Consider the following 144,179-nt stretch of genomic DNA (forward strand, 5'->3'; position numbering starts at 1 on the left):
AAACTAGCTCTACTAGGAAGGAACAAATTAGGGCTAGTTAATGGTACATGCAGAAAAGAGATGTATGGTGAGGAACTATGGATTCAATGGAAAAGGGTAAATTCTATCATTTTATCATGACTGATGAACTCAGTGTCAAAAAGTCTACTCAGTGGGATTGCATTTGCTTCAAGTGCAATGGATGTGCGGACTAACCTATAAGAGAGATTTGATAGAGTGGATAGTTCAAGGACCTATAGTTTGCACAAAGAAATTGCAACTCTACAGCAGGGGATAACTTCAGTTTCTGCATATTACACAAAGCTAAAAGCTCTGTAGGATGAATTTGAGGTGTTAGTACCTACACCTTGTTGTAACTGTGAGAAATACAGAGGCTTTGTTGCTCACATGAATAGATAAAAGTTATACCAATTCTTAATGGGGCTAAATGATTCATATCATCAGGATAGGAGCCAGATACTCATGATAGATCCACTACCAACTGTTAATCAGGCCCATGCCATAGTAGTAGGAGATGAAAGTTAAAAGTCTGTTATTACAACCATCAATACTTTGGGACTAAATGCTTCCATCTTAGAGTCAGCAGCAATGTACTTTAAAGGTGTGATCATCTCAGGTGCAAATCATAAGTTCAAGAAAAATACACTGCTAGTATGTGACTTTTACAAGTGTAGAGGCCACACTAAGAAATACTGTTACAAAGTTGTTGGATATTCACCAGACTTTAAGTCAAAGAGGAAGATACAAAGTGCAAACACTTCATATATTGACTCAAATTCCAGTCAGCATCCTGCTTATGCTCATTTCTCTTAAGGATTGAACACCAATGTACATGACAAATCAGTTAAAGCCAACACACCTGCTACCACTACTAGTCAAGCTGAAAAGGATGTCAAACAATTACTTCAAGGCTGCACATTCACAAAAGAACAGTATGATCAGATCCTGAAAATGCTGAATCAACAATCATAAGTAAGAGTTACTGCATTTGATGACAATAAGGCAAATGCTGCAGGTAAAGCATTATTTGTCACTGAAAATAATGATGTCTGGATTATAGATACAGGTGCAACAAACCACATGGTATCAAATTTGGATATGCTGAAAAAGGAGTCTATGTTAAAACTAGATATTCCTAAGGAGGTATTCTAACCAAATAGAAGTACCACACAAGTAACACACATTGGTTCATGTAGTCTATCAACTAGAAGTCTTATTACTAATGTGTTCCACATACTAGAGTTCAAATATAATCTGATGTTTGTCAGCAAATTAACAAAGGAATTAGGATGCTCAGTGTCCTTCTTTCCTGACTTTTGTGTTTTTCAGGAGCTTTACACTGGGAAGGTGAAGGAAGTTGGTAAAGAATAAGAGGGTTTGTATCTGCTGTAGAGGCAATTATCTCAAAGCAACAGTAAAGAGTCTGCTCTTGTTGTTGATTCCACTCATTCCAAAGACAAGGATTCAACTACAGAAGTGGAGTTATGGCATCAAAGGCTTGGACATGTCTCTTCAACAATGCTTGCTAAAATGTTTACTATGACTAAATATACTATGTGTCAAGTTTCTCAATGTCTAGTCTATCCAATGGCTAAGCAAATCAGGTCTATTTTTCCTTCTAGTACTATCAAAAGTAGTGACTGCTTTGAATTGTTACATGTTGACCTTTGGAGACCTTACAATATAGCTATCTTTGATGACAACAAATATTTTCTTACAATAGTTGATGACTTTTCAAGAATGACCTGGTTATTCTTGCTTAAATAAAAATCAGATATTTGTGTATCACTTCCAATATTTCTGAAGTATGTTCAGAATCAGTTTGGAAAGGCTATCAAAGCTATAAGAATTGATAATGGTACAAAATTTGTTAACTTAGTTTGTGATCATCTGTTTAAAGAACTAGGTGTCATACATCAAAAATCTTGCCCTTACACTCCTTAACAAAATGGTGTTACTGAAAGGAAACATAGACATTTACTTGAAGTAACAAGAGCACTAAGATTTCAAGGTAAAATTCCTATTAAGTTCTGGGGTCACTGTGTACTAGCTGCAACCTATCTTATTAACAGACTTCCTAGCAGTGTCATTGGGTTTATATCTCCTTATAAAAGACTATATGGTGTAAAACCAGGATTGTCTCACTTGAGGATAATTGGCTGTTTAGTTTTTACAAAAAATCTTACTGAACATGATAAACTCATGCCCAGATCAAGGTCTGATATCTACATAGGCTACTCTGAAGTGCATAAAGGATACATATTATTTGATTTGTCTAACAGGTCATTTTTTGTGAGTAGGGATGTTCTTTTTAGGGAAGATATTTTCCCATTTGCCACAAATGACAGGTCTACTCATCAGCAGCTATTTATAGATACCCTACAAGAATCAGTGGTCCATACACTGGATCATGTGATCTCACCAAGTCCTGACTAGGCTGCAATATCACCAGATGATGATCAGACTTTTATACCTGCAGATATTGAGCAAACTAAGGTAACTCAGACCTTCCCTGAAGTGCAGCTGTAAGATGATCTAATTGTTCCTGAGGTTCCTCCTGTTGTAGTGGTTCCACAGCTTACTAGAAAGTCTACAAGATCTAAACAACCCTCTGTCTAGCTGAAGGACTTTGTCTCATTCAAAACACTTAAAGATATCCCTTATCCTCTCTCTAACTATGTCACTTATTCTCATCTATCCCCCTCTTATCAATGCTACATTGCAGCTATATCCACTGTGACAGAACCTACCACTTATGCTGAAGCAATCAAAAATCCTAGATGGATTGAGGCCATGCAAGCAGAGATTCAGGCCCTGGAGAGCAATCATACCTGGGAGATTACACCATTACCTGCAGGCAAGAAGGCTATTGGGTGCAGGTGGATTTATAAAGTCAAATATAAATCCACGGGAGAGATAGACAGATTCAAAGCCAGGCTAGTTGCAAAGGGGTATAGCCAGCAGGAAGGAATTGATTACACAGAAATATTTTCTCCAGTGGTTAAAATGGTCACAGTGAGAACTGTTTTGTCTATTGCTGTAGCCAAACAATGGCACATCCATTAGATGGATGTCTTTAATGTTTTCTTGCATGGAGATTTAACAGATGAAATATATATGCAACTTCCTCAAGGTTTTGTCAGTCAAAGAGAGAATGTGTGCAGACTGACAAAGTCTTTGTATGGCCTCAAGTAAGCCCCAAGACAGTGGAATCAAAAACTCACTGAAGTCCTCCTAAGAATGAAGTTTACACAGAGCCAATATGACTACTCCTTGTTTATCAACAAGTCATCAGAAGGAGTTGCAATAGTACTTGTGTATGTAGATGACATGCTGATCACTGACAGCAGCTTGAAGTTAATAGAAGAAACCAAGAAAGCACTACAAAAGGCCTTCAAGATGAAAGACTTAGGGGAGCTCAAATACTTCTTTGGAATTGAATTTACAAGATCTACAGAAGGAATACTTATGCATCAGAGGAAGTATACACTTGAACTCATAGCAGGAGTGGGAATGACATCAGCCAAACCAGCAAGTGCTCCAATGGATGTAAATGTCAAGTTGACATCCAAATAGTATGATGAACATGTGAACAAGAATCAAGAGAAATCAGATGATCCCCTGACAGATCAATCAGCATATCAAAGGCTTATAGGTAAGCTACTATATCTCAACATGACAATGGCAGCATATCCTTCAGCACTCAGACATTGAGTCAATTCCTAAATCAACCAAAAAAATCTTACATGGATGCTGCACTAAGAGTAGTCAGGTATCTAAAGAGACAATCTGGACAGGGCATACTACTCTCAAGCCACTTAGACAACCAGGTTAGTGTTTATTGTGATGCAGACTGGGCTGCTTGCCCTCTAACTAGGAAATCAGTCACTGGATACATGATAAAGATTGGAGAGTCACTGATATCATAGAAGGCCAAAAAGCAGTCCACAGTGTCAAGAAGCTCAGCTGAATCTGAATACAGAAACATGGCCTCAATTGTGTCAAAGTTAGTCTGGCTGCTGGAATTGTTGAAAGAAGTGGAAGCTGAAGTAGAGATGCCAGTGCAGGTGTATAGTGATAGCAAAGCTGCAATCCAGATTGCTGCTAATCCAGTGTATCATGAAAGAACAAAGCATATAGAAATAGATTATCACTTCATTAGAGAAAGGCTGCAACAAGGCTTAATTCAAGTACACTATCTTCCAACTCAAGAACAACCAGCAGACATACTAACTAAAGGGTTGTCTAAAGCTCAGCATGAACATCTTCTATCCATGCTAGGGGTGTTGAACATTTTTACCCCACCTAGCTTGAAGGGGAGTGTTAGAAGTTAAAAAGTAAGCTAGGGACTTTTTAGTCTTTTTGCTAAAGATCTGTTAAGGAACTAATTAGTTGAGGTGGTTGTAACTGATTGGTTGACTAGTTGTTAAATGCTGAATAAGTGTATAAGTATGTGTAATATACACGTATGATTATGATGAGTGGAATATAGAAAATATGTGAAGATATTTTTTCTTCTCTTCTTCTCTCTTCTCTCTTCTCACTTCTTCTTCTTTTCTTAAGTATTTTCTCTGTATTTTTTCTCTGTTTCTTATTCTCACAAGGAGGTTCTAAGCTCATTGAAGCTCAGTATCAATTTGTTCAAAAATCTTTATCACCATGCTTTTGATTATGCTCCAACATTTTATTTTGATGTAATATCGTCAAAATTCGCATCTCTAGTGAAATAAACGTATTTTCTTATAGAACAAATGATATGGTAATATCCTGACATGCAATTAGATACTTATTTGAGATCATACTTGATATAGATAAAATTATGTGCTCTATTTAATAACTAATAAAAGCTTGATAATATTTGTGAAGATAAACACACTAGTAAAACAACATTGAAAATGACCTATGGAAGTCGATTTTCATTAAAACTTGACATAAAACCAACCTCAAATGGTAGGTTGGAAAACCTTCACAGTGGAAAGTCTCATGTATGCCCAAGTTTGTACACGTCCATGTAACATTCTGTATTGTTCTAGCCTAGATTAATTTCGAGAATCCAGGAAAAAGTTGAGGAATAGCTAGAGGGGGTAGACTGTCCAGGGGTCAAGAGTGGGAACCTACAACCCGTAGGAGATCCTATGAGCCGTAGGTGGGACTCATAGGGTCCCCAAGACTTAGCCAAAATTTTAGAACTTGAGACCCTTCCTACGAGCTTTTTCAACGATCTGTAGAAGGGTATACGAACTGTAGGAAATGGACTGTAGAACCCACCCTTAGAGAATCCCTCAGAACCCTACCTATGAGTTAGCAACGCAGTCCGTCGATGAAATTATGACCCGTAGGAAGGGTTCGTAATTCCCAACTTCATAAACTCAGGCAAAGTTCCTAGATCCCTACGACCCGTCCCAAGGTCTACGACCCTTAGAAGGGTGGTCATAGACCCACTTGTGCAAATTCTAGTAGGATCCCCAAGTTATATGAAGGGACCCTACGATCCGTAGGAACTTTGACAGTCCGTAGGAAGGCACCCGCAAACGGTCTATTTCATTTTAATGAGGCATATTTTGATCTTTTTTCTACCTTTTTCAAACTTAACCCAAGCCATTTTGGGACTAAATTTAGTCCCTTATCAATACCCAATGAATTTTTTCTCTCATTAACACTTAAAAACTTTATTTGAGAGAAAGAATTGAAGAGAAAAAGAAGAGATAGGGTTTAAGAGTTTCAATCTAAGTCTTCAAATTTTGACTAGATAATCCTTGTTTCATGTTTGTAAGAATGTCAGAACGTTGGACTAAGTTTTTCCTCGTGCTTACATGTTCATATAGTCAAGTTGAGTTTGAGTAAAGTGAATTCTTGACTTGTTTATATAAAATTCCTTACTAAGTTATAGTATATGTTTGATTATACTTTATTGATTTGAGTTTCGAGATTATGGATTCATGTTTTCATTCACATGATCCCTAGTTGAGTCTTGCATTTAATTATTTTGTGCATTACTTTGAGTTAAAGAATGATTATTTTCATCATTTACTTTTTTTTTACGGGAACAGATCCTACACGAGGCTCCCACCTCTCGTGCACAGCCAGGGGTTGAGCCGCACACCCCCAAGCCTTATTATACATAAAACAGAAAAATAGGATCGTACCGTTTATTCGGGTGACTCCTCATTGTCCCAAAAGAGGACTTTTATTTGATCTAGAGATTAGTTTGTGTCCCTTATCCTAACAAGGTATTGGACGGCTGTGACAACGATAACAGTTCATTATATAATCACGTAGATCATAAAGTATAGTCGACGGTTAGAGAAACTCCCTAAGAAGTAAAGTATTATATTTTCATATGTACTGAGTTACATCTACTATTTCATATCTTTTATTATTAAAGCATTATTTTATTAAACTGTATGTTTTATTTGAGTCGAGCTATATTTCAGATTTGAGTTCCTTGAGTTGAGTATCTTGAGTAAGTTTCCTTTCATCCATTTTACATACCGTATATTCCATGTACTTACGTCATTTGACTTGCATCATTTTATAATGTTGATATAGGTGTTAGAGATCATCAACATGCGCACCAGATCTATCTTCTCTAGCTTTTAGTGAGACCTCTTTGCATTCGGAAGAGCTCCTTCTTTATCAATTTTCCTGTTTATATCTTTTGAGGTAGCCAGTGGACTTGTCTCGAAACCTTCTTAATTAGTAGTCGGTAGAGGCTTTACAGATTGAGTGGAGTAGAGTTAGTATGAGTCATTTAGAATCTGTTTTAAACTGTTATTTCATTATTTGAGTTATGACGTTGAGTTATGTTTTAATATGAGTACTTTAAAATGCTATTTAAAGATTAATGAGACCGTTTTATGAATGCCCATTTTGAGTTACTCTTTTCATGAGTTAAAGTATTCTGTTTGTGAGTCAGTCACGCCAAGGGTTTGATTGAGAACTAGCAATGGTTTTCGAGTGCCGATCATGCCTATGGTGTAGACTCGAGGCGTGACAGTCTACATATAGAGTACATAGTGGGAATGTTAGGCCGATATTTAAGTAATCCGGAAATGAATCATTGGAAAAAAGCGAAACGAGCTATGAGGTATCTTCAGAGAACTAAAGATTACATGTTCACTTATAGGAGGTCAGATTACTTAGAGATCGTAGGATATTTCAATTTAGATTTCGTTGGAGTCTTGATAGTAGGAGATTCATATTAGGTGTTGGCTGGGAGGTCTTTTTTAGAAAAGTGTGAAACAAACATTAATAGCTTCGTCTACCATGAAAGCTAAATTTGTAGTATGTTACGAAGCATCAAATCAGGAAAGGAATTTTATCACTGGAATATAGATAGTAAGTGACATAGAGAAACCATTGAAAATTTATTGTGATAATAAATCTGCTGAATTATATTCGAAGAATAATCCAAGTTCGTCAAATTAAAGTCAAAGCACATTAGCATTAAATTTTTTTATTGTGAAAGAAAGAGCTCAGAGTCGTCTTATGTCAATAGATCATATTAGTACAAACTCAATGGTTGCGGATCCACTTATGAAAGGTTTGTCTCCTAAAGTGTTTCATGGGCATGTGGCTCATATGGGTGTTGTCAGATTCGATGATGGATCACTTTAGTGGGAGTTTTTCATTTTAAATTTGATTTTGACATGTTAAAGTTTGTTTTCTGTACATATTGAAATTTTATGAAATATATGAATTTCATGTGTTTATTAATAATTCTAAAAAATAAAGATATTAACTTTCTTTTGTGATTTTGCATAAGGTATAAGAAGGTGATTTTAGACTTTAAAGTCATAAAGTAGGAGCAGTTGGAACTAGACATGACATACATCATTTTACATGTAATTTCCGCATGTGATTTATGTCATTGATATTGCTGATATTTGTGATCATTGATGGGTTTAGTTACGAATATATGTTACGAAAATCACTTTGATCCTATATTGGTATTATCGATGGACCAGATTGTTTTGAGATATTTCAATTAAGATAGCAAAAGTTTGTGAACAATAAAATTTCATCTACGTATGATACTTCATAAATATATGTGGTCCAAGTGGAAGATTGTTAATAATTTCTATTTTGTGGACTCACATATTAATATATTATACGTAGATATGCTATCATTAAAGTAGCTTATTATATGATCTAATAAAGTATTAAAGTTTTGGACCTTAAAAGAGAATATCTAAATATGGTTTATTTTAGATAACTTAAAAACCTATGGACCTTTTCTTAAGCCTGATGAAGACTTATTGAAAATGTAACTTTTCAACGTGAAAAGACACCTCAGAATCTTTAAATAGACATGGTTCCTAAACCAGAAGAACAACACTTCCTTCTCTTCTCTCTCCATCTCAGAAAAGAACAATTAAAGAAAGTAATCTTCAAGGTTTAGAAGATCTTGTCTTCTTCAATCAAGTCATTGCAATAAAATAAGGTTAGTTTCCTTTTCAATCTTATGTATTCAAACTTCTGTCTAATGATTTACTTGTGATCTTGGGTGAATTCTTTAAAGTTTTACAACATGTGAGTCCCCTAACTCTGTATAGATTATGAGAAAAGCACTGAGATATTTGACACAAATTTCAGAAAAAATCTTTAAAATGGAACTTGCAATAACTTTCGCCAACTTTTATTTCGCAACTCGTTTAACTTCAAAACTTGAGATACAACCCTTGAACACTTAAAATATGACATACCACATAATTCTTAATTTATTAATCACTCTCTTTATCTTGCCACGAAGGTACAAGTTAATTTAGACATTTTAAAAAATCGGAGTATTAGACAATGTTTGATACTCACTTTTCTAACACTAAAAATCAAAAATCGAATTGAAATTTGATAAAATCGATTCGAAGAACCGAATGCCCAAAATTATCATCTAAACCTTATCATCTTCAACTTATAATATCAATTTATAAAAGTTGCACGTGAGATTTGTAATCTTATTCAGTATTTCTCTTAGAAAATAATATTTGGAAATATAAATGAGATGAACATAGACTGACTGTTAAAAAGTGTTTTCTGGGAAAATATTTTTGGAGAGTATAACAGTTCTAGGAGCAAAACTATTCTTTTTTAATTTCCTTAAAAATAACGTGGTGTTACTCAGGAACACTTCTTAAAAAAACGAGGCCAAATCTCAATTTTTTAATATAATCACTTTTTAAAAGAAAGAAAACATTTTTGACTTCAGAGATACTTTAAGCATCTGTTTAGAAAGCCACCTAGTGTTGTGAAATTATAAGATTACAAAAATATAATTGAAAAATAAAATGAAGAAAATAAAATCTATTTAGGCTGAGGCGTGAAAATCTTGCTTTCTTTAAGAAAATTCAAGCCACTGCAACAAATCTTTTCATCGATCCAGCAAAAGTTTAGCTTTATCACAAAGTTTAACTCAACAAACTCCAAACAAGAGTTGATTTTAAAGCTCCACAAAAAAAACACATCCCTTCAACTAATAAGAACACTCTTTTTGATTAATTTTTATGCACTTTATATTTTCTTGTGTGTAAAAAATAAAAAGAGAAAAGACATAAAATAACACTTAAAGTTGTCCAAAATTTTCAAAAAGACACTTTAACTATGAGGGTGTCCTATTACCCCCTAAATAATTTTGAACTGATATTATTACATTATTTTTCGACAGATTTTAAAAAACAAGTGTAATCACACACCAATTATTATGTGACAGATGTTAATTTAAATTAAAATATATTTCTTTTCATTTTGAGTTTTTCTTTATTTTTTTCTCTCACTTTTTGACTTTTTTTTTCCACTTGAATTTTGAATTCACTTAAATTTTACTTCACCTACCACCCCCTACCCAACCCCACATTCCAGCCTCTCTTCCAATTTTCTTTCTTTCTTCTTCTTCACAAAAATATTATACTATTTTTCTAGACTTTGTTAAGTTATTGATAACAACTAATTATTTTTCTAAGCAAATTGAGAATTTTGATGGTATCATTAGTTAATTTATCTCATTTTCATAACTTCAAAGTTAGAAATGATAATTTTGAAAGAATTCATGAATTTCCCAAAAATTGAAAGAAGCTTGCTTAAAAGTTGAAAAAAAAATTAAATGATATCTCCTAATCATCTTGAAATCTAATGGGTATATCAAATTGTTCGAAATGTAAAATAATATTTTAATAAAGTTTTAAAATTGAAGATAGTGAAACTAATAGTAGTAAAAGAAGGAGGGTGAAGTTGTGGTAAATATGATGACATTGACAGTGAGGTATTTCGATGGAGATGACAATGAATTTTTGAAGATGAAAGAAATAGAAAAAATATTAAGGAAAAAAAGTTAAAATAATCAGAAAAACAAGAAAGTATATTTTATAACAAAATACTTATAAAAATAAATTGGTCACGCTCTTTAAGAGAGTACATACACTCTCTATACTAGATGGACACAAAATGATGTAATAGTATTATTTCAAAATTATTTAGGGGTAATAGGACGTCCGCATAGTTAAAATGTCTTTTTGAAAATTCGAGACAATTTCAGGTATCACTTTATATCTTTTCTCAAAAATAAAGTAAGACCATCTCTATTTATAAATGAAGAAGTCTTTCATTCAATGAATGAGATAATAATGATAAAATAAATAAAGAAGATAAATGACATAAATATTACGTTAAGCTATCAGGTAAAGTAAAAGAATAAAGAGTGAAATAATATCGATAACTAATACCTCCCACATGCAAAGGAAGAAGCTGCCCAAGATCACTAACTCCAACGTTCTCTGGAACATTAATCACAAATGAAGAATAGCATTAACTCCAAATGAGAATAAAGATATGGCATCAAATGCCACAACGGACAAAAGAAGTAATCAGTAATCACCATAATGCCTAACGTTCTATTAGGAATAGACCAAAAGAATTGAAAAAAGCACTTTAACATAGTTTTAATAATATTAAAATGCTCACAAAATCAACACTTAGCAGTTGAAATTGGTGAAATTATTAGGATAGTAATTATCAGCCTAATAATTATATTGTTTAGTAATTATAATGACTTATTTATTTGACACAATGTAATTACATCGTAATTACAATTAAACTATTTGATTGCATAAGTGCAATCATAAGATTATATTAAATTTTAAAAATAAAGGTTAATCATCTAAAATTTAAAATTTATATTAGACAAATAAGAACCTTTATAAATGATATTAAATTAAATATTTATGATATATATTGTCTTTTGAAAATATATTAATTAATAAACATATGTTTTTAACTAATATTATAAAGGAAAAATGATAAAAATAACCTTGTGTGCTATGTGAAATGATAAAAAATGCTATTCATTTATATTTTGGTCCATTTAAGCCCTTATTAGTTAGTGAAATGGGCCAAAATCTTTGCACGTACAGAAGCTAGAAGCTGCAAAGGTTTTGCAAACTATTCTACAAGGAGACGCCCAGCACCTAGCTGTTGGGTCCATCAAGTCGCTAGTCAAACCCTCAATGTAAGTTCACACACTGAATAATACTCATTAAAGCGTATGCATATGTGTTTATTTTTGAAAATCTTGTTTTCTTATAGTATTTGAAGGCCAACTTAAAAATCAAATAAATGAAAAGTTAATTAAGAATAGTTAAATTGTTTGAGTATTTTCTGTTACTTCTGTTACACTTAAGGGCATTTTTAGCTCACTGCACTAACAATAAGAGCATAAATGAACCAAAGTATAAATGAAGGGCATTTTTTTTTCTTATCATTTCACATAGTACAAGGACATTTTTTATCCTTTTTTCTATTATAAATAATAATTGATTTATATTTTTTAAATTAGTATATTTTAATCTTAGTCCAAAAACTAAAAGTATAAGATTTTTATGAACATCATGAAATGCATGTTTGACAAAAATGTTAGTATTATAAATATAATATCATAAAATTATTAAAATATTTGACAAAAAGATAATATATCAAGTTTAACTAAAAAATAAATAATTTGCAATGCTAAATATTAAGTTAATACTACTAAAATAAATGACATTGAAAATATGACATACGTTCTAAATTCAAAAAAAGAAATTAACATAATATTCTTATGTCAAATTATAACATAACACACATAAATATGATTTAAAAGAAAAGAAAAACGTAAGTCTATGACATTATTCAATAATGAATTCAATTTAATTTAAAAATTAGAATACTAATAAAATTATGTAAATAAAAAAATAGAATAATAAATAAATAAATAATAACAAAATTGCATGGAATCACATTAAAAAAAGTAAAGATTGAGAATGAGATGGAAATGAAATATAAAAACTATATTTTTTAAAAATATTAGAATAATAAAAATAATAAAATAAATGAAAATAAAAATATAGAAATAGAAATAAAACAAAGAAAGAAAAGGATTTTAAAAAGTTTAATATAATTATATGGTGTAATTAAACTAATTCCTTACCCTTTCTTGAGAATTGAATAGTATAATTACTTTTTTTCAATTACACTCATTTCCTCTCTTATCAAATATAATTACTTGGTCTACCAAATATATCAAATAGAGTAATTATACACAATTTCACCAAATTTCAATTGTATTATGTCTTTCCAAATAAGCCCTAAGCCAAACAACCCGAAGAAATAGTGAAACGAGAATTTAAAAGAAAGACTTCCATGCCGTAACCTCTCATTTTGCTTGTTTAAATAGAAACAATCTTTTTTTTTCCAAAAAAATAAATATATAAATGAGGCGGGTTATTTTTATTCCTTTCTAGAAACTTTCACATTTTTGCTTTCTTGATAACTCAAACACACTATCTTTAAATTGAAATCTAAGATGTTTACTATTCAAGCTACTCTCCCTTTGTCATAAATGACACGATAATTGCTTAGTAAAGAACAAAAATGATAACAGTATCACATGGCCAAAAGTGCAAATATAGTAAAAGTGAAGGACTAGCTTAGCATTAGTTATTAATCTCCCAAAACATAGTGGAATAGAACGAGACGAACTTTCATGTCAAAGGAATCAAGAACGATTATAAAAAGAAGGCAACATCCATCGGAAGACGACAAGTATGTCAAATTTATGTTTAAGAGAACTTAGAAATCAAGAATCTTTCTCTCATTTCTTCTAGCTCCCAAGAAGACAACTTTTATCTCAAGGCTATCATGGAGCCGGATCCAGCTCCGGACCTCCAAAAAATTCGTTCAAAAGATAGAGTCGTAGATTTCGACGAGACGAATTCAACGCAAAAAGAATCGTCTCAATCGGACTCTCAAAACTCCGGGAATTTGGAAAACACAGTAGCGACCACTGTTCATCTTCCCCAACCTCACAAAGCTGCCAAACGAGAAATCTTTTCTCAATCAAATTCTGTGATGATTTGTGATGAACAAAAAATTCGGGGTGATAGTTTAACATCTCAAATACTACATATCGAAAAATCAAACGATTTCACCGTCCCATCTGAGAGAAATGACCCTGCGAAGATTCAACACTACTCCGGCGAAACGTCGGCGTCTCGGAAAGAAAATCGACCCACTTCCGGCGGGATTGGAGGTGGCGCTCCGCCTGGGTTTTATTGCCCACAACACGGCACACTTCCCCTTAAAAGCCCAGATCCATTGGCTGATGGTGGCGCCGGCGAGGAACTGTTGAATGCCAACGAAGGAGCTCCGACGGTATTCGACCAACGAGACCAATGCCATCTTGTAGAGAATTTTATTACGAATACAACCATGCAAAAATCGCCAACATATACAAAGCCTAGCTCGTCGAATATCAATCTAAAGATTTCTGGCGGCGGGGCTATTTCTGGCACTGGCGGCGCCACCGCGTGTGGTGGCGAAAAGTCAAATTTTTCAATGGGTTTTGTGAGCGACTCATCAATAAGTACACCCATCCTTAAAGCCCCATCAGAATCATCTCCGAGCTCCTCTAATTTGACAATTAGGGTTACATCTCCGCCTGCCGGAGGTGGTGCAGTGGCGGAGCCCCAAATTCAAAATTGGCAATGCCAAGTTGATCAGCAAGATGAGAGAAGCCCAACCATGCAAAAAGCCCCGTTAGGTATGGCCCCTAACAATTTTTTTTTTTTTTGAGGGAACAAACCCTACACGAGGCTCCCACCTCTCGTGCACAGTCAGGGGTTGAGCATCACCCCCAAGCCTTAACATAAAATAAAACAGAAAAATACAAGGAGGGGGACATAAACTTACCTCCGATCCTATGTTGGTTCATAAGCCGGCTAACCTATTAAGGTCGGCTAACTCATCCCCGTAGCAAAAGGAGCTATCTATAACTAGAAAGCAGTAAACCTATGAGAGGACTCCTCCCGATACAAGTCGACTAAGAAAGCATAAATGAGGGAGGCTCTCCCCTTCCATGAAAAGACAAGAAAGTAACCTACACTAGTCCTATTCAACTATGCTACGTACCATACATAGCTAAATTGAAGAAGAACAAGTATATGAACCTTCTATCTTGCATGGGGTGAAGAAGCTCTTTTCATCTTTGCCCTTTTTCATCTTGTCGTACCAAGTAAGTCCAAGGGAAGTATGCAACAGCATCGCAATCATGATTATCAGCTAAGGAGGATGAAACGAGAATTTTGTAGCTTCTGATGTTCCAGCAGCCTTGGATATTGGAGGGTTCTTGTGTGCCTGCACAGAATCCAGGAGGGCTGTTGCAGGTATTGTATCATGGTATCTGTTGGCTGCATCTACAAGTGTACACTTTGTAATCCCTGCATCTGCAAAGAAAAACAACCCTTTTGCCACTGCTGTTGCTGCAGCTGTAGCCCATCTGTTGCAGGTCTGTCTTGATGTTGCTTTATGTTCTAGTGAGTGGTTGTATGCTGAAGTACTTGTTCTTTGGGATTGTAGTTGTGTATTGTACCTACATAAGTAAAAGAACAAGAAGAAAAATACCTCCAATACTTCTGCACAACAAACACTGTGCTGTGGTTCTGCAGGTCCATTATGGACTTGTAGTTTGTCCTTGTATGCTGCATGTTGTTGGAGTTTTTGTGTGTTGTGGCTTGTAAACATGTCCCCAACTGTAACATGCTTTAATGTATCTCCAGATACCTGCAAATGCATAGAGACAAGCCAACAAGACCAAAAACAAATAGACACCAACCTCCTCATTATGCTTACGTCCGTTAACTTGTTCAAGGTCGCTCGACTAACGTTTCCAATTATCCATTTGAGGTGGAACTTCTTGAGCCTTGTAGTTACTGTATTTTCTGTGTTCTTGCAACATTTGGAAGCCTTTTGGACAAGCTGGAATCTCCAAGTAGTGAATTGCTCCATTTGAAGACTTAAGTCGGCTAACTTTTTCAAGGTCGCTCGACTAACGTCTCCAATTATCCATTTGGGATGAAACTTCTTGGGATTTGTAATTACAGTATTTTGTATGTTCTGGCAACATTTGGAGGCCTTTTGGACAAGCTGGAAGCTCCAAGTAGTGAAGTGCTTCATTTGGAGAGTTAAGTCGGCTAACTTTTTCAAAGTCGCTCGACTAACGTCTCCAATTATCCGTTTGAGGTAAAACTTCTTGGGCTTTGCAAATACTATATTTTCTGTGTTCTTGCAACATTTGGAGGCCTTTTGGACAAGTTGGAAGCTCCAAGTAGTGAAGTGTTCCATTTGGAGACTTAATTCGGCTAACCTTTTCAAGGTCGCTCGACTAACGTCTCCAAATTTCCGTTTGAGCTGAAACTTCTTGGGCTTTGCAACTACTGTATTTTCTGTATTCCTGCCTAGTTTGGAGTCAATTTGATGTTACATGATGCTTTTGTTGGGGGCTGCAGCTGTGGCCTGTGCTGGTTTGATGGCTGTTGCTGCAGCTGTAGTCCATCTGTTGCAGGTATGTCTTGATGTTGCTTTATGTTCTAATGATTTGTTGTATGCTGAAGAACTTGTTCTTAGAGGTTGCAGTTGTGTATTGTACCTGCACAAGTAAAGGAACAAGAAAAATTCTGCACAGCAAAAACTGTGCTGTAGTTTCTCCTTGTATGCTGCAATTTGTTGGAATTCCAAGCTCAGTTGTTGACACTCCAGCACCAGCCCCTTGATGTAAGTTCTGGTTGTATAGAGGAATTCCACAAGCTGCAAGCTCCAAATGGTGAAGTGCTCCATCCTGCCACTGCTGTAATATGCAACACACATAGCTGGCCCTCCAACTGTGGATTGATATGTTGCATGTGTACAAGTTCCTGCACAGTCAAAAAGTAGAAGGAAAGGAAAGAAAAAGAAAAAGGCTACTCTAATCCTAGGTAGGTAAGATGCAGGGGAGACTCTCCCCTTTACAATGGTCCTAACTGTAGAACCTTCAAAGTGGTTATCACTAGTCATATTGATATCCAATTTGAAGAGTAAGTTGGAACATTGAAGATAAAAATAGTTCAAGGAGGTTGTTTAATCCTTTTTAATCTTTTTCTCCTGAAGCTTGCCATCCCTATCTTGTCCAGCTTGATGTAGCCCTTGGTTTCTTGTGGAAGTTGTTGCATATTATAGAATTGTTGAGTATTTTCAAGCTTATGGCTGTGCTTAGAAAGAGTATCTGCAACAAAATTGGCTTCTCTGAATACATGTTTGCAATGAAAGTAGTCTAGTAACTGGACTAAATTCTGAAGTTCTTCCATGTATTTGTGTATGCTCCATGGAGGCTTGATATCTTGCTTCAACCACATAGTCAAAAGTTCTGAGTCCACCTCCAGTACCACTCTACTATAACCATGTTGAAGACACCAAAGGATGCCCATAGTAGCTGCCTGTACCTCAGCTTGATTGTTGGTTCCATGTCCTAATGGAGTTGCAAATGCATATATCAAGTTACCCTTGTGGTCTCTCAATATTCCCCCTGCTCCAATCTTCCCAGGGTTGTCCAATGCACTCCCATCAGTATTCAACTTTACTATTGAAGGTGGAGGTCTGATCCACACAATTTTGATCACTTTAGTGTCATGTTGGCAATTTTCTACCATCAGAACCAGATCATTCCAACTCTTAGGCCACTTAATGTAAGGATAGATAGTGCTTATCAGCATGTACAGGTCCTTAGTAATGGAGAACTTAACTCTAGTAGAACTAGATTTCTTTCCTCCATATTTGCTTGCACATCTATTCTTCCATATATGCCAGCAAACAAAAATAGGAGTTGCCTGCAACATGAGCTTATGGACTGCATTATTGGGCTTAGAAGTCCACCACTTCATCAGGATGTTTCTCAGAGGCCAGTTGTCTTGCAGGATTCCCCAAGATCTGGAAAATTGCTGCCAAATATGTTTTTCTAAATTTCCAGAGGCAAATATATGGTCAGCAGTATCCAATCCAGGCCTGTAGCAACAAGAGCATTCTGCTGGTTCAGCTCCAAATTGAACTAGTTTTTCATTGGTTGGAAGTTTCAATCTGAGTGCTCTCCATAGTAAAAAGGACACCTTGAAAGGGATGTTAGTGTGCCAAGTGCAACTATCAGTCAAGCTCTTACATTTGTGCTTTCTAACTTGTTCCCAAGCAGATTTGGAAGTGAAATTACCATGAGATGTTAGTTTCCAGCATGCTTTATCAGCTATGTTGGGATGATAATATACCTTAGTGTTAAGGATCTGAAACACAAGCTGAGGAGGGGCATATTTTCTGCACATTCCATTCCCCATTCATAAGGTATTCAGAGACTGTAGTATTATTGAGCCTAGGTAGATGGTTATTGTGATAAGCAAGGGGTCCAATACCCATCCAATCATCCCACCAAAAGCTGCATGTACCTGAATTGATATGCCAATGTATATGAGGCTCAATATTAATTTTATTTGCCATCATATGCTTCCACATAAGAGATTGACCTGTGTTCCATTTTTTATCACCGGATGTGCTCTTTGGCAATACTTAGCCTTTAAGAATTCTCCCCATAAAGTCTTCTTGGATCTAAAAGTCCACCACTGTTTGTATTGTAAGGCCAGACACACATCTTGTATGTTTTTCATACCAATATCCCCTTCCTCCACAGGGTAGCTGAGTGTCTCCCAAGAAGCCCAGTGGTACTTCCTCTTTTCTTTGTCCCATCCCCAGAAAAAATCTGCCATAAGGGCTTTAATTTGTTTGAGGGTAGTGACTGTAGGGATGATTGATGAAAGCAGGTGAATTGGAAGTGATTGCAACACTGATTTGACAAGAGTAGCTCTTCCCCCATAGCTCAATATTTTGGCCTGCCATCCTCTAATCTTGGAGATCACTTTGGATACCATACTAGTAAAGTAAATGATCCTTTGACGCCCAATATATAAGGGATATCCTAAATATGTAATAGGGACATGAGTTGATTTGAAACCAGTGATAGAAGTGACCCTCTCATTAGTAGCTGGATCAGTATTCAAAGGGATCATACATTGACTCTTGTCTTTGTTAACAAGCTGTCCTGATGTATGTTCATACAACTGCAGAGTCTTCATGATCAACTTGAGAGAATACTTAGAGGTTGAGGTGAAAATAATTACATCATCAGCAAAGCTCAAGTGATTAATTAGAAGACCCTTCTTTTCCATGTGAAAACCTTTGTACAAATAGTGTTGATGAAGGTTGTTGAGAAGTCTTGACAGCACCTCAGCACCTAAAATAAATAGGGCTGGAGACAAAGGATCTCCCTGTTTGAGGCCTCTTGTAGAATGAAAGAAACCATGCCTACCTCCATTCACAATAACTGAGTACCAGTTGTTAGCCATTAACCTCCAAACCATGTCAATGAATACTTCTCCAAAACCCATTCTTCTCATCACTAGACATATAAATGACCAAGACACCCTGTCATAGGCTTTGGCCATGTCTAACTTGATAACAACATTGTCTCCAATCTTTGGTTGTTTTATTCCATGAATGATCTCTTGTGCTAACATAATATTCTCAGAGATGCTTCTTCCCTTTACAAAACTAGATTGATTTTCAGAGATTACTTGAGGGAGAATTGGGGCTATTCTGAGGCAAAGGACCTTAGAAATGACTTTATTGGTGAAGTTGCTGAGTGATATAGGCCTGAAATCAGATAGTTTATTAGGATGTTCTACTTTTGGGAGTAGAACCAAACAGGCATGTGTGATGAACTTGGGAATAGACTGTCCACAACAAAAGTACTTCACTAAGTTTAACAAGTCTTCACTAATAATATCCCAGCAGGTATGGAAGAATTTGCCATTAAATCCATCAGGACCTGCTGCAGACACATCACTAAGAGAAAATACAGCAGCTTTCAACTCCTCCTTGGTAGGCATAGCATTAAGAATCTGATTTTGCTGATCTGTGATGGAACAGGGAATGCATTTTAGGATATCTTCATTGATCAAATCCTCTTTTCCAGTAAAGATCTTCTCAAAGTAATCACAGGCAGCAGTTGCTATGTTCTGATCACTTTGAATAGTGTTTCCTTGGTCATCAGTGATTTTATGAATGAGTAACCTCCTCCTCCTTCCTCTGATGATAGTATGAAAGTATTTGGAGTTGGCATCTCCATCCTTAAACCACTGAATCTGAGTTTTTTGTTTAAGGATAGAATGCTCAATCTTCAAATATCTAATGTACTCTGCATTCACTTGATGAAGCTTGTTTCTATTTTCCTCAGAATTATCAAGGATTATATCTTCTTCTGCCTGCTGTACTTTCTCTTCAAACTCTTTAACTATGGTATATATGTCTCCATATTGTTGTCTTGACCACTTGCTAAGAGTGTTAGCTACCCTCTTAAGCTTCTGGTGGAAAATTCTCATAGGATTTCCTTCCATATGCCTATCCCAACAGGTTTTAACAGTATCCAGGAAAGTATCATTCTCTGTCCAACAGTGAAGAAACTTGAAGTATTTGATGGGATTACTATGATTATCTTGACATTCAACTAAAAGAGGACAGTGATCTGAACCTGTAGAGGCTAGATGAGTCACAGTAGTCATAGGCATTATCTCTAACCACCTATCATTCACCATGGCCCTGTCCAACCTCTTCCATATTCTAGCATCATTGTCCCTGTTGTTGCACCAGGTGAAGCTTTGGCCATGAAAACCCAAGTCTGTGAGGCCACATGCTTCAATGACACTTATGAATTCAAGGCTTTTGTTCATATTGTAAGGCAGCCCTCCAAGCTTTTCCTCCACTTCTGTGATTACATTAAAGTCTCCAACAATACACCAAGGCTTATCTATATCAGCCACCTGCAACATTTTTTCCCAAAGACTTCTTCTCAAGTAATCTTTACACTTGGCATAGACAAATGTAATAGTGTGAGAATTGGGGCTAGACACATGTTTAATATCACAAGTGACATGTTGTTCATCCTGGTCTCTAATGTGACAGTCCACATCTTGATTCCAGAATAGCCAAATCTTGTTATTAGGATTATGACAGGCATTATTCATTCTACGCTGATTTTTGTATTGGTTGATCTGTGATTGATGAGCAAATGGTTCAAGAATTGCTAACATAGAGAGACTATGATAATCCTTGAGTTTTTGGAGTCTATCCAAAGCACCTTGAGTATCAATACTCCTTGCATTCCAGCATATTGTATTCATCATCAAGGTTTCATGGATTTAGACCTTGTTTTGATGCCACTCTTACAAGTAGCATTATCTGAACTGGTAGAGATGTCTTGTTTCTTTTTCTTCTTGTTCTGATCTTGCTGACCCCTGGGTGATAGACCCTTCTCCTCAGTGACCTGCAGCACCTCCTCCTGTATTGTAGTATCTGTGATATCCTCCAATGCTCTAAAGGGAGAGGCACTAGTTTCCTCATCTTGAGATTGTTCCCTTTGGTCCAGATCCTCTTCATCTTCAGATTGAGTAGGTCTGTATTCATCCTCATTGTCATATGATATGGCTTTCTTATCAAGAACACACACTTCAGTAGAACTGGATTGAATTTGAAGAGGTGTCACATGAATCCCTGCTTGTTCATCAACCAACACATAGTTCACTCTGTGTTGTGTTTTTCCAGATAGAGATTTTTTTTGTTTCTGAGCTAACTTTTTCTTCATTGCATCCCTCTTCTTCTTACTCAGAGATAGAGTATATTTATTATTCAGGAGCTTAGTAACTGCACCCATATTTCCTTCACATCTATTTGGAGATTCTGCACCTTCTTTATCCATTTCAGTGAGCTGTAACCTGTCTTCTGGAACTTGTTGAATATCATCTTGTTGCCAATGCATAAAGTACCTTATTTCTGCTGGAAGAGTGTTGACAGGGGTTCTAGGATCTTTTCTATGTTCAGCCAAATTTTCCTTCCCCTTGGTTTCCCCTTCCTGCAGATTAGTGGTTTTCTCCTGTATTCCCCCATCCTAACCTCCACAGACTTCATCAGCCACAACAGTAATACCATTTAAGACATTAAAGTAATTAGGGGAGCCATGGGGGTGTGGGAGCATTGAGTCAATACCTGGGATTTTTCCATAGGCATTGTTGCATTCCACATTGTTCACAGCAGTACTTGGTGTACAAATAGCTGTAATATTTTGCTCTTTTTGTTTGTCTGCAGGTCTGCTACTTCCAGTACCATGTAGAACCTGCTGTATAGGCTTATGGGGGATGGGATCTAATGTTGTATGGGGAGTAGGGAGTAAGCTCTGGACTCCAGAGTCTACATTACAAGTTTGGTTAGTACAAGTATTAAATTTAGAGCTATTAACCATACCTGCCTGCTGTGGATTTTTCCCTTCTCTGTTGCTGCTGATATTATGCTGGTGGGGTGCTGAAGTTTCCCCTTTTGTCATGTATACTTGTGTTTTATGTTGTTGTGGTTGTTGTTGGTGGTGTTGTTCTTCTTTTTTACCTTTCCTCCTTTGAATTTGCCAACCTGCATGTTCTTGGTCTCTTTTTTCAGCTGCAGCCCTGCTAGTATTTTGTTGTTCCTTACTTTGTTTGTCTTCTTGGTGCTTTAGCTCATTTTTCTGTTGTTCCTTATTCTTGTCAGTGCTGTCCTTATCTTTGTGTCTTGCTTCTTCTTCTTGAACTTGGTTTTTCTGCTTATCCTCATCCTTTTTTTTAACAGTACAAACATAAATGGTGTGACCTTGATGTTTGCAGTGTTGACAGTAATCTGGCACCCCTTCATATTGAATAGACTGCCACCTTCCTGCTCCATTTTCATCTTCACCATAGCCCATCCATACATGCTGTGGTCTTTCTTTTGTAAGGTCAATTTGTACTTTGACTTTGGCAACACTACCCCTTGTTTTCTTGTAGGTTGCCAAATCCAAGAACAACACCTTTCCAATTGGGGACAGTAAAGGGGTTACCACTTCAAGACGATAACAGTGCCAAGGTTATTCTGGTAATATAGCCCATATAGGAACTAGAGAGGTTTCTTTTTCAGGCTTGAAGGTGGGGGTCCATAGCTGGAGTCTCATAAGCTGTCCATTTATGTACATTTTTCCTTTGGACCATATAGTAGAGTGATCATATTCATTGTCCAAGTCTATGTACAGATGCCTAGAGTTAAAATGAGTAATTTTCACTCCTCCTCTGAGCTCTGTTTGCAAGATGAATTCCTTTCTAATGGTTTCTATCTTAGGCATAGTATTAGTGAATTTTTCTATCAGAGTATACTTACAATCACTAGCCAATTTCACCAAGAAATCTTCTTCTGTAAATACTATAGCTGGATAGCCTTGTTTTGTAGTAATTTTGGGGGGTGTAATATCAATAATGGCTGTTTTAATGGCTTCTTGGGCTCTCAACTTAGTATCCAAGGTCTGATGGATGACAGGATTTGGAGGGGTTGGAATATTAGTATTGGGATGCTTGTTTTGTTTGACATGTAACTGATTAGTAGGGGACACCACATGATTAGTAGAAATAGAAGTATTAAAAGTTGGAGCTCTAAGTTGGTTTGGATATTTGGGACCTAAATTGCTTCCAGTATTCATAGTAGCAGATTTATTATTGGATTTGAAAGCATCAAAGTTATTAGACACTTTCATTGGGTTACTATTAGGAACATAAGGTTTTTGGACATGTTGAAATTTCACATTGAGACCCCTGTTCAACTGGGCAGTTTGTTTGGTTTTACATTAATATCAAAGTCAATATCGTGGTCAGGAGAGAGGCTAGGCAGATCGGGTGGAAACACATCTGCAAACTCTCGGACTGTAGGTACTAAATCAACTGTAGGGCCCTCCCTACTCACATATCTAACACAAGCTAAGTATGACAAACACCCGCTAGCCACTAACCTCTAGGCCCTAACAAAGGAGATCACCCCAACTGGCGTGTGACTACAAGATCCATGCTACACACCAGTAGGATACCAGGCATGGCTAAGGTAACGGTCTTGGCATAGCAATCCAAGACCACATGGTGAGGGGATAACCAGTCCATGCCCAGAATCAAATCAAAATCCACTATGTCAAGTAAAATTAGATCAACTCTAGTTTCACGCCCCTGAATAGTGACCACACAGGATCTAAACACCCAATCTACTACTAAAGAATCACCTACCGGGGTCGAAACATGCAACGGCTCAACTAATGGCTTCGAGCTTATACTTAGGTGAGGGGCACAATAAATATATATATATATATATATATATATATATATATATATATATATATATATATATATATATATATAAGAATAGGTAGAGCCTGGATCAAATAAAGCGAATGCGGGCTGATTGCATAATAAAACCGTACCTGTGATCACATCGTCCAAAGGTTCAGCCTCTACTTTAGCTGGAGCTGCATAGAAATGAGCCTAGGCTCCTCTACCCTTCGCATCGACTCTACCTCCTGACCTACCTCTCCAGGGACCTACCCGTGTAACCTAATGACCACCCTTGCGGTCCTGGCTCTGGCTTTCGCATCTAACTAGAGGTGTTATTGCTGGCGTGGGTCTATGTTACACCCCGCACTCTTGAGCTCAGAACGTCTTCTTAAGTTCCTTAGACACTATCATGTGAGTTGGATAAGCTACGACACTATCAAACAACTCTAAGGAAAGAAGATTGTGATACCTCACGAGAAGGGAGGTTGGAGATAGAGTCATAAGAATCGGGAAAGAGTTGGAGGCTAAGAAATGAGTCGTAGGACTAGATTTACCTAGGTAATACACTAAGTTAAGAGTCTTATACACTTAAGTTGCTTAAGGATATATCAAGCTTACGTAGTACGGATTACATAGGCTCTTAAAGTGAGACGAAATTACGAACCCGCGAGGAAGGGAAAAAGACGACGCGTGGCAGCCAATGGAGGAGCGACACGTGGCAGCACCTCAAGCAAGCAGGTGATGCACCTACTTAGGGTTAATTAGGTGATGCAGCTGCTTGGGGGAGGTGGACCCCGCTGCCACGTGGCATCCCCTAATTGGCAGCATGACACGGTGGCCAATCATGGCTTGACACGTGTCATCCTTAGGGGTTGACACGTTTCACCCCTTGGGACCACCCATATAAGTGATATGTATCTCAAACTTCAGCTTGTTCATCAAAATTTCCAGCAGCAACGTGAGAAAACAAACCCTAAGAGCTAAGGAGAAAATTTCGACGGCTTGGGAGAAAAAAATAGGTAAGTCCCGTTTTCGTTCCGTAAATTAATTAATTAGCATATACTACGATGATATGTAAGTATTAGTAGTACAAAATTAGGATTTGGTGCAGCAAAAATCGGACAGCAAGCTGCCACAATGATTCAGCACGTGAAAACAATTCAGAGGCGCGATTTCGGCGAGTTCTAGCCAATTTCGGGAAAGGTAAGTTCTTTCCCTCTAATTTGAAGTTTATGATGTTAAATTATGGTGTATTAAACACCTTAGGAGCTGCTGGAATTTGGGTAAAAGGTTTGAAAAGTTCAGCGTTCGGAATAAACGAATTTGGAATCGCTATAGTTAAGTTGTTGTCGAAATAAGGTGTTGTACGCGTAGGGGCTGCTGCTGGTTGGTTTGTGGCGTTTTGCAGTGTCTAAAAGTAATCTAAATGAGGTGTGGGAGATTCTGGGTTCAGCCACATGACCCTCCGCTTTGCAATTAAAGAATTCGCGAAAGAAAGATTAAAGACTCTAGTTTTGGTATCTTAGTTTTGAGTTAATTGTCGGGGGTTTATATTGTGTAATTTTGGTCGTAATATGTATATGTATGGGTTGGTGGTTGCATTGTTGGTTGGCTGCAGGTGCTAAGGACATGGTTGGGAATTCGGATAGGGCACATTATAGGGGAGGTGCTGCCCGATTTTCGTTAACATCCTAACTAGTTAAGGAACTAGCCGAGAAGGCGAGCGAAGGGATGAATGTTATGAATACTCGTGGGTAGTCTAAGTTGCTGAAAAGTCCAAGGTTGTTAATACTTACATTACTTCCATGTTAAATAGGTTTCGAGGACAACGATGTGGACGTGACTAAGAGAAGTCCATACAAGGTATGTGAAGCGTTCTTTTGGCATGTTTTGGTATAAGTATGTCGAACTATTCTTCTTTTCTTTTGGCATGTCTTAGATATAAGTTATGAATGATATGTACATGATATTTGGGATTTAATCCATTCGTAAAGCCCTGAGTATGAGTCGAGACTCTTGTTTACTTCTTGGTATTAGAACTTCTGCAATAGCTGAGTCATTGCCTTTTTGTCTTCTATGTGATGAAAACTAGTACATGTAAAGCCTATTTCTTTTTTCCTTTGGAATGGCTTAACTTTAAGTTAAATGGTATATGATATAGGTTTAGAGGTAATTCCATTTATGAGCTCTGATTGTAACTCGTGACTTGTAGTCACTCCTGAATATTAAGAGTCTGAAAGTAGTCAAACTACTATTCTCGAGCCTTCTATATAATGAATAGAAAGTAGAGGTACCAGCTCCTCTTTTTAGAGGCTCTGAAATGATAAATGTTGTTGATTGCATGAGTTGAGTCTTTGACTAGATAAATTATGTTTCTGATTGCATAGACTATATTTCTGATTGCGTGAATTATGTGGCATTATTTTGATGCATGTTTGTGATCCCTGAAGCCCCAACTGATATAAGCCCTAATGACATCTAAAGGGATACCTCGGATAATTACTCCCCCAGTCTTCAGGTAACGGTTCACTTGACTGTTTCATCGAGTCTTAGATAATGACTTAGTTGCATATGGTTTCTCACTACTCTACTCGTGCATACTGTATCCCATCCTTCCTCGAGTCCCATGATGGGCAGGATATGTTATCGTGCACAGTGTTACTGCTTCTTTCACCGCGTCCCAGGCCGGATGTGTATAGTTCCACGCACGAGGAGACAATGCCGTACGTGAGGTGTGATATATGTTATGACGATACGATTATTCACTGAGTCCCGGGCCGACAGTAATATAATAGTATATGTGGTGAAATAAGGAAGGAACACCGAGTCCCTCCTTAGAGGGCCGGGTACATATGTATATTATGATGGTACGCTATAGACGTACACCACTCCATTCACTGAGTCCCTCACTAAAGGGCCGGATACTTTATGTAGGCATGCATATGCGATTAAAGCAATACATTGTGACCTTGAGCCCCGTAGTGAAACGGGTATAATACGATGATATACATGATAAGATAATACCGTATACGATGATATGATGAAATGAAATGCATTATGACTCGATGATATGAGATTATGAAGTGATGATTATGACATCGAGTTCACTAGAGGGCCGGGCACAGTATATGATGATGTATAGGATTACGTGTCCTAAAGTATAGGTACAGTAATTTGTTAATTGTTATACTTGCCCCCTGCATCCCTATTTCAGTTATGATCTCAGTTACGATGTGTTATGCTTTACATACTCAGTACATATATCGTACTGACCCCCTTTTCTCGGGGGACTGCATTTCATGCCCGCAGATACAGATGTTTATTCTGGAGATCCATCAGCATAGGAGTTCCTCTCAGCTGTGTCGGAAGTACTTCACTGTTCTGGAGCGTAAATTTTGATGCTGGTCACTTAATGTATATATTTGTAAATTCAGGGGTACGGCGGGGGTCTTGTCCCACCATATGTTGTTGTTACTATTCTTAGAGGTCTGTAGACATATGTATATGTGGGTTGTTTGTGAGTTACTTTCGATGTTGCCTATTCGATATATGGTGAATGTTTTTGTTATAGCAGCCTTGTCGGCTCGTGTGCCCTTTCATGATGTGAAACAAATGAAAGAGGCTACATGTACATGAAAAAGTTTTAAACTATTGAGGGTTTTATATATAGTATCACATCACTCACGGTTCAACTTAAGTGTAGTTGATAAATACGCATGAGAGGGTCCAGGTCGGAACCCAGTTGCGGCCTACGGGGTTGGGTCGTGACAGAAATGGTATCAGAGCAGTTCGTCCTTAGAGTATCTACAGACCGTGTCTAGTGGAGTCTTGTTTATCGGTGTGTTGTGCACCACATCTATAGACAGGAGGCTACAGGACAGTTAGGATGTTACTTTCTTTCAGATCTAAGATCGTGCGGTAGAGCTATGTTATTAGGATGATCCCTCACTAATGTACCATTATATTTGCAGCAATGCCTCCAAAGAAAGCGACAGTTGCTCAGAAGGGCAAGTCAATAGCGGATGAAACATGTCAGACTTCGGGGGTTATTAAGGCTCATGCCCAGTCTATGTCGGGAATCATTCTCCAGTCGGCGAGCTCTACTACGCCGCCACCCCCAGAGGAGCCTAGAGCAGCAGTAGCTGCAGCCTCCGAGGCCCCAGTACCTAGGCCTCTAGCCCCACAGCTAGGGCCAGAAGACAGGACAATGAGGGATGCAGTTCAATTATTGACCAGATTAATGGCAGGGCAGGTTCAAAGGCATGGGCTGGGGATAAAGAGGCGATGCAGTGAGCGCTAGACCGATAAAGATTACGGCAGAGGCCAGCATAAGAAGGCTAAGTTGGCTGGTGATTCGGGGGAGCCTCAAGGCAGACAACCTTACCAGTATAGTCGATACCCTACCCAACTAGCTTGGAGGGTGCCTCTTCAGTCCCCAGGTGGAAGATTCAATAACACGAGATGTTCAGGAGTTGGTCAAAGCTCTAGGGTTTCGGGTTCACCAATAAGCAAAGGTTCGCGTCAGTCAAAGACACCTTTGCCCCAGTGTCCTCACTGTGGCAAGACTCACTTTGGGGAATGCCGTCTTACTACAGGTGCTTGTTTCGCCTGCGGCCGTCAAGGCCATTTGGTGAGAGAGTGTCCATTCAGAAAAAAATTTAAGAGATGCAACTCAACCTATTGGATCAATTATTGGAGTTCCTTCTTCGTTGGCTATGTGCCCTAAAAGGCAGGATATTCATACCTCAGTAGGCCATGGTAGAGACCGTGGCAGACCTTCTAGTTCTAGGAACTCGTCGAACTGCATTAATGCTTTGGCTAGTGGACAGGACCAGGAGGTGTCATCAAATGTAGTTCCAGGTATATTATTAATCTCCTCTCAGGATGTATATGTATTAATAGACCTAGGCTTCACCTTGTTATATATGTCTCTGTTGGCTATCAGTATTGGGCGCCCTGTGTGGCTGTGATATAATACGATAGGAATATATATGATGTTGGCCCTGTGAGGCATTATTGGCATTTTCTGCATGCAGGTGTTGAGATAGTAAGAAATACAGAGGAAACTCTGCCCAAATTTTCGTAGAAATAAAAAGAGAATGAGCTGTAGGGCTATAGTATGTCTTGAAACGTGGTTCTCGCAACAATGATGAGATTTGACTAAACAAGTATAGCTGACCTTGAGAAATGAGTTAATTGTTGAATTAATGGCAATAAAAACTAGGAGATCGATATTGATATAGTAGAACAAAGTTGGAAAGGAGCTATAAGCCAAGGAAGATGACTTATAAAAGACTGATAGATCGGAATAAAACGATATGGAGAGGCTTCTCCTGAATTGATACATAGGGATAAACTATGACAAGTTATGGTTGAAGGAAGTAACGGTATGACTAAGACAAGAGTACGAGGGATAAAGAATTGTGATGGATATGAAGTGTTAAGAAGACAGCTAGAAATTGAAAGTATAGTATGATGAAAAAGTAATAAGATAAGGCCCCTACTACCACGAAATTGATATGGTTTTAAGCAGGATTAGAAATGAGCCTTAGGCACACGACAAAGGTGCAAGCTCAGGAGGCGTAAAGAAGTATGGTGTACACGTGACTCCACTCTAATGATTAGTGGTATCCACTGGAATAAAGTTAGTATAATGACGAAGCTCGAAACATGAGTCATTAAAGTATAAGTACACTCGAGTGGGGAATGTGCACCAATTATGAGCCCTCGCTAATTACTGATTGGGATGAATGAAATGTGGCTTTGAGTGCACTACTACATTACGGATACTACTCGAGTATCAATCATTAGATAAGATTCGATTCGAGATATTCCAAATATTACAGCACCCTACGATTGTGCTAGGGTTTCCTAGAAAGGCAACCTAACGTGGGGATGATTTAACAGAAGATGTAGATATGGTGCAGCCCGTTAAATATGTTGGAATAGAATTATTCGCGTGTAAATAGCTGAAGATATACGGAGAATGACATAGGTACACCCTAAAAGGGGGGAAGTGGACAAAAAAAGTACAAGCGTAAAAGAAAATCAACTGATGCTATCGCATGTAAATGGGGACGCTTAAACGTCAAACGAGACCCCATAAGGGATGGACGTTATCATACCTAAACTGATGCACCGGATTCCGTCAAAACTCCGAAGTTGAGCGTGCTCGAATAAGAGTAGCACTAGGATGGGTGACCCCCTGGGAAGTGAGAAAGAGAACAAAACAAGTATGACAAAAAGAGATTATAAAGGCGTGTTGGTACAATGACACATATAGAACAGAGTAAGCCAAGAGCAGAAAAGATTATGACTGAAATACAATGCACCTCGTGAAAATGGCACAAGAATAGTTGTGCAACCTATGAATATTGGCATACTAAGAGCGAGGTCAAATGATTACTCGATAAAAGAAAGTCAGTAATAACAATGAGATTGCAATATTTAGAATCTATTCAGGAAAAGTGTAAGATGGTTCGAGGCAGAACTATTCAGATATAATCGGTATTAAGGACAAGAGCCATAGTGGAGCCTTGACCTCGACTAAAGGAGGTAAGCCACTAGTATAGCAATGCTAAGGAATTTTCTCGACTGCTCTATGTCCGTACACACGTTTATGTAAGGATTCCAATATGATGTATGGTAAGAAAACGAGAGAAAAGATCTGAGTAAAAGAGAAAGATAGCATACATAAGGTATTACAAGTTAGATTAAGAGGAGTTGTACAATAGCTTAAGTTAAAAGAAGCATCAGCAGTCTGATAGCCTATCTCAGGGAATGGAAACCCCGACTCAGAGGTGGAAAGCAGTTAATATGTATTATAGTACGAGCTGACCTTGCATTCTAAGGAACTGGGAGTTCATACGGGCTATGGTAGATGGGCTGACAGAATCAACCTGTTCCCCTCCAGTTAGAAAGGCATATTCAGTTGAGGGTTCTGCGAAATGACATAGTAGGGAAATAATAAGATTTCACGGAGTCCCCACATCTATTATCTCAGATAGAAAAGTTCAATTTACAGCTAACTGCTGGAAATCATTTCGAAAGAGATTGACGAACCTAGATGAATCTTAGTATGACATTTTGCCCTTCGATTAAGGGACAGGCCCAGATGTGATCCACTAAATTATTGATGAAGTAAAGCTTATTTCGGGATAAGATATTGATTAGCAGCCTAAAGTCAGCAAGAAGGGGATACATTGATCCTTCGCAGAGCATTTTTAGAATAGATAAAGCTGCATATGAGTGAGACCTACCATCCGATTTGAAACAATACATTCAGTTTTCACAGATCAATGCTCCATAAGAATGGGAACGACGCTCCCAGAATATTTCCCGTGGAGGAGGTCCACGTAATAGGGAGTTATCCTACGAGGGGCAACCTATCTCCATCCGGAATCAGCAGATTAAACGGGTTGCGAACTAAGGACATAGCTTCCGTCAAGGTACTGTGGCGGAATAAGAATAGTGAAGACATAAACTGGGAGGTTGAAAAGGACATGAAAAACAAGTGTTCGTGCCTATTCCCGATGTCTACGGATAGCCCCAGTCTTGGAACTAGTATATTAATTACTTGGACGAAAATGTATGCCATTCCAGTAGAAAGGCATCTCCCTATGATCCGTATAAAGTCTTAAGAAAAGTTTTATTCAACATTCGGGGACGAATGTTCTAAAGGGGGGAAGGATGTTACACCCTGCACTCTTGAGCTCGGAACGTATTCTTAAGTTCCTTAGATACTATCATGTGAGTCGGATAAGCTACGACACTATCAAACAACTCTAAGGAAAGAAGATTGTGATACCTCGCGAGAAGGGAGGTTGGAGATAGAGTCATAAGAATCCGAAAAGAGTTGGAGGCTAAGAAATGAGTCGTAGGACTCGATTTACCTAGGTAAGACACTAAGTTAAGAGTCTTATACACTTAAGTTCTTAAGGATATATCAAGCTTACGTAGTACGGATTACATAGGCTCTTAAAGTGAGACGAAATTACGAACCCGCGAGGAAGGGAAAAAGACGATGCGTGGCAGCCAATGGAGGAGCGACACGTGGCAGCACCTCAAGCAAGTAGGTGATGCACCTACTTAGGGTCAAGTAGGTGATGCAGCTGCTTGGGGGAGGTGGACCCCGCTGCCATGTGGCATCCCCTAATTGGCAGCATGACACGGTGGCCTATCATGGCTTGACACGTTTCACCCCTTGGGACCACCCATATAAGTGATATGTATCTCAAACTTCAGCTTGTTCATCAAAATTTCCAGCAGCAACGTGAGAAAACAAACCCTAAGAGCTAAGGAGAAAATTTCGACGGCTTGGGAGAAAAAAATAGGTAAGTCCCATTTTCGTTCCGTAAATTAATTAATTAGCGTATAATACGATGATATGGAAGTATTAGTAGTACAAAATTAGGATTTGGTGCAGCAAAAATCGGACAGCAAGCTGCCACAATGATTCAGCACGTGAAAACAATTCCGAGGCGCGATTTTGGCCAGTTCTAGCCAATTTCGGGAAAGGTAAGTTCTTTCCCTCTAATTCGAAGTTTATGATGTTAAATTATGGTGTATTACACACCTTAGTATCTGCTGGAAGTTGGGTAAAAGGTTTGAAAAGTTCAGCGTTCGGAATAAACGAATTTGGAATCGCTATAGTTAAGTTGTTGTCGAAATAAGGTGTTGTACGCGTAGGGGCTGCTGCTGGTTGTGTTGTGGCGTTTTGCAGTGTCTAAAAGTAATCTAAATGAGGTGTGGGAGCTGCTGGTTGCAGCCACATGACCCTCCGCTTTGCAATTAAAGAATTCGCGAAAGAAAGATTAAAGACTCTAGTTTTGGTATCTTAGTTTTGAGTTAATTGTCAGGGGTTAATATTGTGTAATTTTGGTCGTAATATGTATATGTATGGGTTGGTGGTTGCATTGTTAGTTGGCTGCAGGTGCTAAGGACATGGTTGGGAATTCGGATAGGGCACATTATAGGGGAGGTGCTGCCCGATTTTCGTTAACATCCTAACTAGTTAAGGAACTAGCCGAGAAGGCGAGCGAAGGGATGAATGTTATGAATACTCGTGGGTAGTCTAAGTTGCTGAAAAGTCCAAGGTTGTTAATACTTACATTACTTCCATGTTAAATAGGTTTCGAGGACAACGATGTGGACGTGATTAAGAGAAGTCCATACAAGGTATGTGAAGCGTTCTTTTGGCATGTTTTGGTATAAGTATGTCGAACTATTCTTCTTTTCTTTTGGCATGTCTTAGATATAATTTATGAATGATATGTACATGATATTTGGGATTCAATCCATTCGTAAAGCCCTGAGTATGAGTCGAGACTCTTGTTTACTTCTTGGTATTAGAACTTCTGCAATAGCTGAGTCATTGCCTTTTTGTCTTCTATGTGATGAAAACTAGTACATGTAAAGCCTATTTCTTCTTTCCTTTGGAATGGCTTAACTTTAAGTGAAATGGTATATGATATAGGTTTAGAGAAAATTCCATTTATGAGCTCTGATTGTAACTCGTGACTTGTAGTCACTCCTGAACATTAAGAGTCTGAAAGTAGTCAAACTACTATTCTCGAGCCTGCTATATAATGAATAGAAAGTAGAGGTACCAGCTCCTCTTTTTAGAGGCTCTGAAATGATAAATGTCGTTGATTGCATGAGTTGAGTCTTTGACTAGATAAATTGTGTTTCTGATTGCATAGACTATATTTCTGATTGCGTGAATTATGTGGCATTATTTTGATGCATGTTTGTGATCCCTGAAGCCCCAACTGATATAAGCCCTAATGACATCTAAAGGGATACCTCGGATAATTACTCCCCCAGTCTTCAGGTGACGGTTCACTTGAATGTTTTATCGAGTCTTAGATAATGACTTAGTTGCATATGGTTTCTCACTACTCTACTCGTGCATACTGTAACCCATCCTTCCTCGAGTCCCATGATGGGCCGGGATATGTTATCGTGCATAGTGTTACTGCTTCTTTCACCGCGTCCCGGGCCGGATGTGTATAGTTCCACGCACAAGGAGACGATGTCGTATGTGAGGTGTGATATATGTTATATGTTATGACGATACGATTATTCACCGAGTCCCGAGCCGGCAGTAATATGATAGTATATGTGGTGAAATAAGGAAGGAACACCGAGTCCCTCCTTAGAGGGCCGGGTACATATGTATATTATGATGGTATGCTATAGACGTACACCACTCCATTCACTGAGTCCCTCACTAAAGGGCCGGATACTTTATGTAGGCATGCATATGAGATTAAAGCAATACATTGTGACCTTGAGCCCCGTAGTGAAACGGGTATAATACGATGATATACATGATAAGATGATACCGTATACGATGATATGATGAAATAAAATGCATTATGACTCAATAATATGAGATTATGAAGTAATGATTATGACACTGAGTTCACTAGAGGGCCGGGCATAGTATATGATGATGTATAGGATTACGTGTCCTAAAGTGCAGGTACAGTAATTTGTTAATTGTTATACTTGCCCCCTGCATCCCTATTTCAGTTATGATCTTAGTTACGATGTGTTATGCTTTACATACTCAGTACATATATCGTACTGATCCCCCTTTTCTTGGGGGGTTGCGTTTCATACCCGCAGGTACAGATGTTTATTCTGGAGATCCATCAGCATAGGAGTTCCTCTCAGCTGTGTCGGAAGTGCTTCACTATTCTGGATCCTAAATTTTGATGCTGGTCACTTAATGTATATATTTGTACATTAAGGGGTACGGCGGGGGTCTTGTCCCACCATATGTTATTGTTACTATTCTTAGAGGTCTGTAGAAATATGTATATGTGGGTTGTTTGTGAGTTACTTTCGATGTTGCCTATTCGATATATGGTGAATGTTTTTGTTATAGCAGCCTTGTCGACTCGCGTGCCCTTTCATGATGTGAAACAAATGAAAGAGGCTACATGTACATGAAAAAGTTTTAAACTATTGGGGTTTTTGTATATAGTATCACATCACACACGGTTCAACTTAAGTGTAGTTGATAAATACGCATGAGAGGGTCCAGGTCGGAACCCAGTTGCGGCCTACGGGGTTGGGTCGTGACAGTCTACCTACTCTTGCAGTTGGCAAGGCTAGCCTGTGCTGAAGGCACTCGTGGGACTAATGATCTAGCTTCCTGTCACGACCTAACCCCGTAGGCTGAGATTGGGGTCCGACCTAGACCCCCGTATACATAATTGTCAAATATAAGAACTATACACATGAACCCAGTGGGTGATAAAATATTCATACACGTTTGACCTCTTTCATTTGCATCATGTCATGAAAGGGCACGCAAGCCGATAAGGTTGCCATGTCATAAGAACATTTACAACTAAACAAACTCACAACAACCCACATACACATATGTCTACATACCTCTAAGAATAGGAACGACAACATGTGGCGGGACAGGGCCCCCGCCGTACCCCTGCATAAACAAATATATACATCATAGGACCAGTATTCAAAAGCTAGGCTCTGAAATAGTGAAGCACTTCCAACATAGCTGAGCAGAAATCCTAAGTTGGCGGATCTCCAAAATGAACATTTGTACTTGCGGGCATGAAATGCAGCCCCCCGAAGAAAGGGGGTCAATACGATATATGTACTGAGTATATAAAGCATGGACTGTAATAAATAAAGCCATTACCAGAATAGAAGGTGCAAAAATGAGAAAAATATCCAGAATATCAAAATGTTTTTCATAATCATAGATAATGTACGCGGAAAAACATATGCCATATCCGGCCCTATTATGAGACTCGGTGAACAAATATAAAATGTGGTCGCCGCCCCATCACTGGCGCCACAGCACATCATAACTCCAGAGTAGGAAATATCTCCGTAACAGATCATATCACATCAGATGGTCATATCAGATCATATCATATCATAGGTGTACATGGCACATCATAACTCCACAAATCAAACCCATGTACAGGTCGTACCTGCCCCTTCACGTCGGGGCACGACGAATAATGCAGAAAAGTATGCATGATAACAAAACTTGGCCCGGGTTCGGTGAAGAAAACATTGAGGCATCCACGAGTAGAGTAGTGAGAAATTATATGCAATTTAAATCATATTTGAGAGTCGACGGAATAATCAAAATGAGCTTTCCTTCAAAATCGAGACAAAAGTCATATCAAGTACCTTTTGAAAGTCACTATGGACTATATCAAAATAGAACTTCTGGGAATCAAATATATGTACCAAGGCATAACAAAATATCTTTTGGAAGTCAAAAAATTGGCCATCCTAGTGGCTTTAAGTATAGGACTTCTTGGGAATCATATGGAAATCATATACTTGTTTCGTAAAAACCATGCCAAAAAGGGAGATTAGCTTTATATACTTATGTCAAATCATGCTAAGAGAAGGAATAATATTTACATACTTATGCCAAAGAAATACTAAAATAAAGTATAAGCCTTACATACGTATGCCAAAACATGCCAAAAGAAGGAAACGTTAGCTTTACATACCTGTTACGGGTTACTTCTTATTCCGTTTGTCTCGTCGTCCTTTAAACCTAAGTAACATGGAAGAAATACAAGTATCAACAACCTTAGGCTTTTCAGCACCTTAGGTTACACACGAATATTTATAGAACTCATCTCCTTGCTCGCCTTCTCGACTAGTTCCCTAACTAGTTAAAGAGTTAACGAAAATCGGGTAGCATTTCCCCTATAATGTGCCCTATCCGAATTTACAATTAGGTCCCTAAGACCTACAGCCAACCAACAACAACAACCTGCAGCAATTCACACCAACAATATACAACATAAACTCCAAACGACTTATTCACAAATACGGTAGCACAATAGAGCGTCTAGCCTTTATTTTGTAATGCCTTTCATTATACGCAACGAAGGGTCGTGTGGATTCAACCAACAGCACCCTAACCCACATTAGAACAATATTAGGCCCTGCAACAACACATCACACCCCTGCAGCAGTACCTCACATGAACAACACTATCCTTCGACGACAATTTAACTATAACAATTCCAATTTAATTTATTTTGATCGTCGAGCATTTCTATGACATTCTTAAACTTCCAGCAGCATACAAGGGGTGTAATACACCATATAACAACACCATAAACTTCAATTTAAAAGGAAAGGCCTTAACTTACGTTAAACATGTCAAACTCGCCAAAACTATCAAAACGCGAAATCTGGAAAGCCCACTGTCTTATATTGTCGCTTAGTTTCTGAGGGGTAATTGAGGGAAACAGGATTTGTGGCCTCAATGAAAGTTATAGACATGTGTATCAAGGTCGCAAACAATTTTGAATTACCCCTACAACAATTTTGTACGAAAATATATGCCCAAAATACTCACAGTTGTCCGTGTAGGATTTTCAAAACAAAACCTGGGCAGTACCCCCTCTACACTTCATCACCCTTTTTCGCGAAGCTAAAAGCAAAACTGGATTTTTGAGGCTAAATGAAAGTTGTAGACCTATAAAATAGATTTCCAAAACATCTTCAATCACTCGAAACAAAGATTTACACAAGGAGTTATACTAGTATTACTAACATCAGTTCTATTCAAAAACGGGTTTATTGACAAAAACGAGAAGCTCCTCGAAACCCCAACTATAAATTTTATGTTGTTAAACCCCACTATATCAACCTAGGATACCTTAAATAATTAATTCACGGATCGAAAACGGAGGCCTTACCTTATTCTTGTGGATGTCGTGACTCTCTCTTCTCTCCCTCAAGCTTTCTCCAATTTTCCTTAAGTGTAGATGCTGAAAAATGAATCCCGTAGTCATAATTTCAGCATATATATCCAACTTTTGGAGGTGACACGTGGCATCCCCTAGGGGTGACACGTGGCAGCCCCCTAGGGTGCCACCTCATCCATGCATCCAACCCAAATCCGCCATGTGGCAGTGTGGGACCCACCTAGGTGTGTCACCTGCTTGCTTCGCTTTCGTAAGTTTGAAAACTAGTTTTTTTTGCTCCCTTTCGTAGGTTCATCATCTCGTCTTATTTTAAGTTCGACGTGTACTCAAGTAGCTTAGTTATGTAAGACGTCCAAGTCGCTAGCTTACGCGAGTCAATCGAGTCCTATGACTCATTTCTCAACCTCCAACTCCTTTCGAATTTTTATAACCTTATTTCCAATCTTCCTTATTATGAAGCATTTCGTTCTCCTTTCATTGGAGTTATTTGATAGCATTATAAACTATCTGACTCACATAATAATTTTTAAGAAACTTAAGAGCCTTCCCAGAAACTTGAGAAGCTTAAGAAGCATTCTAATGTACCAAAGTACGGGGTGTAACACTTCCCGCACTCATATCACCCTTGGGAATGTCGGCTGAAAGCTAGAGGTCGGCCACCTTGGTTGAAAAAAACCATATGCGAACTACCTCGGCTCTGAGTAGGATAGGCATTAGAACCAATCTGATAGTAGTGATCACCCTTCAATGTCTGAAGAGAGGCCTGGAAGGGGCGGCTGGATTGACCCGACTGAAATCTCTTGCAGGATCTATCATAGGACTCTTGGGGTCTAAAGCAGCGCCCATCATGGCTATCCTCCTATCTAGCTCTCTTGCCGCTGCCTCCTTGGGCCTTGCGACAGAGCTGCTCGAGTGTTCAGGCATGGTCTACCACCTCTAGAAATGAGCGTCCCACTGAGAATTAAGACTAAGTCTTAATCTACAACGCGAGCCTCAATCCCATGACGAAGCACCAGAATCTCTCCTCTTCTGTAGGTAATATCCTGGTGGAATGCTTGGAGAGTTCATTGAATCGGGGCCTCGTACTCTGATACGTTCATGGAGCTCTTCTCCAACTGTGAAAACTAATCTCGAAGCTAATCTATGACGCTCCTGGGAATAAATCCGGCCAAGAATGCCTCTAAAAACTCAGCCCGTATGATCGGTGGAGACCCAGCTAGCCTGGTTTCTAAGTATGTACGCCACCATTATCGGGCGGGACTGTCTAGCTGGTAAGTAGTGAAATCAGCTTCTCCCGACTCCATTGAACCCAAAGTCTATAGCCACTCGCCACAAGTAGAAACTCGTGTGCATCCTCACCCATAGCCCTAGAAAATCTCGATGGTGATAGTCTAAGGAACATCCCGAGCATCTTCTGCTCCTGAAATGGCATGATGCCCTCCAAATCATTAGACTGAGCGGTCGGTGCCGGTGGCTGCTGAACAATCGATGCCACTAATGGAGGCTAGTCTTGCAGTACCGGAGCGGGGGGAGATGGGGCCTCTTGCATACCCCCAATGGCAGCTAGAATTTGGGTGAACATCGCCTGTAAGTCCGGAGATGCAATCGGCTAGGGCTGGGCTGGTCTCGCGCCCACCAGCTGCTGATGTACTGGAGCTACTGGTGGCTCCACCTCTGGCTTTAGAGTGTGATCTCAGTCTCGGGCTGGTGCTATATCCCTGGCATGACCCCGAGGTCGGTTGCTACCTCCCGCGCGCGTGTGATCCATCCTTTAAAATAGTGGAACAAGTGATATTTCTAGAAACCAATAAGACACACACTACGCGATAGCGAAACAAAAGAGACACACTTCTAAAGACATTCTGTAGCCTCTCGAGGATAAGTAATGGATGTCTCCGCATTGATTCGCAAGACTCTACTAGACGTTAGCTGTGTACAAGTGAGACCGGTGAACCTGGGGCTCTGATACCAACTTGTCATGACTCGATTTCTCAGGTCATGGTGGCGCCTACTATAACCCACCAGTAGGCAAGCCGACCCATATTTTGAAACTGCAAGTAATAGGATGTCATGGTAGAAGAACAATAATCTAATATACAATAATAAATTAACAATAGGAGCATAATGTGCTCACCCTCGCCTCCGATCACGATCGCATTAGGTTTTAATCAACGCTGGTATTTAGTACTCGGACCTGCATCATAAAAACAGATTCAGAGTGTAGTATGAGTACCAAAATAACAGGTACCCAGTAAGCATCATATGTCGACTGAGCAATATAAGAAAAAGTAAACTAAAATGCGAGTACAAGATCACAACCAAAGATAAGGCAAGAAGTAAATGTTGGTATGTACACGAGTGTACTAGAAGATAAAGAGACAGAATCTAACTAACTCCGTCGGGATCTCATAAACCCGATGGGTACGCTCGTGCACAAATAAAGAGTAACCACTTGCACAGACTCTCATAAGCCCGACAGATGCAAGAATAACTGAAAGAAAATGAATGGAACCAAAAGGATTTCAACAATATCACCACTTTCCGTACTTGAACAGAACCATTTCCAAACTCTAATACCTCAACTCACAGTTGAGAGTAGATGAAGACTTAAATCAAAAATTCATCACGGAATCAAGAATTTAACCACGTGCAAGCTGGACCACGGACTGCAACTATGTTGTTGTAGCTAATGAGTCAACATGAGTAGGCTAGACCATGGACTCTAACCGGGTAACTGTAACCAAAGGTCGAGCACGGGTAAACTAGACTGCAAACTTTAACCAGGTATCTGTAGCTTGGAAGCCTGGACACAGGTAAGCTAGACCATGGACTTTAACAGGTATCTATACCTAAAGAACCAAATACAAGTAATATTTGTAGCTAAGGTATTGAACTGAATTAGAATCAGTGACCAACCGTGCATCATGGGGAGTAACCCCAAATTGAGTGTCCAAATATAATAACCCGAATCACCGAGAAAACGTCCAAAAATCAAGAATCAAGAGATACAAGACCGATAGGAGAATATGGCATTATGGAGGTAAGGTCACAAGCTGAGTTACTGCTTATCTAAGGCTTAGACTATCAGACTCAAGTCTTCTATATCAGTCTCTAGGGAGCTAACCGTTCGAAACAACATCGGAGTAGGACTAAGGCCTAACGGCACCAAAATCGCGCAAGTCTAAGGCAATACTAGTCTAAGCCTAGACCAAGGCCAAACATGCTTCCAAACGTATAACCATAGGCACAGTATTCATCATAGGCTATGAACAACCAACAACCACAGAAGTCATTCTTACATAGTCTAACAATTACCCAAAATAAGGCCTAGGACATGGATTCTCGGAATTTAGCATGCTCGACTCCCAACCACACCAAACTCATATAAATCAATGTACAATTTCCCAAACCTGCCCAGTCTTACAATGGGAAAACCATAGCCTATCTATAAGCCGACCATGCACGCTCCAACTCACAAAATCAGAGTTTTTCCCTTTCGAACGGCCTACGAATGCTGCCATGCTTTCAATAATAGAATCACAACGTTAATATGATTGTTATGACACTAAAATTATCGAATTCAAAGACGGACCAATTTTGAAGTCTAATGGGAAATGAGGGACCTGCGTTCGAAATTTTGAAATTGACCTTAAAAATAGGTTCTAAACATCACCCCAAGATCACAAATTAATTTGATAAACAATACAAGGTTGGAAAACTACGCAAAACGAGCATGCAACGAAAATTGACAAATTCAAATTAAAAGATGAAAATGGCAGCTTCTTGATCAGCGAATTCTGAAAAAACGAGACTCTCCGAATCTAAATGAATTACATCATGACATTCCTTGCCACAAACCCCACAATCTAGCCTCAAAAATCACTAAAAATGTAGTTCATATGATAAAGATACAATCACCACAAATTCCACAAAATACCACTCCGAAAATAACTAAATTAGTAGGTAATTATGAATTCTTACCTCGAGAAAAGTTTTTCTTCGCGTTTCCGAGCTCACCACTAGATTTCCCACAAAAATCTCTTGAACTTGGACCTTTGAATCACCTAATTTGAGCTTAAAATGGAGGAGAAATCTATGTTGGAATTTTGAAAGTGAAGCTGGAAATCGTTCTTGGTCTCTATTAAAAGACCAGGACATTGGCCTTTGCGAACGCGGCTACAGTGGTCCACAAGCGCGGAGCCCAAGAAACTTAACCTTCGCAAAGGCGTCCAAAGGCATGCGATCGTGAAGGCCAAAGACTTACACCTTCACGAACTCGGCCATGGCTCCGCGATCGCGAAGAACAAATTCATGGACCTCGGCGAATGCAACCAGGGGCCCGCGATCGTGGAGAGTAATTTTGGCTGCACTAGATATCAGCTAAAAACTGAGTTTTCACCATGTTTAAATACTCCGACGGGGTGCTCGAAATTCGTTCGGAATTTCGTGTGCACAAAGAAGATATGCTATCCTACCAAATTGGACGTTTTACATTCAATGGCGCAGTCGAAATTTCAATATGAGGTCGTTATGACTGAAACTGAGTCCACACCCAAGGGTTATTTTGAGCTCAATTCCACAATGGGTCTTGGGATTAGACCGAAAGTCTCGAAAAGTGAACGAAGAGTCGTTTTAGAGCAAACTAGGCATTCTGAAACTAATTGTGTTGTCAAAATTTTCATCAACAAAGTCAATTATATGCCAAATTTTGAAGGCAAAAAGGCCAAATGGTCTTAAACTCGTATCGATTGCCTCGGTACTCGTATCGACCATGCTACTAGCCTAATTTGGCCATTTCGAAACTGTTGGAATCGTCAGAATTTTGGTTTGAGGTCGTTTCCTTGAAGTTATGACTGAAGTCAACTTTTCAAGTTATAAAATCTTCAAAATATGGAAACAGGCCTAAAATCCAAACAAACGACCAGACGACTGAACAGTCAGTGCTAGCAAGTCATAAATGACTTAGGGTCTCTATAGGAATGCTCTAAATGACGGAATGAATGCTTTAATTTAAAACTGACCTGGAGGGTCATTACAACTTTTTTCCAATTAGTTTTTCCTAGTAAGATTTTAATGAGGCACATTATCTATAGACATTCAAGGCGGAGTGTTATAAATCCATTGAATGTGTGGATTGTCCATTTAGTTAATACATGAACTTCTTACATTCATGTATACATACTTCCTAGGTTCTATGAACCATTTTGAATAAAAATGTATTCATTAATTTAGGCATTTAACATAGTGACTTTTGAAGTGATTTTTCAACCTATAAATGAGATTGTCATTCACCATTGTAAGTGACACAATAGAAGAAAAGTTCTCTCCTACATTTCTTGCGTTCTTCTCTTTATACTTATATTGTTCAGAGCTTAATTTTACAACACAATCATTTTTACTTGTCGTATTTTTTGGTTTATCCGCCCCTAAGTGTTTTGATAATCATAATTTTATAGATTATCTTTAATCATTTAATATATTAATCTTTCTTCAATAACCATTAACTCTTTAATCTCTTTTTAATAAACAAAAATAGAGTTACTTTAAGGAATCAAAATATCGGAGTATGTGTATATTCTATTTTCTTAGATTTTTATGTTTATTAGTCAATACTGATGAATTTCAAGAATAATTATTACTGAGAGCAAAATGAAAAGATTGTACTCAATTTTATCTTGATTTTTTAAATAACAATTATTTTAAATTTTTTTAATAAGGACTACAAGTAAAATAATCCGAATAAAGTACTTCGCAAACATTAGTATCGAAATCTCTAACAGAGTGAATTATTTCTACCAATGAAATGAACATAAAATTCCTTCAAATACTTTTACAATACGAAGTTCTCCCAAAGAGAATGAAATGTTAAATGTTGCTTCGTGTCCCTCTAAATTGAACGTGATGGGAAATCTCTATGTATAGTGAGACGATGGAATTAAATAAAGTATGTTATTAGTTTGGATTCTACTAATTAATAATTTTTAGTAGTTTACATCAAAAGTGATCAAGATTAGTTGGTGCAGTGGTGAGACTGTTCCATCCTTAATGTAAATGTCTCGAGTTCAGATTTTGAATATGAAAAAAATCTTGTTGGAAGCATCACTCCCCCAAATAGGTCTTATAATGTACAAATTCAAATTTAATCAGAGTTCCAACAAAAATATCACTGAACACCAAATGAAAAAGAATAAAAAACCAAACAAGTGCTAGATTAGTTTAAACTAGTGCCACCATGATGGGAGTTTCTTTTAAACAAAAATAGTGTGTGTTTTTTTTGTTGTGGGAGGGGGGCGGGAGATATTAGTATGATTTAATGATCAATTATATATAGTTTGTTATAAAACAAATCAAATTAGCAAAGCAATAAGGAAGACAAAAAGATAGAGAGAGAATTTTATATTTGTGTGTATCTTTCATTGCTAAAAATATGACTATTTATAGCCAAATGACAAGGAGAAAAGGTGGGAAACTTGGCCATTTAAGTGGATCCCATTTTATAATAGAACATCCACTTCTATTTATTTATAATACTCCCCTTAGATGTACATGTAAAAGAAAAATTGTAGTGAAAGAACAAATATATATAATTATTCTCAATACACATTGATTGCTGCCTCATTTAAAACCTTGCTAGGAAAATCCAATGAGACAAAATCTAATATAAGAAAAAAAGAGTACAACGCGTATTCTACTCCTCCTGATGAAGACTACGATTCAGATGATTAAGTTTTCGCATTCCAATCTTGTGTACCATCTTTTCAAGAGTAGAGGCTGGTGATGATTTGGCGAATAAATCTGCTGGATTATCACTTGAACGGATTTGTTGTACATCAATATAACCATACTTCTGGAGATCATGTGTGAAGAATAATTTTGATGAAATATGTTTCGTTTTATCTCCTTTTATGAAGCCTCTTTTTAATTGAGCTATGCACACAACATTGTCTTCGAACATGACCGTGGGTACTTTGACATCATACTTTATGTCGCATTTTTCTTTGATGCATTCGTTCATTGATCTCAACCACACATATTCTATACTTGATTCATGAATCGTTATTATCTCATCATGATTTGAAGAAGTAGCAATAATAGTATGCTTCGTAGATCGCCATGATATAGTAGTTCCTTCATATGTGAATAGATAGCCTATTTGAGATCGAGATTTATGGAGGTCCGATAAATAACCTGCATCTGCTTAACCAACAAGGTCTAGACAACCTTTGTTAGTATAAAACAGACCCATATCAACAATCCCCTTTAGATATCGCAGAATATGTTTGAAACATTTCTAATGTCTTCACGTCGGGGAAAAACTATACCTTGCTAGAAAACTAACAAAAAATCTATATCTGGTCTAGTTGCGTTAGTAAGATACATAAGTGCACCAATATCACTAAGATATCGTACTTCAGGGAGGGGCTTCTTCCTTCAACAGAGGTAATGCTTATTCTTCTCCTTCCTGACTAAGGAGTTCTTCATTCTCTTCTAGAGGTCGAAACGGATCTTTGTTCACTTCAAGTTATCGAACAACCATTAGAGTACTTAAGGGATGCTTTGTCTAATAAATTTATTTAAAAAATTTCTCGACGTAGGCAGTTGGTGGATGAAGACCCTGTCATCTAAATGTTCAATTTGCAGACCAAGAAAAAATTTTATTTTTCAAAGATCTTTCATCTCAAATTGTTTCTATAGATATTCAATTGCCTTTTGGACCTCTTTAGGGGTTCCAATCAGTTTTATGTCATCAAAATAAATGGCAAGTTTAAGAAACTCTGATTCCGTTTTTTAAATAAAAATACAAAAAAAAAAGACATCATTTATATAACCTTCATTTATCAAGTACTCACTAAAATGATTATACCACATACGCCCTAATTATTTTAGATCATACAATTATCTTTGTAACCTGATTGAGAACATCTCCCGAGACTTATAATTATATGCTTCAGGTAATTTTAATCCTTCTGTGATTTTCATATAAATTTCATTATCAAGTAAACCATAAAGATAAACTGTAACCACATTCATTAGATGCATTTCAAAATTTTCATGTACAGCTAAATCGATGAGATATCGAAAAGTTATTACATCCAAAACAAGTGAATATATTTCTTCATAGTCGACGCTAGGTCTTTGAAAGAATCCTTGTATAACAAGGCGTGCCTTGTATCTTACAATTTCATTTCTCTCATTTCGTTTTCGAATAAAAACCCATTTATAGCCAACTGATTTTATATCATCAGGAGTTTGGACTATAGGTCCAAAAACCTCACGATTAGCAAGTGAGTCTAATGCTGATTGAATTGCCTCTTGCCACTTTGGCCATTCACATATTCGTCGACATTCTTCGACAAATTTAGGATCAAGATCCTCACTGTCTTGCATAAGATTAATTGCAACATTATATGCAAAAATATTATCCACAATAATTTTTGATCGATCTAAATTTATCCCATCACTTGTAGAACTCATTGAAAGTTCTTCATTTACTTGAGTATCGAATTCACTGATTTCTTCAGGAATATCAGGATTAATCAGATCTTGAACTTTTTCATGAATTTCTTTTATAGTGTCATCTTTATTATTTCTCTCTCTTCTTTATCTAGGATTTTTATCCTTTGAATCCAATGGTCTACCACGCTTCAAGCGTGTTTGAGATTCAGAAGCAATGACACTAGTAGATGGTCCTGTTGGGACGTCAATTCGAGTAGGCACATTCACTACAAGAATATGTGACTTAGTTATCCATTTCAAATCAGTAAATGTATCTGACATTTGATTTGTTATTTTCTGTAAGTGGATGATCTTTTGGACCTCCTGCTCGCATACAGGGGTACGTGGATCAAAATGAGATAGTGATAAAACTTTATACTCAATTTCCCTTTTGGGTTCCTTTTTCTCTCCCCCTAATTGTGGGAAATTCGTTTCATCATACCGACAATATGAAAATCAATCAGTGAATAAATCTCCTGTCAACGGTTCAAGATAATGAATTATATAGAGTGAGTCAAACCCAACATATATGTCTAACCTTCGTTGAGGGCCCATCTTAATGCGTTGTGGTGGTGCTACAGGCACGTAAACCGCACAATCAAAAATTCGTAGATGAGTTATATTTGGCTCATGACTAAATACTAATTGTGACGGAGATTACTTATTATAATTAGTCGGTTTGAGACGAATGAGTGCTGTTGCATGTAAGATAGCATTACCCCAAACACTAATAGGCAATTTTATTTTCATAAGTAGTGGTCTTGCTATCAATTATAGGCATTTAATAAATGACTCTGCGAGGCCATTTTGAGTATGAACATGAGCAACAAAATATTCAATTATTATCCCAATTGATAAGAAATAATCATCAAAAGCTTGGAATGTAAATTCTCTAGCATTATCGAGGTGAATAGCTTTAATAGGTTAATCTGGAAATTGCGCCTTTAATATTATCATTTGTGCCAATAACTTCGCAAATGCCAGGTTGCGAGATGATAAGAGGCATACATGAGACCATCTTGATGATGTATCTATGAGGATCATAAAATATCTAAACAACCCACTAGGTAGATGAATAAGTCCACATATATCCCTATGTACACATTCTAAAAATTAGGAAATTCGATGCCAACCTTCAGTGATGATGGCCTGACAATTAACTTGCCTTGATAACAAGTAGCACATAAAATTCATCATTTGTTAGAATCTTCAAATTCTTTAATGTATGTCCAATTGAATTTTTAAGAATTTGTCTCATCATTATTGATCCAGGATTACCTATTCAGTAATGCCATAGCACAAAAAACATTAAAATCAGTAAACTTCTGATTTACGATCGAATGTGCTTCAATTGTACTAATTTTTGCATAATATAGGACAAAAAACAAAATTGATAATTTCTCCAAAATATATTTCTAGCTTGAGGCACTCTTGTTTATACCAAGATGTTCAATATTTATTTCATTTAGTGTCTCAACATGATATCCATTTCGGCGGATATCTTTGAAACTTAACAAGTTTTTTGAGGATTTAGAAGAGAACAACGCATCTTCTAGAACAAGTTTTGTTCCATTAGGCAAAAATATAATAGCTCTTCCACAACCTTCAATCAATTTCAGATTACCAAAAATTATTGTAACATTTGCTTTCTTTTTAAGCAAGTAAGAAAAGTATTTCTTATCTTTGAATATGACATGAGTTTTCATGATAGATTATTGATCCAAACAAAATTTGAGGCATATCCATTTTTTTCTTCAAAAAAAGAGACATAAACAAAGTAAATATTATTATTAAACAAAGTTATTATAAAAACATTTAAAGGATTAGAAAAACATAAAAATACCAACTAGCATAAACAACGAAAAGAAAATTATCTAGATTATAGCGGGCTCATGGTGATCATTTGTCCTTCAGGGATTGTAAGGAAATCAACTATATTCAGATGCATAGGCTCAATATTATCTTCAGATATAAAATTTGTCTCTGGATTATTCTCACTCTTTTTCAAGGATGTCTGATAGAGCTTAACCAGATACTTTGAGGATCGACATGTAGTTGACCAGTGCCCCATTCCTCCACATCTATGACATACACTTTTTGATTTTTTCTTTTGCATAGATTCACATTTTCGCCTTTCCTTTTATATTGCTGGTTATTCTTTGGTACAAGACGACCATCATGATTAAATATTTTTTTACGACCATGACCACAACCTTTTTTTCGTTGGTTGTAATTTGCCTGATTCACTTCAGGGAGTTGCATAGAACTAACGGGCCGACTTTCATGATTTTTCATTAATAGGTCGTTATGTTGTTCAACAATAAGAATGTGTGAATGTAATTGAGAATATTGTTTAAAGCCCATTCCGCGATATTGCTTCATGAGCATATTCGCGAGAGGGAATATGAAGTATGATTTTTCAAGCTTGTCATGTTCAATGACTTTTTCTTCGCATAATTTAACTGCGATATAGTTCTATACATGGAAGAATTATATTCAGTTATACTTTTAAAGTCTACTAACTTCAAATTGAACCAATCATGATGTGTTTGTGGAAGAATGACTAACTTCAGGTGGTCATATCTTTTTTTCAAAATTTTCCACAGTTTAAGGGGGTCTTTAATTATGAGGTATTGCATTTTTAACCCCTCGTCAAGATGTTTAATGACCTCCAAGTTCATTTTTGTTCTTTTGAGTGTTTTTATCATTTTACCCCTTCCCGTAGCTTTTTTATAGCTCTTATGTATTGTTGGAAAGGATGTCACGCTCCTCAAGGTATTTTTTTGAGTTTTGAGGTGGTTTGACCATTATTTAGGTTTAAGGTTTGAAAGAGTTGACTTTAGTCAATATTTGAAGATTCGGGTGTCGTATCAGAATTCTGATGGTTCCATCAGCTCTGAAAGGTCCATTTTGGTCCAGAAGGAAGGTTGGTTTGGATTTTGGAGTCTTCGTTTTGAGTTTACGTGATTTTGCCATTTTAACTCTAAGTTTTGGCCAAGGTTTGACTTCAATCAACATTTTGAGTAAACACGCTCGAATGAAAATTTCGTTAGCGCAGTTACCTACGAAACATCGATTTTGGTCTAGAACGACCTTTGGTTTAGTTTCCAAAGTGCTCGAAATAAGTTTTAGGCCATTTATGCGTTTTGGAAGCTTTCTTTGGAATGTATTGACTTTTGTCAACATTTCAATGAAATGACCTCCATTGAAAAATCCATCGATTTCATTGATTCCGGATTGCCGTTTCTGGTTGGGTAGAATTGTCTGTTTGCAATCACGGGGTGCCGAATGAATTTCGGACGCCCATCGAAGAAAAACTCAATTTTCCAAAGTTCAGCCCCAACTGAATTGTTGGCGCAAGAGCTTTTGCTCTTCGCGTTCGCCACATAAGGGTACGCGATCGCGAAGGTCTGAGACCCTAGTATCTCTATCGCATGACTGACCATCGTGATCAAGATGTGTTAGCTGGAGCAAACCTCACGATCGCGAGTCCCAACTCAAGATTTCGATGAATAAATTCAATAATTTCAGTGAATCAAAAGACCCGTTTCTAACAACTATGTCCCATTTCGAGGCTTAGTAATTTTGGGATTTTGAGAGCTACTCTTGGCCATTTTCAATCATTACTGCTTTAGTATGTTGATAATTCTTACAGGGACATTTCGAGACCCTTTTTTGTCCTAAAAACTTTTAAGTTTCGCTTAAATTCGTTGTTTCTTTGCATTTTGAAGTATTCTAGGGCTTAAATTTGGTGGGGTTGTTTGAGCTCTTCCGATGCTCAGAATTTTCCCATTTTTGGGGCACAAGTTCCTTGAGTTGTTTGGGAACATGTGATGGAGTTGGTTTTTCAATTTCATGTGTGGGTCCCAATGTCAAATTTTTACCTAATTTTAGTTTCGTTTTTAATTATAGCAATATGGGTATCGTTGGCCTTGTTTTGATGCGTTCTTTGATAATTTGATAGAGTGACATCGTTTAGAGGTGGCCCGGAAAGGAAAGACTAACGTTTAGAATTTCGGGCGCGGTTTCAACTTTGAGGTAGTTTATGGCTTACTCTTGTTAAACATGGCTTCGTTAGAATCGGTTTATATTGAGTAGTATTGCATGATTAGGGTGGTGATTTAAGTGTTGATATCCTATTGAAAAATTTTAATAATAAAATTTGTTCAAGAAAGCAGCTCACAAACGTTTTAGCTTTTATTCATATCTGATAGTGGAGATATTTTACAAAAAGAGTATAGAGAGCTCGTTCAGAAGTCGATGCTCGATTCTTGATTGATGCCCCCTCCGTTTACAAACTGTTTCCTTTTATAGACGAAGGAGACAGACTCAAACTGACTGAGTTAATCCTATCCGAACTTCAAAATTACATTTACATATGTTTAATAGTTACTTGAAAATGACATTTTGTCTACTAGAAAAAGGAAGAAAAGAAGAAACAACTCTTCTTCCTTCATTTTTCAAAGTAAACAAACTAGTTATCAAACTAGTAGGACCACCTCTGTTATCACTATCATACCAAATGTATTCTTATCTTCTTTGCATCCTTATCTTCTATCTTCATATTATGACAAAAAGTTAGATATCAGTCGCTTTCATCTTTTTCTTTCTTCTTATCTTCTTCTATCAACTTTTCTTTCTTCGTTCCTTATCTTCCTCTATCCATCCATCTGTCTCTGTTTTATTCGGAAAACGTTGACATGACATCTTCTATTATCTTTTTTTTTGGAGAGCAAAATTCACACGTGCCTTTTGCGTGCTTCCTCATTTCGCACAATCGTTGCTGAGCCTGAGGGCTAGATTTAATAATACCTTTATTAATTAAATCTATCTTTGTTTTCATATACCTTTTGGCTGCCGGCAGAGCATTCTTTGCTAGGGCAATCAAAATAGAGGAATGTATTTTTGTTCCTCCATAAGTTCTAAATCCTTTTTTTGAAACTATATTCCATATTTTGCAACACAATTCTTAATCCAATAGCATGTCTATAATGGACATATTTGTTAGTGCATCTTGAAAATATCTTTTTTTGAAAATTATTTATAATATTAAAATCGTCAGTCTTTCTAATTTGCATAAAATGGTAGGCAGTATATCTTTCCTCTTTGTACAAATTTGATATGGCAGAAATAAACTTAAGGACCAAAATATCTTTTACGGTAATCGTTGGATTATTGAGATAACAATCTTTTTCTCCGTCTTGTACCATGACGGTAATCTACTAATTTCTGAGAAATTTGGAGAAGATAGATAGAATTTATCGCTCCAAAATTGTACCAATATCTAATTTTTTGTGGAGATGAATCTTGCAAGTAATTGATTCAAGGATATATCCCCGTAAAATCAATATTCCTGTTAGGAGTAGTTTTGAGAGAAAATAAATCTCTCATTATCTCCAATGGCTTGAAATAACTTATCGAATTTTTCTTTAGATTCCAAAGTAACTTCTTTTTGAGGCAATTGGGTCTAAAAGATATTTTTTCATACTTATCTTTTTCCTCCGTAGTTGTCGAGGAATTGTCATCTTTTTGCGCTTTTATCAAGCTATTAACAATATCATAAGAATCACTACATTGTCTGATTTTGAACGTTATCTAGGCACATATGCTGATTAATTTGTCAGCAACCTGTGTTCACAATCGAAATTAGCTATTTCGATAATATCTGAAACTGTTGTATGAATATCTTTGACTCCTTTATCAATATCTTGAAGATGATATTTATTTTTTTCCATCTCTGGTGAGAAAATCTGGTGCAATATTTTTTTTAGTTCGAATAATTTCGATATCGAAGGAATATTCGGATAATAGCATTTGCCATCTAATAAATCGTTTATATTCCAATTTTGATGGAAGATTATTATGAACAAAATCCTTTACTTGCGTATTATCAGTTCTAGGAGTAAATCGTTTTGGTAGTAAGAAGTAATATAAGTTTTGATAACTTTTTACTACGGCTAAATAATTCGTTTTCATTAATATGATATCTAGTTTGTGTATCTGAAAAGGTTCCAAAACAATATATACATAGGCTTTCTCCTAACTTAATCTATCTTTTTTAATACTCCGCTCCAGCACTGTTCCGAATCATCTGTTTCTAAAATTAAACCATCATTATCTTTTGATAATTGTAATTTTGGTAAATTTTTACAAATAAATTTAATATCTTTTACTTTTTTCATTAAGACTTCATTAAATTCAAAATTTTTATACTTTTTAATAATTCTTGTAATGACTTTCTTAGTTCAGCCAAATTCTGAATATAATCAGAAGAATAGTTAAGTATTCCTAAAAAGCTTTGTACTTGCTTTTTATCGACTAATTTATCCGGAAAGACAAATATCTTTTCTACTATATGACTTTGTATTTTTATGCCATTTCCATCAATAATCAATCCTAAAAATTTTATTTCATTTTTAATAAGCTTGCTTTCTTTTTAGAAAGTGCTAATCAATTTTCTACGCATAAGTTAGTAAACTTATTTAGGTGTATCAGGTGTTCTTCAAGGTTATCAGAAAAAACTAAAATATCATCAACATAAACAAATATATAGTCATAATCTTTAAAAATATTATCTATTTTTCTTTGAAATATCTGTGGGGCGTTTTTTAATTCAAATGGTATGACTAGCCATTCATATTGCCCTTGAGGGGTAAAAAATGCAGTATAATGAATACTATCTTTATTCATTTTTATTTTTCAAAATCTACTTTTACTATCAAACTTAGAAAATATCTTTTTGTTAGTAGTTCTATTAATTAGACTTTCTTTATGTGGTAGGAAATATCCATCAAATATAATATTATCATTTAATTTTTTATAATTAATAACCATTCTTGATTTATTCCGTACTATCTCTGCATAATTTCTAACCATGAAGGCTGGTGAACTATGAGGAGAATTACTAGGTCTTATTATTCTAAGACTTAATAATTCTTAATCTATTTTTGAAATTCTTCTTGGTCATCGGGGTTGTATCTCATTGGTTTCACTCTAATAACTTTATCTTTATCTTTCATTTCTAGCTTGGCTTCTATCTTATTTTTATCCCAAAATTCTAAGGGATTTTTAGAAAAACATTGTTCTAATTTTTGTTTGATCATATCCAGGCTTTCTTCTAGTTTGTTGAAGGTTATCTGATATTCTAGCAGGAGATATTACCGATTTATTATCTGAGGATTATCCCAATCAATATCATATTGTAGCAAGGGATTCTATATCACCACGCTGGGCTGTGCGGAGTTTAAATTGAATAGGTAATCTTTTAGAATAAGCGGTTTTAAAGTATTTTACAACAATCGTATGTTGACAAGGAGTCATAAATCGTATTTGAAATAGGACTCTGTCGTATAGTACACTATAAAACATTTCTAAAAAGTTATTTCCTAACAACACATCTTGGCCGGTATTGTAAAAATAAAATGGGGGACAGTTTATTAAAAAATATTCTAATAGTATAATCGGTTGAGCAATGCCTCTAGACATTGTTATAATATTATTTGATATATCTTTTCTCCTGGTTATGGGTAACTTTTGATGATATTCTTTGAAAAATATTTCTGGTCTACAGCAACATTTTCCCGATCCGTTGTCTATATAGGCAGCAAAATATTCTGCTTTATAATTTATACGTTATTCCTATAGGAATATATATATAATATATTAACTTGTCATTTTGATATGAATATTATCTTATCATTATATGTAATTTTGATACCCTGATCGAGTATATCATATGGCTTTACACTATCTAATAGGATTTCTAAAGTATCATTATTTCCTTCTGGTTCTACTAATAATCTTATAGGTATGTTGTTGTCTTTGAATTTTAAAATAGTTTCTATCATGTTTACTATTTCATGTCTTTTTCCATTGAAAACAGTATAAAGATGTTTATCTTTTAATCTATACTGTTGAAGGTGGTTACACAACCTATAGCTGATGTAATTTCCACTACCACCAGTATCTACTAAGATATTCATGGGAACGAATCTTATACCATTAAAATATTATCCCTTTATCTTATAATTTTTATTTCATCATTTTTTGCTTCTAAGATAGGTTGTCTAACTCTTTCTGATTGTGTTCTTCTTATCAATGCTGATGGGTTTATAACTCAAGTTTCCTCAAAAGATAATCGAGAGGTTGAATCTTGTTGGTTATACAAGGGTTTAAGTTGTAAATCTAAGTCTAATGGTGTATCTTCTATTTCTTGTATCTGTGTTATAGTAGACATTTGTATCTGACTGACTTCTTCAAATAGATAGGGATAATCTATTGTCTCTTTTATGGCAAAGCAATCTGAATGATGTGTATTAGAAATAGCATATGAGATTACATATGTTATCGAATAGGGTCTATTGTATTTGTGAAAGAAATCTTTTCTTTTAAAATCTTGTATTAAAGCTTAAAGTTTTATCAAAGTCTTTATCTAGAAGATGGTATGAAATTCTAGGATAAACATTAAATTTATTCTTTTCATATTGTAAATTTCCTCATAGTATTCCCAAGCAGGCTTCTTTCCTGTTTATTATCCTATTATCTATAATAGTTAAATCTATTGGGGTATCTAATCCTTCTCTAAATGTGGATTTTATTATTATCTGGATTGCTCCTATATGTATCCATCCTAGAGTATTTCGAATTTTTATTTTTATTTTTCATAATTTATTTTGAATATTTTTTTGATAATAAAGAAATTATTATTTTATTAGAAGTAACAGAAACTTACGTCAAATCCTGAATAATTAGTTAAAGAAAACTTTTTATTTTGTATTTGTTTTAATTTTCTTTTATCAATAAAAATATCTTGTTTATATTCTCCAACTTGTTCTGTCGTTTCTTCTATTATATCCTGGACAGTTTCTATTTCATTATTCATCTTGACAATCTTCTTCTGACGAAGAATAATAATCCGTATCAGTTAATATAAAAAATGTATCGTCTGATTCAACTTCTTCAAAATTATTTAGTAGTATAAATTCTTCTAAATTTATCATTTCTTCCATGTCTTCATCGATTTCTATTTTTTTTGTTATTATTAGCAAATTTTATTTGGGCATCTATTGGCATAGTGTCCTATCTCTTTACAGTAGTAACATTTGCATTCTTTTGAATTTTTTCTTTTATTATTCCTTTTGTAGAAAGATTCTTGATATCGGGTATATCCTTTCTTTTTGTAATATCTAGCCTTTCTCTTTTTAAAATATTTTTTCTTAAAGAGTTTCTTTTTCTTATATTTTCTTTTAATCTTTTTATAATAATAGGGACTTTCACATCCAATCATTATAGATATTTTAGGATTATCACAACATAGACTTATTTTCTTTCTTAATCCTTTTGTTGCTTTAGCTAATATGACATCCGCACACCATGTACTAAGCATATCTTTTAAATGAGTTATTCTGTTTCCTAAAGTATCAGCTGTACCGGAATTATAAATATCTATTAACTTTTTACCTCAAGGGTCTGATATCTTAGTGAAAAACATCGATAAATACATTTCTGTATTTTTAACTCTGTTATAAACGTAGTAATAATAATCTTGAAAGACACAAATATATTTATCTATTTCACATATATCACATAATTATAATCGTAACAAAGCAATTTTGTATTTTTTAATCGTTGCAGGGTCTTTTAAAATATTACCTTCTCCGACAAATTTTAATCTTATAGCTTGTGTAGCTCTTGTAATTAAATTAGCAATATTATCATCGGTACCAAAAATATCATTTCTAGTGGTATCATTTAAGTTTTGCCAAAATCTTAGCATGTTATTTAATAGACTTCGTTCTATAAAATATTTAGTTGTCTCATAATCCATTTTGTTTACTGTTAGTGTTATCCTTAAGAAAGTTTCCCATTTATCCATAGTTTCTTCAGTATTATTAATACAATCTAAATCTAGATATATTTTAAATGGATTAATCGCTTCGCTTTTCATTGATCCTACGGGTGTATGACTATCTTTTGATCTTAAGCAGAGTTTATACCTGCATAAGCCCTGGTAGATTTATTAAAACTTGTTTGGCTAGTTTTTCAGCCTGAGTAGGGAGCTCAGTAATATTATGATTAAAATCTACTTCTTCTGATTTGATTGTATCCATTTTTAAGTTTATCATATCACCTTCATTTTTTAACTTGATTTCTTTTATATTTATTATAAAATTATCTATTTTAGAATTTTCTGAGTCGAAGCTTACCATTTTAAATTATTTCCTCCGTATCCTTCAGTTATTTTTATTTTTGAAATATGGGATCCTATGATATCTAAGGTTTTATTTATAGGTTCTTTATCAATTTTTATTTCTTTTTGATTTAGTATATCTTTCAAAGTTTGAATTTCTTTAACTATTAAATTTTTAAAGTAAATTATCGTTCTTTGTATTTCATATAAATCTTGCTCTATTTTTAGAGGATCTTATTCATTAAGTAATTTATAGTTGGTTTTATTGTCCATCTTATCCTATACTAGCTGGATGTTGTTAAGAATAATAACTACTACGTAATTTTATATTATCTTTTTCTAATAATATTTCCTTATTATTAGCAATCATTACTTCTTGTGTTTTCTTTATTTGTTCAATCATTGTAGTATCTAATTTTTTCTAAATATCCTTGATAAGATTCTTCTTTTATCTTAGCTATTTTTAAATTTTGCTAAAAAGTCCAATATAAAAGATAATCTAGTCTTATGTTAGAAAAGGAAGGTAATCTTTTCATTATCCAAAACTAGAGGAATGAGTATCAGTTTCAATTTTGATAAGTTTTATATTATCAGTTAGTCCTTCTATGACCCTGCCATAGTCGGATAATATTTTTTCTGTTATAATAATAGCGTCTCTATCAGTATTATCTTTTTGGAGTAAGAATAATAATTTTTCGCATTTTTCTTTGCCTCTTTGGCTATCTTTTAGATGTTTTCTAAATTTCCATAGATAAGTATTATCTATTTTTATGTCACTGAAAGAGGGTTGCTTCTTCATTCTGTATCTATATTATTAAAATTTTCAATACATCTTAACTCTTCAGTTACTCTATAGAATTTGAATTCATTATTTTCTTGTCTAATCTTGATATTTAAAGTTGACATGTTTTGTGTAATATCAACTTCTACGTCTTTAACATCTATCAAGGCTCTGATACCAACGGAGAGAGTAGATCCAGAAAATCGCTGATTCGATAAATTTATAATCTGCGTGGGTATATTTTCATATCTAATCACATAATCATCTTGTTTAACAAGTAAAATTAATTCTCCTAAAGGGGAATATGTTATGTCTAATATAAGCCAGAAAACAAAATTGATAATTTCTCCAAAATATATTTCTAGCTTGAGGCACTCTTGTTTATACCAAGATGTTCAATATTTATTTCATTTAGTGTTTCAACATGATATCCATTTCGGCGGATATCTTTGAAACTTCACAAGTTTTTTGTGGATTTAGAAGAGAACAACGCATCTTCTAGAACAAGTTTTGTTTCTTTAGGCAGAAATATAATAGCTCTTCCGCAGCCTTCAATTAATTTCAGATTACCAAAAATTATTGTAACATTTGCTTTCTTTTTAAGCAAGTAAGAAAAGTATTTCGTATCTTTGACTATGACATGAGTTATTCTACTATCAATCACACAAATATTTTCATGATTGATTATTGATCCAAACAAAATTTGAGGCATATTCATTTTTTTCTCTTCAAAAAAAAAGACATAAACAAAGTAAATATTATTATTAAACAAAGCTATTATAAAAACATTTAAAGGATTAGAAAAACATAAAAATACCAACTAGCATAAACAACAAAAAGAAAATTATCTAAATTATAGCGGGCTCATGGTGATCATTTGTCCTTCAGAGATTGTAAGAAAATCAGCTACATCCAGATGCATAGGCTCAATATTATCTTCAGATATAAAATTTGTCTATGAATTATTCTCACCCTTTTTCAAGAATGTCTCCTAGAGCTGAACCAGATGCTTTGAGGATCGACATGTAGTTGACCAGTGCCCTATTCCTCCACATCTATGACATACACTTTTAAAATTTTTCTTTTGCGTAGATTCACATTTCCCCCTTTCCTTTTATATTGCTGGTTATTCTTTGGTACAAGACGACCATCATGATTAAAATTTCTTTTACGACCACAGCCACAACCTCTTTTTCGTTGGTTGTAATTTGTCTGATTCACTTCAGGGAGTTGCATAGAACTAACGGGCCGACTTTCATGATTTTTCATTAATAGGTCGTTATGTTGTTCAATAATAAGAATGTGTGAATGTAATTGAGAATATTGTTTAAAGCCCATTCCACGATATTGTTGCATGAGCATATTCGCGGGAGGGAATATGGAGTATAATTTTTCAAGCTTGTCATGTTCAGTGACCTTTTCTCTGCATAATTTAACTGTGATATAGTTCTATACATGGAAGAATTATATTCAGTTATACTTTTAAAGTCTACTAACTTCAAATTGAACCAATCATGATGTGTTTGTGGAAGAATGACCAACTTCAGGTAGTCATATCTTTCTTTCAAAATTTTCCACAGTTTAAGGGGGTCTTTAATTATGAGGTATTGCATTTTAACCCCTCGTCAAGATGTTTAATGACCTCCAAGGTCATTTTTGTTCTTTTGAGTGTTTTTATCATTTTACCCCTTCCCGTAGCTTCTTTATAGCTCTTATGTGTTGTTGAGATGGATGGCACGCTCCCCAAGGTATTTTGTTGAGTTTTGAGGTGGTTTGGCCATTCTTTAGGCTTAAGGTTTGAAAGAATTGACTTTAGTCAACATTCGATGATTCAGGTGTCGTATCAGAATTCTAATGGTTCCATCAGCTCTGAAAGGTCCATTTTGGTACAAAAGTAAGGTTGGTTTGGAATCTTCGTTTTGAGTTTACGTGGTTTTGCCATTTTAACTTTAAGTTTTGGCCAAGGTTTGACTTCAGTCAACATTTTGAGTAAACGTGCTCGAATGAAAATTCCGTCAGCGTAGTTAGCTACAAAACACCGAGTTTGGTCTAGAACGACCTTTGGTTTAGTTTTTGAGGTGCTCGGAATAAGTTTTAGGCCATTTGTGCGTTTTGAAAGCTTTCTTTGGAATGTATTGACTTTTTTCAACATTTCAATGAAACGACCTCTCTTGGAAAATCCATTAATTTCATTGATTCCAGAATGTCGTTTCTGGTTGGGTAGCATTGTGTGTTTGCAATCACGGGGTGGTGAATGAATTTTGGACCCCCATCGAAGAAAAACTCAATTCTCCAAAGTTCAGTCCCAACTGAACCGTTGGTGCAAGAGCTTTTGCTCTTCGAGTTCGCGACTTAAGGGTCCGCGATCGCGAAGGTCTGAGACCCTAGGTATCTCTATCGCGTGACTGACCATCGCGATGAAGATGGGTTAGCTGGAGCAAACCTCATGATCGCGAGTCCCAACTCACGATTACGATGAATATATTCAATAATTTCAATGAATCAAAAGACCCGTTTCCAACAGCTATGTACCATTTCGGGGCTTAGTAATTTTGGGATTTTGAGAGCTACTCTTGGCCATTTTCAATCATTATTGCTTCAGTATGTTGATAATTCTTACGGGGACATTCCGAGACCCTTTCTTGTCATAAAAACTTGTAAGTTTCACTTAAATTCATCGTTTCTTTGCATTTTTGAACTATTCTAGGGCTTAAATTTGGTGGGGTTGTTTGAGCTCTTCCGGTGTTCGAAATTTTTCCATTTTTGGGGCACAAGTTCCTTGAGTTATTTGGGATCATGTGATGGAGTTGGTTTTTTAATTTCATGCGTGGGTCCCAATGTCGAATTTTTACTTGATTTTAGCTTCGTTTTTAATTATAGCAATATGGGTATCGTTGGCCTTGTTTTGATGCGTTCTTTGATAATTTGATAGAGTGACATCGTTTAGAGGTGGCCCGGAAAGGAAAGACTAACATTTAGAATTTCGGGTACGGTTCCAACTTCGAGGTAGTTTATGGCTTACTCTTGTTAAACATGGCTTGGTTAGAATCGGTTTATTTTGAGTAGTATTGCATGATTAGGGTGGTGATTTAAGTGTTGATATCCTATTGAGAAATTTGGAGTTGATGATCATTGTTAGTGCTAGTTGGGGTTTTAGTTGTTGGATCCTTGGTCTATGTGATATCTTGAATTGTTTACATTGTTTAGAATCCTTAGAACTTGCTCCTAGGTGATTCGAACTTGGGATGCCGATTGATTGACTTGTATGGTTTCAGTTGGTCTTTTGATATGAATTTTTGCTTATGCTTATGCCTTGATTTCTTATGATATTAAAATGTTGGGCCCGATACCATGCTTTCAGTACACCGAAGTCTCAGATGAGTGTCATATAATTTTTGACATAATATTTTCCTTGTTTACCTCACCGGTGTTAAAAGCCCTATTTAAAAGAAAGAGTAAAAGGTGATAATAGGACTTTTGGTTGATGAATAAATAAGAGGGATTTAAGAAAAATCGGTAATATCTGATTTATTGAAATTCAGAGTTGAGAAGCTCGAGGTATGATTCCAGGGCGGGCTTTTTATTGACTTTAGGCTACAATTTATTTCATTTGGTAAGATAGAGGTGCAAATTTCGAGCGGCTCATTGATATATATTCCGGGTTATTATTTTGATGTTAATGAGCTCGAGGTATAATTTTGGGCTCCCCATTATTTGATGAGCTCGAGAGTTATTTTGAAAACTTCATGATACTTTTGGAGGATATTGAGCCTTAATTACGAGTTACGATTATGCATTCTCCGGGTATTTTATCAATTGAGATTATTGATGTGACTACATAGTTGGTTGGACTTATTGGATTACCGTATAATTATTTCCGTACCCTCTTTTTCCTTATTTGTAGTTTATGCTCCTCTCTTATTGGTATTAGTATCACCGCAGTGCTTATTATATGTTTATTCTTTTTGAGCTCGATCAGCCTATGATGCCTACTGAGTACCCAGTGTTTTGGTAATCATACTACACTTCTACATGTATTGGATGCAACTCACATTTCGAGTCATCCCCAACGCACGCCTAATCATCCGTAGCGGTGCCAGATTCGAATTGTGGTGAGCTTCCGACGTTTAGAGACTTGCTATTTTCCCTCTTTTGTGCTGAATTACACATGTACATTTGGATAGTCAGATCTGTATTGTATATTCACACATTGTTAGCTTTTGTACTTATTAGCTCCTGTATAGGTGACACCAGGTCTGTGATTGGTCTAGTGTCTATTTGTCAATTTTAGTCATTATCGAGCCTTTTGTATATGTTGTATCATATTTATGTATCTATACCCTTACCCGACTCTTATTTTGTTATATTCTTCTTGCTTTCGTCTTATTATGTTATTATTTATTTAATTAAAATGAAATTTGACTTCCGCATTAGTTGGGTTTGGCTTGCCTACTCGAGGGTGATAGTAGGCGCCATCATGGCCCAAATTTGGATCGTTACAGACTAATATCAAATCTTAGGGTCACAGGTCTCATATTACAGGAGGAAGTGTCTAGTAGAGTCTTGAGGATCGATACGATGGCATCCGTATCCAATCTTCGGGAGGCTATAAGACATTGTTAGAAATTAATTCACTATTCTTGTTTCTAATCGTGCGCTAATAATGATGAACACCTATAAATTCTAATTGTTTCACTCTTTTACAGATGGAGAGGACGAGATCTACTCAGTGGTATCATAATCCATTTTGGTTACTGTTACTGCTATCCTTAAAGTTTACCAAAATTACAATTACTAAAAGATAGTGATGATTTAATTTTAGAAACAGATGCTTCGAAATAGTGCTGGAGCGGACTATTAAAAAAGATAGATTATGATCTTAATAAAAATAAGATAGGAGAAAGTCTATGTAGATATTGTTCTGGAACCTTTTTAGATACACAAACTAGATATCATATTAATAAAAAAGAATTGTTAGCCGTAATAAAAAATTGTTAAAAATTATATTACATTTTACTACCAAAATAATTTACTCTTAGAACTGATAATACTCAAGTAAAGACTTTTGTTCATAATAATCTTTCGTCAAAATCGAAATATAAACGATTTATTAGATGCAAAGGTTATTATCCTAATATTCCTTCGATATCGAAATTGTTCGAACTAACAAAAATATTGCAGCAGATTTTCTCACCAGAGATGGAAAAAATTAAGGACCATCTTCAAGATATTGATAAAGGATTCAAAGATATCCAAACAGCCGTTTTAGATATTATCGAAATTGCTAATTTCAATTGTGAACAACTGCTTGCTGATAAGTTAATCAGCATATATGCCCAGATAACCTCAAAAATTGGATATTGCAGTGATTCATACGATATTATTAATAATGTCTTAAAAGTCCAAAAAGACGATAATACCTCCGCTACTACTGAGGTACAGGACAAATATGAAAGAATATCTTTCAGACCCCAATTACCTCAAAAGGGAATCTCTTTGGGATCTGTAAAAAATACAATTTATATGGAAAAACAGAAACAGATAATGAGAGATTTATTTTCTCTCAAAACAATGCCAAACCGATATATGGACTTCTTGGAAATATACCCCCGAATTAATTACCTACAGGATTCGTCTCCCCAGGAGATCAGATACTGGTATGACTTCGGAGCAATAAACTCGATTTATCTTACAACTCCGAATTTTTCAGAAATAAGTCGATTACCCTCATGGATTCAGGAATGAGTAAAAGATTGTTATCTTAATAACCCTACGATTACAATCAAAGATATTCTAGTCCTAAAATTCATTTCTGCAGAACCAGATTTCTACAAAGAAGACAGATACCCAACATATCATTTTATGCAAATTGACAAAGCTGATGACTTTAATATTGTAAATAATTTTCAAGAAAGATTTTTTAAAAGATTTACAGAAAAAGATATTCACTACAGAAGTACAATCGGTTTAAGGATTGTGCTTCAAAACATGGAACAGGAATAAATTCTGAAAGAAATTTATGATATCTTGTTGACGGGTGTGAAAAGAGCAAGCAAATGATGAAGGAATCCTTTAGCTACTAATCTAGCCTTGTATCTATCTACCGAGCCATCTGCTTTATGCTTGATCTTGTAAATCTACTTGCAGCCAATTTTAAACGAGGATTCAGAACATATGGAGGAACTAAAATACATTCCTCTATTTTGATAGCTCCAGCAAAAAATTACCCCGCCGTCGGCTAAAAGGTACATGAAAACCAAGATAAACCTAATTAACAAAGAAATTATTAAATCCAGACCACAGGCACAATAACAATTATGTGAGATGCGAAAACACACCAAGGGGATGTGTGAATTCTACTCCCCAAAAAAAGAAAATATAATTGAAGATGTCATGTCAACATCTTCCGAATAAAACAGAGATAAATGAATGGACAGAAGAAGATAAGGAACGAAGAAAGAAAAGTTGATTAAAGAAGATAAGAAGAAAAAGATGAAAGCGACTGATATCTAACTTTTGTCGTTTTGTAACAATATGAAGATAGAAAATAAGGATGCATTTGGTATGATAAAAACCCTTTTGTCATTTTGATAGGTGGTCCTACTAGTTTGTCTACTTTGAAAAATGAAAGAAGATAGAAAAATATACGTAGAAGATAAAGATGATACTTTTGTCATTTTGTAGAAAAGTCATTTTTATTTAAATGTTTAGGTATAAAGTCATTGTCAAGTACTATTAAACGTATGTAAATTTAAATTTGAAGTTCAGATATGATTAAGTTCGGTAGTTGAAGTCCGTCTCCTTCGTCTATAAAAGGAGACAATTTGTAAACAAGAAGGCATCGGGAGGGTATCTTTTCATATCTAATAACATAATCGTGTTGTTTAATAAGTAAAATTAATCCTCCTAAAGGGGAATATGTTATGTCTAAAGCAATCATAATATCAAAAATTGAGTAACTTTCCTGAACAATTTAATATTATAACATTTTAACTTAAATAAAAAGTCAAGGGTCCAACACGCTTCCACACCTTATCCCGTTTTGACCAACATTACTCCGGATATTCGTCGAGACTTTTAACGGACATCTCAGTTCCAACCTATTTTCAGGTAACTTCTCTGACACTCCTTCAGAATAACTCAACACAGTCTAAATTCGTTTTCTACTTCTAGGCGAAGGGAGATATGGAAAGGGGAGTCTTTTCTTTTTGTAAAAGAAAAAAGATTATAACAAAAATAATAAAATTTGTTCAAGAAAGTAACTCACAAACTTTTTAGCTTTTATTCATATCTGGTAGTGGGGATATTTTACAAAAAGAGAGAGGAGAGCATTCGAGGTTGTTTTTTAGATCGATCCCCTCTTGTTTACAAACTGTCTCCTTTTATAAACGAAGGAGACGGACTTCAACTACCAGACTTAATCCTATTCGGACTTCAAATTTAAATTTACTTACGTTTAATAGTATTTGACAATGACTTTATACCTAAACATTTAAATAAAAATGACTTTTCTACAAAATGACAAAAGTGTCATCTTTATCTTCTACGTATACTTTTCTATCTTCTTCCATTTTTCAAAGTAGACAAACTAGTAGGACCACCTATCAAAATGACAAAAAGGTCTTTATCATACCAAATGCATCCTTATCTTCTTTGCATCCTTATTTTCTATCTTCATATTGTTACAAAACGACAAAAGTTAGATATCAGCCGCTTTCATCTTTTTCTTCTTATCTTCTTCTATCAACTTTTCTTTCTTCGTTCCTTATCTTCTTCTATTCATCCATCTGTCTCTGTTTTATTCGAAAGATGTTGACATGACATCTTCAATTATTTTTTCCTTTCTAGGGGAGCAGAATTCACACGTCCCCTTGGTGTGTTTTTGCATCTCACATAATCATTGTTATGCCTGTGGACTGGATTTAATAATTCCTTTTTTAATTAAGTTTATCTTGGTTTTCATGTACCTTTTAACCGACGACAGGGTAATTTTTGTCGGGGCTATCAAAATAGAGGAATGTATTTTGATTCCTCCATATGTTTTGAATCCTCGTTTAAAACTGTGTTCCATGTTTTGAAGCACAATCCTTAAACCGATTGTACGTCTGTAGTGAATATCTTTTTATGTAAATCTTAAAAAAGATCTTTCTTGAAAATTATTAACAATATTAAAGTCATCAGCTTTGCCAATTTGCATAAAATGATATGTTGGGTATCTGTCTTCTTTGTAGAAATTTGGTTCTGCAGAAATGAATTTTAGGATTAGAATATCTTTGATTCTAATCGTAGGATTATTAAGATAACAATCTTTTACTCCTTCCTGAATCCATGAGGATAATCGACTTATATCTGAAAAATTCGAAGTTGTAAGATAAATCGAGTTTATTACTCCGAAGTCATACCAATATTTGATCTCATGGGGAGACGAATCCTGTAGGTAATTAATTCGGGGGTATATTTCCAAGAAGTCCATATATCGGTTTGGCATTGTTTTGAGAGAAAATAAATCTCTCATTATCTGTTTCTGTTTTTCCATATAAATTGTATTTTTTACAGATCCCAAAGAGATTCCCTTTTGAGGTAATTGGGGTCTGAAAGATATTCTTTCATATTTGTCCTGTACCTCAGTAGTAGCGGAGGTATTATCGTCTTTTTGGACTTTTAAGACATTATTAATAATATCGTATGAATCACTGCAATATCCAATTTTTGAGGTTATCTGGGCATATATGCTGATTAACTTATCAGCAAGCAGTTGTTCACAATTGAAATTAGCAATTTCGATAATATCTAAAACGGCTGTTTGGATATCTTTGAATCCTTTATCAATATCTTGAAGATGGTCCTTAATTTTTTCCATCTCTGGTGAGAAAATCTGCTGCAATATTTTTGTTAGTTCGAACAATTTCGATATCGAAGGAATATTAGGATAATAACCTTTGCATCTAATAAATCGTTTATATTTCGATTTTGACGAAAGATTATTATGAACAAAAGTCTTTACTTGAGTATTATCAGTTCTAAGAGTAAATCATTTTGGTAGTAAAATGTAATATAATTTTTAATAATTTTTTACTACGGCTAACAATTCTTTTTTATTAATATGATATCTAGTTTGTGTATCTAAAAAGGTTCTAGAACAATATCTACATAGACTTTCTCCTATCTTATTTTTATTAAGATCATAATCTATCTTTTTTAATAGTCCGCTCCAGCACTATTTCGAAGCATCTGTTTCAAAAATTAAATCATCACTATCTTTTAGTAATTGTAATTTTGGTAAACTTTTACAAATAAACTTAATATCTTTTACTCTTTTCATTAAAACTTCATTGAATTCAAAATTTTTATTCTTTTTTAATAATTTTTGAAATGACTTTCTTAGTTCAGCCAAATTCTGAATATAATCAGAAGCATAGTTAAATTTTTCTAAAAAGCTTTGTACTTGCTTTTTATCTACTAATTTATCTGGGGAAACAAATATCTTTTTAACGATATGGCTTAGTAATTTTATATCGTTTCCGTCAATTATCAATCCTAAAAATTCTATCTCATTTTTAATAGGCTCGCTTTCTTTTTAGAAAGTGCTAATCCATTTTCTAAGTATAAGTTAGTAAACTTATTTAGGTGTATTAGGGTATTCTTCAAGGTTATCAGACAAAACTAAAATATCATCAACGCAGACAAATATATAGTCATAATCTTTAAAGATATTATCCATTTTTCTTTGAAATATATGTGGGGCATTTTTTTAATCTAAATGACATGACTAACCATTTATATTGCCCTTGAGGGGTAGAAAATGCAGTATAATGAATATTATCTTTATTCATTTTTATTTGCCAAAATCCGTTTTTACAATCAAACATAGAAAATATCCTTTTGTTAGTAGTTCTATTAATTAGACTTTCTTTATGTGGTAGGAAATATCCATCAAATATAATATTATCATTTAATTTTTTATAATTAATAATCATTCTTGATTTATTTCGTACTATCTCTGCATAATTTCTAACCATAAGGGCTGGTGAACTATGAGTGGAGTTACTAGGTCTTATTATTCTAAGACTTAATAATTTTTAATCTATTTTTGGAATTCTTCTTGGTCATCGGGGTTGTATCTCATTGGTTTCACTCTAATAACTTTATCTTTATCTTTCATTTCTAGCTTGGCTTCCATCTTATTTTTATCCCAAAATTCTAAGGGATTTTTAGAAAAACATTGTTCTAATTTTTGTTTGATCATATCCAGGCTTTCTTCTAGTTTGTTGAAGGTTATCTGATATTCTAGCAGGAGATATTGCCGATTTATTATCTGAGGATTATCCCAGTCAATATCATATTGTAGCAAGGGAGTGTTTTTTGAAAAAAATGATTTGTTTTGATATCCTATATCACCACGCTGGGTTGTGCGAGGTTTAAATTGAATAGATAATCTTATTGTCGTAAGTAATCTTGCTAACATGATCAAGTATATCATATGGTTTTACACTATCTAGGAAAGTGGTTCCTAGCAGTATTTCTAACATATCATTATTTTCTTCTGGTTCAACCAATAGTCTTATAGGTATAGTGTTGTCTTTGAATTTTAAAATGGTTTCTATCATTATGTTATTTCATGTCTTTTTTCATTAAAATCAGTATAAAGATGATTATCTTTTAGTTTATATTGTTGGAGATGGTTACATAGCCTAAGGCTAATGTAATTTCCACTAGCTCCTGTATCTAATAGGATGTTGATGGAATAAATTGTATACCATTAAAATATTCTCCTTTTATCTTATAATTTTTTATTTCATTATTTTTTTGTTTCTAAGATAGGTTGTCTAACTCTTTCTGATTGTGTTCTTCTTATCATTGCTGCAGGATTTATGACTCGAGTTTTCTCAAAAGATAATCGAGATATGAAATCTCGTTGGTTGTATAAAGATTTAGATTGTAAATCTAAATCTAACGGCGTATCTTCTATTTCTTGTATCTGTGTTATACTAGGCATTTGTATCTGACTAACTTACTCAAATAGATGGGGATAATCTTGTCTCTTTTATGACAAAGCAATCAGAATAATGTGTATTAGAAATAACATATGAGATTACATATATTATCGAATAGGGTCTATTGTATTTATGAAAGAAATATTTTCTTTTAAAATCTTGTACTAAGCTTAAAGTTTTATCAATGAAAACATCAGAATTTGAATTCTAAGTCTCCTTGATCCGAAACCCGATAAATCACAACAATAACTAGTTTCGACACTTGAAATACCCAAAATGCCCTCGAGACCTCTAAAAATTACAACAAATCATTTCTAGCGTTAGGATCACCTCCCAAAACCAATGAAACTATCATAAATCCAATTCGAGCACCCAAACCCCAAATATTGACCAAAGTCAAACTTAAATCAAACTTTAACTAAATTTCCAATTCATGACCTAAAATCTATGTTTCAACTCCAAATCTGATTCCAACAACTCTCCTAGGCTAATTTCTCCATTCCGAAATTAATGAAATTGACAAAATTCTATTTCAAGACTCGAAAATCTAAATGACTCTAAAACTCAAAAATTGATTTAAGCCTTTAAAACTCATTTCTTCGGCAAAACCTCAATTTTTCACAATATTTCCAAAAATCAGTCTTCAGACCCACCCAAAGTGACTAAGAAAAACTAATGGGAGAGGTAAAATGATAATTTTATTGAAAATATCGAAAATAGCCTTCAAGTTCATTACAGAGCATTTCATCAAAGTTCAAGTTAAGAGGTTCACGTTTCCGATCACAATCATAGCACACATAATCTTTTATTAACCCCGATCGTTCATTAAGCACAATTCACGTTATTATCATTCCAAGCCTTGTTCCTATTACTCCCCAACACACATACGAAAGCAAGTTCAAGTAATCTACAAGATTTATAGAGTTTTAGAAGTTCACTTACCTTAATCAATCACAATTAATCCAAAACTTGAGCTTTTCCCTTCCGAACAATAGTCAAATCAACACAATCTCGAAGGACAAAACTCCACCTAAACACTCTACCAGAGCCTTTAACCTCAAACACCGATTCAAAAATGACCTTCAACTATGAAGAATAGAAATGATTGATCAAAAGAAGTTCAATAATATCCATGTTGCTAAGGTTAGGAATTAGAGTTAAAATCAATTAAAAATCACTCCGAAATCGAGTAGGTCAAAATCAAAATTTTATTTAAAAATAATGTTCTACAAGTAAAAAGGAGTTTGTGGTTGAAAAATTCATAAAAATAGAGCAAAAATCGAGCTCCAAATCAAAGAATTACTAATTTTGCAACTTGAGGAAGAAACCCCAAAACCCACATTTGAAACTCGGTTTAAAACGAGAAATTTTGAAAAATCTTTGTTAAAAACAGCTTACCCACAATACAACAACTTTAAATCCCAAAAATAAATGAAAACCCATTCCAAATCAACCTTCAAATAAACACTTTTATTTCTATATTTTGGGATTTGAAATCTCTACTTTGTGAATAGAAATCACAAAATATGAAAGAGATATTCTTGGAAAACAAGTAAAATAAGGTTAGAAATTTACCCAATGATTATTGGAGAAAAACACATCAAAAATCACATCAAACAGACCTTCCTAGCTCTCAAAATGTCAAAAATACAAAAATGGGTTTGGACATATATTTAACTCAGCGATTTCGTCGCTAAAATATTTCCGTCGCTATAAGTATGCATCAGCAACCTTCAGAATATCTTTTTGACCTTCAAAACTTATCTAGAACCCTATAAACAGAAACCAATGAAGTAAATTGATTATAAAATATGTTTTGAAACCAATGGAATCGTCATAATTTGAATTCGAGGTCTCCTTGATCCGAAACCCGTTTAGTCTCAACTAAACTAAATTAACGCTAAAAAATATTAAAACAAGCTTGAAACTTCTGAAAAAATCAAAAAAAGACCTCAACTAGGATTAAAATCATCTTTCGAATCTAATAGAATCGTCGAAAATCCGTTTTGAGCATTTGAACTCCGGATGTTGACCAAAGTCAACTCAAAGGCTAAAATTTCAATAATTTCCAACTTATGACACCTTAATTCCACAATATAACCCCAAATCTGAAATCGACAACTCTCACAAACCAATTTCCAAATTCTGGAGCTGATAGAACTGACCAAATTTCATTCCGAGGCTTATAACTCTGGTTGATACCAAAAATCACTTTTAAACAATTTAAGCCTCTAAAAACTCAAAACTTTCCAAAATCACAACTTTTCATAGAATTTCCAAAGCCAACTTTGCAAACTGATCAAAAATGACTTTGGAGCAACTATCGAGAAGGGTAAAATGGTAAATATTTTTAAAAATGACCTTTCGGATCATTACAAGTATCATCTACAAAGCTGCTCATTTGCTCAAAAAAATACTGATAAGAGGTGTCACGCTCAAAATCTACTACACAAAAAGCCACTGAAAAAATATGTTTCTCTACATTCTGTGCAACAACAGATAACTACACACCTTCGCACTTTCCCTTTTAAAATGTTTCATCAACAGTGATGACTTTTCTCATATGCCTAAAACCAAGAATTTAAGCTCCTATGATCACAAAAAAAAACTTGAATTTACCATTTTCATCAAGATTCAATGCTATCTTAGTTTTTGAATTTTTATGTTAAGCATATAACACTCGCATGAAGAACTGCATATCCATGCTCATGTGTTTTCCTTATTAAAGAGTTTACAATCTCGCTTCCTTTTTAAACTTTTCAATAACTGACCTTGCAGCCTAATTCCACATGGATTGAAGTCTTCAGATCTTTTGTAAATGGGTCTTTACCCTCGAAAAACTTATCATTGAATTATGCATCAATGGCTTTTATTGTGGCAAGTGGATAATGGCTCGTAAGTTGTTGAGAACCACATGTGTGAAACCTTTCACACTTTCTGATGTAAAACCTTTCAGAACTTTTAAGCTTTACAACTTTCAATCATCAGTTGCACTCGGGATGTACACATTTGACATAATGCACAAAATACAAGTTTATCACCTTTTTAAATCTAAAATCTTTTTTCAGCAAGCAATTTTCACTGCAATATCTAGATCTTGCTTATTCTTGAATGACATATCATAAAAATCTTTTCCATCATCTTGAACATCATTCGACTGTATTAGTTGCGTTATCAACGTATTGCTGGCAACTTCAAGTGTAGGCGTTTGTTTACCTTCACTTTCTTGTGAACATTCATTATCTAACACTTGTTGATTTTCAGATGTATTGTGGTTCTCTACCACCCTTTCAACCACGTATACTCTTCAAATGGGTCTACCCTCATCTTCCAATATGTACACAAACTAACTTGATTTTTTATCCTAAAATAAGCCATCCTCTACTTTTCACCTTAACTGTATATGTAAGTGATGGTAATATCTGATAACTCACAATTTAATTCACAGTCGATAATATTTTATTCGCAAAATCTTCATACGCTACATCTCAATGCACATTCATTAGTATCATCTCAATCATTTGTTTACCCTTTCAACACCAAATATAATAATTGTTGGACTCAACCCAATCATCTTAACAATCAACCCCTAATATTATTTTGCCCCCATTCATGATGTTGAAGGCACTTTAAGATATTATGATTTAAAATTAAAAAAAATATTCATGACATGAGAAAAACTATATTAAAATGCAATAAGTGTTGTATTTTATTTAGCAACTGCTTCATCAGTTGGAGCAACATATGCAACAGTTACTATATATTATTCAGCAACTTCAGCAACTACTGCATATGTTTTATCTCTCACTGAATATGATGCAGCAAGTGCTGAAATTAATGCAACAACTACTGAAACATAATCAATAATTGCATCTGCTTCAGCAGTTGCTACAATTGATGAAGCAGTTGCTGAAAAAATATCTAAGCTATTGTTGCATATTTTTCAGTAACTACTAGATCTATTTGAACACCTGCAACAACATTGCTGAAACAACAACGGTTGTTGAAACAACTGAAATATTTGAAACTAGAAAAATAACTCAAATAAACAATACACACAATAATTACATGAATTCACTTACCAAATAATTAAAAATCACCTCTCAAGTAATTTCCAAGCTAACATGAACAATAGTTAATCCAAAAATTGAGACCAAAATATTTTTATTTTTTAAAAAGCCTCAACTCTCATTCCAAAAGTAACATCAACACGAACATGAGAAACACAGGTGAGAGAAAAAGAACAAGAAGAAGAGGTAAACGCAGGTAAGAGAGGAGGAGGAATAAGAAAAGCACGGATAAAAGAAGAAGAAGAAAACATATCCATTCTTCCAATTTGGGAATAGGGTTTTATTTTATTAGGTGACAATGTAAATAAGAAAATTTGAGGACTTAGAGCCCGTTTGGATGGGCTTAAAAAAAGTAACTTTTATGTATGAAGTGCTTTTAGAACTTTAAAGTGCTGAAAATTATTTTTATAAATAAGCAGTTGAGTGTTTGGATAAAAGTGCTTAAATGAGAAAAATTATGTGAATTTTAGGGTTAAAAGAATAAAAAGGGTAGTTTGAAAATTTAGTTAAAATATAAGGGATATAAAAGTAATTTCCATGGTCAAAGAAAATGACTTTAAGCACTTGGACAAAAAAAAGTTAGGAATCCTAACTTTTCATTTTTGACTGACTTTAACAACTTTCTGGCTTAAACTTAGTCTTAGACAAACACGTCCAAAAGCTGAAAAGGGACTTTAAGTTGGTTTTGACCAACTTAAAGCCAATCCAAACGGGCTCTTATTTGAAAATAGTCAAATATTATTGAATCTTAATCATAAACTTGTCACCTACACTCAATTCTTAAAACTCGAGTCATTTTGTTTTACATTTTAAAATCTTTTTGTCACCTTTAATTGATTCTTCCAACAGACTTGGATTTAAATTGGGCGAATTTACTTTTTGAATAAAGTGATATTTCTGGTCAATTATAATATGCTAAATGATTTTTCTAAAATTGAAAAAGATCATTTTAGTGTTAGTTATTCTTGAACAAAAAAGGTAGATTGAAATATTTTTAAAAAGAATATTACAAAAACGTGCCTTTTAGTTTGACATCTACACCCTATAAATTTAGGTGTACATAAGTAGGTATTTAAATTTACGAAAAAAGACCAAATATAACCCTTTACTATTGAAATAGTTTAAAGAAAAAAGGCACAAATATACCTCCAAACTTTTGAAAATGGTATTTACATACCCTCCGTTATACTATTGATACATCAAAGCCCCTGCCGGCCAAAAAGTAGAGTGTTTGTGTCCTTCACACTGACGAACAGAAATGTATGAACACGTGTCCTCATCTTGTCCATTTACCCGATTTTCGATTTAAAATTAACCCAAAAAAAGGGACTCGTATTAAATGACCCCATTTTTTTGAAAAAGCTCAATAGCTTTATCAACTAACTGGTAACCCAATTAAAAGTGTTTTCTTTACATCTAATATAATGGGTTTCTAGATACACAAGAAGGGTTTCAACAACTTCAAAATTTTGAGACTTTCCGAGCTTATAAACAAGACAAGAATAAGTAGGGTAGTCATGTTTGAATCCTATTTGTTAGTAATCATGGAAGAGTGAAATAGCTTCATCGAGATCTTAAATTTGTTCGAGATCGGCAAGGAGTAGTATTGACTTGCGAAGAAGGTTTCTTGTGGGCTTATTATGAGGGCTTTAAGTTTCAGGTGAGGATTTTGAAGTGGGTTTGTGAGAACGATGATGATAACTGCGGTATAATTGGGATTGGAAATATGAGATTCTGATTTGTGTAAGATTGTGAATTTTGAGTCTTGAAAGAATTATGGTAGCTCGAAAGAATTTTGGGGTGTTTTGGTTTGGGCAGTGGGGTGGGTATAGTTATTTGGGTGGGTATTCTTTAATTTGAGTCCTTTTTTTGTGTTTTAATTTTAAATCAAACTCGGATAAATGGACAAGATTAGAACACATGTCTGTCTGTTAGTGTGAAGAACATAAACGCTCCAATTTTTGGACGGCAGGGACTTTGATGTATCAATAGTATAACAGATGATATGTAAATATCATTTTCAAAAGCTTGGGGATGTATTTTTCATTTTCCCCTAATTTAAATATACTACTCGTTATACTTTCGGGCTAAATATATCCCAGTCATTATACTTTGATACTGATTTATCCTTATATCTAACGAAGTGACACGTGGGCAAAAAAGATAAAAAGATTTCATTCAATTTAAAATAGACCCAATTATATATAATCCCCCCCCCCCCTAAAAGCATAACCCCATCTAATCAATTATATAGATCGACCCACCCAATTCATTATTCAACACAGAAAACCTTCTCTCCCTAGAAACCAAAGAGGACGGCGAACTGGGAACCTCTGCTTTCCCCAGAGAATTTTGCTTCAAAGGTAAGATTTTCAAACTTCATAACTTCAGTGTTTTTGCTATTTTCTTGCTTCAAATTTTTATAGCCAGGTTTTTTTCTGTGTGATGTCTTTTCTTGCTTGAAGCTTTATAGCCTATAATTTTAGGTATGATTTTATGTTCTTTTTATTGCTTCAAGCTTCTTAGCTTAAGGTTTTGGATATGATTTCTTTTCTTGCTTCAAATTTTATAGCCTAGATTTTTTTTCCAATGATTTCTTTTCTTGCTTGAAGCTTCATAGCCTAGAATTTTGGGTATGATTTTATGTTACTTTTCTTGCTTCAAGCTTCTTAGCCTAATGTTTTGGATATGATTTTTGTTCTTGCTATAAGCTTCATAGCCTAGTGTTTTGGGTATTGCTTCAAATTCGACATAATCTGTTTATATATATTATGTCGGTTACTGTCTTAATTTGGTGTCAGATTTATTTGCACGAGTACTTTTGATTTGTGATCCCGAAATGATTTAGGAATTTTTTTTGGTATTAAATAATGTGAACTTTCATGTTTTTTTATTTTTCAAGAGTCATAAAGTGTGGTCTCTTTCATATTTTATATTCTTTAACAATAATGAAATGTGTTCCCTTTTAAATTTTTAATTCTACAGTTATATAGTATCTATTCATTTTATTTTTTAGTCAATTTTTTTGATTTGTTGTCACCTGACTTTACAATTATTTTCTTTTCTTTTAATTATTTTCTTTCTCTTATTTCTTTACTTTTTGAAATTGGGTTGCTTACTTTGTTTTACCAGATATTTTTAAAGTATTAAAGTTGTTAATATTGACATATACTTTAACTATGGATGTGAATGTATTAGAGAATCTTTTGTCTTGTACAGAAAGAAGTCGTACAACTTATGGAGAGTGTATGATTCATACCTTTTTTCTTTTATAGATATCGTCAATGAGTACACTACTCAATTTGAATTTGTTGGTGAGTAACAGTTAATTGTAAAAGATCCTTCTGAGAGATATCATGAAGTAGAAGGGGATATTGAAATTAGAAAGTTACAACCTCTTGTGTTCGAAGATTTTTTTTATAATAAACATGTTTTTTGTGCAAGAGTGTTAACTTGCTGTTATTTTTCCTAATATTGTCCAATATGCCGAGTCATTTTTCTCATCAGTTGCTGAAATTGGAATTGATTATAGTAAAAGTGAAAGTGAAGTTGTGCATGATTCTTCAGAATACGATTTTGAAGAATTAGAGGCAATTACTACTGAAAAAAAAAGAGAAATATCTGAGGTTTGTATGATTATTTATAGTTGTATAAGGGTATGTCCTCCAAGTACATACCGGAAGCAAGACAATGCATTAGGCTTTATGGATTGGCCATGAATGTAAAGTTAACAGTAGTTAAAGTGACAGGTCTAGATTGAGATTTACATGTAATGAAGTGTCATGCCCATTTGTATGCCATATTTCTAGAGATGTTCATACTCTAGGGATAAGAATTAAAATTCTAAATAATAATCATACATGTTGGCCAACATTTGATAATCTCGTTGTTGATTACTCTACAATAACTTAATATTTTAAGAAAAAGTTACAAGAAAATTCAAATATTAAGATTAATGAAATGAGGTCTGTTTTGCATGATGCTTTTAAGTTAAATGCTAGTCAAAAAAAGTGCAAAAGAGCCAAAAGAATGATTCTGAAAACTTTAGAAAGTGATTTTATTGATGGTTATAACAAACTTGATTCTTATGCCATTGAACTAAAGGAATCTAATCCAGGAAGTGTTGTGATTGACTTATCTAGGAAGCACTTGTACAAAGAAAAAGAAATTTTTAAAAAATGCATATTTGCTTCAATGCAATGAAGATGGGTTTTAAGAAAGGGTTGAAACCATTTATTAGATTAAATGACACATTTCTTAAAGGTAAAGCCAAAGAACAACTACTGATTGATGTTGATTAAGACAATATGAAGCACTTCTACCCTTTAGCTTGGGCTATTGTGGATGAGGAGACCAAAAGAACTTGGAAATGATTTTTGAAGCTACTTCAACATTCACTAGAATTCTAAAATGGAGAAGGCATAACCTTCATGTTAGACATACAGAAGGTATATTATCTAACTTCATTTATGCTTATTTTTTTCTTTTTCAGTTATGTTTTGTATCTTCAAAAGTTTAATTGTTTACCTTTAGCATGTAGGGATTACTTGATTCAATAAAGATTGTGCTCCCTCAAATTACGTAGTAGATACTATGTGAGACACATTGAGGCAAATTGGTGCTGAAGACATGGTAAAGATGGGTTAAAAAGCCATTTTGTGCATGAGACACTTGTGAAGAGGAGTTCCAGGATCATCTAAGTTGGTTGAAAATAATGAATTTACCTGCCGGAGAGGATTTGCACAAATATCCTCCCAAAAATTGTTGTAGAGATTATTTTAATACCGTGTATAAGAATCCAACAATTGAAAATAATATGAATACGTCATTTAATTTTTGGATACTTGAAGCAAGATTCAAACCCATCGGTGAAATGTTGGAAGATAGAAGAATCAATTAATGAATAAATTGAGAGAAAAAGAGGATTCTATGATAAAATGGGCTATTGCTTTCAGTCCTAAAAGCTTGAAGTTGTATAATGATTATCTGAAGATAGCTCAAATTTGTAGAGTGGGCTGCAATAGTGATAATAAATATGAAGTTATTGAAGTATTTGATAGGCACATGTAAATTTGAGGGTAAAAAGATACAACTTGTAGAGTATGAAAACTTGAAGGAATTCCATGTCCTCCTACAATTAAAGCCTTGCTGCACAAAAAAAATATGTTTTGACCGGAATGAATAGTATCATAGCAAAGTGGCATTTCTGCTAACTTATAATCATAAGTTGCAACCTATAAGGGAAGAAATTTTTTGAAAAATTAACCCTTATCAAGCAATGGGGCCACCAGAGTAGATTGAGCTTGCTGGCAGGCCTAAAGGTAAGAGAGTTAGGCACAAAGAAGCACTTAAGAGGCAAGGTGAGTGGGCTGTTTCAAGCAAAGGTCGAGTGATTACATGTAGCAATTGACGAGAGCCAAATCATAATTTCAGGGGCTGTGACAAGGTAATTTTTAAATAATTTAATTAATATTTTAGTGAATTACTTGTAATTTTTAACTTCATTGTTTATGTTACAGCCAAGAAATGAAAAATTGCTTGCTAAGAAAAAACAACATATGAAGTAAACATAAACCTAACAACGCCTCAACAAACAAAAAACAATCAAAGTAGAATATTTTTTGAACACCACAAAGATCCTTGTCTACAACCTACTATTGTTTCGGAATACTTACTAGACTTCAAAGAAGACAATAACAATATATACCAATTGGGAGTAGGGTATCAAGTCCAAAAGTGACCACAATGGTGTAAGTGATCCAACAAATCTTTCAATATAATCAAGAAACTTAACTTGAAAAGGTAAAAATGCAATTACTATCAATCAATTGAAAGTTCAAGGTCAAGAAAAAATTGGAAAGTTGAAACCAAAGAAGAGACAATATCAATTTGGTTAACCTTTGTTTAAGTTTGAAAACTTGTTTTTATTTAATTTGGTGATGTAAATACTGTTTAAACAGTACTATTGGGAAGTAGTTTTTGCAAAGTTGGTGATAAACTGAGAAAATGAATGTCAAACTAGAACTGATTGCATAAATTTTTGGGGGTTATATTGTGGCATTCAAACGGTATTGATGATTTCATGTTATTTTGTGTTGAATCGTTCAATTTAGTATGTTGAAATATTATGTTCAGTTTTCTGAAATTTGATTGAAATTTATAGTTATTTTTTGTTGAATCGTACAATTTAGTCTATTGAAAGGCTACTTGTTGGTTAGTTGTATTGAATCGTGTAGTTCTTGTCGCTTATATTGCTCATTGTATTTTCGTAGTGATAAAACTGTCTAGTAATCATTATGACCCTTGAGACTATTATGGAGACTTTGTGTAAGCAGCTTGCTGGTTTTTTGGTGCAAGCAACTTGCTGCGTTTCTTGTGCAAGCAGCTTGTGGTATCAAGAACATTAACCTCAAGTAGTTGCAGGTGATAGTGGTGTATGTTACAGAGTTTTAAAAATAGATGTTATGTAGAAGAATCAAAACTTCTTTACTTTTTTTGCACCTGCAGTTGTTATAGATAATTGCTATTTAATTATATTTGTTGTGACAAGATTTTTGTAATCACTACGTATTACATTTACTCTAATATTGCTATCTTTCTAATATTTTCTGCACTTAAAAAGCTTGTGTCTGCATCTTATATCTTTCAAGTGCTTTCTAAGTTCAATTCTATTCTTAACTGCCGACATGATACCCTTCAATCTCTTCCTAAATTATTTATTCCTTAAATTAGTTAATTAATTTAGGAATCATCTATATTATATTTTGACCCGACTAAAATGGGGTATGTTTTGACCCAATATAAATTTTATGGTTAATCAATTATTGGGATTGTCAAGTGAATCAGAGGTGAATGAGACAGCTCATTTATTCTCAATTTTTTGTGGATGACTAGAATGAAATATCTCACAGAAAAATTGGTTGAACTCCGACTTCTTTTTCTACGATGAAAATGAAAATTCATTCCATGTGAAAATCTGAAACTATTTGGACACGAAGAAAATGGGATACGAATACGCACGAACACCGATCCCATGGGGTAACTTCAAACAAAAACAAAGGCCATCGCGGGGAAAGTGAAATTTTGAGGCATAATATATGAGACAAACTGAGAAAAAAAATGTGTTAACAACATTATACAAATTATGCACAAACTGGTGAACAAATTCATCTAAAGGAAGACTTTAGTCTTATTAACTTGTGTCTTTAAAGTATCAATTTTAACCGTAGGCTTATTAACTTGTGTCTTTAAATTATTTATTAGGACCACCGCTCTATCCAAAAATAATTTATCGTGCCACTCTCAGTAACCACATGAATTTTTTTGTGCACCATAATCAAAACAACTTCAAATTATGAACATCATTATGAAGAGGGTAACTGAAATTTTTAAAAAATAAAATAACAATTCAAATTCAGTAGTAAAACTTACTTCAGGTTTAGGACACTTATAAAATCTTCTTCCGACATTTGAGGGAGTTTTTAAAGTAAAGGAATTTGCAATTTCACCGCAATGACACTTTCTCTCCGATGAATAACTATCTTCAGACATTATACTCCTCTTTTTTTAATCAATACTGCCTTGTCACTAATGAAGTAAAAATATATATATATATAAAACATACAATGAGCGTAAAATCATACCCAAAATTCTAGGCTATGAAACTTCAAGCAAGAAAAGAAATCATACAAAAAATCCTAGACTATGAAGTTTGAAGAAAGAAAATAAATAATAGCAAAAACACAGCTATGAAATTTGAAAACCATACCTTTGAAGCAGAAATCTCTGGACAAAGCAAAGGTTCCCAGTTCGCCGTCCTCTTTAAATTAGACCCAATTCAGATATAACCCGCCGCCTCAATTACATAATCCGATCTAATGAATTATATCGACCCACCCAGTTCAGTTTTCAAACAAAGAAAACCTAATGGGCAATTTTTGGCTGTCCACGTGTCATCTATTAGATATAAGGGTAAATCAATAACAAATTATAAGCTAGAAAATATAATGAGGGATATATTTGAATTATTTTCAATAGTACATGATTATATTTGATCTTTTTTCGTTAAATTTGTATAGGGTTGCCTACATGAGTCCTATGTATAATATGTCACATAGAAAGCATGTGTTTCCTTATTTAACTTTATATAAATTTAATTGTTTATTTGTACACATTCAAAAATTTGAAGAAAATAGATAACATGTGATACCAAATTAAAAGACATATTTATTTATTATGCCTTTTAAAAAAAATAAGTGTAAGCTTTTTCTCATACGTTAAAAATATTTTAATCATTTTTTATTTTTAAAATATTATTTTTCACTTATATATCGAATAAATAAATAAGTAAAAATCCCACTTTATTTTGTTTTCCAAAAAACCTCTCTTTCATACATAACACCCCTAATGTACAAAAAGGGTATCTGTAGCCTGTTTGAATTGATTTATTTTTAATTAATTTATAAATTAAAAATTACTTATAAATTAAAATAAAAAAATAGGTACAGATCAATTTTTTATTTATTTATAAGCTGTTTTCAACTTATAAATTACTTAAAATAAATTTATTCAAATAAATCTAATTATTTATTAAACTTTATTTTAAATAAAAAATGACTTTACGTTGACATCCAAACACTCTAAAAAAAAAAATTAAAAACAAAGCAAAAAAAACTGAAAATATAAGTCAATCCAAACTAACAAATGCAGAAGATATTGGGAAGAAATGGAAGCTCTACTTGTAAGGAAGCTCGGCGACCCTACTCTGCCACCGAACGCCTCGGAGAATTCCTCACTCGATCTTTCAACCTCCCATCCTATCCCTATTTTGGAATCGCCAACCTCCGTTAGAGTTCGAATCAAAGCCACCAGCTTGAATTTCGCAAATTACCTCCAAGTCCTTGGCAAATACCAAGAGAAACCTCCGTTACCCTTCATCCCCGGCTCCGATTACTCCGGCGTCGTTGAAGCCGTTGGACCCAATGTCACTAAGTTCAAAATTGGAGACCTCGTTTGCTCTTTCGTTGGTCTTGGCTCATTTGCTCAATTCATCGTCGCCGATGAATCCGACTTGTCAGTTCTTCCTTATTCTCCTCTGCTTTATTTCTAATATTAAACATTTTAAGAAATTCAAGTGTAGAAAGCTAGTTTACTTTCCTGTTTTTGAATGATCCCAATTTGTAGTGAAATGAAATGGGCCCAATAGAGCAGAATGGATATGCATGACTTATGTACTCTAATCTAACTAGTTTGAATTGAGGGGTAGTTAATTGATTGTTTGATTGATTAAACAATTGAAATAAGTGTAGTTTGTTCTTGGTACTTGGTGCATATATTTCAAAATACACTAAAACTTGCATAAAATGGGAAGTGTACCCGATCGGTCTTTGTATATGAGACAAACTAGATGTTATTTTTTCTGCTTGGATTCAATGGTTTGAGAAGTCTCTTAAATTTGCTTTGTAATTGAAAGGTTTCAAGTACCTGATGGGTGTGATCTAGTTGCAGCTGGTGCACTTCCTGTTGCGTATGGGACATCACATGTGGCTCTGGTGCATAGAGCGCGGCTGCGTCCCAAACAGGTAGTTACCTTCCCTGAGTTTTTGGGAAGAAAAGGCTTATGCCATTTTGTTACATGATTTATTTAAACACCTGCAATACATGCAACATATATTGGTTTTACACGTTGTAGGTTTTACTGGTACTTGGAGCAGCTGGAGGCGTTGGGCTTTCGGCCGTACAAATTGGGAAGGTTTGTGGAGCGACAGTTATTGCAGTGGCTAGGTACTTGTAGATTCTTATGTGTACAAGAAAGTTAATTTAAGGTTTTTGTACTAAAATTTATCCTTGTCTTGTCTGTTGAATCTTAGGGGAAATGAAAAGGTGCAGTTTTTGAAATCTTTAGGTGTTGATCATGCAGTAGACTTAAGCAATGCAAATGTCATTGAAAGTGTCAAGGGCTTCCTGAAGTCAAGAAAGCTCAAAGGGGTTGATGTCTTGTATGATCCAGTCGGTGGGAAGCTTACAAAAGATAGCTTAAAGCTATTAAGTTGGGGAGCACAAATTCTGGTTATTGGATTTGCAAGCGGGGATGTACCTGTCATCCCACCGAACATTGCGTTGGTGAAGGTATTGCTTTTAAGCACCCTGATCTATTTTCCCGTTTACCCTTTTGGTTCTTTCCTTGTAATGCAGTTGATTTTACTAAAAATATTAGTGCTTAATAGACATGTATTACTCTAGTTTGTTAGTATCTTACCAAGATGTATCACTTTTCAGTTAATGTAATTCCTCTTTCATCGCTAATTGATGTCCTATCTTAGATTATTTTGGAGCTGAGATGGCTTCTTAAACCCATAAAGTTAAATTGTGAAATCTGTAAGTCTCCTCTTTGTTGTCTTGGGATTGAATGGGTAAAGAACAGCAGTGAAAAATGGTCTTGATGGAAGTGGTGTAAAGATGGTCTTGATGGTTATGTAATATGTGAAGCAGTTATACTGGAGACACAGCTTAAAGAGTTCAATAGTTGTAGTGGAAAAGAAAAGGATATTGAACAATTATTGGAGTTTGTCACTTATTTTGGTTTGTAGGATAAATGCTATATCATGGATTAAGTTTGAACTCGTGAAGCCTCTGAATCGTTGTTATCAGACTCGTCTATACATGTGATTCAACTTTATAACTTTATATGTGCTTCAGCTACCATTGTTGGTTTATTAGTGCAGCAGATTGAGGAGTATTTTCATTCTCCAAGTAAAAAATCTTCTGACGGTACATGCATAGATTGCATTATCCTTAGATCCCACACAAGTTTGTCTCATTTTGTGCAGTGTTAGAAGAAACCTACCTGATCATGGTGCCTAGTGTTGCAAGTTTGGAGTATGATTTGTGAGAGAATCAAGCCAGATCTGATTTGCTTGAGTTGAAGTATAAATTTTCTATTAGGATGTGCTTGATTTGGTCTGCCTCAGTGGTTTATGAAACAAATTCCACTGCTAGATAATTTTGGACGAATGGTAGAATCAAGATTTAACAGACAACTGATGATCTTATTTGTTAACAACTTAATAACAAGGGCACATGCATAATTAGAACCAAAATGGTGAATAACTGAAGAACAAAATGCAAAGAGATTATTATCAGACCTACTACTGCAATGACCCACAAAATATATAAGGCAAAAAAGGCAAGAAACTTTTTTCTGATTATCAGTAAAATGGGCCTCGGCCCAACATAATTTGAGAAAAAAAAAAGAAACTTTTTTCTGGCTACTAAGAATCTGTTTGGATTAGCTGATAGGCTTTGAAGTGCTGAATTTTTTTTGTAAGTGCTAAAACTGATTTGATAAATAAGCAATTACATGTGTGGATTGAAGTATTCAAATTGATAATAAGCCGTTGATATGTTTGGTAAAAAAGTGTTGTTAAAACTATTCTTTTCTTAAAATGACTAAAATACCCTAACAATTTGTACAAAAAGTTAGAAATGTAAAATTATATTTGTAAGAAAAAGTCCGAATGAGAAATATGAAATGGAAAAAAGGTAATACTTTTGTTTTCAAGAATGTATTTTGAGAATTTTAAAAAATATCTAGAATAAAATAGTAAAAATCTTGGTCTAACCAAAAGTGCTTATAATCTATAAGCTTAGCCAAACACCCTCTAAGCTGGGCTAGAGGTGATGCTGTACTTGGAAAATAGGCTGCTTTCGCTCCTAGGCAACTTCTATTGGGTGAAGAAAAAGACAGATGCAGAAAATTTTCCATAGGTTTGAGGTTGAAATTCATTAGAAGCAATAAGAAAGTGCAGCAGCAAAACCAGTGAATAGGGCCTTTATTGAGGTTTAGGGATTCGGAGAATAGTGACAGAAAGTCTGGAGAAAAGGGCTGCAAGAAGAAAGAACTAGTGGGATCAAAATGGGATAGAGGAGAAGGGTGTAGCAAGAGGTAGAAAGCTGGAGGAGATAAGAATAATTTCCCATTGAAGCCAATTCCCAGATTTAATCTCTAAGAATTGCTCATTGGGTTGAAGATCGGAGCATTTGTATAACATCTTCCAACTCTTGTCCCGTATATTCTTCTTACCTGCACATGTCCCAATTGAGATAATCTGCCGGTCAAATTGTGTAGCTCTGAATTAGACATGTCCAAGGCTGCTAAGTTGAGTAAAACATGTTGTGGGCACAACTAGCTCCTTGTACCTACTAATTAGTTTCAATACAAGCAGTAATTTCAAAATTCATGTTCACAATATAGACTTTCATAATTCAGACCACATCTACTATGTTGAAACATGCTAGTAGCATAACATTTCTCAATCTCGAAGAATTTAAGAGTTGAAATTCACAGTATTGTCACAAGAGGATGGCAAGAGTTGAAATTCACAGTATTGTCACAAGAGGATGGCAAGACATATAAGTAATTGTTTTCTTTTAAGACATGTTGCTCCTAAATCAATATAAGAGGTCTCTCCATCTTTTGTTTCATTATATGAACAAGCTACTTCCAAGTATCCAGGAGACTAGTAATACAGGCAGCATGAGCAACAGTTGACTTTTCTTACTTCGTATCTCCGTTTACCCCTTCATTCCTCACCCCAAACCAAATGAAAAAGGATAAAGCAAATTTGTTTTCCTTGTGTAGTAATACCATAATTTTTTCATACATTTTCGTTTTTCAGAACTGGACAATTCACGGACTGTACTGGGGAAGCCATAAGATACATCAACCTAATGTGCTTGGAGATTCTCTGAAGGAGCTTCTATCTTGGTTGTCTAAGGGTTTGATTACAATCAACATTTCTCATACATTCAGCCTGGCACAGGTAAGAAGCTATGGACTTTATCACTTATGAAATCCATGAAAAGTAAGAAAAACATCCTAGCAATGTGCGGGGAAATAGTAAAAGTAAGAAAAATATCCTAGCAATGTGCAGGGAAATTAGTAATTCATATTTGAAAAGGTTGATATACAATTTACCTGAATTGATTTTGACGAGCACAAAACTAATATCTAAAACTGAAGCTCGCACTTGTCAAAGATTGTCGAACCCACGAGGATTAGGATAATTTTATGCTAATTGAGAGTGATTAATTACTATTTGAGAATTCCGATTGTTGAGGAAGTTTGATTGTTAAATGAATGAATTAACTAAGGAAGAGTAATGACGCATTTCAAGTAGACATATATAATATAATTCAGAGACAATGAATGAGCTGAGTCAAGAATCCACCTATTAAATAATTAGTGATTTTGGTCACCATTCACCAACCTTCGTAAAGAATGAATGTTTCTTGTGAATACATTCTATCCTTCTTGTCCTTTCTAATAACCACCAACCTTCGTAAAGTATGAACGGTTCTTGTGAATACATTCTATCCTTCTTGTCCTTTCTAATAACCATACTCCCTTTGGATATACAAGTAAAAGAAAGAACAAAAAGTATAAAACGTGAAGTTAGTGTTCAATAATCCCCTGTAGATCTACAAATATAGATTTCTTTCGAATATCGATGTGACACTTCTCTAGTTTAATTACTAATTCTTTCTTGCGAATAGAATTAATATTCAACCGAAGAACATCTGACAACGAATTAAAACAGTGGAGAAACTCAATTATCTCTTGCGATGAATAACTTAATAACTCCTCAAGAAATCAAGTTAACACATGAGAAAAAGACCAAGTAATCACTAATCAGACCGTAGGTTTCATCCGAACTTGACTACAAAAGCGTTACTCCATACGTGGAGAAAAATCAACCATGGTTATCTTAAGCATTGACAAATTCATAATTCAAGAGAATAGAAAAGTGGATGAATCAAAATCAAGAAGAAACTCCTGATAAATCTTCAAACTATCAGCAAAACCTGGGAATCTCGTGTTTCTTTTCTCTCTTTTTTCATCCAAAAACTGCGTTCTGTCCCCTCCGCCCTAGCTTCCTCCAAAAATCTCTTTTTATATTCCTCTTGCACAGCCTTAAAATGAAAGAGCTGAGATTCTACATTCTAGTCGCAGCGACCAAAACTTCACCGCTGCGACGATGATACGATCCTAGTTGGGAAACTAGGGATTCTCATGTGGAAAACAACACATAATAGGGGATCACAATATTTAATTGATTAAATCCTTTCTTTCTTCTATTCTATAGAAGAAGAAATAGGAGATGAGATAGAAGAAAGAAAGGATTTAATCAATTAAATATTGTGATTGATCAACATAGGACTTGATACCTATACCTCTCAATCTACAAACATTATATGAACAATCCAAGGAAGAAGAGACTTGAATGCATAGATGGAAATCTAATCCTAGATTATCCAAGAGAGGCTCAAAGTAAGAGATAAGGGAATCCACCCACTAAACTAGCCTAATCTCCATAAAGGAGGAACTACACTCTCAAAGGAGTTTCCTCAATCTTCTGCAAAGCAATCTTTATCCAAAAGAAAAAAAATATTTCAAAATATTTAATGGAAATGACTAAGAGTTGTCTTTACAAGCATAGCCCAAAGGTGGCCTTATCACAAATACCCAAAAACGGACTCCAAGCTCATGATGCGAAGGAACTTGCAGCTGCAAGTGGGTTATGCAATCGCATAAGGGGGTTGCAAGTGAGCTCTTCTCAATGGAGCTTCTGGTTGGAGTAACGGCGCCGCATATCGAAGTTGCGGCTGCATTTTTGGGCGCATCCTCTTCCGCATTTTCCTTCCAAGCTATCTTCCATAGCTTGAGCTTGCATCTCCACATGTGGGTCTTCTCTCTCTTCCATCCAAGCTAATCTTCCACAACTTGAGTACCCCACATATGGGTCTTCGATGGCCTCCAAGGACTCCATCTTCTCAATCAGGGAGTGTATAGCTTGAAGATGTGCACTTGAGATTCCTTGAAGCACCTCAAATTTGGTGAAAGAGTTCCAAGGGCCACCATTGGCTTGATGTCGCGCTCCACCATGAATCCTAATCACCATCAAGTTCCTTGAGTAGCGACCAAAACATGACTGCTGCGACGATCAGGGCTGTTTTGTATCCAATTTTTCTTCATTTCTTGCACCTCTTTCACTTGAATCTTGTGTAATTCCTCATTGTCTCCTTCATTGCACACCTATCATTAAAACAACACAAATAGTGAGGAATTACATCATATAATTCTTAACAATTCAAATATGAGAAAAAGCATAAATACACATAAATGTGACTTATCAGATTTCTTGCCAGAATATAATGTAAGAGTATGTACTTGCATGAAAGATTACGTCACTCTCAATGCACAAATGCATCATTCAATCGCTCTTCGATAAGTTCATAATCATGTAAAGGCACAAATTTTTGCTGTTAGTCCGTACCACCTAGAACCTCTAAACCTTAGATGCACTCAAGTTTCTCTCATGCTTAATGACCCCACGATGGACCTTGAATAGCCAGTAATCAAGTATTGAATAGGTTGGTAAGTCCATATTCTTCGGGGATTAATGGTTAGAGCAAGGTACCCCTTATGTGAGGATTTTAACTAATTTGAAGATCCCTAATGATCAGATAGTGTGCAAGAATTCAGAGTTCTGAATTGAAGGAAAACAGCACATAAGGGCTTATCTGGATGTTTGTTTCTTCTATTTGATATTTCTGCTTTCCATTATGAAGAAATCTTTGAAAAGCAAAAACATGACATTCTTATTATTTGATACTATGGTGTCCGGGCCAACTTAACAACAACAACAACTACCTAGTGAAATCCCACAAGTGGGGTCTGGGGAGGGTAGGATGTAGGCAGATCTTATCATTACCTCATGGAGGTAGAGAGGCTGTTTCCGAAAGACCCTCGGCTCAAAAGTCCCAGTTCCAAATATGAGAGAAAAACAATATATATAGCATAATGTAATAAAAAAAAAAATATGCAATGCAAAATTTACAGGACAAGAACAATACTATAGCAAAGTACTTCGATAATCAAAGGCAATAGCAACACAACTTTAAAGGCACGCCTAGACCTACAACCACCCTAAACCAACACACGGCAAGACACCATTCTATCCCTACTAGCCTTCTACCCTAATCCACGACCTCTACTCTTTTCTAGCTAAGGTCATGCCTGGGCCAACTTGCGCTAATAAATTAACATACTAAATGAAGTTCCTTCCAATATGGAAAATTTGTTGAAATTTGTTAGGACACTTAGGACCATCTCGATGCCTTGATCTGACTATTCTCACCCTTCTCTAAGGAGGACTAAGGCAGAAGTTACTTTCTTTTTCATCCTTGTGTTGAACAATCTGGTTGCCAGACGTACTGGTAGCATGAATTCAGAAACTTAGGAACAAAATAGAAAACTTGGTTATTTCTCATTAGTTTTTCTTTTCTGGTCAGAGAATCCTAAAAATGTTAAGATTAATTGGGGATTATATGCTATAATTCAAACTTAAGGACTCAACTCCCACCAACACTAGAAGACGAGGACCAAAAATGTTAAATTGGTACTACTATCTATCACATTTTTTTATGACACTATATATCACATGTTTAAGTTCAAATTGTTTGATATCAGATACATTTCAATGTACAAAGTCCTTTAATTTGCAATTACTAGCATAACTTCATATTCAAATAAATTTATGTCAATGCAAAGGGGCAATAACAGAAACAGAAGTATTAACTGTTATTTACTGGTTTGACTTTTTGTTTTTTTCAGAGAAAAGTGAAATGAGAAAATCCCTGTTCAACTTGAGGCACAACAGAAGTAGTTTTCAAAATGGCACCACTTCTGTGTCCCCAAGTTTTTTTTTTTAATTTTTTTTTTGTTCTCTTAATTATCTTCTTCTTTTTGATCGATGAGAGATACTTTGTTAATGAAAAGAAGCTCAGTACCCGGTACTTGTGTTGACGAGAGGTAGCAGGTACCTGGTGGAATAGTGGAGGTGCGCGTAAGCTAATCCGGACACCAATGTCATCAAAACAACAAAAAATAGAAAGAATCCTTAATGCTTACTACATAGAGCTTGCTCAACATTAGCTGGCATAAACCACTGAATCCCAAAGTTAAGTATTCACTTTGAGATCATCAAGTGTTGTTCACTTAATATGATCTCAAAGTGGTGGACTACTGCGTCATAAAATATAGATCAGTCAGCTAAGACTTTTGCAAGGCATTAGGGAGCTAGTTCATCGTTTTTGCTCTTGGAAAACCTATCTAGTAGTTTCCACCATGCCTTGGCAAATTTAGCTGGTAACTATGGTGTTCTTCCCTGTTTTATTGTTTCTTTGGCAATATACGTCGTCAACGTAAGGAAGACCTTTAAACTAACTGTAATCATATAACACCTCCAACAAAGGAACCACTTGTTGGGATGATTATGCTACTTAGAAGTCATCATACAAATAAGAGAAATTAGGAAAATGCATTATATCATTTGAAAGGGTTCATGGCAAGTGTAGGTTTTCAAAAACTATGTTACATATGCATGTCTCTAGTGCACCTATTTTAAGCTTTAAAATATTATAGATATTTAGCTTTTATTGATTGTTATAGGATCGAAACAATGCACATTATTGTTTCCTTTTTGCAGGCCCATCTTGCTTTTACTGCTCTTAAAGATAGGAGAGCAATTGGCAAGGTGATGATAACATTTGATGATGGGAGAATCGTAAAGTCCAAGCTTTAATTGAGTGACTCAGAATGACATGAGCTGCAGAAGATTTTTCTGCTGCTTGACTATCAAGATTATGCACCATCTTGTGGCTTTTCGTGACAAGGAGGTGCTGCAATCAATAAATATGTGGAACTTGTTTTTATTATAAATAAAAGAAGAATATTAGGCAATAGATGTATTGCAACGTAACAATAAAGTAAAATCTAGTTTGAATGTTACTTCTTTCCTCTTTTATATTCAGAAATCATTTTCAGAATATACTGTCCTGTCAGAATTCAAATAACATTTTATCATGTTGCAACATGTAAGTAGCATAGTTTTTCTCTATCTCAAATCAACAATCTCAGAGAATCTCAAGAGTAGAAATGTCTCAATTCTTAATCTAAAGAATGCTATTTCCTCTATTTCCTCACTTCCTTTTAATGTCACGTCATTTGCTTGGATATGAAGTTCTAAATATTTGTTCTGACTTGCGTATTAAGAATTACCAACATTTGAGAGTACGTTTACTTGGTGGAATCATAGAATAGAGGAGGAATGTATATTCAAGAAACTGGATAAGGTTCTGGTAAATGAAGAGTTTCTTGATATATTTTCCAGCAGCAGTGTACAACTGTACATCATCTAGTAAGACAAGGCTGTGATCATGTTCCATTATTAGTTCAATGTTTCTTAACTTTTGGGTAAAACATCCACAATTTCAGAGTATTGTTAGAGATGCATGGGTTTCTCAGAGTTCCAGGCAAAGATGAAAAAGGTAAATAGGGCTCTGCCTGGATGGAGCAGAGACTTTTGGTAATATTTCTGAAAGCATGGCAACATTGAAAGATGTGATCAAGGTGAAGGAGATTCAATTGGAAGTTACACCATCACACGAAAACAGAAGGGAACTTAGTAAAGAAGAAGCTGAACTTAGAAAATACTTGCATATAGAAGAGGAGTATTGGAGGTAGAAAGCAGACATGAAATGGTTCAGGGATGGTGATCGAAACACATTTTTTCCTCTCATATGTCAAAGGAAGGAGGATAAAACTGCATATTGAAGAGATTTATACAATGCAAGGGGAATTGACCAATACAAATGATCAAATTGGGGCAGCAACAGTTGATCTCTTTGAAGATCAATTTAGAGAGAGATGTGATGAATAGTCAAGATATGCTGAACAACATTCCTTGTTTGATAACACGGACAAAATGAGGAGATGATAAAATTGTCAAGCTTAGAGGAGGTGAAAGTTGTGGTCTATGAGCTAAATGGGGATAGTACAAGTAGGCCGGATGGTTTCTCTGGAACATTCTTTTAGGACTTTGGGAGATCATTGGAGAGGACATCACAAAAATGGTCAGGGCTTTCTTTTGTGGTCACATGCTGCCGAGGTTTATCACTCACACAAACTTGATGTTGCTTCCTAAGAAGGAAAATGTTTAGGCTTTCACTGACCCAAGGCCTTTGCTAATAAAATAATGTCCAGAATGCTACATGAAAGAATTGTGCAGATATTACCTAAGCTGATTTCACCTAATCAGATATGTTTTATCAAAGGGAGAAACATTACAGAGAATATTTTATTGGCACATGAGATTATTAGAGATATTAGACTTAGAAATAAATGGCAAAATGTGATGGTGAAACTAGACATGGATGGGGTCTCATGAGTCTTCCTAACAAAGATACTAAGGAGTGGCTTCTCAGTGCTAATTATTGACATGGCATGGAGATTAGTATCAAACAACTAGTATTCAGTGTTGGTGAATGGGCAGGCATATGGGTTCTTTCAATCATCCAGACGATTGAAATAAAGTGATCCTCTATCACCTACATTATTTATCATTGTTGCGAAAGTGCTTGCCAGGAGACTAAATAGACTTCATGAGGATGCTGAGTTTAGAGATTTTGGGATGCCAAAATGGAGCTGAAAAGTAGAAGGACGTGTGTACAAAGTCAACTCATACAAAGTTTTGATGAGGCAAAGTTATTTTTGGTAAGCTTAGGAAACTGTGTTCGCAACCACCTAGAAAAGGTTTATTTCCTTCTTATCTTTGTTAGGAAGACCCATGAGACCCTATGAGAGGATTATCCATCTATATAAAGCATGAAGATTGGGCATATTGATTACCTTTTTGTGCGCATAAAGAATCGATTGTGTTAAAGGCTTCATACACATCAAACAAAGCAGTTCTTTGAGTGAATAGAGTTAAGCAATTGTAGTCTTGTTGTTTGATAGTTTTTTTTGTTGCAAGGAGCAAGTTTGACTCTTGTAAGAGGTGACAGTTATAGAAACAATTATAGTGAATTATTGTGAGGTTGAGTGATAGAGTTAATTCCTTTGATTATTAGTTTGTAATCATAAAAAAATTTAGTTTTGAAGTTAATCAGAAGATATGGTTGCTACTCCTTGAGTGAGGAGGTTTTCAACAAAAAGATTATTGTGTTGTTTATGCTATTTTTTGTTTTCGTTTAAAATATCAAACTAAGAAACAAGTTCCTAAGATAGTTGAAGGTATCAACTCTCATCAATTGGTATCAGAGCAGGACTTTTCATCAAAGGCTAAAACTTGAAAATGATCGATGGCAGCACCTCCAACTGTGCAGGAAGGATCTTCTTAGACTCGACCACCCTTATTCAATGAAAAGTACTATGGTTGGTGAAAAACTAGGCCGATGGATCATCCCCATGAAACCATCTACTGATGAGAAGGAAAAGATACCCAACGATAGAAAGGAAAGGGATGCTGTAGACAAGATTGTTATAACAAACAATGAAAAAGCAAGAAAGATCTTGATATGTGGTATAGGACCTGATGTATACAAAAGAATCTCCTCTTGTCAAAGCACTAAACAAATTTGGGACACCCTCCAAACTACTCATGAAGGAACTATTGTTGTTAAGAAGGCAAAAATTGATAGTCTTAACAGGCAATATGAACTCTTTAGAATGAAGGAAGGAGAAAACATTCAGGACATATACACCAGGTTTACAGCCATACTGAATGAAATCCACTCACTAGGTGAAGATATCCCTACTGGCAAGGCTGTGAAAAAACTCCCAAGTGTTTTACCTGAATTATGGGAAAGAAAGGTAGAAGCAATCACAGAAGCAAGAGACTTGGATACATTGGTAATGGATGAGCTCATTGGAAATCTTACAACTTATGAACTAAAGAAGAATCAAGAAAAGGACATTGGTAATAAGAGAAAGGATAAACCCTTGTCTCTTAAAGCTACTAAAACTATTGATTATGAGGAAGAGAATCTGACCCTGGTAACTAGAAAATTCCAAAGGATGTTCAAAAGAGGTCAGAACTATCAAAGGAAGTCCTCCAAAACTCAAGAAAAGAAAGTCCAAGTATGTCATAAATGTGGAAGTCCTAATTACTTTATAAAATTCTACCCCTTGTGGGCTATAGAACACAAGAAGCCTGCTGCAGAAAAGGTAGGACATCAAGGAAAAAAGCTTACTTTACCATCATACTGGAAGATGATTTCACAAGATGCTGCTATAGCTGTTCAAAGAGCCCTGCTTCTATGGGGATAAAAGCTATGAATAATGATGAAGACTCCCAAAATTTGTCACTACTTTCCATGATAGAAGAAAAAGAAAGAGACACCCTAGCTCTCCTAGCCATGAGTGATTCCGATAGTGAAGGTGAAAAGGTCAAATCAACAGCTGAAACACCTGCTGTCATGAAGAAAGAAGTATCTAACAACAATATTACTCAGGAAATAAAAGAAACCTCTTTAGCCCTCATGACAGGCTCAGACTCAGAACATGATGAACCCAAGGCATGTTTCTCTGATTTAAGAACTAAATTACATACTTTTCTAAAGCAAAACTTGAAACACTATCTGAAATTCTTATAGATGCTTATTACTCAGTATGTTCTGAAAAAGAGAACTTACTAAATGACTATGCATTTATGAGAATGGAGTGTGAGAATCTTGACGAAAGCCATGTTACTTTAAAGAACTCTCTAAGAGAATTTTTAGACAAAGGAATGAATCAAGCTTGTGTTTTTCAAAAATCCTTGGAAGAAGACATTGAAAAACTAAACTCAAAACTGTCTGAGTTAACTAAAAAGAATAATGTCATAACGAAGGAACTAAACAAGGCTAAATTTAGTTAAGAATGTAACCTAAAATGGACTAAATCCTCAAGCCTGCTTACTCACATTCAAAACAATCAATCTTCCTCTAAACATTGATTGGGGTTCAAATCTGAAACTCACAAAGAAAAGCATTCCATGAATATAGTATGTACTATATGTGGTAAAGAAGGTCACCTAAGCAATAAGTGCCCAAGGCAACTAAATGTTATGTAGAGAAATATGAATTTTTTAACAGATATAAGACAAATGAGTTAAAAAGAATCTTGTCAATAAAAAGAGAGCTGCCACACTAGGCTAAAAGAATCTTGATTCATCCTTTCTTTCACAAAAAGGGACCCAAGTTGAGCTGGGTACCCAAAACTAACCTTTGATTTTCTATTTTGTATAAAAAGAAGAAGGAGAAGGGCAAGCACTGGTACCTAGACAGTGCTTGCTCCAGACATATGAATGAAGTAAAGAAACTTTTCTCTCCCGCACAGACTTTTAAGGTGGCAATATAGCTTTTGGAAATGGAAAAACTGGTGAAATTATTGGCATAGGAAAGGTTGGGAGAAATGGAGCTCATGCAATAGAAAATGTGTACTATGTAAATGGATTAAATCACAATCTGCTAAGCATATCTCAAATGTGTGACAAAGAAAATAATGTGTTATTTATGCCAGCTGATTGTACTATAACAAATGAGAAAAGTGGGAACCTAGTGCTGAAGGGAAGAATACACAAAAATGTCTACAAAGATGACATCATGGACCCATTTAAATCAGAATTGAAATGCATTAGTGCTCTATCAAATAACTCACTCCTATGGCACAAAAGAATGGGACATATTTGCTTCTCAACTATTAACAAATTGCTGACAAAAGAGCTGGTACTAGGGCTCCCAAAGAACAAACTTGATGAAACCCTTGTGTGTGGTGTTTATGCTAGAGGAAAACAAGTAAGATCCTATTTCAAATCTAAATAGATGGTCAGTACCACCAAACCACTACAACTAATGCACATGGACTTTTGTGGGCCTATGAGAGTGCTTAGCAGAGCGGGAAAGAGATATGTGTTTGTAATTATAGATGACTACTCAAGATTTACTTGGACACTCTTTCTAAGCTCCAAAGATGAGACTTTTGAGGTATTTCAGGCATTTGTCAAGATGACACAAAAGAAGTTGAATACTGAGGTAATTGGAATAAGATCAAATCATGTCACTGAATTTAAAAATTCAAACTTCCTGAACTTCTGCTGTGAAAATGGCATTGATCACAACTTCTCAGCACCTAGAACTCCTCATCAAAATGGTGTTGTAGAAAGAAAGAACGGATCACTAGAAAACATGGCAAGAACCATACTAATTGCTAGTGAACTTCCTAAAATTTTCTAAGCAAAAGCAGTGAACACAACCTGCTACCTACTAAACAGATGCATGATCAGGACAATCCATGACAAAACTCCCCGTGAAGTCCTAAAAGGTAGAAAAACAAATCTAACTTATTTAAAGCCTTTTGGATGAAGATGTTATGTTCACAACAATGGAAAAGATTCTCTAGGTAAGTTTGATGCCAGAAGTGATGAAGGCATATTCTTAGGATACTCTTTCCAAAGCAAGGCCTACAAAGTATTCAACAAAAGAACCAGTTGTGTAGAAGAAAGAATACATGTCATCTTTAATGAGAAAAACTGTGAAATACTTCCCACTGATGATGAACCCAGAATTGTCTTAGTTCAAGACTCTGAGGGTGAACAAAGTTAGGAAACTCCTGCAGGAAATAGGGGGTACCAACCAAAAAGAAGATTTAACTTATCAAATAGGTGCACTTGCACCCTCTCAAACTATAGTAGGAAGAAACTGGAAACACAAAAGCTCTCATCCTCTAGAAAACATCACCTCACTACTGGACTTAGGAATGCAAACCAGAAATAAAGTAAGAAATATGTGTGCCTATTTAGCCTATCTATCAATGATGTTGCCAACAAATATCAAAGAGGCTCTACAAGATGCAGATTGGATCATAGCCATGCAAGAAGAACCCAATTAGTTTAAAAGAAACAAGGTATGTCACCTTGTTCCCAAGCCTTTGACAGAACTATTATAGGAACAAGATGAGTATTTAGAAATAAATTAGATGATCAAGAAATAGTAACTAGAAACAAGACCAGACTAGTAGTGCAAGGATATAATCAAGAAGAGGAAATTGACTATGATAAAACTTTTGCACCTGTTTAGGATGGAAGCAATAAGGATGCTAATTGTCTTTGCAGCCCACATGAAATTCAAACTATTTTAGATGGATGTTAAAAGTGCTTTTTTGAATGGGTATTTAATGGAAGAAGTCTATGTGAAACAACCACCTATTTTTAAAAGTTTTGATCAACCTGACCTTGTGTACAAGATGGACAAAGCTCTATATGGACTAAAGCAAGCACTCAAGGCATGGTATGATATACTATCATCATTTCTCCTGGATCATGAATATGTTAGTAGTAAGATAAACGACACATTGTTCATCAAAAGAGAATGAAGCAAATTTCTCATTGTGCAGATATATGTTGATGATATTATATTTGGTGCTACTGATAATGAGAAGAGTTAAGAGTAGGGGTATTCACGGGTCGGTTATTGATCAAAACCAAAACCAAAATCAAACTAATTTAATTAATTTAAAATTATTAAAATAAAATATACATCCATCGGTTTGGTTGTTATCAATTTTGGATTAATTTGGTTCGGGTATTAACCATACACAAAACAAATAATTTTTCAAAAGAGAAAAAAAAGACAATAATTCATTCAAAAAAAATAATCTTGTGTCATCTTGAATTTTATAATTCTTATACTAGAACTTTAATTATGTTTAACTTTCTGTTTATATTCTTAGCTAATCTAATGTACTAAACAATATAAACTTACTGAATAATGCACAAACTAATGATATGGTTCTACAAATAAAAGGCGCGTCATACCTTACTATTTTAAATTAATGTGCAACACTTTTTATATAAAAAAGTGTTCATAAAAATAATATATTATGTAGATATAATTATAAAAAATATGTATATAATTTATCGGTTCGGTTATTTCTTAGGTTTTTTTGAACAAAATTAAAATCAAACCAACTATAATCGGTTTTTAAAAATGTAAAGCCAAATCAAACCAAATCAAATAAAATATCGGTTTATTTGATCAGTTTAGTTTGATTTTTCGTTTTGAATCAGTTTTTTCCTAAACCGTGAATACTCCTAGTCAAGAGTTTTCTACCCTGATGAATATTGAGTTTGAAATGAGTATGATGGGAGAACTAAATTTCTTTCTAGGGATTCAAATTCATTAAATCAAGAAAAGAACATCAATACATCAAAGAACTCCTAAAAAAGTTTGAAATGGATGGAGCAAAGACAAGTGACACTCTCATTGCTACCACAACAAAACTAGACAAAGATGAAGCAGGGATAGCTGTAGCTGAAACCAAGTATAGATGGATGATAGGATCACTATTGTATCTCACTACTAAAAGACCATATATTATTTTCAGTATTAGACTATGTGTAAGGTTCCATTCTTCTCCTAAAAAATCTCACCTAAAAAAAAGGATCCTTAGATACCTGAAAGGGACTCAAGGGTTGGTCCTATGGTACCCTGTAGGGGACTCCTTTGATCTTGTAGGATATGTTGATGCTGACTATGCTGGATATCTAGTGGATAAAAAAGTACCTCAGGAATGACACATGTTCTAGGTCCATGACTTGTCTCTTGGGCAACAAACAAATAAAATTTTATGGCATTATCAATTGGAAAAGCGGAATATGTAGTTGTTTCCTCCTGTTGCTCTCAATTGCTATGGATCAAAATAGCTTAGTGATTATGGAATAAGTCTGGAATGTATACCTATCTTCTGTGATAACACAAGTTCATTCAACATGGCAAAAAAAACCCGTCCATTATAAAAGAACCAAACACATTGATGTGAGACACCATTTCCTAAGAGACTATGTTGAAAAGGAGTTAACTAAAATGATGCATTATGGGATCGATGACTAGATAGCTGATATTTTCACAAAAGCCCTTGGAAGGGAGCCATTTGAAAGACACAGACTAGCCTTGGGGATGATGAATCAAATATAAAAAGGGAAGTAGATAGGTGCTTGGTTATGAATAATGTTATGTCACTAAGTTGTTTGTTTCTTGTAGGAACATTTTATCTAAAGGAGAATTTATGCATGATCAGGATTCAAACTTATTATTCTAAGGGAAAATTAGCTGAAATGTAGTCAAGGACCTGGTCTCCAAGGTATGCACATCCTTCTCAAAACAATTAAAATAAGAACACTAAACTGTTTATTGTCTTACAAAGGAGAACCTGATCCCCAACAAAAAACCCTTCATCTTATTATGTCGTTAAATGAATATAAGTGGGAAATTCGTAAGTCTACGCCTTAATGAGTACCTCCCTTTCCAAAAAAATTGACAACCGTCATTTCAACTCCCCTCCTCACTCTTTTCCACATAAAACCGTACATCTTCCTATTCTTGATCAAAAATAAATAAAGAAAGAAAACTCTCACCTACATACGCAATCCCTCTGTCTTAACTCCTCCATAAATTCTTTACCAACAATTCCTTCATCTCTCTCTCCCACAACAAAACTCTATCTACCAAATGACTTTACCATCCACTAAACCCTCAGTCCCACTAGTAGACTACTCCGATGATGAGGAATACTTCCTTTCCACCACTCAGGGGGAACAATTGCGATTGCTATCTCCGACACTTCCTATCTTCCTACACAAATCACCCATCCACAAACCAGTGTCATATCTACCATCTCCTACTCACCAGAAATCTAACTCACTAAACTATTCTTGGACCTCTGATGAACAAGAGTCCACTGATCTTCCACCCACTGAATCAAAACCATCATCTTTATATGACGTTGAGATACACAGAAATGATGGCATTACTCTTAATCCTTAATACACCAAAATAGAGCTTTTACCCATCCCTATAACAAAAAAAGAGTTGTCAAACCCCCTACCAAACCAAAATCCACACTGTCCATTTCCTCCACTCCATCTCTATCTCTCCCTCCACGAGTCCCTTATACCATAAAGAGGGTTGCAGATGCACTATGGAAAGCAGAGTTACAACAGGTTCATATGGCCAAGGGGGAAAAAGATTGGGGATGATGACGAGGATGAAGAGGAGGTGTTACTCCACAGGTTGGGAGAAATAATAACTACGAAAAGTTTCTGCCTCTAGGGCCTCATGCGTACTACGCGATCCAAACCTTTCTGAAACAAAGGGTTTTGGATGGCGAGGTAATATCCAATTCCTTCGTTCAAATTCTATTGAATAGGCTTAGTTTCCAAGGATGGGACTATCTGATTGTTTCGTTAAATCCTTTGTTTTATAAAAATAAAGTAGTCGAGTTTTATGCAAATTTTTTAAAGATGTTTGATGGCCTGGTGGTGAGTAGCAAGGTGAATGGAGTTGACATAGTGTTTTATTGTGAAAGTTAGGAGAAATCTTAATTTTTCCTTCAAAAGGTTTAGAGGAATATGTATAGAAAAAAGAGAAGGACTACATGCTCACAAGTAAGTTCTCACAGGGAAAGGAAACCAGTATAGGGAGGAAAGTGTTAAAGGGGGAAATGTCTCCTTTTCATAAGCTTTTGTTTGAAATAGTAAATAAGGTGGTACTACCTAGAGGGAGAGACATCATGAGGCAAGCTTTCACGATATGGGTATCATGAATGCCCTTGATCTAAATGAAAACATAAGCCAGCCTGCACTCATGATAACACATATGGAGAAGGTGACATCACCTAAGACCAGCCCTTATAGGCTGGCATATGGATTCTTATTGACACAAGTTTTCAACAGCTGTGAGGTGCCTTTGGGCGAAGGATTAGTTGGCATAAAGAATGACAATATTACCTTATCTACTTTAGAGAAATATGATTATGTCGCAGCTTCTTCAAGGAAGAAGAACACCAACCCAATGGCATAGTCTATCCTAGATTTGGATGCTGCCTTGAAGAAGAATGCTGAAGTAAAATAGGAGAATGTTTGCTAGAAGTAAGGCACAAGTTGACTCCTTCAAGACTGAGATGATAACACGGAAGGTTCAACACCTCAACCATAGCTAAGCCTTGATGGACCTCCTCCCCAAAGCAAAGTCCCCCTCCCAGATCCCTCCTAAGTAACTTCCTATTGTTTCCCCATTCCAGTGCCAATATTTATTCTCCTTTGAAGACAATATTTGTTTTTTTTGTAAGTATTTCACAATTATTTTGGTTAGGGCCATTTGTGGCTTAAAATGGTGCCTATCTAGAGTGGGCTGGATGTTTTTGAATTGCACAATTTTTATTACCTCATGAATGACTAATCTTTTTGGATTTTTAGATTGCTTCTTCTGCAGGTGGCTTACTGCCTTGCTTATTTTTAGTTACTACAATTCATTGTCTTGTTTTTTAATGATTTCAAAAGGGAGAAGAGATGATTGGCTTGTGCCTTGCTTATGTTGATGATTATGGTGCCTATATATATGATGCTTATGCTTATATATGTTTTACAAATTCTAAAAAGTTCCAAATTTTGATGTATGTCTGTCTTCATCAAAAAGAGGAAAATTGAAAAGTAGAAGGACGTGTGTACAAAGTCAATTCATACAAGGTTTTGATGAGACAAAGTTATTTTTGGTAAGCTTAGGAAACTGTGTTTGCAACCATCTAGAAAAGGCTTATTTCCTTCTTATCAGAGTTTGTGTCCAACTAGGAGAGGATTATCCATCTATATAAAGCATGAAGATTGGTCAATTTGATTACCCTTTTTGTGCATAAAGAATCGATTGTGTTAAAGGCTTCATATGCATCAAACAAAATAGTTCTTCGAGTGAATAGAGTTAAGCAGTTGTAGTCTTGTTGTTTGATAGTTTTCTTATTGCGTGAAGCAAGTTTGACTTTTTGTAAGAGGTAAGAGTTAGAGAAACAATTCTAGTAAATTGTTGTGAGGTTTGGTGCTAGAGTTAGTTCCTTTTATTATTAGTTTGTAATCATAAAAAGTTAAGTTTTGAAGTTAATAAGAATGTGTGGTTGTTACTCCTTTAGTAAGGAGGTTTTCCATAAAAAGATCATTGTGTTGTTTATGTTGTTTTCTATTTTCATTTAAAATATCAAACTAAGAAATAATTTCCTAAGATAGAAAGATGGACATGTATTAATCAAGATAATTTTCCTTTTACATACCTTGGTTTCCAATTATTTTATGGAAGAAAGAAGATGTCACACTTTGAAGATCTTTTGGGAGAAATCAATAAAAAAAAGTCATGTCTTGGAAGAATAGGTTACTATCGTATGAGGGAAGATATATTTTAATAGTTCATGTACTTCAATCGATTTGTGTCTATCTATTATCAACAATGAATCCACCTAGGAGAGTGATTAATAAGATTTTTGCAAAATTCTTTTGGAAAAAAACAGAAGGACTTAAAGGGAAATATTGTGTGGCTTGGGACGAAATGTGTTATTCGTACAGGAAAGGACGAGTGGGGTTCAAATCACTTTATGATGTATCAAAAGCTCTCTTTGTTAAATTATTATGTACTTTTAAAGTGTCAACTAGTTCATTATGGGGGATCATTCACGTGGAACAAATATTGTTATAAAGATCATCATCTTGTATCTAAAGAGATTAGGCCTTCACATGTCTAAAAAAAATGATAAAGATCAGATAAGAGATGGAACATGACATTTAGTAGCAAATTAAGGAAGGAAATCATAATATCTAATATGATAATTAGACCGGACAAGGAGCTTTATACTTTATAGAGGATGCTAGAGTAGAAGTAGCAGAGGTGAAAGTTAAAAATTTTCATCACTAATAATGTGTGAGATAAGGAAAAACACATGGAATTGATATCGAAGACATGAATGTAATGACCCTCAAGTTTATTTTCTCCCTTCTTCGATCTTTTTATTATTTATATCTTTCCTACAGCGATCCCAACCCATTTATGACTTACTGGAACTGACAGTTCGGTTGTCTGATTGTTCGTTTGGATTTTATGTCTGTTTCCCTATTTTGGAGCGCTTAGAGTTTGAATGGTTGACTCCGGTCAAAATTTCATGAAAATGACCTTATAACGATATTTTGATAGTTCCATCAGCTCTAGAATGGCCAAATTAGGCTAATAGCATGATCAGCATGAGTATCAATGCAATCGGTGTGAGTTTGAGGCCATTTGGCGCTTTAGTCTTTGAAATTTAGCCTAAGGTTGACTTCGGTCAACATTCTTGATAAACGCACTTAAATTGAAATTCCGTCAGCATAGTTAGCTCTAGAATATCGAGTTTGTTTTAGAATGACCCTTCGTTCCTATCCCAAGGCTTCCAAACTCATTTCAAGCTCTCTTATGGAAATAGCAAAAATTATGCTTGGGTGTGGGACTCACGCTTTATCGAGGAGACCTCAGATAGAAATTTTGATTTTGCCATTGAGCCTAGAATATCAAATTTAGTGGGTTAACATAGTCGATTTGCTCGAAAGGGATTTCGAACGAATCCTGAGAACCCCATCAAAGTATTTTCCAACTCCAAGTTCAGCTGGTGTAACCCTTGTTGGTGCACCTTTGATTTGGTCTCCATGTTCACGGACCTGGTCCTTGTGTTAGCGGAGAATAATGATCTTTCCCTCCATGTTTGCAAACCTGGTCCCCGTATTTGTGGAGAAGAGAGAGCCTTTTCTCCGCGTTTGCAGACCTAGTCCCCTCGTTCGCGGAGGTTTGTTGGCTGGTCTTTTAATTAAGACCAGCAGCCTTTTTCAGCCCTGACCCCTTTCCCTCTTTTCTGATTTTAGGAGCTATAGAGCTCCAAATTGAATGATTTCATGCGCTACGGGTTCTAGCTGATCGTATCTATGTGTTGGCATTCTTGGAGAAGCGTGCAAGGTGACATTTTGAGGTAAAAGCTGCCCCAACAAGGCTGCCCAAGCTTAGTTAGGGCTTTAATGGAGTTTTAAATTATTGGGATAATTTGGGGCTTTTTGAGCATCAATTTGTGCCTCATTTTGGGGTACAAGCTCAATAGTGTGTTTAAGACCTTTTCACAAAGTCGTTTTTGGGATTTCTATTGTGGGTCCCACAATTCCATTTTTGATAGCACAGAGGCATTCAAAGTCATTTTTGAAGTAAAAAGCTATCGAGAAGTGGACTTGGAGCGCGTGTATTCAGCTTCGAGGTAGGCTACGATCTCCTATTCTTTGATTGAACTTCAATAGGTATTGTTTAGTATAATTTACTTATGGGTTGGATTATATGTGGCGGGTTAGGCTTGACTCCTAAATTATTGTCTCTTTGTCTCGGTATGAGCCTTAGGCTAGTTTTCCTTTATGAGATTTCCCGTCTAGTTGGTAAGCTTATTAATTATACCTTAGTTTGGCCTTGTTTAGCTTATTTTAGGTGACTTGGTTGATGTTATGGTGGTTGGTGGAATTATTTTCCTTAGAATTGATCTTGGGATGGAACTTAGTTATTGTAGCCAGTGTTGGCCGGAAGTTATGAGACTTAAAATCCTTCGCTATTATAGCACTTATGTTGAAGCCTTGGTGTAGAGATTTCCACTTGGTTAGGATTGTGAATTACTACCGTTGGCGCTCATTTCTAAACTTAGAGTTAGAATCATTTATGTTCCTTTTTGCCAATTGGCGGGGCTAGTTGTATTTGTACTCTCGAGATTGTGCTTTAGATGGATTTGGGGTTATTGATTGACTAGTTGAGAATCTATTTCCTCTATTCCTCCTCCTTATTACCCAGTTAGGGTTGAGTTCCCTGTTGGGCCTTGTGTTGAGTTAGAGGAGTAGAGTTGAGCTTTAGGCCTTGATTTGAGGTCGGTTGTATTTATGAGCCCATTGTATGCTCTAGAGGGTAGGGTGCTTGTGGATTCATTATTGTATGTGATCGTGCGTGTTGTTTGGGTTCTGGTGATGACATACATTGCATTGGTTCATTATTTTCTCATGGATGTAGTCGACCCCGGTGTATGCATTGGTTCTAGCATTGATTTGAGAAAGCTGGGTTGTAACCCAAACTATTTTATACTGATTTTTGAATAGGGGTGGAACTACCTTTTTACTACTATTTCAGTGGACTGGAGGCATCAAGGATGCGCTCATTTTATCATATTGATTCAAGGCATCAGGGATGCATTCATTTTATCATATTGATTCGAGGCATCAAGGATGCACTCATTTTTATACTGATTCGAGGCATCAAGGATGCACTCATTTTATGATATTGGTTCGAGGCATCGATGGTGCGTTCATGTTACAGATTGAAATAAGACCTGGATCAGGACCAGACGATATATAGGGGCATTCCCGAGCCCCCTATGGTGATCCCATAGAGGCGCATGGGTTCTACTTCTTGGCCGAGATCAAAAGTAGGTGTTTATATCTTGGTATGAGGTGTTGGTCATCGATGGTACTATTGGTTTTGCTGCATTACTTTCATTTATATATTCATTGTCTATCACCAGCATAGTTGTTTGTACATGTCGGTAGTATTGGATGCCATACAAATTTATCTATTTGTGAGTGAACTTTCTGGGTACACAGGGGCTCAGGAGGTATTGTCTTACTATTTGCGAACTTGTGGGGTATAAAGGGTGGTCTCTTGTTTGAAGGTAGTTATTTCCCTTGTTCTTACTTATCTATATTTTGTAGGGATTTAGTTGATACAGCCCTTCGGGCCTTTATGTGATATTTGTGCTTACTTCTGTTAGTAGGTTGTCATTTAGTTATCTCCCTTTCGTAGTGTGTTGTCGTGTTTAGGTCTTGGGCTGGCGCTACCATGTACGTCCTTTGTTTCCTTGATTGTTTCTTATCTCCCCCCTTTTATCATATGTTCTTATTGTAGGATTCCCTATTATTCTTGTTAGTTACTTGTGATATACACTCCCTGCTTACATGTTTTTTATACTTGCTTTATCTTTGTGGCTTAGTCGGCTAATGCCTACTGAGTGCCACTTGTTGGTACTCATACTACACTTCTGCACCTTACAGATCATAGTACGGGTTCTCACTACTGATTTGAATATCGTACGGAGCAGCTCTTGGAGTTTGGAGACTTGGGTGAGCTCTTGGCGTTTAAAGTTGCCTATCTCCCTCTATTTTGGCTTAGACTAGTCTTTATTTCGTAATCAGAGATAGTCCGTATTACTATTATTATTATTGTATATGTCTAGACCTTGTACTTCCTTATTTTGTCTAGTGGCTCGACTATCGACTGATACCAGGTATTGGAGGTTACATTGTTGTATTGTTATTATTCTTCTTTTCTCGTTATTATTATTATGATTATTATTATTTGATTCTTTTCTTCCCCTTGTGATGGTCCATTACATATGATTCCAAACTGTGGGGTTATTCTTACCTACTGATGGGTTGATAGTAGGTGTCATCATGACTTTAGAAAATGGATCGTGACAGTGAAAAACCGTATTATGAAAGACATAAGATCAGGAGTCGGATTGTGCTTGGTGGATGGGCAATATCTACAACATCTCAAAAGTCAGAAGGTGTGATTAAAAAAATAATGTAGAAAAGTTTTGGTGTAGGTTCCTATGAGCCGACCTACGGACCGTATAAGGTCCTAGAGCTCGTAGAAGGGCAGTCATAGGTGAACCCTAACACTTGGGAAAAAATATGAATTTTTGAGGTGAGATCTACTGACTGATCCATGGACCATATAAGGTCCTACGGTCCGTAGATGGGAATCGTAGATTAGGTCATGAAGATTGGAAAATAACAAGTCTCTGATGTTTTTTCTATGGACCAATAAGAAGGTCTATAGATGGACCTACGACCCGTAGGAGGGTTCATAAATAGAGATTGAGATGGTTGATTTTGGGACTTCAATAAGATGAGAGGACCTACAACCTATAGGAAGTGATTCGTAGTTGCGGTCTCAGACTTGGTAAATTATTTGAGAGCAAGAATTCTATGGTTGGGTCCTAGAGTGCGTAGAGTGTTCTACGGATTAGAGGAAATGTTCCTGGCTTTGGTCTGGGAATGTTGTGTTTTAGTATCTTGACCTACGAGCCCAAGGGACGATCCGTAGATCACCTCCAGCAGATTAATTTTAGGGATATTTTAGTTATTTCTGTTTCTTTTAATGCCTAAGCTATGTCGTTTTGGACTAATTCCTAAGACCTATAACTACCCTTACCTTTAAATTTCTCCTATTCCCTCTCATTCACTCAAATTCCCTAAGGCTCTCTTCTCTCTCAAGTCTTTTTTACAAGTCAAGCTAGGGTTTCAAGTTCAAACCTCCATTGCAAGATCTTGTTAGAGCTTTAATTCAAGGTATGTGAAAAATTTCATGCATGGATCATTTTCCATCCATGGAGTCCCAAAAGATCTTTAAATATCAGTTTATGATTTCTTTTTAAACACTAGGTTTTGATGATTTTGCATTGGGTTCAATCAATTATTTCACTTCTATTGATCTTATTGTGCACGATTTGATCTAAATTACATGATTTTAAAGTTTTTTCTTATGAACCCATGCATTATGCCTATTTTATGATTATGAATATGTTGAGATTATGCATGCATCTTAATTTTTGAAGAACTGTGGTTTAAGGTTGCTTTTAGACAAAGTACCAATGTGATTTTTATGAAAACGAGGTTGCTTCAAAGTGAAGTATTCTCTTCATGAAGAATTTTTATGATTTTCCATGAATAAAATTATCATGATCTAGATGCTTCAGATAAGTATCTTCTATGAATATGTTATGAAATCGTGATTTATTGAAGGATCTATTTATCACGCCTTGGGAGGGTATCTTAGACGTGGCTGACACTCAGAAATCACTACTGGATCCCAAGCAAACCACTTGACCTGATCATACATCCGTTCACTCATTCAATTAGCAAAAAACTTAAAATAAAGAGGTGATTAAGTGGGCAACTCAAATCAACAATCTAGCTCAAGAAAGAAAGGTCATGGGCCAACAAGTCTAACTCCAATCATTGTCATTTAATAGTCTGACAAGAACAATTCAAGGAAATAAAATACTCAATCGACCCATCACTATCTAATATATGAAGACCCTACTACTACAATCTAATTGGTGTCAATGACAGGTTCATGACTACCTCAAATCAGAATGAAAAAACTAAACTCATCTCAAGAATAACACAAGTGGTATCCTCCGAATGTAGGGGAGGATTCACCAATAAGCTACGTATGAACAGATCCTCAACGGTTCACCTATTGATGATCTCTTAAATCTGTCTTTGCATCATGAAACGATGCAGGCCAAATAGAGTTAGTACGTAGAATGTACGAGTATGTAAATGGCAGAATAAAACATGCGTCAAGATAGAATAATTTCAGTTCAAATATCTCAAGTCAGAAAGATAAGAGAGACCCAATCAAGGTGTCATAAGTCTAAAGTAAGAATACAGTTTAGACAGAGACCAATTATATACAATGCAATCCAATCATGTATAATTCAATTCAATCTAGTCATTTACAATTTGATCCAATCCAATCATATACAATCTGATCCAATCTAATCATATACAATCCAATCACATACCATCCAATACAATCAAATCCAATCATGTACAATCCAATTCAATCATTTATAATTCGATCCAATCCAATCATATATAATCCGATCTAATCCAATCATATACAATCTGATCCAATCGTATACAATCTAATCCAATCATATATAATCAACTCAACAATAAAGTCAAAGGACTCAAGTCAATAGATATGCAAATTAGAATTTTGCAATGTTTTACAATTTGACTCAATCATCTACAATCACAATCAAACCAATTCTATCATGCACAATCCACTCAATTTGGGAGTTTTTCTAACCGACAAAACATCACATATAAGCCAGTGATGTCCAACAAACTGACGTTGTTTCTACGTCCGTCCATACTTTTCTATGGTATGAACGAATCAGTCAATCATGGATCTATCAATAAATCAAGTCCTATCATTCAGGACAATGAAATAGGAAAACATCCAACTTTAACTGTCCAATCCCTTCCTACGTTGGCAGTGTAGTTCATGGGATTCGAGTATGGATTATACTCTTACCCAAGTCGGTGCTCAATATTCCTCCTAAGACTCAATATGCTCATATCTATCAGGTGAGTAAAATACTCATTAAGTCTCTTTGGACTTAGCTTCAAATCAACTCATTTAGTCTCATTGGACTCTTTTCAAACCTAAATCAGTTTAGTCTTATTAGACCTTATTTCAAAACTCAATCAATTTCAATCGTCACTTCATTCAATTAAACAATCCTTTCAAGACTCATTCATGACTTATCAGGACTCCAAGTCAACAATCATTAATGTTTTTATTTAATACACGCTTTCAACTAAATCATGCAGTAAATATTAAATATATTTAAAAGATAATTTTCACTCCTCAACTTAACTCAAAATAGACGTTTTAATGTAAAAATGCTCAACTCGTTTATATTCAAAATAGTCATGATCAAAATGATAATTAAGAGAGTTCTAAAACTCAAATCATGCTTAAACTCTTTCTAAATCAAAGATAAAAATAATCATTCTTTAAACTCAAAATAGTGCATAAATAATTTATTCAAAAACATTCACAAATTATTTTTAAAAGTCCTTCTCAAACCATCATTTATACTCAAGATCCTCATATGACTTCAATCAAATCAAATTATGCAAATCATATCATGTAGTCACATTAGACTCCAATCCATTTTATCTCAAAACATCATCATCAACATTACCTTTTCATCAATTATTTTATCTTTTTAAAACTATACATCATTTACATCATCATCAAACATCTTGCTCCAAAATCCATATTTAATTCTATTTTCAATTTATAAAGACACAAAGGACATTCTAGCTTCACCACGGTTTCGTTCCTATTTATGCCATTTACATTCATAGCTTTCCTAATTCCTTCTTTTCATTCCAATCAATATATATATACATAATCATTAACAATCTATATGTAGCTACGGTTTGAAATAAAATATGAAAAGTAACTATTCAAAAATTCAAGACATGAAAATCATCAATCAATTAATAGTATGTAAAAGTATTCTAGAGTTTAGAAAAAATTCAAAAAATATTCATAGAAGGTTCAAGTCTTTCACAATTTCCATCCAACACATCTATGGGGCATATGGAAGAACTCAATCCATCTTTTAGGTTAGACTTACATACCTGACTTGAAGAACAAATCAAGGATTTGATGACTTTACTTGAAGAACTTGAATCCTAACTCTTCTTCTCTTCTCCAATTCTTGCTCTCAATGTTCTTAGATGTTTTTGGAGAGAAAACTCATTAGAAACTGATATGAGAGCGAAATTTAGCCCTACAAACGCATCCAAGATCACATATATATGAAAGAGAATGGTCCAAGTTGCCCTTACTAAAATTTGGAAAATTTGGCCAAGTCTGCGATAGGTCCGCATCACGGACTTGGCGCGCACCTCTTTGGTTGACTGGGAATAACCTTCTAGTCCAAACTCTAAAAAATATAATCTTGATGGAGTTGGAAAGAAGACTCAAATACCTTTAATTTGATAGGTCATAGGACACCTAATGCATTATATTCTAGGAGATAGGTCATTCGAAGTTGACCCTTATATGAACTCATACGAAAACTTAGCCGATAGAAATGTTTTGGACTCGGCTTGGTGTTAGAGGTTCCTTATGACCCTAAAACATATCTAAACTACGTCAAATACTTAGAAATTGACCCTAACTCATATATACAACTAGAAGTCACCGAGTTCAATCCTACACGCCCATGAAAAATAATTCGAGTCTTGAAAAATAAAATGGGGTGTTACATTATCTCCCCCTTGGGATCATTCGTCCTCGAATGAAGATCAATTAGAGATAGACTCGAGGAATGAATAACAAGAGAGACTCAATCAAATTAACCAATCAACCAAATCAAGCAATCTAGACAATCAACTATTCCAACTTAAGAATAGGCAAATCAGTTCAAGTCAAGAGTAGGGACATTACCTTTAATATTCTCATCATTAGGCGCAAATAGAACATCAAAACTCCATCAATATAATCATTCAAACATCTAAATCATCAATTGTTGAACTCACAAAAGAAAATATCAACTTGAATCAAGAATAGGAAGTTACTTTCAACATTATCATTGATGACACAAATAGAAGTGGATATTTGGTCTTTATGTCATCTTCATAGGATCGACTATCCTTGATTTGAGCACTTTCAATAGGAACTACTAACAAAGGATCTCCCAAGCACTCCTTTGATCATCGATACATGAAGCACCAAACTAAACATGGCTAACTTAGAAGGTAACTCCAATTCATGAAGGCCAATATATCGGTGCCCAAGCTTTCCCTTCTTTCCAAGCCTCATAACACCTTTCATGTACATCCAATCACTCCTCCAAAAGTCATCAATAGCCTACTATCATCATTCTCATAGTGACAACCACATACTCAAGCCTATCACTCTAACCACCTCAACCAAAATTGTCAGACCTATTTTAACACTTTTACCTCCATTATTGCATGAGCTTTTACCTAGAGACATACTAACATTCTCTTACCTATCTATTGCACATCACAAGGTCTCATGTCTGTCCTCTTCCACACCTCTATCCTTAACTAGACAAATATAACACAACTATTACAATCATTCATTACACCTCATTACTCACCTTATAGATACTTCACTCTAGTTACATGCCTCAATCAACCACCATTCTCATTATTTGAGTTCTACTCTCTAACTCCCTCTTTCTAACTCTAGGATCATTCTACGAATCATAGCTCAAAATGCTTCAAATCATATTCCATCGGATGGTGACACTTATTATTTAGATACACAACTTCCCTCTCGAAGATAACATTCGAATTAAGATTTAGAGATGAGATTCTGGGATACATCTTGCTCTGGCTCAACACACGATCTATATGAATAAAAGTGCATTCTTTCAAATTAATACACTTAAGCACATTAATCGGCTCCTCTCAAGCCTTGTGCAACCTCTTCACATTCTAAAGACTTTATCTAAAAATAAGTCATCAATAAGGATCTGAGCTTTACTATTCCAACCACCTTGAGTATGAGGGATAGTCGAATGGATTTGAGCAATGCATGAATTAGAAGGGAACTTTCATAGAGTTAAACTCTATCGCATTAACTAAGAATATGAAAGAAGTGAAATAATTCTTAATGTCCTATAGCCTCTTGATTATAAGTGTGGTGCAAAACACACACATAATCAAGACTCTACTAGACACAGCTTCATAGACTCCCTAGGACTCTTGAACTTTGTGCTTTGATACCAAGTTTGTCATACCTCGGGAGGGTACCCTAGACATGGACGACACTCAGAAAAATATTACTAGCTTCCAAGCGAACCACTTAACCTGATCACACATCTATTCATTCATTCAATCAGCAGAAGACTTAAAATAAAGAGGTGATTAAGTGGGAAACTCAAATCAACAATCTAGCTCAAGGAAGAAAGGTCATGGGCCAACAACTCTAGCTCCAATCTTTGTCATTCAATAGTCTAACAAGAACAATTCAAGGAAATAAAATACTCAATTGACCCATCACTATCTAATCTATGAAGCCTCTATCACTACTATTTAATTGGTCCCAATGACAGGTTCATGGCTATCTCAAATCAGAATGAAAAGATTAAACTCATCGTAAGAATAACACAAGTGGTATCCTCCAAATGTAGGGGAGGATTCACCAATAAGCTAAGTGTGAACAGATCCTCAACGGTGCGCCTATTGATGATCTCTTAAACCTGTCTATGCATCATGAAATAATGCAGGCCAAATAGCATCAGTACGTGGAATGTATGAGTATGTAAAATAACAAAATGAAACACGCGTCAAGATAGAATAATATCGGTTCAAATATCTCAAGTCAGAAAGATAAGAGAGACTCAATCAAAATGTCATAAGTCTAAAGTAAGAATACACTTTAGACAGAGACCAATCATATACAATGCAATCCAATCATGTACAATCCAATTCAATCTAATCATTTACAATTTGATCCAATCCAATCATATAAAATAACATCCAATCCAATCATATACAATCCAATCATATACCATCCAATCCAATCATATACAATCCAATCCAATCATGTATAATCCAATTCAATACAATCATTTACATTTTGATCTAATCCAATCATATACAATCCAATCCAATCTAATTATATACAATCTGATCCAATCCAATCACAAACCATCCAATCTAATCCAATCATATACAATCAACTCAACAATAAAGTCAAAGGACTCAACTCAATAGATATGCAAATTAGAATTTAGCAATGTTTTATAATTCGACTCAATCATCTACAATCACAATCAAACCAATCCTATCATGCACAATCCACTCAATTTAGGAGTTTTTCTAACCAACAAAACATCACATATGAGCCAGTGATGTACAACAAGCCGATGTTGTTGCCACATCTGTCCATACTTTTCTAGGGTATGAACGAATCAATCAATCATGGATCTATCAATAAATCAAGTCCTATCATTCAGGACAATGAAATAGGGAAACATCCGACTTTAACTGTCCAATCTCTTCCTATGTTGGTAGCGTAGTTCATGGGATTCAAGTATGGACTATACTCTTACCCAATTCTGTGCTCAATATTCCTCCCAAGACTCAATATGCTCATATTTATCATGTGAGTAAAATACTCAAAATACTCATTAAGTCTCTTTGGACTTAGCTTCAAATCAACTCATTTAGTCTCATTGGACTCTTTTCAAAACTAAATCAATATGGTCTCATTGGACCTTTTTTCAAAACTCAATAAATTTCAATCGTCACTTCATTCAATGAAACAATCCTTTCAAGACTTATTCATGACTTATCAGGACTCCAAGTCAACAATCATTAATGTTTTCATTTAATACTCACTTTCAACTAAATCATGCAGTAAATATTAAATATATTGAAAAGATAATTTTCACTCCTCAACTTAACTCAAAATAGACGTTTTAATATAAAAATGCTCAACTCGTTTATATTCAAAATAGTCATGATCAAAATGATAATTAAGAGACTTCTAAAAATCAAATCATGCTTAAACTTTTTCTAAATCAAAGATAAAAATAATCATTCTTTAAACTCAAAATAGTGCATAAATAATTTATACAAAAATATTCACAAATTATTTTTAAAACTCCTTCTCAAACGATCATTTATACTCAAGATCCTCATATGACTTCAATCAAATCAAATTATGCAAATCATATCATGTAGTCACATTAGACTCCAATCCATTTTATCCCAAAACATCATCATCAACATTATCTCTTCATCAATCATTTTATCTTTTTAAAACTATACATCATTTACATCATCATCAAACATCTTGCTCCAAAATCCATATTTAATTCTATTTTCAATTTATAGAGACACAAAGGACATTCTAGCTTCACCACGGTTTCGTTCCTATTTATGCCATTTACATTCATAGCTTTCCTAATTCCTTCTTTTCATTCCAATCAATATACATATACATAATCATTTGCAATCTATATGTAGCTACGGTTTGAAATAAAATATGAAAAGTAACTATTCAAAAATTCAAGACATGAAAATCATCAATCAATTAATAGTATGTAAAAATATTCTAGAGTTTAGGAAAAATTCAAAAAACATTCATAGAAGGTTCAAGTCTTTCACAATTTCCATCCAACAAATCTATGGGCATATGGAAGAACTAAATACATATTTTAGGTTAGCCTTACATACCTGACTTGAAGAACAAATCAAGGATTTGATGACCTTACTTGAAAAACTTGAATCCTAACTCTTCTTCTCTTCTCCAATTCTTGCTCTCAATATTCTTGGATATTTTTGGAGAGAAAACTCGTTAGAAACTGATATGGGGGTGGAATTTAGTCCTAAAAATGCGTCCAAGAACGTATATATATAATAGGAATGATCCAAGTTGCCCTTACTAAAATATTGAAAAACTGGCCAAGTTCGCGACAGGTCCACGTCGTGGACTTATCACGCACCTCTCTGGTCGACTGGACAGAAATTTTTACTCCGAACTCCAACAATTATAATCTTGGTGGCATTAGAAAGAAGACTCAATGAACTTAATTTGATAGGTCATAGGATACTTAATTCATTATATTCTAGGAGATATAGTCATTTGAAGTTGACCCTTATATGAACTAATACTAAAACTTAGCCGATAGAAATTCTTTGGACTCGGCTTGGTGTTAGAGATCTCTTATGGCCCTAAAACACATCTAATACACTTCAAATACTTAGGAAATTATTCTAACTCATATATACAACTAGAAGTCACAGACTTCGATCCAACACGCACATGAAGAATGGTTTGAGTCTTGGCGGGAAAAAATTAGGGTGTTACACTATTCTTATGATTTATGTATATTATGATGAATTTGATATTAATAGATTCTTTACCATTTTCAAAGTCTATTTTATTATTGTGACTATTCTTTTGGAGAGTATTACCTAGCACCGAGTTGGACAAGTGGCAATCACCCAGGTCTTAGAACTACGTGCCCCCGTATGACTTTGGCTTAATTGGCCCTAGCTAGTGGATCCACTTATAGCTCATGTAATGGTATTTATCATGCAAGTAGGACAACCTATTTTTGATTTGAGTAAAACACTGGACTCCATGTTATAGCTTACCTGGTTTATGTTGGTTAATGATATCTCTCACTATACTATGCTTCGATTATGATTTTTTTACGAATATTGCATTAGCCGTGTTTTATGTCTCTAAAGATGTTTTGAAAAACTAAATCATGTTTTGACTTTGTCATTGCATTATTATATTTTATGTTATGAATTGCACATTTTCTATACTCAGTACATTTCATAGTACTGACCGCATAAGAAAAGAAGCTCGAGAGCAACTTTTTTTGCTCCACTGTTGCTTTTACTATTTTAAAAAGGGGTTAGAAAAAGTAAAAGTAGGAGTGTAACAAATAAAGGGAAAAAAGTCTTACTTGAGAGCATAACAAAGGCACATTTGACTAAGCACCTCTTTGAGTCCATCTGAAATTTTCCATCGGAACATTCACCTATGAATCAAAGTATAAGTAAAGTGAAAAGGGATTAACACGAAGTATCAAAGGTTCCTTATCTTTTCGAGTTGTAGAAAAAAAATGTATTATCTCTTCCATGGAGGAACATTGGTTACCCAGAAGAGACAAAGAAGGAAGCTGGAGTTGCTGAAAGACAGTGCCATTGAAGAGGCAAAATTAGAAAACTATAGCTTAGGGGAAAGATATGTTAGGTTCGGGTTAGATATAGAAAGTGAATTATAACTTGTCCAAATATTGTCTAAATATGGGCTATTTTGGCCGCCCAATTTTTTTTTTATGTTGTTTAATTTAATAAAATGAGCCATGAACTCAAGTTTAATTTTTTTTAATAAAGTAGTGGTTCAAATAACATTAAAGTAACACTTAAAAATTCTAATTTGCTGGAGAAATGATACTCCATCGTGTCTAGACAGTTGGATCGATTCAATGTGTGGCTTATTGTCCACCAGAGCCATTTGCTAATAAGAGTTATTTACCCCGAACTAAAGGAATCGTCGAATTCACAATTAGATTGATTATGGAGAAGTTACATATATACAGTCAACAATGTGTAATATGCAAAAAAAAAAACCAATCCATGACAGATATATATCATGGTGGAAATATCTCTCCTGATGCTAATACCTCTTGACATTAAAAGCTAATTTACTATACTAGTTAGGGTATTGTTTTAATATGTAATTTTTTTAAAGATGTTTGATGGGATGGTGGTGAGTAGCAAGGTGAATGGAGTTGACATAGTTTTTGATTGTGAAAGTTAGGAGAAATCCTAATTTTTCCTTAGGAAGGTTTGGAGGAATATGTATGGAAAAAAGAGGAGGAATGGAAGCTCACAAGTAAGTTCTCACGGGGAAAAAATCAGTGTAGGGAGGAAAGTGTTGAAGGGGGAAATGTCTCTTCTTCATAAGCTTTTGTTTGAAATTGTAAATAAGGAGGTACTACCTAGGGGGCAGACGTCATGAGTCAAGCTTTTGAGATATGGATATCATGAATGCCCTTGATCTAAATGAAAAGATAAATCTTCCCTCACTCATAATAAAACATATGGAGAAGGTGACATCACCAAAGACTGGCCCGCATAGGCTGGCATATGGATTCTTATTGACACAAATTTTCAAGAGCTGTGGGGTGCCTTTGGGCGAAGGATCAGTTGGCACAAAGAATGACAATATTACCTTGTCTACTTTAGAGGAATATTATTATGTCACAACTTCTTCAAGGAAGAAGAGCACCAGCCCAATGGCACAGTCTATCTAGATTTGGATGCTGCCTTGAAGGAGAATGCTAAACTAAAACAGGAGAATGTTCGCTTGAGGGAAAAGCTGGATGCTTCCCAGGCACAGGTTGACTCCTGGAAGACTGAGATGATCACATAGCACAATCAGGACCTTAATCATAATCAAACCTTGATGGACCTCCTCCCAGAGCAAAGTCCCTCTCCCAGATCCCTCGTAAGTAACTTCCTACTGTTTCTCCATTCCAATGCCACTCTTTATTCTCCTTTTAAGACAATATTTGGTTTTTTGTAAGTATTTCACAATTATTTTGGTTAGGGACACTTGTGGCTTAAAATGCTGTCTATCTAGAGTGGGCTAGATGTTTTTTACATTGCACAAATTTTATTAACTCGTGAATGACTAATCTTTTTGGATCTTTAGATTGCTTCTTCTGCAGGTGGCTTACTGCCTTGCTTATTTTTAGTTACTTCAATTCATTGTCTTGTTTTTTAATGATTTCAAAAGGGAGAAGAGCTGATTGGCTTGTGCCTTGCTTATGTTGTTGATTATGGTGCCTAGACATATGACACTTATGCTTATATATGCTTTACAAACTCTAAAAAGTTTCAAAATTTGATGTATGTTTGTCTTCATCAAAAAGGGAAAAATTGAAGAGTAGAAGGACGTGTGTACAAAGTCAATTCATACAAGGTTTTGATGAGACAAAGTTATTTTTGGTAAGCTTAGGAAACTGTGTTTGCAACCAACTAGAAAAGGTTTATTTCCTTCTTATCAGAATTTGTGTCCAACTAGAAGAGGATTATCCATCTATATAAGGCATGAAGATTGGATAATTTGATTACCCTTTTTTCGCGCATAAAGAATCGATTATGTTAAAGGCTTCATATGCATCAAACAAAATAGTTCTTCGAGTGAATAGAGTTAAGCAATTGTAGTCTTTTTATTTGATAGTTTTCTTGTTGCATGGAGCAAGTTTGACTTTTTGTAAGAGGTACGTGTTAGAGAAACAATTCTAGTAAATTGTTGTGAGGTTTGGTGCTAGAGTTAGTTCCTTTGATTATTAGTTTGTAATCATAAAGAGTTAAAATTTGAAGTTAATAAGAATGTGTGGTTGTTACTCATTTAGTAAGGAGGTTTTCCATAAAAAGATCATTGTATTGTTTATGTTTTCTGTTTTCGTTTAAAACATCAAACTAAGAAATAAGTTCCTAAGATAGGAAGATGGACATGTATTAATCAAGATAATTTTCCTTTTACATACCTTGGTTTTCAATTATTTTATGGAAGAAAGAAGATGTCACACATTGAAGATCTTTTGGGAGAAATCAATAAAAAAAAAGTCATTGTCACACCCCGATCTCAACAGGGTGTGATGGGCACCCGACCCCATGCTTGGAGCCGAGCGAACCCGCTGCTTCATAGTACATATTTAATCTCTTAGACTTTTACATCAACAAGAAATGAAAAACATAACTACGCTTCGTGAATTATTTTTTCCCAAAATCTATCATCCCATAAAACTCATAACATATGACACTCTATACCCACGACTCTGTCTGCAAAGTCTCTAACTTTGAATGAAACATCATAGCGCATATACTCTGACTCGGCAGCACTCCAGGAACAAGTGGAGTTGCTAACCCCGCTGGAACATCTTCTATAGTAGCTTCTACTTGTCTAGGTGTACCTGCGTGGCATGAAACGCAGCCCCCAAAGAAAAGGGGGTCAGTACGAGTAATGTACTGAGTATGTAAGACATGAAAATCAGCATAATAAAGAACATAAGGTATGAACAACCATATCGTAGAATCATAGACATATAGTGAGATAAGAGAGTAACCTGTACATATGAGTGCCCTTTTAGGCCGGATGCCATGCATGCTTGTCTTATCATAAAAAACATTTCTTGTTCATATTCATAGAAAATAGAAGTCATATCACCGAACAACGTCGGCGTGCCCACATATGTCCCGCGTCCGGGCATCCCGCGTCCAGGATGAAAATTACTCCAACTGATCAGGTGGGAATGCGTCTATAGCGCCACATATACACCTCCCCATATCCCCCATATACATATACATATACATATAGACAACATGCAGGAGAGCTCAACGAAAGTCATGTATCTATCGGAGTGACGGAAGGTCGGTAACCTCCGATTATATTATGAATTAATCACGGTCGCTTTGTCTCACCTTGAAGGAACAATTATTATAGGATGAGACTATCAACGAAAGATAATATTAAGAGAACGTAGAATAAGGTCACAATCTTATAAGGCACCAAATCGTATACATATCCACATAGGACCAATTTTCAAGACTCGTAGAAAAATCGGAATGAGCTATGATTCAAAATCAAGATAAGAGTCATGTCAAGTACCTTTCGAAAATTTCCATGGATTATATCAAAATAAAACTTTTGGAATCATATACACGTATCTAAGCACGAGAAAATATCCTTTGGAAACTCAAGAAAATCGGCCATCCTAGTGGCTCTACGAATAAGACTTTCTTGAAATTGTATAAAATGCCATATACTTGTTTCATAAAAATCATGCCAAAAAGAAAGAGTAGCTCTATATATTTATGTCAAAATATGCCAAGAGAAAGAAGGGTAAACCTTACATACATGAAGCCGTTCTTATCATAGCCATCATAGACATATTCTTATCCTCGACATCATCAATGTCGTTGTAAAACATATCTATCGTTACTATCATAAAAGCTTGTAATACTATAAACCTTTGTCTTGGAAAGCTATAGACATTTTGGAAAACATTGACGGGTTATAGAAGAAGTAGTCATTCCCTTGGGACCATTGACACCTAGCTTTTGAAAACAAAGAAAATATGGAAGCACTTATCAAACCATAACATCGGAATCATGCCTTGAAAGAAAAGGGTAAGCCTTACATACTTATGCCAAAGACATGCGAAAAGAAGGAACGGTTAGCTTTACATACCTGTACCGCGCCTTACTAGCTTTTCTTATTCTTCCAACTTGTCTTTCTACATTCAAGAGAGTTGACATATTCATTAGATTCATCACCATATACTTGTCTCAATCCTTCAAACAAATTAATTTCCAATCTGCCGAAATTTCGGCAGCATCTCCCCTATAAATACACCATCCCCGAGATTTCAACTCGGCCACCATGTCAACAACCATATCAACAACAACAACCAGCAGTATATATATACAATCCAATCACCTCAACTTTACACAACACAAGCTCCAAACAACTAGCATAAAACTACGATACCAAAATAGAGTTTTTAACCTTTATTTCGTAAAATCTTTAACCATACCAAACGGGGGTCGTGTGGCTGAAAACAGAAGCAACCACACCCTTTTTACAACACTTTAAAGTCCTGCAACATACAATCCAACCAGCTGCACCCGCAGCGCCACAACGACAACACACTACGCGACTTCGATTTAGCTACTACGACTTTAATTTAGTAGTTTCCAACATCATGCCTCCTTATACATTTTCTCTGCTTCCAGCCATATTTAGGACACGTAATACACCTCATAACAACATCATAAACTCCAATTTTAAAGGAGAGACCTTACCTTTACCGAAACTCTCCAAAACTTGCCTCGGAAGCTCTCCTAGCGCGGCTAAAACTTTGGGGCTGTTTGGTAACGTTTTTGGGCTGCTACAAACCATAAATTTACGTTACCAATACCTTCATAACACCTTGGTACACCCTAGATAATTAATTTACGAAGAAAAATTGGAGACTTACCTCTTTTTCTCCCCCAAAACCGAGCTCTCTCTCTCTAGCTTCAAGTTTCTCTTCTCTTCTTCCTCTTGAATTTTCTAGAATCCTCTTGAGATAAGAATAACTCTAATGAGTCATAAGACACACATATATATAAATATCTTCCATCACTTATCCCTTATTTGAAAATAAGTCCCTCAATTATGAATATAGATAAATGACCCCTTCTCCATTTTTTTTTTCTAGAACCTTGTTTAACAAATAAAGATGGCTTAATTGCCTTGCCATGTACACTTTGGTTCATATATACTCATCACATGGTCATAAAAGAGTGGGGCCCACATACACCTCTTACATGAATTTTCTTGAACACTTTGTGAAATTTCCATTTTACCCCTCGCCTTCCACAATATTATCATAGGCCACTTTGCGAATTTTCCTTTTTGCCCTTAGCCTTTTCCAATATTTTCACACTACTAATGTTCATAAATAATATTCATAACCAACTTGTATATAAAAAAAATTGGAAGATGATCATTTCCTTCACTTTACCACGGCTACTTTAAAATATCCAACCGTATAAAATACGGGATATAACAGTCATGTCTTGGCAGAATAGGTTACTATCATATGAGGGAAGATATATTTTAATAGCTCATGTACTTCAATCGATGTGTGTCTATCTATTATCAACAATGAATCCGCCTAAGGGAGTGATTAATAAGATTTTTGCAAAATTCTTTTGAAAAAAAATAGAAGGACTTAAAGGAAAATATTGTGTGGGTTGGGACGAAATGTGTTATCCGTACAGGGAAGGACGAATGGGGTTCAAAACACTTTATGATATATCAAAAGCTCTCTTTGTCAAATTATTATGTACTTTCAAGGTGTCAACTAGTTCATTATGGGGGATCATTCACGTGGAAAAAATATTGTTAGAAAGATCATCATCTTGTAGCTAAAGGGATTAGGTCTTCACATGTCTGAAAGAAAATGATAAAGATCAGAGAAGAGATGGAACATGACATTTAGTGGCAAATTAAGGCAAGAAATAATATCTAATATGATAATTAGACCCGACAAGGAGCTTTATACTTCATAGAGGATGCTAGAGTAGAAGTAGCAGAGGTGAAAGTTAAAAATTTTCATCACTAATAATGTGTAAGATAAGGATAAACTCATGGAATTGATATCGAAGACGTAAAAAATTATATTATGAAAGACATAAGATCAGGAGTCAGATTGTGCTTGGTGGATGGGCAATATCTACAACACCTCAAAAGTTGTTGTATTTATTTTTGGTCGTAAAAATTGTCAAATTTCTTTGTATATCTAATGCATTAAAATCTCATGTTGTATTCATTTGTGTGTGATTTAATTATTTTATTTTGATTCAAATGTGTTGTTGTATTCATTTTTATTCATAAATTTGTCAAGTTTCTTTGTATACCTAAATACAAAATACATATTGATATAATTATCAAACAATTGATTTCAAATACAAGCGAATATAAAAATTCGAACTGTTGAAAGGTATGCATATGTGGAATGTATTTAGTACTTAACATTCAATTCAAAAGCATATGAATGCAAATACAGATTGGTGCAGAGTACAAAAATTACAAAATACATATTAGTTACTTATCTTTCAATACAAAAATGTAAGATACAAAATACAAAATTTGATGCAAATACAAATATCTAACTGCTTAACGACTTTATAAATGTTGAAGTGTATTTGGTACTTGCCTTTCAATAGAAATATCATATGAATGCAAATGTATAACAAGAAACAATACAATTGAATATATTGATACAAAAAGTATAGCGCTGAATTGATATAAATGTATCAGTTGAATATATTGATACAATTGAATCTATTGATACAAAAGTATACCAACGAACAAATACAATTGATTACATTGCTACAAGAAGTACAATAGTGAACCGATACACTTGAACATATTGATACAAATGCCTAAAAATGAACCGATACACAAAAATTTCAAAACACACACTCATTGTTCTACCTTCATCGGACCACCATGAATGATCCCAATTTTTTTCCCTCCATCCATCAAAATTCAATCTGTGAGGCTGATGGTTATGGCACAGTGGCATAAGAGGAGATGGGAGCAACGAAGATGATGAAGGAGGAAGAGGCAAAAAAATGGTAATTGAAGAGAAATTGTACATATACCTGTTGTAACCCTTCTCTGCTCCGCCATTCAAGTATGAATTTTAGAAGTTTCTTTTAATTAACCCTAATTGAAATTGAAGAAATTGAATGATGCAAAAAGAAAAAAGTTTAACTCAAAAATTAATAGAAACCCGAAATAATTAAATAGAAGTTACTTGATTCTATGGAATTATGCAATTGATGGAGATCCCACCTTCAAAGTCAGGAATTTGGAAAGAAAATGAAACTAGAGTTTGATTTGATTTGAAATCTGTTAAGAGAGAAAAGGTAAGGAAAGAGAGACGGAGTAAGATCTAATACCATTGGCATTTGATTGATATACTCCATATAGTATGGTAAGTACGTATAAACTGACTTTTTTCTATAAAATTGATAGTATAGCTATAAACAATAATAATTTTAAACTATAGTTGAGTATCATAAATAATAGTATATGTTTATTGTGTTGTGTAGGTTTTCCGATTGAGGAGACTTCTTTGGGCTTTAAAGATTGTATGTCAACCTCAATGATGTATCTAATAACTATATTAAATATTTGCTTCTTCAAGAAGTATGTTAGTATTATTTGTTATATTTGTGTATATATATCTTTTGGTTCGAAAGAGTGCATATATTATTGGAAAAATTATCAAATTACACACCTTATATTCTTATATTTTTAATTATTCTCTGTTATTTATAAAAATTTCAAAAATTCTTCTTTTGATACATAGGAATGTTGTTGATACATCGCGATTTGATACATAAGTCTTTTTTATGATATATCGCTAGTTGATACAAATCAAATACAAAATGTATCAATAAAACATAAGTTTTACTGTTATTTTTGTTGTGTTCATGATATATTAGGTGTTAAAAGCTGATTCATAAGTTTTATTGATATTAGAATGTTTGTTTTGTATCAACTAGCGATGTATCATGAAAATAACTTATGTATCAAATCGCGATGTATCAGCGTCATTCATATGTATCAGAAATCTGGAAAAAAGAAGAAATTCGGATAATTACCAAAACAGTCGGGATAAATTGTAATTGGGCTTTTTCACTATGGGATTTAAGTAAATTACTCTATATTATTATGTTAACAAAACATTTGTACACGGAATAATGAAACGTGTAATTTTCCAACTATAGTTATCACTATATATTACTCTAGATAACTAGTGGTGTTCACAGTTTGAATAAAACTTGATCTAAATTAAAAAACCAAATTAAATCGATCAAATAAATTAAGTTTTTATTTGGTTTGATTTTACATTTTTAAAAATCAATACTATTTTTTTGGTTTTAATATTGTTCAAAAAATCGAATAAATAATCGAACCAAACCAATAAATTATATACATATTTTTTTTTATAATTATATATACATAATATTTTTTTATGAACACTTTTTTATGCAAAAAAATGCAACACATTATTAATTTAAAATAGTAAGGTATGATGTGTTTTTTGTTTGTACAACCATATCATTAGCTTATGCATTATTTAGTAAGTCTATGTTGTTTAATACATTGGATTAGCTAACAATATAAGCAGAAAGTTAATCATAATTAAATTTTTGGTATAAGAATTATAAGATCCATAATGGCATGAAGACAATTTTTTTGAATGAATATTTATTGTCATTTTTTTCTCTTTTGAATGAATCGATTCTTTAATTTTTGTGTATGGTTAATAACCGATAACTAAACCAAACCAAATCGAAATCGATAACGGCCAAAATAGTGGATGTATATTTTATTGGGGAATTTTCAGAAATGGCAAAACTTTTAAGCATAATTATTTCATATGTGTATAGTTTCCCTAATTACTTATTATGACAAACATAATTATACGAAAGATGTAGTGAATTATACAAATGATATACCCACTAATTATTTGTATACCAAAATATACAAACATTGTTATACATATGTATTTGTATATCTGGCAAGAGAGATTGAGAAAGAGGAGGAGAGAGGCAAGCGAGAGGTGAATTGTATATGTATATCTGTCGAATTGTATATGTATATTTGTCAAAAATTGTATATATGTAACTTGTTTACATATGTATTTATATATTTGGCAAGCGAGATTGAGAGAGAGGAGGAGAGGGGCGAGCGAGATCGAGAGAGGGAGGAGAGAGGCGAGCGAGATTGAGAGAGGGAGGAGAGAGGCGAGCGAGATTGAGAGAGGGAGGAGAGAAGTGAATTGTATATGTATATTTGTCGAATTGTATATGTATATTTGTCAAAAAATTGTATAATGATAACTGATATACATATATATTGTATATCTAGCAGCGAGATTTGTCATACCACGTAAATATGGTTGATGTGAGCCATAATTATTTTAAACTATACCCATACCGCGTAATTTTTCCTTTATTTAGTTTGATTTGATTTAAATAATTTTGAAATCGATAAAATTGATTTGATTTTGATTTTGACAAATAACCAATCCAAACCGACCCGGCCCGTGAACACCCTAGGACTAATATCTACTGAACGCTAATTTTATTGAAGCTTAAATGAACAAGTTCCATCACATCAAATATTTCTTCATGCGATAAACACATGTGCATTGCGTTTTCCTAAGATCCTAAACCGACAATTCTTCCTCTGTTCCTTTAATTAGTCCTGAATTTTTAATTTTTTCAATCTATATTAGGTAACAATAATCCCTTCATTTGAGAAAACGATATGTGTGTTATCATCACATATTTAAATAATATCGGGTGAATTAAAGTAAAAAATTAAATTTCATTGTTAGAGTTTTTAAAAGTTTAAAAACTCATAAATGACTTTTTGGATTTATTATAATTTTATTAAATAATGATGATTGAAGTTTGTTGAGAATGTCATTTTATAGTTGTGATTAAAATTTGAAACTATACAATGAAGAATTGAGTGATTTGGTGAGTTTTTTTGACCCATTTGTGTGAGCTAAAGTTTTAGGAGACAAAACTTAATTTTGATATAAGTTTATATAATTTCGTATAACTATGTAAAAATATGTATAAACATCTCTTTTATTATACACGTTTGTGCAAGAATAATATGTTGTCTTCAATAAGTGTATAAAACTGTATAATGTCGTATATCGGATGTATAAACATTGCTTAAAAAAAAAAAGTTGGCTATGCAAGTGTAAACTAAAGATACAATTATGTAGATGTAATATTTTGTGTTGGAGACTTGGAGTGTGTGTTTTTAAAAATATCCCAATGTTTAATTATTATTTACTATAATGATTTCATTGTTAATTCCCCACTTTTCTCGTACTTTCCTTTTTTACATCCCACTCCCCCGATACCCCACCCACCCCTTCACTTACTTCAAGAAATTGTATTGTCATTGTATGACACGAAAATTGGTCTGCCAATAGACGGGCCAGAGGTTATCGGAGGATACTGAAGATTTTTTTTAAAAAAAAAATGAGATGATTTTGTTTTCAGAATAGGCTCACGTTTATTACTGCTTTGAAAATTTATGATCAACCCATTCGTATTAGTCTAGTAGGAAGTTTTTTTCTTGCAGACCCTTTAAAGTCGCGGTGGAGTGGTAAGTATTATATTTATTGGTAGAGAGTGTTTTACCTCACAAAATGAGACTTTTTAGTGATAATTCGAATTAATCGAACCTAAAAAAATAAATTCATTGCTCTCTTTTTTTTTTCTTTCCATTAGAGTGATTTTGTAAGATAGCGAGTGTTAGAAAATATTTGTGTGAACCCTTTTTTGGAGTGATTTTGTACGGTTATTTTTTTGAGATATTTGGGATTAATTAGAGTATTTACCGTAATTTTGTACTCTTGTTGGTATAATGAAATTATTCTCCGCCTATGGACTAGATCACACCGAGCGAACCACATTAAATTTATGTCTTCTTTATTTGTTTTACTTCCTTATTATCAACTTACTAATATCTTTGTTATTGTTATTATAACATTATTGACTAAATTTTGTATTACTCGAATTCTCAATCCTAACAGTGTACCTAAAATACACATATACGTTCATGTAAAAGTTGTAGGTAACTAAGCGATTTTTCCCGTGAATGTGTGGAGTTTTGTCACGTTTTCAACTTGGTCCAATAATGTGAACAGTGTCACACATTTTTGGGAAGTGAAATTAGTACTATCTTATAATAAGGTTAATTTTTCTTCTTTATCAGAAATTTGGTCTAGGATTCTTCTATCTTGGATATTATAAGAAATTGCTTCCTAAGTTGGAGTTCATCACCTGTTTGGAGCATGTGTTTGCCTAGCTTTGCTGTGTGTCATAGGCTGTTCCTCACTCAATTTATCTCTTGAAAATGATTTTAGTGTGTTTGGTAAGGAGGAAAACTGAAAATATTTTTTTTTATGTGTTGATGTTCGAAATATTTTTTTTCTAAAAATTTTATTTATTTTTTAACTAGTAATAGTACGGAAAACAAGTTTCATAAGTAGTCTTTCAATTTAAGCTTATTATTTCCTCTCTATTCCCAATGATCCTTAATCTCCACCTCTTGATCATGCCAACCCCATCACCTCCAAACTTCCACTACCCACACCATTTTGGCCATCTTTATAGTGTTTTCCTAAATTATATACAAAACCTTTACGGAAATTTTCCTTTTAAGTATCAAAGTTTAATTTCGACCAAACACACCCAAATGAGAAAAGGAATCATCCATTTCATGGGCACTAGGACCCATATGGGTATGATACAAACTGAAACCTTTTAATTTATAGACCATATATATATACACACATGGTCCACTAGAAAATGCAAGTTGATATTGAATACTGTTAATGAGTACGAGATTGACCTCTTTAACAACTTGACATGATTATCAAAGACACTATATATTTGAACTCCGCTCCTAGTATCAATGGATAACTTATTTGAGGTCAAAACCTATCAAAATGTGCTGATTTCAAATTGTCTGACAAAATCTTGGGTTGAAACGGGCTAAGATATTGCGGGGCAACCCAATATATTTATCCTTCTCTATTTTATTTTAGACTAAAATAGTTACTCCGCTTAAACAGATACAAACTCATTATTATTAAACAATCTTAAATTAAAATAGTAGTTTGAATTTTGAATATGATTTTTATGAGAAATTTGGAGTGCGTATTGTTTTATAATTGTTGGAAATAGTCTAAGAAGGTTGTCTACATTAAAGTCATTTGTGGAGATTTGGACTGGATTTGAACAAGAATCACAACTAAAAATTGCCAAAAAAGTTAATTAGTCATTATAGCTAGAGATGTGTGAAGTGTCGCGTATTTATAATACTTTCGACGCTCAAAACAGTGAATTAGTGTGCGTTGCAAGCATGTTTCTGAAGATATGATATGTGTTTTCTTTATTTTGTAGGAAAAACTAAGACGCACACGAGTTTGGATGATTTTGTGAGCCTGTGATGTTGTTTTGCTAAGGACCAAGGACTACGAGCTCCACCACGGACCATAGTGCTTTGTACGGGTCGTGGTGGCTGCCGTAATGCTGACCATGTGAAGCTGAAGGCGAGGGAATTTTGACCAAGTGAAACTCCATAGGACCCTTCACAGGTCGTGGAGTCCACTACGGAATGTAGTGAGAGATCGTGAAGGATAGTTGAAGACTGGATATTCTGTGAAGGCAATCACTACGGACCCCAATATGGGCCGTAGTCAATCCCACAAGGCGTGGTTCTTTCTTGTGAAGAAATGAAAGCCACACAGTGGTGGAGTCAAATTCAAACGCCACGGAGCAGGACTACGAACCGTGAATATCAGTACGGTCCGTAGTGCTTGGGCTTGAACTGTGCCGACTTATGTTTTTCTAGTTGGTTTAGGAGTAGGTTTTGTATTTCTATAAATACACGAATTTTTATTATATTTTTTAGGTTTACGCAATGTTATTATTTTTTGGAGTATTATTGTGAAGGTTTTGTACTTCTATAAATACCAAAATTTTTATTATATTTTTTAGGTTTACGCAATGTTATTATTTTTTGGAGTATTATTGTGAACAACATTGAAGATACATTCCACCACTTGTTGAGATTGACTTTTGAAATATAATTTCGGTTTTCATTCTTGATTGGTGGTTCGTGTGTGTGATTCAAGATTTATTTCTTCATTCACGTAGGTATTGATTCATGAATTCTACACAAATTTTTATTCCTTTACTTACAATTATGAGTAGCTAAACATAAAATTAGGATTGTGAGAAGCATGGCAAAGTAACGAAGTAGGCAAACGTGTAAAGTGATTATCGTGATTTCTCTTGCATGTATTATGATTCTCTTCGTCTATAAGTCTTTTTGATAAGTGCATGCATTGAAAACCTGCCCGAATTCATTGCTTTCCCAAGAGGGAGGTAGTGATTAGGAAAGATTATCACAACAGAAATTCAGGAGAACAATACTTTGTCTAAGTTACTTGAGCCTGGGAGGGGATAGTACTTTGAGATCCAAAGTGAGGGTTAGTAAAGTACACATTCTGAGACCGGGAGGTGAATTAGATGTTACATAACTCACTAGATTTTACATCAACTCACTAAAATGTTACCACTAACACGATTAGTCTGCTGAGTTAAACGTCATGGGGAAAATAATCATAGCTAAATTCTCATATTTTTCACAACCTAATTACTAGTTACGTTAGTTGTCACGCCCCGGGAGGGTACCCTAGACGTAACTGGCACTCAGAAACCATTTCTGGCTCCTAAGCGAATCACGTAGCCTGATCACACATCCGTTCATTCATTCATTCAGCGAAAAATTTAAAAATAAAGAATAATTTAGCGGGCAACTCAAATCACCCATCCAACTCAAAGAATAAAGACCATGGGCCGACCGATCAACTAAAATATTTGTCATTTAAAAATAGTTTGACAAAAATAACTCAAGGATAGAAATACTCAATCGACTCATCACTATCTAGTCTATGAAGCCTCTATCACTACTATCTAATTGGTGTCGATGACATATTCATGGCTACCTCAAATAAAAATAAAAAGGGCTAACTCGAGGTAAGAATACACAAACAATGTCCTCTGAATGTAGGTGAGGACTCACCAATACGCTGAGTGCAAATAGATCCCCAATAATGCTCCTATTGACGATCTCATAAACCTGTCTCTGCATCATAAAATGATGCAGGCCAAATGGCGTCAGTACGTGGAATGTACTGGTATGTAAAATGGCAGAATGAAACATACCTCAAGGAAGAGTAACGTTGGTTCAAATATCTTAACTCAGGAAGATAAGAGGGACTCAAATAAAGCGTCATAAATCTAAAGTAAGGATACAGTTTAGACAGAGAGCAATCATATATCATACAATCAAATCCAATTATGTATAATACAGTTCAATCAAATCATTTACAATTTGATCCCTTTCAATCATGTACAATCCGATTATATACACTCAACTCAATAATTAACTCAATAATCAAATCTAATCTAGTCACATACCATTCTATTCAATCCAATCACAATTCATCTAATCCAATCCGACCATATAAAATCAACTCAACATTCAACTCAACGATCAGCTCAAAGGACTCAACTCAGTAAATATGCAAATTAAATTATGCAATGTTTTACAATTCAACTCAAAGGACTCAACTCGATAAATATGTAACAACTCACTCAAGTGTCCTAAGTCTAACAAGAAATAGTTTAGACAGGACTAACTCATAAGCATCTAGCAACTCACTCAAATGCCCTAAGTCTAACAAGAATTAGTTTTAGACAGGACCAACTCGTAAACCACTCAACTCAACTGACTCGGAGCACTATCAAGACCTAAATGAGAGTTTTTCTTATCCCTCAACCATCACCTATGAGCCGGTGATAGTATAATAATCAGACGTTGTTTCCACATCCGTCCATACCTTGCCAGGGCATGAACGCCTCCCTAATCATGGATACCATCGATTAGTCAAGTCCTATCATTTCAGGACAATAAAAATGGGAAACATCCGACTTTAACGGTTCGATCCCATGGGAAGCATCCGACTTTAACGGTTCCATCCCTACCTACATTGGCAACGTAGTTTCTGGGGTTCGAGTATGGACTATACTCTCACCCGCTTCGATGCTCGATACTCCTCCCATGACTCCATGCTCATAAGACTCCCTCCAATCATCTCAAACAAGCCCTCACGGCTAGTTTCATGTGGAACATTACCACCTCATCAACTCTGTTCTCATTTCAACTCAAATAAGTCATAATGGCAAGTCTCATTGGACTCTTTTCAAAACTCAACTCAAATCATAAAACTCTTCTCTTTAAAACTTGTACAATCTCAACTCGATGAATGCAGAAAATATTATGTACGTTAAAACATAATTTCAACCCCTCAACTCAAACTCAAAATAGATACTTTAATGTAAAAATACTCAACTCATTTAAAGGCTCCTCATACTCAACTCATGCTTAAACTCTTTTTAAATCATAGATGAAAATAATCATTTCTTAAACTCAAAAATAGTGTATAAATAGTTTATGCAAAAATGCTCACAAATCATTTATTTAAAACTCCTTCTCAAAAGATCCTTTATTTCCAAAATACTTATAAGACTCCAATCAACTCAGACTATGCAAATCACATATCACATAATCACATTAGACTCCAATCCGCTCCATCACATAACATCCTCATCAATACACCTCTTCATTAATCATTCTACACATATTAAATAAGCACCATTCACGTCATCACTCACATCGTCATCAAAACATCATCATCACATCATCATCATATATTATCATTTACATCATCATCAAACATTATCATCACATCATTGTCAAGTATTATCATCACATCAATTATCAAACATCTACTCCAAAATCCTTATTTTTGTCCTATGTTCATTTTATAAAAGCAAAGGGACATTCTTAACTAACCAATTCATTCTTTTCATTCTAATCAATACATATATACACACAACTATCCATCTCAAACTCAAGACATTTATGACAAGAAATCTCATCTTGGGTTCATGTGAATGAAACATGAACCCATGCTCTCAACAAAACTCAACTCAAGGATATCGTCAATACCTATAAATCTATATACAAAGATACATTTGTAGTTAATAATATGAAAAATAACTATTTAGTAACTCAAGTCATTAAAATCATCAATTAACCATTTGTATCTAAAAATATTTCATAGTTTAGGGAAAACTTTCAAGAAAACCTTTCTAGAAGGTGCAACTCTTTCACAACTCCTAACCAACCCATATATGGGCATATGGAAGAACTCAATCCATATCTTGTGTTGGGTCTTCAATGGAGAACTCAAATCTTGAAGCTCTTGGACCCTTCTTGTTGGAAATGGAGAAGAAGAAGAAGAGAGAGAGAAGCTCCTAGGGCTTTTAGAGAAAGAGTGGGGGCTAAAAATATGATCTCAAAATAGTCTAGGGTGATACATATATAATTTGGGTAAGTTCCCAAATTACCCCTCCTCAAAAATTCTGAAAATAGGCTAAAAATGCACCTGGCGCGATAGTGGCGCATCGTGCCCTTGCAGCGCCAGGCTGATTACGCCTAAAACCTGCACACCTCGTAGTGGCGCGCCGCGCCAAGGACCAAACTACTGAGGCACATTCTTGGCGCGATAGTGGTGCGTCGCGCCCTTACAGCGCAAAGGCCAATATTTTCTGGATTCTAGAAATTGGCTTGAAAAACCCTGTACACCTAATAGTGGTGCGTCGCGCCAAGCCCCAAACTACTGAGGCTATTTTATGGTGCTATAGTGGCGTGGGGCGCCACTGGAGCGCCAAGCCTAAATTTTGTCCAGGCCAGAATATTCCTGCAGTACTAGTCCAGTCCGTAGTAAAATAGCCATAACTTTTGACTCCGAACTCCAAAAATTATAATCTTGGTGGCGTTGGAAAGAAGACTCAAAGAAATTTAATTTGGTAGGTCGTGGTCCACCCATTTCATTATATCCTAGGAGATATGGTCATTTGAAGTGGCCCTTATACTAACTCGTTCGAAAAAACTTAGTCGATTGGAGTTCTTTGGACTCGACTTGGTGTTAGAGATCCCTTATGACACCTAAACACATCTAACACACTTAAAATACTTAGGAATTAATCGTAACTCATGTGTAGAATTACAAGTTCTCCGGTCCGAGTCTACCCACACGTGAAGAAATGTTCGAGTCTTTGCGAAAAAATTTCCGGGGTGTCACATTAGTGGTGCATTGTCAAGTGTTACTACATCAATTGGTAAAAATCAACATTTTACTTTATGCACTTTTATTTTTGATAAGTAGGAACTACAAATGAAAATTGATTGCTAATAGACTTGTTTCAACCTATTTTCTATGGGATCGACCCTGACTCTTACTTGGGTAAATATATTGCTAACGATCGTCTATATTTCTTTCAAGAGGTATACTTGAATGTTATAAAAAATGACGCCGTTGTCGTAGAATACGGCTTTGAAATATTCTATTAGTTACTAATTTAGTTTAAAGTTCTATTTCCTAATTTTACTTTTTGTTTATTGTTTTTGTTTTTGAAGGAAACAGGTAGTGCATGCCAAACACCCGCAGTAAGGGCGAACCATTGTTTCCCTACGATCTTGAACTGCAAAGGTCAATTTAGAAAATGAATGCATAAGAGCGTAAGGCGCAAAGGCTGAGAGAGCTTGTTGAAAATCTAGTCAGGGATAATGCTGGAAACAGGGATGAACTTAATGAAGTATTGAGAGGCAGAGGTTAGAGAACTGTGAACTTTGCCTTAATTGAGGATGATGCTGATACAGATGGCGCGGGAGCTATTGGTGCTATAGTCCTCCCACCACTACCTCAAGGTGTGAAGTTCACTATCACTAGTACTATGTTGCAAATATTGAACCTAAAAGGATTATTTTGTGGAGCAGCAAGTGATAATGTCAAACAACACTTGATGAATTTTATTACCACCTACAAGTTTTATGAAATCCTTGGGGTTAACCAATCAGTCGTACGACTGCGTCTGTTTCCATTGTCTCTATCTAGGGAGGCAATGAAGTGGTTGAATGAGCTTCCACATGACTCTATCACAACCTAGAGGGAGATGAGGGATGCATTTTCGGAGAGGTTCTTTCCACCATCTAAGAAGCTACAAATCAAGTGTAACACCCCCAAAAAATATTGTATGTGGTGTTTCAATTCTTGATGAAAATGATATTGCTTTTGTATTTTGAGCATAACTTTTCATACAATAGTCTAAATTAGGTGATTCAAATCTCTAAATAACCCCAACGACATTACCTACAACTTTTATGAATACCATATCTTAATATTCGGAGGATACATAGGTCAAATAAATTAATTTTTGCAAGACATGGTGATGTGATAAAATAGAGTATTTGTAGAAGAAAAATCATATCTCACGGTAGGTTTCTCCAAATTGGTTGATTTTTGAATGATATGAAAGTATATTTATAGATCTATAATTCATATGAAGACACCAAATCCTAATTAGGAAGTTATTTTATTCAAACGCAGCTCCAAAAAAGGGTATTTCGTTAAAAGAAGGTTCATCTCACCAACCATGGAAAGATCTAGATCCATTTGACATCACTCATTACACAATAGTCCTTCATTTTACATCATCTATGAGATCATAATCCTCCATTGAATTTTCAAGATTATCCTTTGTAATTATTTTTATTTATTGTTAGGTCCCTCCTCCACACCTATAAATACCCACCTTATTTCATCATTTTAATCATCAAGTTTTCTCAAGCAACTCTTCTCTCTATACACTTCTTTACTCATTCTCAAATATAGTTTTAGTTTTTAGTAGTGTAACAATACTATTCCAGTGATTCTTATACTTCGGATAGTACACAAAACCCTTCGGCGAGGAGAAAAGGCTCAGAGTTCAAGAGTGGTCATTGAATTCTTCAATTCGGAGTAAAGCTTCGAATTTCAGGTATGTAAGACTATTCATAGCATTGTATTGAGTTCGTCCATATGCCCAATATTTAAATTCATCATAATTGAGTTATAGTTGAGTTTTATCCAAATATTGAATTCTAAATGAATTAATTCTTCTTCTATTGAGTTAGATATATTTATGCATTGAGAATATTATTATTTTCATCTCTCATATTATTGGAATTATTGTTCATTGTTATTTTCCCATGAACCCTAATTGATTTGATGTTCATGAATATTTTTACACTTGTTTTGAGTAAAGATGTTGACTTTTAATATTTATTGACAAAAAAAGTGATTTGAATTAATACTATATATATATATTTTATTGAGTTTTGAAAGAGCAAAAGAATTGAGTTTAAATGAATTTGAGTAAATGATATTTTGAGCAAGATGTTTTGATGAGATATAAATAATGTTTTGAAGTGTAATGTTTGATGAAGAGGTAATAAGATGAGTTTGATGTTTTTTCAATAAAACTAGATGATGATGTTAATATGAACATGTATTTTGGGAGTAGTATTGAGCTATGAGTTGGGTAAGAGTTTAATTGACTCAAATCCCAAAACTATGTAGCCAGCGTAGAATGGAGGCTATACCTCTTAAGTCCCAAAAAGAAGACTTTGATGATTAGATCCAAGTTGGTGATGTCCTTTACCCTGGCAAGGTATTGGATGGATATGACAATGACATCACTTCGTTGTATCATCACTAGCTCATAAGTGATGGTTGTTGATTAGAGAAACTCTCAATTGAGTAAGCATTGCTTATTATTATTATTTTTAAACTTGCATTACATATTGATATTGAGATGATTTTGAGTTCTGAGCCGAGTCTTCCTAAGAGTAGTTTCTTGATATCTGTCCTTACTTTTCTGTCATTTTATATACTCGTACATTCCATATACTGACGTCATTCGACCTGCATCGTTTTATGATGCAGATATAGGTGTTAGAGATCTTCAACAGGCGCATTGTTGAAGATCATTATTTTCTAGCTATTTGGTGAGTCCTTCTTGTATTCGGAGGAACTCTTTATCCTTTTATTATTGTTGAGTATTATGAGGTAGCCATGGACATGTCATTGGCACCGTCTAATAGTGTTAGAGGCTTCATAGACAGAGTTTGATGATGTAATTGGAGTAGTTCTCCTTTAAAACTATTTCTTTTGAGGATTATTTTTTTCATTTGATGTTGATGATGACGAGCCATATAAGTATTCTTATTTTCACTTAAGTCTTCTTTTGATGAACACATGAGTGATGAGACCAAGTGATTCTCTCGAAGCCAGAGATGGTTTTTGAGTGCCGGCCACGCCTAGGATACCCTCTCAAGGCGTGACATCAAGGATGAGATTAATGCTCACAAACAACTACCTACTGAAGCAGTGCATGAGACTTGGAAGAGATTCAGGCAAAAGCTAAAATAGTGTCCTAATCACAATCTGACTAATGAGCACTTGAAGGAGGTTTTCTACAAATCTTACAACTTTGTGACCAAGCCAATCATTGATGCGGCTTATGGTGCTTCGTTTATGGCCAAGACATTTCACGAAATCAGAACAATTTTGAATCAGCTCGCAAAGAACAACAAAGCTTGGTATACTTGAACGTTATCAATGTGTAACACACTTTTATACATTACTATACACTTTAATACAGTTTGTGTATTGTATTTGCTGATTTTTTTGTATAAAAATAAAAATCTCTTACAAGATTTGACAACAAAACTAAAAATAAATAACTTGTGATGGCCACAAAACCAATTTTGAAACAAAATCAACATTTTGGAGACTAAATTTAATAAATTAATGGTGCATTAAATTGAAGCAGCAGCCAGCAGGGATATATGCATGTAGGTGCATAGTTCTATAAGCTAAGATAACCAAAGGGGGTGGTGCAGGATGGAGCTATCTTTTTATTAATTAGAAGTTTTGAGTTCAATTTGTGGTGTCGAAAAATCCTTAATATAGAGCATTTCCCTCCAAATAGGGTCTAATATAAATTTGTCAGACTCCAATACATGTATTGGACACCAAATGAAAATAAAAAAAATTAATAGTACAAGCTAAGTGGGGATTGGTGGGGGGTCCATCCCATAAATATTTGTCAATAATAGCTGCTAAAAAGAAAATTTGCACATGTAACTTTGTCAACAAAAGTTGCTAAGCAAATTTTCAAAAAAGTTTGCAGCAAAAGTTAAAATCTGTGTTGTCTTCCGCGTTAATTTTCTCCTATAAAAGGAGCTTTTCAGCTCCTCATTCAATACATCAAATTCGCAGATAAAGAAAAAATTACTTGAGCTGTGAGGTATTCCATAGACTATAAAAAAATAGTTTGTGAAGAAAAATAGAGTGTGAGCGATATTTTTGTAAGATGGTAATCAAAAGAGTGTCATTCCTTTGAATGTGTGGTAGTCATTTTTGAGTATTGTACTTGGTACTACCCAGTGTAAAATTCCTTATATAGTGATATCAGTTGTTCCTCTTGGCCCGTGGTTTTTTTCCCTTATTTGGGTTTTCACGTAAAATTTTGGTGTCATTATTTTTTCATTTTATTTCTACTATTCTTGACTACATATATTTTTGTGTTAGTCCATTTTTTCCTCAACAAACTGATATCAGAGCAAGATTTTATCTGAGTATGCTCTGTGATTGCAGCATAGTCTAAACTTCCACAATAGAAAAGATTTTTTTTGATTTGCTATAGTTATTTTTTTTGGGGGGGGGGGGGATGATGGAATCCAATACTAGTAGAATGGTTACTTTGAATGGTGTTAATTATGTTATTTGAAAGGGAAAAATAGAAGATCTGCTTTATGTTAAAAAAATTTATCAACCAGTCTTTACCACTGTTGAGACTGAAAATAAAACAGATGAAGAGTGGAATCTATTGCATAGACAGGTTTGTGGATTTATTAGGCAATGGGTTGACGATAATGTGTTGAACCATATTTCTGGGGAGACACATGCCCGTACCCTATGAGAGCATTTTGAAAGTTTGTATGCTCGGAAGATTGGAAATAATAAAATGTTCTTAATAAAGCATATGTTAAGTCTAAAATATCATGATAGTTCTTCGATGACAGATCACCTGAATAATTTTTAGGAAATCATGAACCAGTTGTCTGCTATGGGCATTAAATTTGATGAAGAAATTCAAGGCTTGCTTCTAATTGGTTCCCTATAAGACTCTTGGGAAACATTTAGAACTTCATTGTTAAATTCTTCTCCGGATGGTGTGATCTCTATGGATTCCGCCAAGAGTAGTGTCTTGAACGAAGAGATGAGAAGAAAATTTCAAGGCTCTTCTTCTTCTTCTCTGAATGTCCTGGTAACTGGCTCAAGGGGAGAAATAAAAATCGTGGTTCTCAGAATAGAGAACATAACAGAGAAAATTCAGAGGCAGACATAGAGATATTGAGTGCTATCATTATGGCATGAAAAGGCACACAAAGAGGTTTTATCAGAAATTGAAGAGGGAGAACAAAGACAAAGAGGAAAATAAAGAAGATAGCAATGAAAATTACCTAGCCACCACCTCCACCGAAGATATTGTCATAGTCCTTGATGTAGATCTGATAAATATTACTTGTGATGAGTCAAGCTGGGTTGTGGACACTGGTGCTGCATCTCATGTGACATCAAGGAAGAAATTTTTCTCTTCCTATACTCTTAGTGACTTTGGAACCTTGAGTATGGGTATGAGACTGTATCTAGGGTGTTTGGTGTTGGTACAATTTATTTGGAAACTAGTATTGGAACTAAATTAGTTTTGAACAATATAAAACATGCACTTGATATTCGTCTGCACCTAATTTATGTTGGTGTTCTAGATGATGAAGGATATGTTAGTACAAATGGCAGTGGAAAGTGGAAACTCATTAAGGGTTCCTTGGTTGTGGCTCGTGGCAACAAACATCGTGGTCTATACTGGACTACGGCTTCTACCTGTGCCAATATGGTGAATGCAGTAGAGAGTGATAGCTCCTCAATATTATGGCACAAGAGGTTTAGTCACATTAGTGAGAAAGGGCTCAATGTTTTGGCCAAGAAAAAATTATTGTCTGATTTCCAAAGTACTTAATTAGAAAAATGTGAGCACAGCTTGGCGGAAAAATAAAACAAGGTCTCCTTTAAGTCTAACCCTCCTTCAAGAAAGATATAGTTACTTGAATTGGTGCACTTTGATTTATGTGGTCCAATGAAGATAAATACATTGGATGGTGCACTCTATTTTGTCACTTTCATTGATGACTACTCAAGAAAGCTTTGGGTCTATGTCTTGAAGACTAAAGACCAAGTGTTGGGTGTCTTTAAGCAGTTTCAGACTTCAGTTGAAAGAGAAAATGGAAGCAAACTAAAATATATTCGTACTAATAATGGTGGTGAGTATTGTGGACCATTTGACGAATACTGCAAGCATCAAGGTATTAGACACCAGAAGACTCCTTCTAAGACTCCTCAGCTTAATGGTTTGACTGAGAGGATGAACAGGACCTTGATGGAAAGAGTTAGATGTTTTCTTTCTGAAGCAAAGTTGTCGAACTCTTTTTGAGGTGAGGCCTAATTGACCACGGTACATATTATTAACTTATCTCCTGCGGTTTCTTTGCAAAGTGATGTTCCAAATAAAGTTTGATATAAAAATAATGTTTCCTATGACCATTTGAGAGTATTTGGTTATAAAGATTTTGTACATGTGTCGAAAGATGAGAGGTCAAAATTAGATGCCAAGACAAGACAGTGCATTTTTGTTGCATGTGTCCTTGATAAATTTGGTTACAAGCTATATGATCCAATTAAGAAGAAGCTGGTGAGAAGCCGCGATGTCGTCTTCATGGAAAATCAAATCATTAAAGATATTGACAAAGCGGAGAAGCTAAAATCTTCAAGTTCAGATGGAGTAGTCCATCTTGATCAAGTTCCTCATACAAGTGTGGATGACGTTGGTAGGCTTGATGATCATGGTGATGCTCAGAATAAAGTCCCAGATCAATATGTTGATGCTGATGATAACAGTGATGTTGTTATTGATAATACTCCTGCTCATGAAGTTGTGGAAGAAGCAAATAATCCTCTTAGGAGGTCCACAAGACAACGTATTCCCTCCTCTCTCTATTCACCTAATGAGTATATGCCACTCACTGACAGGGGTGAACCTGGGTATTATGAGGAGGCCATGAAAGATGAGCATAAGGATAAATGATTTGAAGCCATGCAAGATGAGATAAAATCTTTGCATGAGAATCACACTTATGAGTTGGTGAAATTGCCTAAGGGCATGAGAGCTTTGAAGAACAAGTGGGTGTTCAAAGTGAAAGTTGAAGAACATTGTTTGAAGCCCAAATACAAAGCTAGATTGGTTGTTAAAGAATTTGGTCAAAGGAAGGGTATTGAATTTGACAAAATATTTTCTCATGTTGTGAAAATGTCCTCCATTTGTATAGTTCTTGGTTTGGCTGCTAGTCTTAATTTAGAGATTGAGCAAATGGATGTGAAGACGGCTTTTGTTAATGGTGACCTAGAAGAGGAGATTTATATGGAATAATCTGGGGACTTCAAAGTAAATGGTAGAGAAAATTTTGTGTTCAAACTCAAAAAAAGTCTCTACGGGCTAAAGTAAGTTCCTAGACAGTGGTACAAAAAGTTTGAATCTGTTATAGGGGAGCAAGGGTATAAGAAGACTTCTTCAGATCATTATATATTTGGACAAAAAAATTCTAAAGATGATTTTATCATCCTCCTGCTATATGTGGATGATATATTGATTGTGGGTAAAAATACTTTCAAAATTGACGAGCTGAAAAAGGAGTTGTGTAAGTCTTTTGCTATGAAAGACTTGGGTCATGCCAAACAAATTTTGGATATGAGAATTACTCGTTTCAGTGATGAAAGAAAAATTTATCTGTCACAAGAGCAGTACATTGAACGTGTACTGAAGCGCTTCAACATGAAAAACGCTAAGCATGTTAGCACACCTCTTTCTAGTCATATGAAGTTGAGCAAGAAGATGTGTCCTACAACTAGGGAGGTAAAAGAGAGCATGACCAAGGTTCCATATTCCTCCATCGTCGGAAGTCTAATGTATGCAATGGTATGCACTAGACTTGATAATGCTCATGCTGTTGGTGTTGTTAGCAGATTTCTCAACAATCCAGGAAAACAACATTGAAAAGTTGTAAAATGGATACTCAAGTATCTGAGAGGAAGCTTAGATAAATGTTTGTGTTTTGGAGGATCAAATTCAATCTTGAAGGGCTATACAGATGTTGATATGGCAGGTGACTTTGATAACCGAAAATCCACTACTGGATATTTGTTTACTTTTTCAGGGGGAGCTATATCATGACAGTCAAAGTTGCAGAAGTGTGTTGCACTGTCTACTACTGAGGCTGAGTATATTGCGGCTATTGAAGCTGGCAAGGAGATGATATAGCTTAAGCAATTTCTTCAAGAGCTTGGCTTGTATCCAAAAGAGTATGTCATTTATTGTGACAGTCAAAGTGCAATAGACTCAAGCAAGAACTCTATGTACCATGCAAGGAAAAAACACATAAATGTGAGATATCACTGAATTCGAAAAAAGATAGAAAATGAGTTTATGCTGGTTGAATAGATCAGATATGCTGTCCAAAGTGGTAACAAGGGACAAATTCGAATTGTGCAAAGAACTTGTTGGCATGAGCTCTCTCTGAGAAGATGAAGATACCTCTTTCTGGTACATGGGACTGGAGGGGGAGATTTGTGGGGTCCATCCCATAAATGTTTGTCAACAATAGCTGCTAAGAACAAAATCTGCACATGTAACTTTGTCAACAAAAGTTGCTAAGCAAATTTTCAAAAAAGTTTGCAGCAAAAGTTGAAATCCGTGTTGTCTTCCGTGTTAATTTTTTCCTTTAATAGGAGCTCTTCAGCTCCTCATTTAATATATCAAATTCATAGATAGAGAGGAAATTACTTGAGATGTGAGGTATTCCATAGACTATAAAAAAATAGTTTGTGAAGAAAAATAGAGTGTGAGCGATATTTTTGTAAGGTGGTAATCAAAAGAGTGTTATTCCTTTGAATATGTGGTAGTGATTTTTGAGTATTGTACTTTGTACTATCCAGTGTAAAATTTCTTACTATAGTGATATCAGTTACTCCTCTTGGCCCATGGTTTTTTCTCTTATTTGGGTTTCCACGTAAAATTTTGATGTCATTATTTTTTTATTTTATTTCTACTATTCTTGACTACATATATTTTTGTGTTGGTCCGTTTTTTTTTTCCAACAATTGGAATTGTCAGAAACAGTGGAACTTGGCCTGGCTTTTGGGTACCAAACGGAAACTAGACAGCTAATTGTACTACGTAATAAACAGTAACTACCATACAATTTAGTGGAAGTTGCATTCAAATGACCTTAAGGGTCTGTGCTTGTGCTATGCAATTAAAACAACATCGACTATTTTTTTTTTGGCCTGAAGTTAAGGTCAAACAAACATCAATTATGATTCCTCTGGTTTATGTCCAATAAACCAAAGGGGTTGTGAAATATATGGGGCTGGTCCCCTCACCATGTCAGACATCACACTGTCGAATAAAAAAAACTGTGCTCTTGTGTGCATTTAACCATACATGATGGGTTCCCCACATATATTATTGAGCAGTAGTACTAGTCAAATAATTTTAAGGTAATTTAATGATTAAGTTAGATCGGCAAGTAGTTATATGAGTTGGAATTCCTAAAGCACGTAAAAATGTATAAAACGATACTACTACAAAAATAATATGAAACAGTCTTATGGGATAGACTTATTTTTAGGTGTTTTTGGATTTTAAGCATTTTTAAAAGTGTTTGACAAAGACATAAAAAGCAATTTACTTTAAACTTAAAAAAGTAAAAAAAAAAAAGTTGTAAAAGAAGACACCTGAGCGTAACTCAACCCAAAAACTAGCTTTGAGGAAAGATTTGTCCAAATTCATATAAGAAGACCAATTTACCATCCCTCTACTCATGTGGAAGTTCTTAACACTCTCCGACTCATCCAGACCTGATCAACTAGAGCATGAACACTTATAAATGGAGGCCCAACATCGGTGAATAATAAATTGGGATGAATCTGGCTCTGATACCATGTAAAGATGACATCTGGGTCTAACTTAATCTCAAAAGCTAACTCATAAGAAGAGCTTTGTCCAAATCCATATAAGAAGACCAATTTCTCATCTTTCTACCCACGTGCAAATTCTTAACAAGAGATACCTATCTAGGTACATTTGGCTTTTGATTTTTGACTTTGAAGCCACTTAAATTTTTTTTAATCCAAGCACCCTTGCTAGTCCTTTGGCTCTTCATAAACTTCACTCTCACCCAAAATAATTTATTTAATATTCATTCATGATTTCTACAAAAACAGTTGAAAAATCCAGTAGTTCTTTTGATCTTTTATTTGAGTGCGTACATTTGGCAATAAATTTTTAAGTTAAAGAAACTTAAAATATGACTTTTAAAAGTTTTGATTTTTGAAATTTGAAATTATGTTTAAACATATATTTTACTTGATTTTTTTTTTCAAGTTTTGTGAATGAAAGTGAAATTTCTCTGAAAAATTGTCTGGGCTAGCTTTTGGAACTTGGATTTTTTTAACATAGATTTTTAAAATCTGATTTAAAATTTATAGTCAAACAGATATTTGAAGATAAATTTTCAAAATATAATCCAAAATCTGTGGCAAATGATAGCGAAAACTTTTTCAATTGAACAATGTCCATTTTTTTTATTATTCTCAAAGGATAAGATTATTATTATTCTGTTTACCAAACATATGCAAATCCGATCATGACCTTATATATAAGAAGAACAAAAAAAACTCTTGATCAATCTCTTTACCTCTCATTCTTCAAAAATAAGGAAGATTCTTTTCAAGTTTGAATTTGTTCATTTACAATCTAGGTTATTCTACTTTATATTTATTTAATATAAATATTTTTCCTCTTTTTTTATGTTATTCCTTAAGTCCATAGGTTTGATCCCGTAGAATTTGAATAAATGGTTTGTTATATTTTGAGAGTAGATTAGCAACAAACGTGAAAGAAGTCCATATCTTTCATAACGCGCCTTGGATTGGTTATTTACATCCAAACTTTATACTTGTTCAGCCAAGCCCGTCAAAGAATACAATGCAATTATATGTGTCTGATGAGGGATATAAGCCCTCGTGACGCTTTCACCATCACTCATCTCTCAGATCGGGATGGAATTAGAATTTAAATTTTATGAATTTTAAATTTTTTAATAATAATTTTGAGCGATAATAATCAAATTTTAAATTTAATATTTATACATATTTAATAAACTTATTAACACAAATATATTATTTGAGTCAGATATATTAAATTCGGCCAAATTTGCATGCAAACTATTAGCTTCATCTCTATCTGTCGAGGCACGGGGGCCGGCTATAAGGCCCCATGATTGTTGCTTATTGGAACGTATTATCTCCCACTAGAATAGGGCGGACGTAGTCTGAATTCAATAGTTCTAACGGATCAAACTTTCTCTCTCTATATATAAGTCAAATTAAATGTGGTAGAATCCCAAACTTAAATCAACAAAGTTCAAATGCTAAATACATCTCTGATTGAAGTAGTGTTACATAACTTGTAATGCCTAGTAAGTATTAATCTCTAATTAATATTATGGGTTTAACACGACATGATTAATTAAAGTAACTTCGAGATATGTACTAAATAGCATGTGCCATGATACAAGTTGGAAAGCAATGGAATAGTCGGGAATTTTTCGGAGGGTATTTAAACTTTAGATAAGTAAATAAACCTTTTTTAATGAATGAGTGCATTTAAAAAATTTAAAATCAAATAATATAACATATAGCTAAATTATAAAAACACTTGTAATTATAAAAACACTTGTGCATAAAGAAAAAACAAATGATTTATTTATTTAATTTGTCAAATTTTAATTAACAACAAAGTTGAACTAACCAAACTTTGTCCTTTATAAGATTTTGAAAACAGAATTAGTTGTAGAAATTAGAACTCTATCGCTTCAGTAAGGGTGTTCAAAATATAACATATATTCACACAAGATAACTTTTAATCTCTTTCTCTATATATATAGTATAATTTTCTGACAGATTTACCAAACGTATTATAGCCCCGTCATTGGTTGGAAAAGGTTCGGAAGGATAGAAATAACAAAGAATGGAGAAAACTAAAAAGGAATCAAGGTTGAAGTCTCACGCATGCTTGCACTAATTTTTGGAGTACTATTTATGAATACGACGCTACAATAATCTGGTTTAACTTCTTTTTTTAATCATAAATGATTTATAATTCTCTTGCTAAAGACCAAATCAAAGATGTAACACATTAACATAGAGAAAGATGCATGTAGTATTGGTGGGTACAAATAACATTGTGATTTT

General features: G+C 34.9%; 1 protein-coding gene and 3 long non-coding RNA genes across 4 annotated transcripts; 2 read left to right on the forward strand and 2 right to left on the reverse strand.

The window, feature by feature from the left end:
• Window positions 1-537: 537 nt before the first annotated feature.
• LOC129896371 (uncharacterized) lies at window positions 538-79,757 on the reverse strand. Its single transcript, XR_008767957.1, has 6 exons — window positions 79,548-79,757; window positions 68,652-68,795; window positions 39,384-39,443; window positions 36,035-36,081; window positions 10,716-10,766; window positions 538-911 (listed from the first exon to the last, which is right to left on the reverse strand). It is a non-coding gene; the product is annotated as an uncharacterized LOC129896371 (long non-coding RNA).
• On the forward strand, window positions 16,175-22,300 carry LOC129896373 (uncharacterized). The gene is made up of 3 exons (XR_008767958.1): window positions 16,175-16,274; window positions 21,514-21,631; window positions 22,221-22,300. It is a non-coding gene; the product is annotated as an uncharacterized LOC129896373 (long non-coding RNA).
• A 721-nt stretch (window positions 79,758-80,478) lies between the features above and the next one.
• On the forward strand, window positions 80,479-89,705 carry LOC129894342 (uncharacterized). The gene is made up of 6 exons (XM_055969993.1): window positions 80,479-80,851; window positions 81,252-81,360; window positions 81,471-81,562; window positions 81,649-81,907; window positions 84,457-84,600; window positions 89,329-89,705. Exons 1-6 carry the CDS (start codon window positions 80,505-80,507, stop codon window positions 89,422-89,424), a joined length of 1,047 nt encoding a protein of 348 aa, XP_055825968.1. The 5' UTR covers window positions 80,479-80,504; the 3' UTR covers window positions 89,425-89,705.
• Window positions 89,706-117,216: 27,511 nt separating this feature from the next.
• Window positions 117,217-119,748, reverse strand: LOC129896032 (uncharacterized). Its single transcript, XR_008767902.1, has 4 exons — window positions 119,667-119,748; window positions 119,491-119,573; window positions 118,877-118,922; window positions 117,217-117,599 (listed from the first exon to the last, which is right to left on the reverse strand). It is a non-coding gene; the product is annotated as an uncharacterized LOC129896032 (long non-coding RNA).
• Between the last annotated feature and the right edge of the window lie 24,431 nt (window positions 119,749-144,179).

The sequence above is a fragment of the Solanum dulcamara genome, chromosome 7 (assembly GCF_947179165.1).
Source record: "Solanum dulcamara chromosome 7, daSolDulc1.2, whole genome shotgun sequence".
NCBI classification, from domain to species: Eukaryota; Viridiplantae; Streptophyta; class Magnoliopsida; order Solanales; family Solanaceae; genus Solanum; species Solanum dulcamara.

Bases quoted from the DNA above. Each gene is read 5' to 3' on its own strand.
- LOC129894342 (XM_055969993.1), top strand. From the start codon at position 80,505: ATGGAAGCTCTACTTGTAAGGAAGCTCGGCGACCCTACTCTGCCACCG. The intron at 80,852-81,251 runs GTCAGTTCTTCC...TGTAATTGAAAG, and splicing joins GTCGCCGATGAATCCGACTT to GTTTCAAGTACCTGATGGGT. The intron at 81,563-81,648 runs GTACTTGTAGAT...GTTGAATCTTAG, and splicing joins ACAGTTATTGCAGTGGCTAG to GGGAAATGAAAAGGTGCAGT.